At 31.7% G+C, this 118,704-nt stretch overlaps 9 protein-coding genes and 1 pseudogene across 17 annotated transcripts; 4 read left to right on the forward strand and 6 right to left on the reverse strand.

The window, feature by feature from the left end:
* Positions 1-8,833: 8,833 nt before the first annotated feature.
* Positions 8,834-13,407, reverse strand: LOC124821379 (UBP1-associated protein 2B pseudogene; annotated as a pseudogene). Of its 3 annotated transcripts, none has more exons than XR_007027459.2 (3): positions 11,802-13,407; positions 9,777-9,929; positions 8,834-9,179 (listed from the first exon to the last, which is right to left on the reverse strand). The product of XR_007027459.2 is annotated as a UBP1-associated protein 2B pseudogene, transcript variant X3 (transcript). The 3 variants fall into 3 exon arrangements; XR_015780842.1 differs by having other exon boundaries at positions 9,777-10,045; XR_015780840.1 differs by lacking the exons at positions 8,834-9,179; positions 9,777-9,929 and adding an exon at positions 10,674-10,973.
* A 10,975-nt stretch (positions 13,408-24,382) lies between these two features.
* Positions 24,383-29,120, forward strand: AKINBETA1 (5'-AMP-activated protein kinase beta-2 subunit protein). The gene is made up of 4 exons (XM_047293247.2): positions 24,383-24,832; positions 27,736-27,914; positions 28,030-28,192; positions 28,631-29,120. The coding sequence occupies exons 1-4, from the start codon at positions 24,638-24,640 to the stop codon at positions 28,946-28,948; spliced, it is 855 nt and encodes a 284-aa protein (XP_047149203.1). The 5' UTR covers positions 24,383-24,637; the 3' UTR covers positions 28,949-29,120.
* A 4,356-nt stretch (positions 29,121-33,476) lies between these two features.
* Positions 33,477-35,508, reverse strand: CAM6 (calmodulin 6). Its single transcript, XM_047293240.2, has 2 exons — positions 35,350-35,508; positions 33,477-34,220 (listed from the first exon to the last, which is right to left on the reverse strand). The coding sequence occupies exons 1-2, from the start codon at positions 35,423-35,425 to the stop codon at positions 33,847-33,849; spliced, it is 450 nt and encodes a 149-aa protein (XP_047149196.1). The 5' UTR covers positions 35,426-35,508; the 3' UTR covers positions 33,477-33,846.
* A 5,240-nt stretch (positions 35,509-40,748) lies between these two features.
* On the forward strand, positions 40,749-47,545 carry LOC124821376 (Polynucleotidyl transferase, ribonuclease H-like superfamily protein). The gene is made up of 8 exons (XM_047293246.2): positions 40,749-40,939; positions 42,110-42,244; positions 43,116-43,192; positions 43,851-43,932; positions 44,173-44,228; positions 45,560-45,652; positions 46,091-46,181; positions 47,217-47,545. The coding sequence occupies exons 1-8, from the start codon at positions 40,867-40,869 to the stop codon at positions 47,333-47,335; spliced, it is 726 nt and encodes a 241-aa protein (XP_047149202.2). The 5' UTR covers positions 40,749-40,866; the 3' UTR covers positions 47,336-47,545.
* Positions 47,546-47,646: 101 nt separating this feature from the next.
* Positions 47,647-50,673, reverse strand: LOC124821375 (protein TRIGALACTOSYLDIACYLGLYCEROL 2, chloroplastic-like). 3 transcript variants are annotated; one of them, XM_088094632.1, is made up of 7 exons: positions 50,630-50,673; positions 49,464-50,031; positions 49,031-49,360; positions 48,647-48,762; positions 48,369-48,459; positions 48,157-48,285; positions 47,647-48,006 (listed from the first exon to the last, which is right to left on the reverse strand). In XM_088094632.1, the coding sequence occupies exons 2-6, from the start codon at positions 49,965-49,967 to the stop codon at positions 48,193-48,195; spliced, it is 1,134 nt and encodes a 377-aa protein (XP_087950758.1). In that variant the 5' UTR covers positions 49,968-50,031; positions 50,630-50,673; the 3' UTR covers positions 47,647-48,006; positions 48,157-48,192. The 3 variants fall into 3 exon arrangements, with proteins under 3 accessions (XP_087950758.1, XP_047149201.1, XP_087950754.1); XM_047293245.2 differs by having other exon boundaries at positions 50,529-50,663; XM_088094628.1 differs by lacking the exon at positions 50,630-50,673 and adding an exon at positions 50,243-50,504.
* A 1,048-nt stretch (positions 50,674-51,721) lies between these two features.
* LOC124821374 (CBL-interacting serine/threonine-protein kinase 3-like) lies at positions 51,722-58,487 on the reverse strand. 3 transcript variants are annotated; one of them, XM_088094610.1, is made up of 16 exons: positions 58,251-58,487; positions 57,512-57,559; positions 56,812-57,022; positions 56,465-56,527; positions 55,537-55,608; positions 55,141-55,248; positions 54,945-55,025; positions 54,253-54,306; positions 54,029-54,154; positions 53,857-53,946; positions 53,398-53,520; positions 53,200-53,310; positions 52,824-52,937; positions 52,669-52,725; positions 52,513-52,587; positions 51,722-52,071 (listed from the first exon to the last, which is right to left on the reverse strand). In XM_088094610.1, the coding sequence occupies exons 3-16, from the start codon at positions 56,980-56,982 to the stop codon at positions 51,991-51,993; spliced, it is 1,326 nt and encodes a 441-aa protein (XP_087950736.1). In that variant the 5' UTR covers positions 56,983-57,022; positions 57,512-57,559; positions 58,251-58,487; the 3' UTR covers positions 51,722-51,990. The 3 variants fall into 3 exon arrangements, with proteins under 3 accessions (XP_087950736.1, XP_047149199.2, XP_087950741.1); XM_047293243.2 differs by lacking the exon at positions 57,512-57,559 and having other exon boundaries at positions 58,251-58,486; XM_088094615.1 differs by lacking the exons at positions 57,512-57,559; positions 58,251-58,487 and adding an exon at positions 57,599-58,204.
* Positions 58,488-72,997: 14,510 nt separating this feature from the next.
* Positions 72,998-79,523, reverse strand: LOC148204620 (uncharacterized). Its single transcript, XM_088114879.1, has 7 exons — positions 79,122-79,523; positions 78,924-79,019; positions 74,728-77,341; positions 74,120-74,505; positions 73,551-73,945; positions 73,192-73,472; positions 72,998-73,096 (listed from the first exon to the last, which is right to left on the reverse strand). The coding sequence occupies exons 3-7, from the start codon at positions 76,834-76,836 to the stop codon at positions 72,998-73,000; spliced, it is 3,270 nt and encodes a 1,089-aa protein (XP_087971005.1). The 5' UTR covers positions 76,837-77,341; positions 78,924-79,019; positions 79,122-79,523.
* Positions 79,524-88,990: 9,467 nt separating this feature from the next.
* On the forward strand, positions 88,991-92,909 carry LOC148204621 (putative serine/threonine-protein kinase PBL2). Of its 2 annotated transcripts, none has more exons than XM_088094640.1 (6): positions 88,991-89,204; positions 89,909-90,219; positions 90,312-90,447; positions 91,247-91,383; positions 91,488-91,611; positions 92,354-92,909. In XM_088094640.1, the coding sequence occupies exons 1-6, from the start codon at positions 89,150-89,152 to the stop codon at positions 92,758-92,760; spliced, it is 1,170 nt and encodes a 389-aa protein (XP_087950766.1). In that variant the 5' UTR covers positions 88,991-89,149; the 3' UTR covers positions 92,761-92,909. The 2 variants fall into 2 exon arrangements, with proteins under 2 accessions (XP_087950766.1, XP_087950762.1); XM_088094636.1 differs by lacking the exon at positions 88,991-89,204 and adding an exon at positions 89,229-89,412.
* A 1,164-nt stretch (positions 92,910-94,073) lies between these two features.
* On the reverse strand, positions 94,074-99,286 carry LOC148204622 (cyclin-dependent kinase C-2-like). The gene is made up of 12 exons (XM_088094646.1): positions 99,041-99,286; positions 98,212-98,293; positions 97,994-98,084; positions 97,857-97,886; positions 97,594-97,703; positions 97,432-97,504; positions 97,230-97,350; positions 97,001-97,118; positions 95,871-96,010; positions 95,701-95,758; positions 95,179-95,249; positions 94,074-94,988 (listed from the first exon to the last, which is right to left on the reverse strand). Exons 1-12 carry the CDS (start codon positions 99,148-99,150, stop codon positions 94,436-94,438), a joined length of 1,557 nt encoding a protein of 518 aa, XP_087950772.1. The 5' UTR covers positions 99,151-99,286; the 3' UTR covers positions 94,074-94,435.
* A 14,563-nt stretch (positions 99,287-113,849) lies between these two features.
* LOC124847929 (uncharacterized) lies at positions 113,850-114,592 on the forward strand. The gene has a single exon (XM_047325521.2). It carries the CDS (start codon positions 114,108-114,110, stop codon positions 114,414-114,416), a length of 309 nt encoding a protein of 102 aa, XP_047181477.2. The 5' UTR covers positions 113,850-114,107; the 3' UTR covers positions 114,417-114,592.
* The last annotated feature ends 4,112 nt before the right edge of the window (positions 114,593-118,704 follow it).

Consider the following 118,704-nt stretch of genomic DNA (forward strand, 5'->3'; position numbering starts at 1 on the left):
GAATAAAAACCAAAATGATTTAATGTATTTTTTTTGTTTAATTTTCAGGAAACCCAATTATTTTGCATTTTTTTTCTTGTGAGTGTTTTTGTTTGATGATAACAAAGGTGCTTTTAATAAATTGGAAATTTTATTTTAAGCTGTACCAAACTTTTATTTAAAATAAAATATTATCTAATCTTCATTAGAAAATTTCTAAAGCATGGTTGTTTGGAGTGATCTTTTATAATTACTTTCAAAATATTTTAAGAAATAACACTGATTTTATTTTTTAAAAATAACATTTTCTTTATATCTTTAAGTTTTAAGATTAAAAAAAACACTCATTTTGAAAGTTTGTTTTTTTTAATTAATTTAAATTTTTGTGTCAAGTCAAACGAAATTTAATCAAAAGAAAAATGAAAGATAACAAAAACAGAAAAATTCAAAATAATAAATATTTGTTTTAGTTGTCTTTAAGTACAGGTATTAAAAGATATTGAAATCCAAACAAACTTTTTTAAAATTAAATTATTAGTACATAAAATCCAAATAATTGTACAACTAATATATGATTTCGAATGATTTCTCCTTCTCTTCAGTTTATAGTTTTTTTAATGTAAAAAATTAATTTAAGAGAAATCAACTTTAAATAATTAATATACATGGGTGATATTAGAATTAATATAATTAATATACATGAGTAATTAATTCAAATATAATTAAATTACTCAATTATGGATGCCTAATAATAGAATTTGTGTTGCCATATTACATGTATGAAAAATTAAAATGTACTATTATAATTGAGTGTATATTGGGATTTATAATTTCATTTGTCAATTTTTGTGCTATTATGTATACAAATTTGTAAATCCGTATATTTGGATAATGAGATTAAATTTACTTAAGTATATTTTATACTTTTAATTAAGTCGCGATAATTAAATAATTACAATAATTTTTTTTAATTATAGGAAAACTACAAATTTGTCTTTTTTTTTTCAACGCAATATATATCGAATAACATTTTCTCAGTTATGCATGTAACAATTTTTATCTTATGATAAAATTTGAATAACTTTTGTTTTAAGCAGTACGAATAAAAAAAAATGAGATATTATTTATAATATCTATTTAAATAACACAATATTTAAGTAAATACTTAAATATTTACAATACTTACAATATTCTTTATATTTTTTTATAGAATAAATTGAATATTAGATATATAAAAAAACTGTTTGATGAAAAAAAAAAGTTTTTGATAATCGGTTTAGAAAATAATTATCTTTTTTTAAATTGTTAAAAGAATCACAAGGACATAAATTGTTGTGATTTTTTTTATTTTATATCATGTTATTCTATTGCCCTGTTTTTTTAAATATTTTTCAAAATTACTTTAAAAAAATTGTTATCGTTCTTTTGCATAAATGTTTATATTTAATGATGACCAAAAAGTTTGAGACATTGAGACTCATGAAATAAGAACCAAACTTTTAGAAATCAAAGTTTATCTTATCAACAAAGTCATGATAATATTTCCTCTTGATAAAGGCTTTCGTGAGGAACAAAGAAAAGAATCTCATCGTTGTATTTGTTTGGAAGGGTTTAAGAATTGAGACTTCATTCAACCATTTGGAGCGTGTTCATGAATTTTATTATGTATGTATTAGCTCTTGGGTGAACAGTCTCATATCCACTTTGTCGTCAGAAGTTGCTAATTCTTGCTTTGTAAGATCATCATACTCTCATGTTTTTGTTGTTTTTATAATTATTTAAAATGTGAAATCACATAAAGATTTTTAATGTATACATAGAATACATTAAAATAATGAAATTCATTTATAACAAAACTATTTATAATAAAATTGTTTAATATTAAAATAATCGAGCTCACTATTTTTAGACTACCACCACCTCTAAAAATATCATTTTCTAGGATATTACATTTAATATATTTTTATGTTTAAATTTAAAAAATGAATGAATATAATATTTTTAATTTAATATTATTAAATTTTTTTACGTCTTAATTAGCATTTTATATTGACATTTATTTAATTATTTTACTAATTTCTCTATTATATTTATTGATTTTAATATTTTAATTTTTATTGTGTTCAAATTTACAATATAAACTTTATATTTTATTTCTTGTGATAGTGATTTTATTGGCAAGAATGAGATGAGAGACAAAACATTGTATTAATTAAAACATATCATAGTATTATTTAAGACAGTTATATGACTTTGGTCACTTAAACCTAGAACTGTCAAAATGGGTCACAACCCACGGGTGTAACATCCCAAAATATATAGCAATGTATATATCTAGAATGCATCGATTATAATAATAGAAAGCAGTTAAGAGTACACAATAGATAGGATTAAGGAGTACAGTTATCCAAGTCTGGCTGGGAAGTTTTAAAACTTAAGTACAAGTTCATAATTCTCCAAAATACATGATTGAATAAAGATTCAATAGGACCTAAAGAGTGTTTCCAAAATACAGATCATGATAAAATGAAGTCTAGAAGTCTTTCAAAATGAAGAGCTATTTAACATAAGAGCTAGTAGAAATCCTAAGCACTAGGTGCTGGGTCTTCCTCAACTTCCAAAGCTTGCTCCAAAGGTACATCATCACCTACTGCTCACATCCAAAGGATTGGATGATCATCGCAAGGGGGAAAGCAAACACATGCAACACATACAAATGCAAGGGTGAGCTAGGTCTCAAACAATCATACAATTCATTTTCAATCAATCTAGCATTTCCCAGAATATCCATACGCACATAAACACCTTAGTCATCATAAACATAAGCATTTATTTCATAAAACTCATCAAGACAAGCATCCTATCATGTTAAGACTCTAGACACGTCCGGACATAGAATGTATGTAGAGCTGGGGCGGGTTGTGCACTTGTGACGGCCTCTACTGCTTTGCAAAGCCATTGCCGAGGGGTTCCACCCGACCATACACAAGGCTAGTCCGTTACCGCGGAATAGACCTTCAGTGATAGCGCCTACCCTAGGACCTCCCACTACTCCCACCACACGCATCAATCCTCTCTAAGTGAGAATGAAAGACCGTTGGAGTGTTAGGGATAACCCCCCATATGGAAGCCTCTCACATTCATTCAATACACTAACTGATCCCACCGAGAGATCTTAATTTCATATTCAATCCGACCACTTTAAATCACATGATATTCCTCTTGGATCAATAATGTACCTCATAAACCACTTTGATTCAATCAACATAAAATTTCATAGTCATTCAAGTGCATTCTTACTATATTGTCTCATACCAAACTCATACACCCTCATACAACATTAACCATGTCATAAAACAACTCATACATTTCATACTTTCACAAAACCATCACTTATCAACACAAAATTCTTTAGGACTTTTAATTACCAATACTTAAGTAATTCAAACAGCTTGGAGACCCTCACCAATGGCTCCGGAAGGGTCAAAAACCCCCAGAACGAACTAAAGAACGTCCAAAACGGACGTCCGGAACCCCACAAACCATCAAATACAAACACGACAACAGAAAAATTCGCCCAAGCGCCCTTTAGGGGCGCTTAAGCGAGAATTATGCAGATTTTTCTGCATAATTGAGCAATTCTACCCCCTTTTACCAATTCTAATCCTTTTGGTGAACTTCTACAACCCATAAGTCAACTTTCATGCTAAAATAAACTTACCTAAACAATTCTAATCCTTTCTAACATTATTATAAAGTGTTTATGCATTTATTTAGGTTCTACAACTTCAATTTTATCAACCTAGAGGTTTAAATTCAATTCTACAACTTGGAGTTGATTTTTAACCATTTAAACATGCCTACTAAGTCACACATGACCTACCTAAGTTATCTAAACTGACTAGGATCACCAAGAATGCCTAACTCTAAATTTGACCACCACACTTCCTTTCTAACTCTAAAACACCAATTTACCCAACTTAGGGACCCAAAACCCAATCTTACCACTTTGCACCTATCTTGACCAATTTAGTGACTCAAACAAGTCACAATACAGTGGGTGAAACTGTCCCCACAGTCCAAAAACATGACAAACCTCATTTGCTCAAAATCACTATCTCACTTCCTCTAAAATGACCAAAAAGTGACCCTAAGACACTTGATTTTCCTTCCTATCAACACCACAACAAATTTTCCACACCAAAGCAGTTCCAACATACATAATTCATCACTCAAAATCATCCCAAACAGTTCATATCCATCAATCACCAAATTCACATAACACTCACACTTCCATACATGCATTTCAAGTTAGCAAAAATCAAAATTATGCTTCCAACAACATACCAATTTGAAAATCATCATGCATTCACGTCATACAACTAAATCGAAAAAGAAGAACTAGCTCCCCTTACCTGGAAGTTGAGTTGTACAACTTGCTAGAATACTTTAAACAGGACCCCACACAGCGGAGAACCAAACAGGACCTACAGATCACCGCATTGGTGACAGCCAACAACTCTTAGAGCTAGAATAGGGCAAGGAATGAAAAGAAGAATACACAAGGGACATGCAAGAGCAAAATCGCATGCCCTAATTTCAAGGACAGTGGAGGAAAAGGGCAAAACCACTTACCCACTATAGAACGCGAAACCGATCGGTTCAAGTCGAAGCTCTCGACTCCGGGAATGCAGAATCACCACCTAAAAGACAATGCATCCATCAAATTTCAAGATTTGGTAGAGAGAAGGCAGAGAAAGTTAGGGCTTGAATTTTTTAGAGAGAGAAGCTTAGAAAATTAGAATCTGCTGAGTTCTTTCCTAAAGTCAGATTGACTTAGAGAGATGGGCCAGCTGCCCCACATAGGGCCCAATGGCCCTTTTTATAAATTTACAGGCCCTTACAACGGGCCAACCCGGCTCACCATAAGTTTGAGTCAGGTTGGGTTTGAAAAAATTGTATTTTTTTATGTAGGTCAGATTTCAACACGTCTCATTTAAACCCGGCTCATTGAACCCGTGGTGGGCCAGGTTGGTCCACCTACCTAATTTTATTTTATTAAAATTTAATTTCAATTTTATTAAAAAAATTATTATTTTGTTCTTGCTTGAAAAAATTATTTAAGTTTCTCATTTTCAAAATTAATTAAACACCGCGAGTGAAATTTGTTTAAATTTGAATTATAAAAAATTTGTAATTTTTTTTATTTAAAAAAGATTGTAATTAAGTAGTCAACCCGTTTATCCACCAACTTGTAGTGGGTTGGACCGAGTTCAAATTTTTTTGACTCGCTAATTAAATAAACGGGTTGGGTTGACTCACTAAGTGACCAACCCGTGGTGAACCGAGCCGAGTCGAACAGGATGCCCGTTTTGATAGCTCCACTCAAACCAAAGATTGTAACTTAAAAACTAAATGAGTAAAATTTTATATTAGATAATAAAATAAATATTATTAAGGATTATTTACATATATAATATAAAAATCTTATTATAAATTAATACTTTTATTTTAAAATATTACATCATTTTTGTATACAAATATTTTAAAGAAATAAACAAATCAAACATTTTTAATTTATATTTCGTTAACTGAAACAATAAAAATAAAGTTAAAAATCAAAATGAAAAAAATGGATATATTGAAAAAGACTAATAAAATATTTACATTTTAATATATTTTTATAATTAAAGAAATATAAAGCTCAGAGCTTCTTTCTCTTCAGAAACTTTGATTTTATAAATTCTTTCCCGTTATTTTTAATCTTGGACTTTAACTGAGAAAATAAAAGGAATAAATGAAAACTTCAATAAAAAATATTGATTGTTTAATCTTAAAAAATTGAGTGAAAATAAAATCATAATATATTTTATTTAAAAAGTAAATAAATTGTTAATGAAAATGCCATTTTATTCTCACAACTTACTTTTATTCTTTTTTTTACTGAGATTCATACTTCATTTATCGCATGAAAAGAACATAATAAATTAAGAGGTAATAGATAATAGATAATGCACCGTCCTATAATTTTATCGTAATATATGCTAAGATAATCAATATGATCATAATTAAGAAGTAGTGGATAATAGATAATGCATCACACTATAAATATATCATTATATATTATAATATAATATATTGGAAGACAGTTGTTTTTCTTTCAATGTGATATATTTTACTTTAAAACTAAAATAATATCACTGAATTTAAGTCCCACTTTCTTTAATTTTATCACTTATTTTACTATATTTTAGAAAAACATATATTAAAAATAGACATTAAAAGATAAGAAAGAACATTTTCTTATGATATTATATACTTGAAAGAGATATATTTATATTACATAATATCGCCATAAAATATAAAGAGATTAATAAATAGATAAATAATCAAAATAGATAAAGATAAACACATGTATAAAAAGAGGGAGAACTTAATTGAATTTATATTTCAAAAGTGAATGGGTTTCTTAATTAGTATCTTCAGTTATTTTTCTGTTTATTTTCAATATTTGTATTCTCATATCATGATTCTTATTTTGGGGTTGGTGGTGCCTATTTTGTTGGCATCATTTGTGTCTTACTATGTTTTAGTCTCCATGTTGTGTGATGTAAATGCATCTCGAACACAGGTGATGCTGAGTTGCATATTAGGATTTCTTATTTGGTGTTATAAATTATTATCGTTCTTTTGTTGTTGTAGAGAAATGTTTATATTAGATGACGATGATGATGATGAAGTTGGAGACACTGAGACTCATGAAATAAGAATGGAGCTTTCAGAAATCAAAGTCTCTGTTATGAACAAAGCCATGATAATCTTGCCTCCTGGTAAATGTTTTCGTGAGGACCAAAGAAAGGAATCTCAGTCTGATTGTTGTATTTGCTTGGAAGAGTTTAAGAATGGAGACTTCATTCAACCATTTGGAGTATGTGTTCATGAATTTCATTCCGTGTGCGTTAACTCTTGGATAGACAGTGGAAACATTTCATGTCCACTTTGTCGTCAGAAGTTGTCAATTCTTGTTTAGTAAGATCATCATATTCTCATGTTTTGATTGCTTTTTAATTCTTCAAAATGTGAAATCACATAAAAATTTCTAATGTATACCTAGGATATAAGACTTGTTTGTATCAAATTTTTACAATAGAAATCTAATAACATGTTAATTTTTTTTTTCATCATGGCTTTATATAAGAGAATAAATTTTGTGTATTGAATTAGTGCACAAAGATAGAGTTTGACTTTTAAATTTTCATAAATAATTAAAATGACGAAAAATATTGTAAAATTTACAAAATAAAATTTAATTACTTTAAAGTGATGGAAATATACAGTTTTAAAAGTTATTTTGACCAGAAGGTAAGAAATTATTGAAGGAGATGATATTATCAAAGAGGAAAAAAAAGGCAAAATATAGTATAAAAATCAATTTAAGAATTTCATACAACTTATTGAAAATTTAATATTTTTAACTAAACAATATATTTTTTTAAATCATAATATATAAAGTACGTTTTACTTTTTTAAGTTTCTATGTCATATAATATATATATATATATATATATATATATATATATATATATATAATCTAATGTCTTATTTAAAGTCCACATCTTAAATTTATTACGTTAGTATTTTTCAATAAAAAAAATTGTTTAAAATTCAATTTATATGATTTCGATAACTAAGACAAAGTAATGAATCTCTAATATAATTAATATAAATTATTTACCTTACATTCGTTGGTAATTTTTTTTTCATCTCTTAAACTCAAAAAAACATTTTGTGATTTTATGTGATGTATGCTGTGTTACTCAAATCATCACCTTAATTTTATTTGAACTTCATACGAAAACAAATAACAGTCTTCAAGTATTTCTACTCATAACTGATAACAACCATTATCAAAACAACTAAATAAACTGGAAAAAAGAAGATGAAAGTATGTTTTTGGAGTGCACATTACTCCACATTATACAATAACGTAATAAATACATATTTTCAAAAAACTACATGAATTTAAAATTGATATAACATTAAATTAAAATAGCATAAGCAAATGCGAACTCACAAAAGTGCCATTTGGTATTTTTATTAATCTATAATAATTTATAACGCGAAAACACATAATAACTTTTTTCATTTTACCTGAAAACATATTTTATATAATCTTATTTTCGCGAGCAATATTTCAAAAAGAAAAAAGGTCGGATAAATTTCTCCTCCACCTCCATCGGTTACATAGAATGTAGATTTTAACATAATTTTACTTGCATTTTTTTTATATTTAATCTATTTTTAAATTGTTTTTAAATCACTGCTTAAATATATTAATTTAATCATCTACAATTTCTTGTAAATTTTCCTTTAATTTTTGTTACATTTTCCCCTTAATCTAATTTATCTCAGTTTCCATTATCTTTCTCTTCATTTTGTTCTCTTTCCATTCCCTCGTGCCACATAAAGATGCTTGCACAAAGTCAACTTATCTTGATCACAAAACATTAATAATTTGATGTCTATTAAATATGACACAAGATTAAAAAAACATAAAAACAAAGTATAAAATAATTTACTCATGATTTTCAGAAACAATTTGTAACAGTTAGCAGTCATCAGCACAAACATGCTCACCAGATAAAGTACTTCTCAAACCCTACCCAAAATTAGTTTTGTGCTAACGCAGTAATGGATTTTTCAAACTCTCACTCAGTAATATGAACATGTTACAACGATATTAACCCCGTGACCACTTGCAAATTTTAGCATATCGATATCGAAAATTGAATTTGAACTGTTACACTTCAATCTGAGTGACAAATTATACAAGTAAAAGCACACAAACGAAAAGTATTACGTAAATTGTTTAAATATATATACCAAATAGCTACAAAAATGCGTGAAAAAATCTGCATATTTTTGTCGATCATCCAGGAGTTATGTATCTTAATACCTAATTTAGGAGAGTGGTTAGACCAAGTGTTGGAGGAAACCTCAAATTTCCAAACAAAACAAATGTTACACCTCGTCCAAGATCAAGCAAGCACCCCAAATTTATCGGAGCTCTAACAAGATGTAACAAACATTAAGTATTTTGTTTTCCAAGTATTATCACTAATCTTCTTGATTGCCATGTAATATCTCCGGTTGTTTGAGTCAGATGTGCAGTTCTCGCTTGTGCCAATTGCCTTGTCAAGCTGTGTGATCAATATCAGTAATGCTTTCATTATAACATCCAGAAAGTCAAGCATCATCCATAAAATTAGTTCTTTAGGAGAAAATTGTTTTCATTCTCGCGCACATAAAACATAAAGCAAATATTACTCCAATGTAACCTTTGCCCAGTTTTGTTATTGAATTAGCGCTTAAGCTTCGCACAATAAAAAGTACTTACGACAACATTTTCCAAATCTTCGAAAAACAACTCAAATTGGTGTTAAAGTTTATGAAATACTTCTCTTTTGCAACTTCACAAGATATTAACCTTAGCCAAAAACCATAAAAAAAAACACATTTTCAAAATTTATTTTTGCAAAACAATTTAAATTGGTATTAAAATTTTATGAAATGCTTCCCTTTTGCAACTTCACAAGATATTAACCTTCGCCAAAGAAGAAAAATATATGAAAGTGGGTCTTTCACCAAGAAGGCTGTACGTAAAAATAATAATTTGAAAATCCCAGGCGAAATCCAGAAGCCCAACTTGGAAATAAAAGCTTCCGTAAGTGAAAAAGAAGGAAGGTGTCCGAACTTAACTTTCCAAGGCAATCTATAGCAAAAAGAAAATATCATACCCATGGATAACTGCAAAGATGATAACACCATCGCACCCATCTGATCTTCTCTGACATTCACTCCAACCCCCGGTACACTTGAATACAGTGAGAGCCAACCCACCCACCAAGTGTGGCCATTTCTTGCCAAAGAAGTGAATGGAAGGTTCCAAGCTCCATTAGTGGATGCAGATGACACAAGTTAGAAACAGATTCAAGCATTCGTTTGTGGCAAGGACCTATATGTCAGCAAGCCAACCCTCAAGCAAATAGTGTATGGTATGACAAGCCTAGATCAGTTGTCAAACAAAATTAAACAAAAAATCTCCACTAGTAATAATAATAAAGTAGATGTAGAAAACAAACTACTGTACACCCCAAAAGCTGAGGGCTTATTTCCACAAGAAACGGGGTAAAAAGATGACGGAAGGACGAAGGACAACAGTTCACTTAAACTGTTCAATCCTTCATTGAGGAAGGGGGAAAGAACAATGGTTTTCACAATCAAGATCTTTGAATATTGAAAATTGCATGTAGGGGACAAGTCGTGGGGGAAGGATGTTCAAAAGATAATCCATGAAAAAATCAACACCTTGTTTAATGTTATTCTCATCATATTCTGTTCACTTTCAAGCCCTTGAAAATCCAATGAAAAAAATAGTTTGGGGAAAGAATCCAGAAGAAACAAATGATATTCAAAATGATACACAAGAATTAATAAGCAACTCAATCATAACAATATAAACATTAAAAATGACAACGGAAGTAGCATCAAATCCCATGGTATATTTCCCTTTTAAGGATAGGAACTTTATACTTCTTAAAAAGAATGCAGAGGGTCCACAAATGAAGGCTGAATGCCACAAGACAAAATTAAAACAAGTTAGTTGTACTCGTGCCAGTTATGCTTCACAAAGGTGAATAAAAAAGGTCCATAACACACTCGAAAATTATTATAACAGTTTTCTCTGCCCCAAAATTCACCGTTCCTCAATACTCCAATAAAGGAATCTGAGGTATAATAAGATTTGAAAAACATGTCAGGGGGAAACCTACTAAGATAAGAAGTAAAAAAAATACAGGTTTCAGAATCTGATTCTTTAGTAATCAAATAGTAACTAAAATTACAAATTAAAAGATGCATTTGAATAGTGCCTGGTACTTCAGAAGAATCAGCGGAGTCCAAAACTAAATGATTGATGCATCTTATGAGGGTATCTGCACATTGAATACAATGAGTAAAAAAACTAAATCCAAACTCAATATCTCTACAGGAAACTGAACAAAATTGAAATAATAAAAAGCCATACCTCTTGTACTGCAAAATTGGTTTTTCAAGAGTTATATTTTATTAAAATTCAAAATAGTTGCTACCAAAGTCATTATTTTTACAATAAAAAACAAAATGGGCAGAGCAGACAATAGAAGAGTTATATGCAAACCCCGATAAAGTTCACTCAAAGAAGATGAATAGATCAAGAAATTTATATATATATATATATATATATATATATATATATGGAGCTCAGAATAAATAAACAGTTATGAATTAGAATTTTCATGTTCATTTTGCATTACAACATAAAACATAATTATTCAATGGCAATTAATTCAGAATAGTTCAACACGGGCAAGTATGCAGTCCCAATATATAAAACAGCAAAGGATGAGCATTCATCATGTTGAAGCGTTACGATATTTGAAACAATAAAAAACACATGTCAAAAGTAGTTCGTCAACCTAGATATTGACAGGAGCATAACTGCAAAACAAAATATATAGAAAGCATAAATTATTCACGTGCAATGCATCCAAATACAATTGGCATAACACGTGATCTCACTTATGTGAGAAGGAAGCCTGATTGAATCAGGCTAATTTCAAGTCATCCTGAATATGAGTTAACTAATCTCATTACCGCCAAATCTTTCATTTCCTAATTTCTAACAAGGAGCCTTCAAATTTAACAACAGGCATGCTATCCTATAAACCATGTCATCCACTAGGCAGCAAAAGCATTATCAAGAAGCAAAAGGATGCACTCACCTAATGACCCATGTAAGGAGCGCCCGCACCAGGGTGGGGTCTGACAGCACTGCTCTGACCCATTTGAGGATTCTGGTATCCCTGTTGCATTGCTGGCTGGTTCCCATATCCCATAGCAGGCTGATTCCCATACGGGGCAGGTGGCCCCGCCTGGTTAACGGGGGCACCACCAAGTCCTCCAAGCAGATTTCCAAGACCTAATCCAGCTCCCTGGTTAGTGAGCAAAGCCGTTAGCGCCTGTCCAAGAGCAGGATTCAACCCTTGAGCCGGCACGCCCGGGTTGAAACCCCCCACAGCAGACGCCGAGGGGGCCATCAAATGACCACTGCCATGGGACGGACCACCTCCCCCAGAGGAATACTTGTTCTTCTCCTTTCTCTGATAATGAGGCTGATGATGGTGATGGTGATGATGATGGGAATGCTGCTGATGGTGATACTGATGATACCCTTTGTTCCCCTTGGGACCATCGACAGCCTTCTGACAATACAAAGTATGGCCTTCAAAGTTCTTATGAGGTTCTTCCAAAGCCTTTTTAGCACTTTCCACAGACCTATAAACAAACAGAGCGAAACCCTTAGGTTTCCCGGTGTTCTTGTCCAGCCCAAGAGGACCATCCTCAACCTCCCCAAATTGCTTGAAGAAATCAAGCAGTTTTGGGGGATCAATCTCAGCACTCACGTTGCTCACAAATATCTTCCGCTGCGTATACTCAGAAACCGGATTGGCGTTCGGCGGGGGCGCCGGAACAGGGCCAGCAGAGGCCAGCTGACAAGAAGTGGTACGGTTTCCAATTTTCTTCTGGGGATTTTTCAGCGCCTTGCGAGCATCATCCCTGTGCTTGAAAAGGATGAAAGCGTAACCCTTCGATTTGCCAGAGACTTTGTCGGTGACGGCCTTGCAGTCCTCGATCTCGCCGTATTTCCCAAACACGGAAGTTAGGGTTTCGGCAGTGGCGTCCCAGCCGAGGCCGTGGACGAAGATCTTCCGGTGTGCGGGGTCCACATCGGCGAGCTGGCGTACGCTCTCGACAAATTCAGGGAACCTCTCCACGGCCTGCTTCACAAGAGCATGCAGCTGCTCCTTCGTGAATGGTTCGAGAAGTTTCTCCACGGGCTCGTCTTCAAGACTGAGATCCTCATCTTCCTCTTCGTTGTTCTCTTCTTCTCCAGCACCGTTTGCTTCGGCGTGGTTCGCAGCTTCTAGAGCTTCCGGCTCCTGTTGCTCTTCTAGGGTTTCTGGCTCCTGCTCCTGTTGCTCCTCTAATTCCTCTTCCTCTTCTTGACCTTCGGCGATTTGCTGTTCTTGCTGCTGTTCCTCTGTTGGTTCGTCGACGGCCATGGTGTTGGGCTCTTCTAAGGTTGGTTCGGGATTGGGTTGCTCTTGCTGGTCGAGTTGTTCCTCTGGTTCTTGGTCTTGTTGCTGTGGCTCGATGGGTTTGGCGGGTTCAGGGTCTGAGGATCGAAGCTTTCGTTTCTTGGCCATGGCGGTGGAAGAGGTAGGGTTAGGGTTTGGGCAATTGGGATTTGGAGCGTATTTTATTTTTGTTGTTTTGTCTGAAGAAAGAATTCTGAGGAGCGATTGCGCCCTCAGTTGGATGTAGAGTAATCTCTTTCACTCCACAGCCCGAATATATTTAAATATCACTTCATGGGCCGGGCCGGGCCGGATCTATTCTCGTCCCAATTCATGTTCTCGGTATATGCTGCAATAGATATGTCACTGTCAGTTTGTTTATATTATTTATATAAATATAAATATATAAAAACATGTCAATTAAAATTACAATTTAAGGTTTCCTGTTTGTCTTCTCTGCTAATTAGAAAATAAAATTTAAATAATTTGAAAACAGAATACAATTATTCACTTTTTTTATAATTATAATCCAAATATTTCCACTCACTGGATAGTATTATTAAGAATGTAGTAGGGTATTTTTAGATCATATTTAAGGGAAACTAAAAATTGAAACAATTAAATTTTATCAATTTAGATGGATTCAACTTCATCAATTCTCTCCACACAATCTAAGCTAAATCAATTAACTCAAAATTTAATGTTTTGCGAAAATGTACAGTTAAAAAAATGAAAACATGCTTGATCATTTACTACAAAATGAAAACAGTATATTTTTATTGTGACAAAGTTACATTACGTCAACTTAAATATTGGTTAATTTAGTTTGGATCTATTGCAGTAATTAGATTTTAAATTGAATCTAATTGGACTAAAAATTCAAATCAATTTAATTAGTTTGATTGGGTAAATCTAAAGAACGAACACTTTTCTTCAAATAACGAAACATGGTAATATTTTTTATAACATTAAGTTAATTCACTAATTTTATTAATGCGATAAGATGAGTTTTCTATTTATTTGATTTAATTTCTTTCTTTCTTATGTTACACTGCTTATTTAAACTATCATATAATGCTTGTTTTATTAATTCATATTTAGTATTTGTATTTAGATTATTTTGAAGCTTAATTGTTTTTTTTTCCACATTCGAAGGATTTTTTCTCGTTAGTACTCACTTTTAAAAATGCTTTTATTTGGTCTCAAGGTATAAATTGTATCGTTGAAGTCACTTTCGTTAAATTATTGACGTAAATGGAGTTAACTCTGTGGTAACGTGACTATGAAATCTGATTTTTTATCCTCTCTCGTTTGCTCTTCTGCAATGCTCAACTTTTTTTTCTCTCTTTTGATTCTCTTCAATTTTCTCACTCTTTCTTTTTCTTAATCTTCTTTTTCAGTTCAAAACATGGATTTGACGTTTTTCAAAAGAAGGTTTTCAAAAGGTGATTATTTCAAGATTTCAAACTTACTTTGAGACATTCACTCCATCAAGCAAGGAGAAAGAAGTGTAAGTCAATTATTTATCGATTTGAAGATCCTATAAGAAGAATTTGAATCTCTTACACCCATGTCATGTTGTACCTGTGATGTCACTTGCAGTTGTAACTTGTCTAAAATTTCTCACAAATACAGAGAAGTGGAACATGTTATTTGTTTCTTAAAAGGCATAAATGATAATTATAATAATGTTAGACCCCAATTCCTATTAATGGAGCCTCTTCCCAATATCAACCATGTCGTCTCCCTCATCACGCAACAAGTAAGGCAAGAAAAGCAAGATTCTGACTTCACCAAACAGAATATTGAAACTAAAGTTCTGGCCAACACAACTGACAAACAAAATCACTAGAAAACAGAACAAAACTGAAAGCCTCATGGGCGTGGTTCTGGATCTTGCGGTCAAGGAAGAGGGAGAGGAAGAAATCCCAACTATGGGAAACAATGCCCCTACTATCACAAGATGAACCACACCATGGATGAATGTTACTCTAAGCATGGTTACTCACCATGGTATAAGAGGAATGACAACAACAATCAAGAAAGAGGGGGATAAAGTGACTGAAACTTTGTCAATGCTTGCTTTGCCTTTGCAAAGACACATCCCACCTAGCAAGCAAACAAACACTAACACTGCCCTCAATTTTTTCACTCCATGACAAATGCAGAAATTGTTGCGGATAGTAGAAAAAGTTGATAAATTTTCACATAACATCAATCAAATACAACGAGACACAACAAAAGACAAACAATGTATGTTTTCTTATAGACACATGGGTCACTAATCATGTGATCCATGAGAAAGAACACTTTGTCACCTTCGATAAGATCAAACCTATATCTATTAAATTACCAAATAATTCCATTGTCACTGCCCAACATGCAAGAACCGTTCAACTTTCGAAAGATTTCATTATCTTTAATGTTTTCTACATTCTTGATTTTTCTTTCAACTTAATATTTGTCCAAAGTTTAACAAGGGACATATGCACCCTAACTTTTTTTTTCTAAGATGTGCCAAATACAAGACAACTTTATATTGAGGATGATTGAATGTGCTAATTAGGAATGGATAAAAAATCTGTACCCGCAGGTATCTACGGTAAAATCCGCTTCGGATATTTAGTACCTGCGGGTAGCAGGTAGCATTTATTTTAATACCCGCTTGTTAACGGGTCGGGTTCGGGTATCACACTATCCATACCCGCGGGTACCCGTTTTTCTTACTTATTCTCTCTCTGCCGTCAAAGAAAAAACAAACCCTAAATTTCATAATTTTTCTCATTCACTCTCTCTGCTGTCACAAAACTAGGGTTTTCTCATTCACATCTCATACACACACACACACTTACAAATTTAAACTTTGAAAAAAAAGAAGAGAAGATAAAAGAGACATCTGATCTGCACACCCTAACACTTTGACGCAGAGATCCGAAATGAACCGTCAATAGCAAAACGCCTTCTCCAATTCCCAAAAAACCACCCTCGCCATCATCTTCTCGCTCCTTAAAGAAGAAAACTCCCGAGACTCCTCCCAACCTGGTTCTCTCCGATGCCTCTCTCAACATCGAGGACTAGCCGAAGAACTACTTCACTGCCTTGGCAATCTGGAAGAGGTGGTGAATCGGGAGATGCAAGTCGCTCTTGTAAGAATCAAAGTCGAGGTTAGGGTTTTGCCTGTTGAGATAATCAAATGATTTGCAGATGTAGTGGTCCCAAGCGTTGTCGGGGAGGGAGGAGAGGAAGGGGTTTTGGGGGATGGAATTTGGGGGAATGGGTTTCTGTGATGAAAAAAAAAAGTGCAATCAGTAAGCAGCAACCAATCCTCAAACAATTAAATCGTTGTTTTCTTGGAACGAAAGAATGGGGGAGCGGGAAGGGTGTTTGGTGGGAATGAAAAGACTGAGAGATAAAAAACAAAAAGAGGAAAAAGAAAAAGGGAATTTATTATTTTTTCAAAAACCCTAGATATTTTAATTGGTGCTTTTGGGATTTTATCTAGGTTATCTGATTTTTTTTGTGGGGGAAACTGTGGCTGATTGATCTCAAAGAGAAAGAAAGAGAGAGAGAGAAGTTGTAAATCATAAAAAAATTAAATATTTTGGGGTTGAAAACGGGTATCCAACGGGTATCCGCGAGTTGAAAAAAATCCGCGAATTTTGTGTTATGCGGGTATTCATCGGGTAGCGGGGGCGGGTAACATGTACGTTTTTTGCACGCAGGTCGGGTTCGGGTATCATACTATCTGTGCCTAACCCGGCCTGTTGTCATCCCTAGTGCTAATGTTTACAAGGACTTCTATTACTTGCAATCTTTTCGTGTTTTTTAACAATATTTTATACCTAAGTTTGTTTTCTCCTATGAGTGCGTGTAAATGTAAATTTGTGGCATTATATATTAGGTTATATGAACACAAAATTATAGAAAAAACATGCACTTTAAATTTTATTAAGTGACATGGAAAGACTGGTTTTGTTTTAGGAACAAATTCTATAAAGTTTTCTTTAGCTAATTGTTTTATACAACTGGCTTAGAGTAACACTACACGCAAGTCACATGTCTGTAATAGGAATACGATTATATAACATAAAAATATGATCAAATTAAGATCTTAAAAATTAAAAAAGACATTGGATCATAATAATAATAAAATATATTTTTATTAGAAATATATATATATATATATATATATATATATATATATATATATATATTTATTGTCAATCACTAAATAAAATATTGATGAAAGTGTAAAGAAGTGTGCCATTTAACAACCTATTAAAAATTAAATTAAAATATCAAAACGATTTTTGTTTTTCTCTCATATAAAACATTGTGATTCTCACTACAACTATTTTTATCAGAATTATTTTTTTAACTATGCTTTTAAATATTATGTTTAATCTCTAATATAAATTATATATTATTTTGATAATACTTTATGTGTAAGAACAAAGAAAATAAAGTATTAGAGTTTATAGTTATTTTAAAACAATGAGACCAAGTATTTTAAAGTTAAAATAATATTATAAAATAAATAAAATTTCTTAAACTTGTCTCATTACTTAAAACACAAGTCATTTCTCTAAAACTCTTCTTCCTAGTTCTCTCATAGTTTTCTCTAAGATATATGACTCTTCGATAATTTGTTCGACGATCATAAAGTTCTTAGGAGATAACGACTGAGTAATCTTCATTTATACCCTATCAGTTTATGGTATAAAAAAAGTAAGTTTCGACTCCTTTTTTTCTTTCGTTCTTAGTTTGAGATTATGCTTAATGATCTCTTGACACATGTGTGTTTCTTGATCTCCGTTCCTAGTTCTTTGTTGGTCATAGGTTCTAAGGACTCTCTTTGATCACCATTTTTGTGTCCTATAGGTGTTTCTATAGTTCCTTGAAATCTAAACAAGGGTTTCAACATGAATAGAGCTTAGTAGCTTTGATGTAAGGTAAGGGAAGCTAGTGTTATATTTTGATAATTTAGTGTTTGAGTATGAAAGGATGTCTGGTAGTTTATGAAATTGATGCATGTTGTTGAATTTTGTTAAAATGGTTGTTATTAGTTTTGAAGTGTTTTGGAATGATGATTTTTGATTGAATGATGTTGGTATGCATTGCTAGTTTAGTTTGGAACTCATTTTGGTTTTGAATGTTGTTGTTGAGATGTTGAATGATGTCAAATTTTTATAGTATTAAGGAGAAGTGGTTGGGTTAATTTATAAGTCATTTCTAGGCATAAAAGGAAGTGTTGATAGGTGAAAATTTGAAGTACAAGTTGTATGAGTAAAATTGAGTTTCTACTATTGTTCTAAGGTCATTTTAGACTGGTTGATACCTTGAGACTAGATAAATCTAATGTAAAACTAATAGGTAGTTGATAGGATGAGTTTTGTATGGTTTTTGATTCATTTTTTGGGGTTTTGACTAATGAAATTCTAAAGTATAGGGTCTGTGATGAAAATGAGGGTTTGAGGTATGTAATTGGGTTTGTTGTAACTTGTTCAGACCCTTAGTTTACAAAATTATGCATTAGAAGGTGAGGATGTTTAGGCACTTTTGAGTTGTTGAGTTGGTTTGGTGCTTCTAATTTCTAACCAAATGAGCAATGTAGTGCTCTGTTTCCATCTATAAACATGTTTTCGTATCAATCTTAGCGTTACAGATCCTAAATTTATCGTTTGGATATGTCTAAGATGCATCAAAACTAGAAAAATCAGGTTATTGTAAAAAACTAACAAGAACAATAAATTATTTCACTTGATAATCGATCATTCCAACCAGAATGTCATAATTTATTTGAAGTTCTTAAGAATAATCGATTATCACATATGATAATTGATTATTGCAGTCCAAAAATCATTTTTGCATGATTTCTCTCGAGAATAATTGATTATCTCCTTTAAAAAAAACTTAGAAATTTTAATTGATTATCTATTTTTTTTTTTGTTTCTTATGGATGGAAATGTAATGACAATGTAAGGCTTCTTTAGTAATATCAATGAAATTTTATGAGATTTTATGCATAAAGTTTTGTATGTTTCCAAGTATGTGTTAAAAAAGATTATAAGGTGAAATTCTTAATGGTTGCTTCAAGTATTGTATGTATGAACATAGGGAGTTTGATCTTTGAAGTTATCCCGACCTTCAAATGATCATTTATTCTCAAATAAAAAGGAGTAAGACATGTGGTGAAAGTAGCAATAAGTTAAGTTAAATTTGAACCGAGATAATAAAATATTAACAAGTGAAATTAGGTTAAGTTTTTCTCTTTTATTTTGTTAGACTTAATCCATGCTCATAAATTTGAGTTGAATCAAGACACAACTTTTGAATCTCCTTTGTTAAATTTGTATTTGTCAAATGCTTTTTTTTTTTAAATTGAATAGTCTTAAAAAATGATTGTGGGAATGTTAAAAATAAAAAGATCAACAAACATACATGACTACAAATTCAATGTTTAAACTAAATAAAACTACAAATAACATATACAAAATAACATATATAGTTAAATGATCAAACAACCAATCATTTTTTATAATAATTTTGTTCGGTGGAGTGTTTTAAATTCAACATACATAATATTTTGTATCCAATGTGTAACAAATTGTGCTTGTTCGAGTTATGTTACATTTGACTAAATTACAAACAAAATCTAACCCAATTTATTTGAGTTGATTCATTATTATAGACAAGAATATTAATAACAACTCACTTACAAAACTATATATTAAATCTTGAAAGTTTATGTGTATTGTATATAATCTTTTCAAATATTATAAACTGAATTTCTTTAACACTAATAAAATTTTATCCTAATACATTAATATAATATTTAATTATTTTAATTATATTAGTACCTTTGAATTAATGACCTTTTTGTTTGGATAGTTAATCTACTCACTCAACCATACCAACATTTTTAATTTGTAGGCAAATCCATTCCAACATGTTGGACCATTAATAGGATCATATATTATATATAACTAACTAATAAAAAAAATCAAACTTATGTAAATTTAATAAACTAATATATTATACTGAATTAAAAAATATATCATGTATAAGAAATTTAAGTTTTATTTTGAAATATATGGTAAAGTTCAACGGTTCAACAGTAAAATAGTAGTTTATGAGTTCAAAGTGTCTTCTCTTTTAAGTAGACAGTGTTGTATGGTTCGAAAATTATATACATAAATATTAAAGTCAAATAAATATTTCACAGTTAAAATATTAATAATACAGTAAATTGTTTGTTTTCTTAATTTAAATTTATATTTATAAATTTTGAATTGAAATTTTAAGTAACAACAATTTAATTAGAACTTAATTAGTGATAATTATATTTTATCTTTAAATTATTCAACATAAATTTAATCATCTTAATCACTGACTGATAGGTTTATACGTCTCAATAACAACTCCCGATCTGGTCTATATGCTACGAGTTTAAATTTTGAATCATCCATTTTTAATCTTTAACCAGCTTTCTAACTTAGTACCAGAATCGAACTAAAAACAAAAGCATATTTTTTTTTGTTCTAAAGGTGGGGGAGAGCCTATAATAGAATGCAAAATAGCTCTTTTCCAAAGGAAAGATAGCCTGTTTCTCTTTAATAAGATTATCCAAATAGGTTATATTCCAGTGAGTGCAGTTTTGTAATTGGGGAGCATAGCATTGTTTTTCTTTAATTTTTTATTTTTAATTTTTCACAAAAGGAGAGAGAATCTTATCTGAATCCCTTGTACGTCACGTGACAATCATGGCACTTTGGACAAAAACCAAACAAGGGGTGGCCCCTTACACGTGTGTCCTACTTGAGACGCTACCTCACGCGCCCACCTATGCGCGTTTCCTTTTCCTCCAAAGACATCTATTTCACATATTTTTTTCTATTTTTGTCACTGCATAACAAAAATCTCCATAAATAGCTGATAGATTATTTACTGTGGAATCAAATTGTGTTGGTCAATGTAAGAAAATTGAAACAATGGTCCCAAAACTGAAGAAGATATTGGCAATGCTCCAAACGGTGGTCAGAGGCCAACGAAGTGAATTGGTAGTGTTGAGAATGGTGCTTGGTGTCCACCGATTGAAGATGGTTTTGTAGTTACTGCAGATACCTCTGCTGTGATGCATCTTAATGAGAATATGGTACTCAAATCTATGGCTACAGCTTCTTCTCTAGTTAATTTTATGTTATTTTTAAGTTGTGCCTATTTTAATAATCGGATTATGTTTCTTATAATATGACAGTCTTATAATCTCAGTTATTGATTCTATAATGTACGTCATTATTTTTATTTTAAATTCAAGTAAGTTTATTATATCGTATGATCGATCAACATAATCTTTAATTCATTTACAAAACAACAATAAACCACAAATAAGATCAACAATTAAGAATAATTTTGTTAATTTTAAGCAAAAATATTTGATTAATACTAATTAAAAGTTTATTTCTAAAATTTATAAATTATTTTTATTACGCATTTATTAGTAAGGTATTTGGATAAATATTCACAATGTTTAGCAGAGAAAAGAAAATTAAAGATTAAACTCTGACCTAAGTTTAGAGTTCCAAAATTACTTATACAAGAAGACTTGACTTTTATTTCATAAAGCAAAACATCAATCAATCTGGTTTGAGGTATTCTTTGTTTTGAAATTTATAATTTAATATAATTTTATTCTTAACAAATATTTCATATGGTAAAAAGAAAAATAATTATTTAAAGTGTTTTAACCTAATTTTTAAGCAATATTGATAATATTTGAAATTGACTACCTGTTTCACTCCTCCTTTCAATTTGTGTTCAAAAGGCTCCTATGAAATGCAGACAAAATAGGTTTAAACGTCTTGATTCCTCTGAATGTGATACTGGTTGTGATTGAAATTAACATGGATACCTTTTTTAATAGAGTTTATGTACATATTTAATAAAGACAATTTGGTAAGGAGTCAATTTTAGCAAAAGGGTCTCTCTCACTTCCAAACTTAATTGTCCGATTTGTGATGTTGATCCATTTGGAGTCATCTTTGGTTTTTTGTTCTATTATATTGATTTTTCCAAATCATTATATCATCGTATTTTTAAATTAAGATTAATCAATAATTTAATTTTTATATTTAATTTTTTATTGAATTTTGTTTTACTCAATTAGATTTTTATTTTTCTAAATTTAACTGAATTCTTTTGTAAAAAAAGTTCAAAATATAAAACTAGGAAAATGACACTTGAACAACCATTTTTGACAACATTTAGACACGCGCACACGTGTCTAAATTTGAGTGGTCCATTTTCATTTAATTTTTCCAACTGGACCACTCAAATTTAGACACGTGTGCGCGTGTCTAAATGTTGTCAAAAATGGTTGTTCAAGTATCATTTTCCATAAAACTATACGTGTCAAGATTTCAGTTTTTTATTATTATAAATATAAATAATTATTTATAAAACCCTACTATAAAAGTTTTAAGAGACAGAAAAAGAAAAAGTATCCTTTACATGTGTGGGTGAGAGAGTGAAAGTTCATCTTTGTTTGAACAAATCCTGGTTCTGTGATTTGTAAGCTGTTGTGCATGCAAATCTGACATCGTGTCAGCTAGTAACAATTTTAATATTCATAATAAAATACAGCTTCAATAAAATTATTGATAAAAAGAAACCCCACTTGTCGTTCTGGCAAATTGATAATGTTAAAAATTAAGTTAACCATGGCCATTCTTCAAGATCCAACTTATTATAACAAGTTAATCAACAATGGTTGGAATAAACAAAAACAGGTAAAATACTTTTATGTCCTTCGCCTTTTCAGTAATCTGTTTGCTCTTTTGTCTTTTGAAGGTTTTGTTTTGGTATTTTAACTTTATAATATATTTTTTTTTCAAAATTACCATGATTCTTTGTTTGACATTAGCTATTAGTATTTTTTTAATTTCATATATTATTTCATTATAGCTTCAGAATATTTTAAGTAGTTATTTATGACCCTGAGGTAGTATAATAGCTAATTTAAACTTTATACACCACTTACATGAAATATAAAATGAAAAGTATTTGGAGATGGTGACTTTTGTTCTTGGTGGTTTCTGTCCTTCACTAGGAGAAAGGAGACAGGTTATGGTGATTATTAAATTAACAATATCATAGAAATTGTTTATATTTAGTTCCACTCCAACTTAACTTGAATTTCGTTCTTAATGTATTTAGAGTTTTGTCTCGTTTTATTTTTCTTTATCCTCATTAAACATTTTCTCTTTATTTTTAACCTTATACTAACACACTATTACTTTTCGTTTTGATAATAAATAATAAATATGTCATTTAGTATTAATATAAAACGAATATAAAGACAAAGAAGTAAGAAAAAAAAATTAAGAACAAATACTTATATGAAAAATATATAAATTTAAGAACAAATCAAAATATTTAAATGAAAACTTAATTGATGATATATACTTATTAGGAATTTAAAACGCTTAAATTAATTTTTTTAGTAATTTGTTAATAGTGCAATTATTTTAAGATTTTTTTTCGTTTCTTTTCCTTTTTCATTACAAATCAAAACAAATATTTTGATGTTTCTAGCACCCAAAAATAAATAATTGTATATATTTAGAATTTATAATAAATAATTAATTTTCAGTTTACTATAAATAAATAAGTTTAGGCATATAAAGTATATTTTAAATTTACTAGATACCGTTTCAATTATAGTATAGTGCCACTTTTAATTGTTGATAGTTTCTTTTACAAATATTTAAATTAAGTTAAAAATAAAAAGGGCCAAAAGAAAGAGTACAATGATAAAAAATCCTTAAATATTGAAAATCTATTAAAGTAATTAAATATTTCTAAAAAATTATTATAATTTGAAATAATTATTTTAATTTGTACATATGCAAATTAAAAATGTGCAAATTAAAATATTCTAAAAAGAAGTTATTAATAATTAAAAAGAACATTACATAATAATTTATAATTATTAATTTTATTTTAAAAAATAAATACTTTTTATTATATCCAGAATTATAAGTTTGACATTATTTATAATTTATGATGCATACATTCCCATTAAAAAAATGTGACATAAGGTAGGAACATTTTGAGGAAGAGCGTGAAAAGAATCGCGAGGAGGAGAGAGTGAAGATAAAATAAAGAGATATATTTTTTCTCTCATTTTTTTTTTCTCTTTCTTAATCTCTATTTCTCCTTCTGCAAAGTCCAAACAGAACACAGCGTCAGATCAGACTCAGACAAGAGAAGTTGATAAGAACAAACAACAAAACCGTTTCTATTTTCTTCACTCCTTCTTCCTCTCTCCACTCTCACTCGCGCAATCTCAATCCTCGTTCCGTTGTTTACTTCTCGCGCATTGCATTGCATTGCTCTCTTTCACAAAACGACGACGACTCCACGCACCGTTTCGTTTTCCCTTCACTTTCCGTCGTTTGCTTCGGCAAATAGCATATCGCATGGGAAACGCTAACGGCAGAGAAGACGGATCCATTACCGCCACCGCCGATCCCCCTGTCGCCGAAACCGTCGTAGCTGTAGCTCACGCGCCGGATTCCCATCCTCCTGTTCGCGCCTTCTCCTCCGATTCAATGGCCAATAGCCCGCCTCAAAGTCCTCGCCGCTCTAGATCGCCGATCCTCTTCGGTCCTCAGGTTCTACCCGCAACATCCTCTCTCACTTCTGCTTTGATTTGTCTGCATTTGGTTTATGCGTTGATGTTGAATTATTTTGGTGGAATTTCGGTTTTGTTCGGTCAACTAGGTTATTCGTCGATTTTACTTTATGTGTTCGGTTGGTGAGTTTTGGTGCTAACTAATGTCTGGTGCGTGAGAGACAGAGAGCGGGAGATTAGGAGGCAGTGTAGGTAGGGTTACTTTGGTTGAAACCTCGGATTATTTATTGAGTTTATCTTCACACGTTCGAAGTTGAAAAAAGGAAGTGCTGTCGATCGGATCTGGTAATTTTGTTGTTGATGAACTGGTTTTTTTGTGCATGGACATGGTTCGGATTGAACAACAGTGTGTTTTCACATATGGAAACAAATTGAAGCTGCAAGTCACAGCTTCTTGATTGGTAGAGAAATATATGTCTAACTTGCCTGACCAAACAGGCAATGAACATGAAAGTGACCTACCTGAATATTTCTATTTTTGATTGTCTGGCTATGGTTTAAATTGTTTGAATGTTGAGAGGCGGATAGTGTGGATCTTCGATAGTACAACTGTCATCTGATTTTTCTTTTCAGAACTTTTACGTACTCGCATCTGATTTTTCTTTTCAGAACTTTTACGTACTCGCATCTGTTTGTTTAGGAGAGTTAGCTCACTATTTTGTAGATTCTGTCCAATGCTGCAATCTCTTTTCTGTGCAGTGAGAGTTGAAAACTTTGCTGGACTTACGACACAGTTCGCTTATCTGCTACATTATGACTCCATATAAGTTTAACATGTCCCATGGTTGTGACTTGTGACTAGATTATTACACCATTTGGAAATGCGCTTGAATAGTTCTAGTCTACTGGGCTCAACCAGTTAAATTGGTCTGATTCAAAAATTGCACTCAATTGTGTCCTCTGGATTGAGTGTATGTGAAAGCTGTTTGGAACCCGACCAAGTTGAACTTTTTACAGAATCAATTTTATTGTTATTACTTTCTATATCAATTTATATGACGTCTGACCTGGTGTCTTTCCTCGACATTTCTCCATTTGAGAAACAACGCTTGAAATATTGGAATAAAGATAAATGATAATGTTTGCCAATGGTGATTCAATAATTTTGGATATTGTTATGAATGCATCAATATGTAATTTAAGTGTGGTATACAGTATACAATTAATATTTTTCTGTGCATTTATTCCCTTCTATCCAATGTTCTACTGATCCATGGGTTTGGTAAATATTTGCCTAGTGTCTCCTTTATACCTATCTATGTTCTGAGCGTTCATTTTTGTGGTTTCTGATTTGCGGAATAGTGCGTATAACCTGGAGAAGAAAACTTCTATTCCTAAGGCATCTCTATCTAGTGCAGAGTTGATATGTACGTGTCCAGCCAAGCTGAAAAAACAAGACTGGTGGTTTAGTTTAATTTGTATGAATCACTGTCCATTCACTATTTGTGAATTTTGGTTATCATATTTTGCATGCTTATATTGTGTTCAGTATGGGTTCAGACATGTGTGTGAGTTCATGCTTTTGTGTCAATTTAGTAAAAGGGGATGCAGAAGCAGGTTTGTCTTGCTACAAGAGAGCTGGTGTATGTCCGTGGGAAACATGTTTCCAAACACAATTAAGTAATTTTATGTTTTCTTTTCCAATGTTTCGAATTAGTATTAATTTTTACCTGATCTACTGTTTAATAAAATGTTAATCTTTTAGTTACCCTCTAGTTCTTTTAAGGGGAATAAATATCTATAATTTAATTTAACACAGATATATGTCTATCTCTTACCTTTACAATGTGCAGGGTTTCCCAGCTGTGCTCATTTATATATGTTGAATTTTTTTGCGTCTAAAGATTGTCACTCCCAAAGTAGAGTGTAATGTTGTGAAAAATGTTGCACCCTGCAATTTTCAGATTTTCAGCAGTAGATCATTTCGTAGTCGCTGAAAAAAACCTGTCATATGTGGAAAAAAGACCTTGTGACTTTCACGGTGTAAATTTATCTTAAAGGAGTAGTAGCCCCCTCAACATTTTCTTGTTCATGTTGGGTATTTTCTAACAACCCTGGCAATGCTAGATTCTGACATTTAAGTTCTTTTGCTTCTGCATAATTATGTCAATTAATGCAATCCTTATTTATTTTAACTACTACTTGCATGTCTGGAAGCAAGGTGATTATCCTCTCAAACCAGTTTGGTTGTATATAATATCTTGTACTCAAAATGCAGAGTGATTGATGGCACTTTGCACACCATAGCTATTTGCTCTTACTAAGAATGCTAGTGAATCTCTGTGAAACCCCGTTGTGTCTAGAGCAGCTTGAATTGATGCCATTGCAGTCATAACCACTTTTGCATGAGACTAAAATCCCTCTACATTTGTTCCGTGGAGTGGCATAGTTTGGTTGGGGGAATCTTGGGATTTTGCCCCCTTTTTATTTCCTTAGACCCTTTTCCCACTCTCACCTCTTCTGAAGGCTAATTGGTGTAGGTGTCTTCTCTCTTAGACACTGATTGACCAACTGCTCTCAGCTGCATTTCCGGCCAGTCCACACTCCAGAACTCTGGCACACCCTTCTGTGGTCCCTCTGTTGATATCCTTTGGGATCACGTCAGAGAGGGGTCTATGCCTTGTTTTATATATTTTTACTATTGTGTTTAAGATATGTTGCCCCACTTACCATTAAACTTTAAGAAAATGAAAGTGGAGGATGACAAGTAACTCTTTTTAAAGTTGTTCGTGATGTAACTTGCATCATTGCTATATGCCGTACTGAAATTTCAATTTCTCTTAGTTACGAATTTGTTTTTTGGGTTAGGAAATTTGTATGTAAGTTTCACCAGTGGCAAATTAGCATTATTTTAAAATAAATATTGACTTTCTTTGTTTTCAGGTTCCTCTAGCTCCATTACAAAGAGGTAACGGCCCTCCTTTTCTCAATCAAATGTGGCAGAATGAGCCTCATGGTATCGTCAATCAACCTCCTGAGCACGGGATCCCTGTCATGATTACATGGAACTACGGTGGTAATAACGTAGCTGTTGAGGGATCCTGGGATAACTGGACCTCTAGGTGAGATTTAACCACTCTTTTGTCAGTGACAATTGATTGTATCTGACATAAAATAGTTATAGTGTCTGCATAAATTCTACAATGAGATCAGTAACGGTAAGTTTATTATTTGCAGAAAGGCACTGCAGCGAGCTGGCAAGGATCACTCAATCTTATTAGTCCTTCCACCAGGAATATATCATTACAGGTTCATTGTTGATGGTGAAGAGAGATTTATTCCTGACCTTCCTAATGTAACTGACGAGATGGGACATGTCTGCAATCTTCTTGATGTTAATGTATGTATCGTCCTACTTGTTTCTCTCTTGATGAAAATATCATTTTCTGAACGTATTTTCATCTGGAAATTCATTTTCCTGTATAATTTAGTTGTATGTCTGCATTGAGTTTTTATTTTTTCATTCTCTTGATGAAAACACTGGTTTCTGCACTCTGCTATTGGTTCATGGAAACAACTTATAAGTTTTGCAAAGCTAGTTTTCATAGGATTTTGCGCTTTTAGCAAGGTTGGGAGTTACAAGGAGTTTTGGATGAAAATTGAGTAATAAACTCTTGCAAATTTTTTCCTGATTTTACTTGTTACTTTAAATTGACTTGACTATCAATATCAAAAGAAAATTCAACTGATCACAAGAATGGTTAATATTTTCCTATCCCATTTAGGGAAATTAATTTCTCTTCCAGAAACTGATTTGAATGTTATTGTTTTCCTGTAGGATTATGTGCCAGAAAACCCTGATGGCGTGTCTGAGTTTGAAGCACCACCTTCCCCCGAATCCAGTTATGGTCAAGCATTTCCAGCTGACGAGGACTTTGCAAAGGAGCCAATGTCTGTTCCTTCGCAACTGCATCTTACTGTCCTAGGTATGGAGAACTCTGATGTAGGTTCCTCTTCCAAGCCCCAACATGTAGTGCTAAATCACGTCTTCATAGAGAAAAATTTGGCCTCAAAGTCTGTTGTTGCCCTTGGACTGACTCACAGATTCCAGTCCAAATATGTGACAGTTGTCCTTTACAAACCACTCAAGAGGTAAATATGTGACGCTTGTCAATTATATAAAACTTTTTGTTTTTTTGGTAGCCTCAGTCTGTAAAGATAAATTTTTTAAATAATAGTCCTGACAGGCGGTATATGAAAGTCCTGTGTCTATAGATACGCTCGAGACTTCTGTTCGGATTTATAAATTTAACCTTTTGTTTTTTTCAGTCTCTGTTGCTTCTTTTCCTTCTAGAATATTGAAATAACACTAGGGGTTGCCTTAAATATGATGTTTGTAGAGCTGCTGAAGTAGGTAGGTTGCTGGTCATGTTTTCTACATTAGAACATCCGAACTATTGTACACAAGCCAAAGAATAGCTGAAATTTTAGTCTAGTGCACGTGATTTGTTGAAGCTCCGATCCGTAACAGTAAGTCGTAAAACTAGCCCCGTATTAGGGTTTGCTATGTTGCATAAGTAGCTTGTCTGCGTGGTTAGTATTCCTTAGAACGTATTGCTATAAATTTTCGTTTGCATTGTAGGCAACAAAAACAGGAAAAATTCCAAAGTTCTATCATTCATTTTTCTTTCCCTTGTGGTTGGTGTTATCTTAAAATTTAGTCGAAGGTTTTGGTAAGAGGAAAGAAAATATGAAGAGAAAATGAGGATGATTATAATGCATTCTTGCCTATTCTTATTTAGTTAAAGAAAAAAGTTAGAAAGGAGAAAAAGTGACTTCCATAACACAAGTTTTTAATTTATTTATGGACATGGGTTCAATTGATTGTTTTCGTGATGGATTGAATATCGGTCCTGTCTAAATAATTGAACTTTAGGTCGAATGCGTTAAGGAAATGTTTTAATTTTTGAAAAGACAACACAAAATTGCATGATAAGAACTATAACTATTGAAAATATTTCAAAACTAATAATTTTTTTATGTTTATAGAACTATAGAACCATAAATATTTCGAAGTTTTGGTTTTCTATTTCTTATTTTATCTGTACTTTTACGTCTCATTTTCACACTTTTATTTGCCGAAGTTTTAAATATTATGAGGAATAAAATTATCGAGTGCATTTATTTAGAATTTCTAGAGTTCTAGTTTGGAATTCTAGCTTCTTCTTTTTCCATTGCACCCTATAAAACAGGGTAGGAGATCAAAGTACTGACGAGTAAAGTCGGGATGCGTTTTGGGTTTTAATTGGATATTCCTCTCTCGGGTGGAAAGTCACTGGCACAGACAACAATAGGTAGACATAGCTCGGTTAAATGGAGCGTGTTATTTTTCACAGCACCTCCATCCCTTTTTCCTGCACCTCAATAAAATGGAAAAAATCTTAATTAATAAATTATCGGTAGATGGAAAGCATTTCAGATAGCATAATGTGAAATTTATTTCAAATTATACAATTTAGAAATCAGTTTGAATTACTCAATCTGAAATATGTTTTTGCATTACATTTTGTAATTCAAAAATATTTTTTATAATATATTTATAAATTATATAATTTAAAAGTATATTTGAATAAATAGTGATTTATTATAATTGTATGGATAAGTTCTTTAAAGATATTTCAAATCTGCTGAATTAGTATTATTATTATTAGACACGATCTTAAAAATCGATGGATAAATTCTTTAAAGAGTTGTCTGTCTGCTAAGGTTGTGATAGTACCAGTGAAGTTTCTTTTTAAGAAACAAAAGAAAATGCAAATAGGGAAAATAAATCATGATAGGGAAATAAATTATCATGGAAGCAGCTTGGAGATAGACACTCAAAAACCAAATTATAGAAATTTAAACCTTTTAACTATATAAAAAGAGTTAAATATATTTTTTATTTATAAAAACTAGGTTTAAACGTTTCGTATTTGTGCGAGAATTTCAAGTGGATTTTCATATTTTCAATTGTTTCACTTGGATTTATATATTTGTAAAAGAGTTTAAATATTTGTAAAATTGAGTTAATTTCATCTTAACCGTTAAATTGTTACAAATGCGTTAAAATGTGTTGAGGTAGATATGCCGAGGTGAATATTTTATTAAAAAAATATGCTGCTGGATATGGAATTTAATAAATTAAAAAAAATAGAAAAATTATGTAATTTGGAAGCTTTCTGTTTATTTTGTTGTGGGTGGATGAAGGCAAACCTTGATCTCTTTCTCGAGAAAGGTGAGAAAGAATACGATGGCCAATGTCTCCCAAAAAAACACAATGGCCCGGAACTTTTGACTCTTGGATCAAATGGGTTGGTTTCATGAGTTGTTCTCCTGCACCCTTTATGCTCAAGTTTAGAGATTTATGATTCTGCATTGAAGCTGCTTCGTGGGTTCTCTCCTTTTTCTTCCCTTTACTTCTTCAAGATCTACTCTAGTATGCCCCTTTCCCCCTTTTTTATTTATTTTAAAAAAATCTCCTCTTTCTTTGAGTTTCTCCTTGTTTTGGTTTTGAGTTTCTCCTTGTTTTGGTTTTGATATCATAATCATTGTGTACTTTATTATTGTTTTTAATCAAGTTTTGTGCAACACTCGTCCGTGTAATCTTGAGGTGTGTATATTCATTGTTCTTAAGGATTTATCTGCAATATGTTGTTGTGCAGGCTCCCAACATACAACATGAACTTCCCAATATTTTTTGAGGATCTTAAAAATTAGTATATATAAACTCTTAAAAAGAGTAAATTACTAAACCTAGGCTACTATAAGAAAGAAAAGAGAAAATAAGGAGAATGAGAGAATAAAAAACATGTGAGTGTCTTCGAAAGAGTAAAAGAGGATCTATTTATAATTGTAGAAATAGTATAGATGAATGAAAACTATCTCCTGACTTACAGAGGAGAAAAGTCCAACATTCACAGTCACTACTATGACCTGCGAAATAAGATGTGTAACATTAAAAGAAACTGAAAAGTTAGTTATGATATTTCTTGTTGTGTAAAAAGGAGAATGCAGTTGTTTTATATTTTATTGTAACCACATAAGCTATTTTCTTTTGCAATATATTGATTATACAACACATATATGATATGTTCTAAAATGATTTTTTCAAAACAAACTTTCAGAAAGACATAAAATATGTCCTAAAATGAGTTTTCAAATGGATTTCTTATTAGTATAAGAATACATTTAGTAATAACGGGGTGTATGATGAAAAAGAATTTCGATAATTTCCCTTTAGTCTTTGTACTCTCATCTTACACATATTAGCTGTGATAGGTTTGTAATGTTAAAACCCCTTTGAATTATCTTTTTATAGTAAACAATAACAGGGTTCATCATTATAGCACTGTCTTCCGAGAAAACAAAAAAAAAAAAAAGACAATGAAAACCAACATCAATGGCCAATTTATTCCAGTGACAGCAGTTAGTATCAATGTAACTAAAGAAGAGAAATATAAACAAACTAATCTTTAACATGATATTTTTAATATAATCATTATTATTAATTAAAATTTATTAGCACATCTCATTATCATTTAATGAACATAATCGAGATTCTATTTTGGTGATTTATTTCCTTTTAACTTGATTCTTTTATCTTTTCATTTTATAATTTTATAAAATGACGTTTTGTTAGAAAACGATGGCGTCAAAGAACTCAAAAAAACAAAAATAACAGATACACAGTTTAAACTTGAGCAGCAGTCTGAGAGTGAGAATTGAAAGACGAAAGAGGCCACAATATATGGTTTGATGGTACCTTAACGAAATACCAGAATGCTATGTACTAAACATTTTTTTAAGGTTGTCATCATCACTGATAAAAATCTTCCTGAATTAGTACAGATACTAACAAAAAGTGATTTATGGTGAGATAAGTTTTGGCAATCCAATATATGTGTAAATGAGTAATGATTCATTCACCCCATCATATATACACATCTCTTACTTATCTCTCTGTCTTTTCTTTTTTTTACCACATCACATAACCGTTTGATATTCATCTCTCACTTCTCTTGAGTCTCTCTACCCAAGGTGTGAGCAAAACCATTCTTTTTCCAAGTTAAAAAGAGGAAGATGAAGTCTTCGAGCAAGGTGGTTGGTTTGTGTGTAGTCTTCAAAAGCAGCAGTTGTTCCCGCCACAGGAAGTTAACATTTGGCAGAACGATTTTGACTTTGCTTGTGCTTTCACAACCAGTTTGGGTTTGGATTTGGATTTGGATTTGGATTTTCTTCTGCTACAAGTATGCTTCATTCTGAAATAAATTAATAATCTCTTGCCATCAGTAAGGGAAAATCTTTCCTCCTCAGGTTGAACTGCGCGGCATCAATGTCCCACGAACAACCATTTAATCTAACAATAAATAATGTAAAATCTTCCATTTTCTTATCATTATTATTACTGTCATTGTTTAGCTCAAGAACGTGTGTTTGTTTGGGTTCAAAACAACGTGTATTTCTTTGACGTTTGCCTTTTATGTACATTAGTTTTGACGTTTCCATTATCAGAAAGAAGAGGGCGAAACATCATCTGATAAAGATGATATTTTTCACATGAGAAATGAAACAAAATACAGTCTTGGTTCACTAGCTTTGCATTGCATTGCATCATTGTTGGAGTGAGGTCGAGAAATGCAAGATGGTCACAAACAATCATGTATAGCATAAGGATGGTATTAACAGTATAAGTCACTCACTCACATGTAAAAGCACAAATTGCAACCAATTGTTCGAGGTTCATAGTAGTAACCCAAAAAAGATGACAAGTGAAGTACAAATGCATGGTGAAGCTACTAAAACAAAGGGACACAGCACACAAGTAGAAGTAGAAGTAGAAACACTAATGAGCAATACCAATTAAAATAAGAGCAAACAAACCCGACCAACAAAAACTAATGACCCCAAATGAAGTTTGTCCTAATGAAAATAGAATTCTCATCAAAACTTATCTGCCCTGTCCTTTTTCTGTTCATGTGCTTTTCAAATTTTTTTGTTATGGTTGGTTGGTCCTCACTTGGCCATCATGACTTTGACAAACTCCTCATAGTTGATCTGCCCGTCACCGTCAACGTCTGCCTCGCGGATCATCTCGTCCACCTCATCGTCGGTCAGCTTCTCGCCAAGGTTGGTCATCACATGGCGGAGCTCTGCAGCAGAGATGAAACCGTTCTGATCCTTGTCAAACACGCGGAAGGCCTCCTTCAGCTCCTCCTCTGAATCAGTGTCTTTCATCTTCCTCGCCATGAGGTTCAGGAATTCTGGGAAATCAATGGTACCATTCCCATCAGCATCAACCTCATTTATCATGTCCTGCAGCTCAGCCTCAGTTGGGTTTTGCCCAAGTGACCGCATCACGGTCCCAAGTTCCTTGGTGGTAATACAACCTGCATCATTTCAACACCAACAAGAGATTCAGCCTCACAACAAACTGCACGATCCAATCCAATTTAATAAAAAAATTCAGTGCATGTTCATAAGCTCATCTCGTTAATTTGGCCCAAAAACACGTAAACTATGACAATTAGCTTTCTGGTTGAACACGGAAGAACACATCAACAATGTGTAACCTAACATGCTATATTATATGATGAACACTCAGATCTAAAATTTTGCCTTTCTGCTCAATTTACAATCCCCGGTTTTGTTCAAAAGTTTCAAACACACATCGTGGCAAGAATGTGCACTAGGAGGGTGTAGTCAGAATCGCCCTGGTCAATTTTATCATTTGCGTAAAATCTATTGCCATACAAGACTCACAAAACAATAACTGAGGGTAAAATAATTCCTTCCATTCATTATAACCACACACAACTAAACAATGGTAATCAAGAAGAGCATCAAAACTTGATCAATCATAAATCCCAGTTTCCAATCCTTATCAGAGATACGCGCACCATGCAATTGCTATTTGATACTGGGATACATGTTGAAAATCAAATAAAAGGAACCGAAATGAACTCAACAAATAGTAAAGGGGTCCATCTTGTACGAACAATTATAAACATACATTCTCACATATATTTTCTTTTCCTGTTAGATCAGTTATCACATCAAATCACTTTCCGTCTCCGTGTCTTCTAATTTCCTAAATCCACCTAAAATGGGAGCGGATGTTTACTTTTTTCCATCCTATGTTGTGTTACTTACAAATCCAAATGTCACATCCACATAAACAATTCCGAAAGAGAAATCAAACACCCAAAACCAAATCTCAACTCACACAAGGCCGAAAACATCTATGCCAACCAACCCCAAAACCAGTCACATCACATGCAATATTAGCAAAGGAAAAAACGGGAAAAGGGGGGAAATTTTCAACGAAAATGCAAATCCAATTCACTCCCGCACCCACATAAATCAAGACGCGAAAAACGAAAGGAGAAGCACCCAAAGAGGAAAAGACTAGAAATTTATGAAAATAATCAAAAGGGTACGAAAAAAAGAGAGAAATTGAAATGAGATCTAATCTAAGCGAGCGAAAAAAAAATAAAAAAGGGATCTGAGAAAAGAGACCATCGCCGTCCTTGTCGAAGAGGCTGAAGGCTTCCTTGAACTCGGCGATCTGGTCGTCGGTGAGTTGATCGGCCATTGGATTGAAGAGAAGAGAAGATGATATGATGGATCTTGCGCGTTGTGTATATGTGATGTGGAAAAGGAGAAGAGGACTATGCTATTTATATGCTCTCACAAACACCAACGAATAAGGGCTTCTCTTTCTTTTTGTGGTACTTAATTCAAACATAATCAATCATTCTACATTCCTCAATTATACGAAAAAAAAACCAAACCTATCTCTAATTAATGCATTATTCTCTAACAATGCTAACATGTTCTACACAAATTACAACCCCACCAGATAAAACAAATCAAACCATAAAGTTGACGATATATTTCAAAAGATTTCGATGATAAATTGTTAAAAATAAAAGAACAAAAAATATTTTGTATTGACAGTGGTAAATTTATGCATTGATCTAACGTTATCTTATCATTCTTTTTGAAATATTGATATGTGTTTTTCCTCAATTTTCAGACAAACACTCAGTCTGTATAGAAAATATACCACTTAATATACGTTTGAGATTCGAAGGTTCTATTATGATGGATTGAAATTCAGTCTACGTTGATGAAATAAAAATGTTAATTATTACTTTATCAAATATTTTCAAGACATAATATTTTTACATTAAAAAATAAAAATTATCATTTCTTAAGATTTTAATATTTTGTATTAGTCCTGTGTTTTTTTTTACTTAATTTTACTTATTCTTGACCAGATTTTTACTTTTTTTTTGTTTGTTTCTCTAAAAAATCTTTACACATAACATGTTTTCTATTCATTTTTTTTTGTCATTTCTCCACTTAGTAAATGTTTATTCTTAAATAAGCTCACTAAGTACATCCATAAACCTCAAAAAAACCCTAAGCAAATACTAATAACTTCAACCAATACAAAAAACATCAACCACAAACTCATCAAAATCCAAAAACAACACAAAATACTCGAGACTTAGTACAAAACACTATTTTATATTATGATTTTAATATATATATATATATATATATATATATATATATATATATATTTTCTCTAATTTATATGAACATGTGTATTGAAAAATATGATCTGACTCTTCCTAATTAAGTGAGCATAACACTCTACACAAAAAAATAATTAATTAATTAATAGTATTTAACAAATTGTATACGAATTTAATACTAAATAATTAGATTTCTTATATCTCTAAAAATCCCAAATATAACTTTTTAACATAAACAATATTTTAACCCTAAACTCCAACACCATATTTTAAAAAAAATATATATATACAAATGTGGCTTATTTTAATTTTTAGCAAAAACAACGTTGAAAAATCATATGCACTAATTGAAATATCAATTCATTAATATTTCTCACCAATCATATACGACTTCAATTAAGATTGCTTTATTCTCTTACATAAAAGAACATTTATTTTAACCATGAAGCCCTAAACTGTAGTTCCATATCTGAAAAGAATATGCAAATAGGATATTGCTTCAAAGAATGCTTACTTACACATTGTAAAGACAAAAACATAGAAAGAATGTTATGTTGAACAAGTGTTTGTTTATTGAATGTTCACATTTAATCTTTTCTTCTGTTGAGTCGCTTTGCCAATTCCACAATTTCTTCCAAACCCCCAAAGCTACGTGGAGGTTCCTCATACCCTGGAGGAAGAAGAGGAACATCAGGGATCTCCGGTTCTTCGATCCTTGGTTTTCTCAAAAACATCGCATCCTCTAAATATTCATTATGACTTGGTGATGGGTTCAACAGACCATGAAATGGATCAATAATCGGTTGATTTTCCGAGACCCTTCATGGAAAAATAAAAGTGAACAACATTTTCAGGTAGCGTATGATGCACTGATGAAAAGGGTCAAGAGAATGACATGAATGTATAGAGTGAATAACTATTTTCAGAAGAAAAAATATATTTTCACAGATTTTTTAATAACATTTTTATATTTTTTCAATTATTCATCATTTATTTGTTATTATGTTGATGAACTCTAAATACAATGACAAAATAATATCTGAGATATATCAAAATGGTGTAAACTTATCACTGTACTTTTCAGAATCACTTTTCATGAAAAACTGGTTTTGCAGCATTTGTGTATGATTTCAGAATCATCACCTCGATGTTGCGGTGTCCTTTGTATTCTTTTTGCGTTTATTGGGAGACTTGCTGAAACCAAGAAAGAAGAACAATGAAGTTCAAGATTACAATGTATATACGAAGAACATTAATAAACAGCAAAATGAATTCATGCAAGAACTGTATGTGTTTTTCTAAAGTGACGTGAAAAATCAAATCATAATGTCAGTGGTTAAACAGAAAACAAGAACAGTCAAAGAATACTTATGTAAAACATAACCGCTTCAGAAAACTGGTTTTTCAGCATTTGTGTGTGATTTCAGTGTTAATGATTTCAGAATCATAACCTCGATGATTCTGCTGTACTGTCTGCTGGAATCGGTTTTGGTTTTCTGGGAGACCTGCTGGGTTCAGTCTTTTTCTCTGGAGAACTGGTGAAACTGAAAAAGAATGAACAAAGATTACAGTGTATTATGAAGAACATGACAGAGAAAAATCACCTTATATAGTGTCAGTGGTGAAACAGAAAATAAGATAAAAGAAGAATAAAGGATCAAAAGAAGAAAAAACTAAGAGAGTCAAAAGAATGGTTAAGCAGCAAGATTACAGTTCATGCATGAAAATGCTTTTTTTCTTGTTCTAGAGATGAATCTCACCTCTTCCGTGCATCATTTCCTTTGCCTTTGCTTTTGCCTTTGCCTTTTGGAGGCATCTCTTTGGTTGAAGCAGAAAGAGAGAAAAAATGTACAAGGATATTAGAAGAATGAGTGGCAAGATTACGAAGCATGAAAAATTTCAGAAGATGCCATGCAGTAATATAGGAAGGTTCAGCCAAATTTAATTCCTCTGTGCAAAGTTGGTTTAGTCTCTTCTCTATGATATAATTATTTCTTCTTAAATTTCTAATTATTTTAATCTTAATTTACTAAAAAATATAATTATTTTTTCTAAAATTTATAATTTTTTTAATCTTGATTTACTAAAAAATAAATTTCACTTTTTAGTTCTTTTTTTTTAAATGTTTCTGATAAAAAAAGTTCTCCAAATATTAATATGCCCTTAATATTTGGATTGTTTTCATTCTAAATGTTTTTAATCTTAATTTACTAAAAAATAATTTTCATCTTTTAATTCTTTTTCTAAATGTTTTTGGCAAAAATATTCTTCACATATGTCCTTAATTAATATTTAAATGTCACAATCAAAAATTTATTTCGGTCAGAAGTTTGTGTCAGTTGGTATAATTATATTTATTTGCAATATTTATTTGAAAATATGCAATTTTGATTGTATATAATTAAAAACTTTGAAATTGTAACTATTTAATTTATTCTGTTTAGAAATATTATCTGGAGTATTATATATGATAATGTATATGGACATATATAATTAATGCTAATTTTTGGTTAAATAATATCAATTTTTGGTCAAATAATATAATGATGATATTTTTGGTAAATAATATCAACTTAGTTTCTGAAAAAGCTTATATCATGATTGAATTGTAGATAAGATTTTTACGATGATTTATTTTAATTAAATTTATCGCTTATATAAATTTGTTATCACAGGAAAGTGAGAAAAATATTGGCATCATCAATATATATATATATATATATATATATATATATATATATATATATATATATATATATATATATTAAATTAAAAAATTTAGGGTTTATATATATTAACTTATAAGTTAAAAGTTTTCTAAATTAAATTTTCATAATTTTTAAATTATTAAGTAATTATAAATCAAAATAAATTAAAAATCATAGAAAAGTAATAAAACTAAAAAAATGTGTAAAAGTAAAAATGGATAACTTTTAAATATAAGTTACTTTCTCATAATATAGATGCACGAGTTTCACTAATAACACGTGTTTTAAAAAATATAAAATATCAAGATATTTGTCACCGTCACTTTTATCTTATATTCCAATCTCAACCCCATAATTATTATTTTATTGTAAATTGTTTTATAATTATCATTATGGCTTGAATATAATATTTTATTATTAAAATTAGTTGTCTAAGTATAAATAAAAAGTGAGTGTTCCTACTTTTCATGAAAGGCTGTTGTCTCTTTTCGTCAATTTTGTTCTATGGGAAATGTTTTTTAATTTTATAATTTATGTTTGAGTTAACGATAAAATGTTCACAGCATTAATCAGTGAATTATATGATAATTATTAACTAAGGTGACCACTTAAACACATAGTGATGTGGATTTTTATTTTTTGGAATTGATTTTATGATTAGGGTTTTTATTTTTCAAGTGTGAACATATTAGGGTTTTCATTAATCTCGAATTGACGAACATTTTTACTCTTTTGTTCTTCTTGTTGCTTCGTTGTTGAATCATGATCAAAAAATCGATTTCAGTGCTTCCCATTCCACAGGAACCACTATCATCGGCGTTACTTATAAAGACAATGTCGTTTTAGGAGCCGACACTCTCTTCCTCTAGCTCAAATCCAAACCAAATTAATTTAGGAATTTTTGTTTTCAGTGTTTTAAACAACTTCTTCCTATAAGTGATTAATTCCTTGCTTCATTTTCTAGATTCGATATTGAATTATTGTTGTTGATTTGGGGAGTAATATTGGATCCTTTTACCACTTTCAGGAGTGTATGTTGTCAACCGAGCATCAGACAAAATTACACAGCTCACTAATCATGCAATAGACTACAAACCAATCATAGATTAGGAATGCAAACCTGACTTAGGCAAAGATCAACTCTTCCAATTTGTATGACAAAGTCACACGATATTCGATTTCTTTGAGATTTCCTTACCTTCACACCTAAAGAACCTTACTTTATAACTCACTAAACTCCAATTGACAAAAATAACAAGTTCAAACTTGAAAAATAAGAACTCTAATATAAAAAAATAAGTGTTGAAAGTAATTGATGTTTTGTAATTCAAAAAAAATAAGTCTCATCTCAAATAAAATTGACGTAGAGACCAACAAACCTTAAATATTAATAAACGTTGAAAGTAAATTGATGTTTTGTAAGTTCACAATAACCATCATGGTAATAGATATTTTAACACTAAAATCAATACGTTATCTTATTTTCATAAAAATTAATATAATTTCTATGTAAACTATTTTTAGCTATCACTCTTGTTACTAAACAAACTTCAAGTACCTTCATAAAGGTTCGTAGCTTTTGTTATTATTACTGCTAGATTTTTATTTATTCATAAATATATATTAACGTTGTATCTTTTTTTTTCTGTTTAATCGTAAATTTTAACGAAGTTTTTTCAGTTAAATTTGAACCTGAAACTTTTTTCTGTCTTCATTTATTTTTAACAGCGCCAAAGTTGAAGAGTTTGAAGTACAGAAAGAAAGAAGGAAAGAAAAAAAAAATGGAGAAACTCGCAAATTCGTTTTCAGTGTTAGAACTCGACGCCGGCGATAGTCACGTTCCCACCACCGCAGGTATTTCCTTTCTCTTTTCTCTCTTCCATTCAATTTTCACTTTTTAGATTATTATTATTATTATTATTACTTTTTAATTTTGAAGCGTAGTTGATGAATTTTGGGTTAGGGTTTCACATGTTCTTATTGATCTGGGCATCTCGGAGAGTATCAGTGTTCTTTGAAAACTGTTTTTGCTGACGAATTTATGGAAATTATTTTTGTTCAATTTTTGTGATGAAATGTTTTCCTTGCATGTTGGCTGTTTAGTGCACTGTTTCAATGCCGAAGTAAGATTTGTTTCATATGAAGAGAAGTAACGAAGAATCAGTTATGATTTATAGTGTCTTCATTTCTTGACTAGAGAGCTGCTGCAACAACATTAAAACACATTAAATATTTAAAACATCGATTTCATGCATTTGAAGCAATTGAAGATACATGCTTAACTGCAAAAGACCAAAAACAATTGAATCTCACAAATGTTGGAGGATTATGGAAATTATGATTCCCAATTTTCTTTCTTTTCCTGGTAGTAGTTTCATAGTTCTTCCCGTTAGATTTTATATGCATCAATACAAAATGTTTCTGGATCTTCAATCTAAAGAATAGACTCCACACTATTGGATGAGGAAGAGGTTGTGGGTCTGGCTCCATGAAAAAGAGCGTAGTCATGCTTTCTCGGTGCCAACCACAACTTCGAGCACGAGTTTTTTTTTTGAAGTTGAGAAAAAATATGTTTCTGGCCTCTCTAAACTATTTAAACTTTAGTTTCAGTCGTACCATTTTTTGTCCAATTTTTGTGCCTTTAATTTGGAAATGTACCACTTTTGGTCTTCCAAGTGCTTTAGATGACACTTTTTAGGGGAAATAAAGAAAATCGGTTTAGACAATGCTCAAGGACCAAGATTATACATTTTGTCAACCTCTCTTTTATAGTGATGTTATTCATGTAGCTAACCTCTCTTAGTGGGATAAGGTTGTTGTTGTTATTGTTTACTTTGGAGGTCAGATTGGAACTTTTATTAGCTGATATATTACCTAATGCTGATATCTTCGCTAGTCATCTTGCTGCTGTCCATTTTTATTTTAACTTCTTGGTTACATAAATTTCTTGGATGATGCTTTCTTGTGGAAACATTATGTTAATTACTGTGAGTGAACTTACAGCTATGTACTTTCATGGTGCAGATAACAGTGGCAAGGGAGTTAATCCTGACATTGGCGTTATACCAGTAAAGAACAAGAAACAAGATCAAGAAAATGAAGTGTTTCCTTCATGTGAATACAAGTTACCTCTGGTGTGGATTGACTTGGAAATGACTGGTAAGCTTGTAGAAAAACAAGGAGGGTGTTTTACTTGTATGTGATTGCAATTGCAAAACTAATTTAAAAAAGTATTTTTTTATTGTGGTTTTTTTTTATGTTTGATCCGTATTGTTTACAAACCTCCAAATCTTTCAGCCACAAAGCTCTTACATTTTATATATGGTACCCATAATCTTAATAAATACCTGTCATAGATTAGTTAAGATGCCTCCCTTCATGACTGTAAATCTATAGTTGAATTTAAGTAACTCAACTCAAGTGAGCCTTTTTACTAGCAATTTTGGATAAGCTTTGTATTCTGGAAACATGTGCTCAGTGAAGGTGAATTTTTGTTCAGTATTCTATCTTTCCTAGGATTATTTTCTTTAAGAAACTGCTTTCCAGAGAGTAGTCCGTCTCTCTTTTATGCTTCTTAATGAGCCTATGGAGTGTGGACAAACCTTATAATATAGTTCAAGTTTGTCCATGTAACATTTACTTTTGTTGGATTTATTAATTGGACTCCTTTTACCTTCTAGAAACAAATGCTTTCTTGTTTGAACGATTGTCAGCCTAAGATCTGAACGTTATTCGGATTTCATCATTTTCACCCTCTTAATTTGTTTGTTATTATTTTTCACTGCTTGGTACCATTTCTCTGTGTTGTAGATTTTGTCGGGTTGAATGCATTTGTCTCTTACATTTGGTTATATATTATTTTGTGGTATTTAATTCTGCTCACCAAGTAGTCTCTATATTTTTTAGTCACCAACTGTGTAGTCTAATTCTTGGATAACATAAGAATTTTTTAGTGCCAGATGATTTTTTTTACTATTTGTTTTATTTATCAATAATTACAATAACAACAATGTATAAACTGTTTGTGCAGGTTTAAATATTGAAGTGGACAGAATACTGGAGATTGCTTGTATAATTACAGATGGATTTTTAACCAAAACAGTGGAGGTAATTAATTCAATTTGCAATTTCCATGTTCGATTTTGTTTATTTTGTGGTTGTTTCCATGCATCACTGTATTTTGAATGAGTTTCTACATTCTCTACAAAATAACATGTCTTTTTTATTTTTTTTTCCCTCTCTGTTTATCTGTAAGGAAAAACTTGCTTATTCCATAGACTGTCACATGTTTTCTAGGGAAATAATTAATTTTCTCTTGGAATGTTCTCCCAAGGAGTGGGTAATTAAAGGATTTTTCCTTCAAAAGTGTTAATGGAGTTCATGCCATTAAATAATCCTCAGCTTTCCTGTGCTTTCTTTTCATTGTTTTGGATATGCCCTTTGACTCTATCAACTATTTCATTGGGACTTTGGTGGCTTTTCATTTTTTATGTAGATGTGCAATTTTTAATTCAATTTAAGTTTTAACTTATCCTCTTAGCTCCCGCCCTTTTCACTTTCATTCAAAGGAGGAAATGCTATTTGATTTAACAGAGGAATTCCAAATCCACATTATGGAAGCATTTTCTTAAGTATCTCTGCCAAATAAATTATTGGTCTTTCTCCTACTCTTTTTTGGCAAAGGATGAAATGTTATTGCATTTGGTGAAATGTTTTGCATGATCCCTTCAGTTTGTGTATGAAAGAAAGTATCTGCTATTTTTAGGGTCCCGATTTGGTCATTCATCAAACTAAGGAGTGCCTTGACAGGATGGGAGAATGGTGTCAGAATCATCATGCATCTAGTGGTAAGTGGTGAATGCAATATTTTGATACTTTTTATTCGTAGAAAAAAGTTATTGGAAAGATGTCCTTCAAAACAGATGAAATATTTCAGTATGTTATGTAATATGAAGACATTTGAGACTCTAATACTGTATATTCATGAGTTTCTGATTGGTTGCTTTTTCATAACTTTATTTAGTCCTTTCTCTATTTCTGTTAAATTGGATTTTAAATAGCAGACTAACCATTTTCAATGAATTTAGGATTAACAAAAAAGGTACAACAGAGTACCATTAGTGAAGGAGAAGCTGAAAAGCAGGTTTGTAGTAATTATACTATGTGGCAAGCTCTCTTTTTGTCGGAACTTACTTTCTATCAACTATCATATTGAATGGATACTGTATTTTTATACATGTTCAATGAAGTTGAAATAATGTTATCCCTTTCTTATTGACAGATGAAATAGTTAAACTTGTCTATCAGGATTAGAGTGACAGCACATGACAACCCTCTTAAATGAGTATAATATACAGAATAAGAAACATTAAAATGTGTAATAGTTAGGTGGGTCAGCTGTAAGTAATTTGAGCTGAGACTATTAGTAGGGGAAGTTTGTAGTAGTTGGCAGGAAAATTGTATAATTTTGTGTGGGAGGGTTCAGGTTCCTCAAAATACTTTAGGCTAATTCAATCGAGAACTGTTTCTGAGTGAGGAGTTCTTTAAGATCAATAAAGATATTCTTGTTTCTTTAAACATTGTTTCTGGATCCAAATCCAATCCCAGTTCTATCAGTCTTAATGTGCTAAAGGAAATTAAATTTCTTATTATCCTTCCCAAATTTCATTAAAAATATAGGCAGTCCATACGGGGAAATTTTTTGGCAGCTGTAATTTTTTTTTCCCTACCAGGAAACCTATTATCTATTCTCTGATAATTCTTGATATTGGCATGAATAGTTGAATATATGCATTCTAATTTTACTTTAAGCGGTCTATGATCTGGTCGTTGAGTAATTTATGATTTATTCAAGTAGTTCTAAGGCTATACAGTAATCAGCAGAGTGGCGCTGTTGCCATTCTTCTAGGTTGATGATAAATATTGCACAAATGGTTTCTTCTGTTGTGTTATCCATGCAGTGATGTATTTAAATATTATAGGACAAATTTAGGTTAGAGTTATTAAGAGATAATAATTCTTTCCTCTACAGAATGGCCTATCCTGTAGTTACCCTTTTAAGAGCCTTGGGAGAACCACACCACAAAATCTGGCTATAGTAGTTGAAAAACCCAATGCCCTACAAATCCGATAATTACATTGTGGGATTCAAATTCCATACCTTGCGATTGGGTCCTAGCAAACCAAATGCCACTAAGTATACTAGAGACAAAACCAGTTGGTATTTGGCATCCTACTCCTGCATCAGGGCAATGATATCAGTTCCAGTTATATGGGAGTATTCATGGCTCCCCCCATGTGATATTTGCTTGTTGTGTTGGAAGTGTCTGTAAACTCGTATCTTTTTTTGTGTATTGCCACTTTATCTGTCTTTAGTTTTTACTGGAGTGCAATGACTGAATCTCTTTTTCTTTCTTTGTTTTATTCATTTTTTTACGCTATTATGTCAGGTTGTAATATCTTGCAAAACTGCAGGTTATTGAATTTGTAAGGAGATATATTAAAGTTGATTCGTACACACCTCTCTTGGCAGGAAATTCAATATATGTTGATTTTCAATTTCTGAAGGTATTGGTTCTGCCATCATAGAAGCTGAAGTATCATTAATTTCTTAATTCTAATTGTCATGTTTTTGTTTAAAAGATTATGATGCATTCCGTATGCTTTGGATTTTTATTTTTTTTTGTAAATTTCTGGTGTAAATTATTAGTCCTATCACACTGTCAAATTTAATTTTTTTTAAATAACAAAATATTACAATGCCGAGGTATATTGGGTATTGTTTATATATCATGCTTGCCAAGTCATGGTTATTAATTATGTTGATCAAAATCATCAAGCACTTCTGAAGCTTGCACATCTTGTAAAGATCGATTTTAGATGTCACCTGAAATTTGTCATCTGAATATATTATTGAAAGCATATAGTGCTGTTTTTATTTGGTATGTCTATATGTCCTATTTTTCCTCTTTGAAATATTCCGCTAAACTGGATCAACTTTTGCAGAAATACATGCCAAAATTGGCGAGTCTATTCTCTCATGTACTTGTTGATGTTAGTAGTGTTAAAGCTCTCTGCATTCGCTGGTATCCCAAAGGTGAGAAATGATACAATCGGTATATAATGAAATTGTATTTGGTATTAGTGCATTATAAATCATCCTGAAGTTTTTTTTGTATTTGTTTTTTCTTGACCCCCGTCAAAATAAGGCATTGTTGGCCATTTTCAGTGCATATCACTGCATTACTGGATCTGTTCCGCGAACATTATTCTTCTATTTTTTTTTTGGATGCTATACATGTAACGTTTGTTCCGTTTGTTTGAACTGGTAAGTAATATGATAAAACGTCCCATTTCCATAAAAAAGATTATGAATTAAATATTACCCTTTTCAAACTAAAATATGAAGAATTCCTTGTCTCTTGTCCCTTTGTGTCAACATTCCAATTTGACTTCCTGGTATTGTTTTCTCTACATTTTATGCAAGGAATATTTTTATGGGCAATTTTTAATTGCAGATGAATAAGAGATTTTCACATTATTACCATTCTGTGTATCTATTGTGACCTTCCTCTCAACACCCTGCGGGTATAAAAAAGTTCAAAATGTGGAAATCCGGAAAGCCACCAACCGAAGGGATACTTTAAAACCTGCTACTCCTCTCCCCAGAAAAATTCAACTAATGAACAAATATAGATTCCATGCTGAGGGAAAATCCTTGAATTTAGAGATATTATTATGTAATAGCGTAAAGGTGCTTAGAAACTTGGCAAGGTGCTTGTAGATATTTTTTTGTTGCTTTAACTTTGAAGTTTGGAATCTCACCACCCATCCCTTTTGCTTTTGGGTTTGATTTGGTCGTAGCTAGTTACTTTGTTATAGTTATGACTATTCTTTGCCTCCAGTTGTGATCTTAAATGGTTTGCATGTTTCTCGGTTTTACAAATTCGATAGATGGGGAACAATGGAATACCTACCTTCTGGGATTTTTGTTACTATTCGTGATTTTTTATCATACTAATTATGCCATTTCCTGTTTCCTAAGCGGAGTCGTGGAGTAATTATTATTAATCAATGAGAGCTGAGAAAGAATCTTGAACTCAAACTATAAAAAGGTTTGTTATTTGTGCAGATCAGAAGAGAGCACCTTCAAAAGAAAACAGACACAGAGCCATGGATGACATTAGAGAAAGCATTGAGGAACTTAGATACTACAAGGCAAATATTTTTAAGCCTAAGTCCAGAAAGTGATCGAGTTGCAGAGAACCACCGTGTGAATGGTTATGGGCTAGTTTCCAGTTCAAGTGTAAATGGCTCGTGATTTTCGATAGATTGTATTGCAAAATCACATTTAAATCTTCATCGGAAACCCTGATGTTTCAACAACTCTTTCAAAATGGAACTGTGATTGCCTATTACCATGTCCAAAGAAATGTAAAATAAGTTTTACGTTTTTTTTTACACGGATTAAAAGTGCCAATAAATAGATCATATATTAAAATAATTTGATAAAATAACCATATTCTTTTAGTGATATATTATTTTTATCTGTAGTAAAAAAAGTCAATAAAAATTAATATTTTACTGATTGAATAATCATGAACATTGAGTTCAAAGGTAACAAACTGCACGTGTATATGAAGTTCAAGATAACTAGGAAGAGACAAATTATAATATCGAAAATCACAATGGTTTTAGAAACAGAAGGTATTTGGATAATTGCGTCCAAGTCAAATCTTCATCAACTAGAACCACTTTGAATGTGCCATGATGACCCTTTAATTAGTAACTTCATTCTTTCTAAAAGCCTAGAGCTTCAACCATTATTAAAATCCGTCCTTGCATCACAGACGAGTGGATAATTATTGCATAAGAAACAAGACCATTCACGTGGAAATCAGTTCTAAACTGGTCGGTAACACCTGCATTCATTATGACAAGGAAAGACAACTTTTATCGCACCAGAATGCAACAAAAATAAGAACATAAGAAACAGCTAAAATAGATAAAAGTGTATTTTTCTCCTTCAATGCTGCAGTTGATGTAGACCATGTTCACAATACTATTATTACCTATGATTTTGTGCTTCCTATCTTCATTTTTTGACTTCATAATAGCCTGCTGAGGTTGTTGATAAGCAATTTCAAATTCTTTTTAGTAGTCTCGTCCCCAGTAAAATCCACAATATCCTTGCTAATATACTGTAGTGATACGATAAAAAATCAAAAAATTATACAGGCAAGTACTATTCATAATAATTAGATTTTGCACATTAGTGTCTTACCTCAATGTTCTTCAAGGTAAAACTAAGTGTGTTTATGGACTTGTGAACGAGTGTAGTGTTCTCAGGGGTCATAATCGATGAATGTACCCTTCTGCGTACACAAAGCATGATTTCTGTTAGTCATAATAATGATAATGTTTGGAGTGTAAGATTAAGAATACAAAGAATTTTTGAATCAGTCCAATTTTGTCCGGTTATTAATATAATGATGCATACAACCCCATTAATGTATTACAAATTGGTGATCAACTAGAGCCATAGAAGTTTAGGGAATTAACCTCAAATCCTCAGAAGCTTGGGTAAGGTTTTGGGTTAAATTCTCAAGTTCCTTCAACAGGCCACTGTCTCGGACCTCAGCCAACAAAGGATGAACATCTTCAGCCATGGCTTTGATCTGAGGCATTACTACATCGAAGTGAAAATATGTGCATGAGAATGCATGACAGAATAACTGAACAACAAAAAGAAAGAAAGAAACACCTACTGCATCTGATAAATGAATTCATAAAGGTACAACAAATGCTTATTCACCACATTATTCTATGTTTTGGTGATGGAACAAACTGAAATTTCATTTACCATCATCAAACACTAATCAATTTTTCTGTAGGCAAGAAAATTGAAAATTGCTTGATCCAATAGTCCATTCAAGAGCACCACACCTGTCTGAGAAGAGGTTTTGCTTCTTCAATGATGGAAAGTACTCGTTCTGCCAATGAATAGCTATTGCTGATACCGATTTCCTCTAATGCACGCCCAAGGCGGGTGCATATCCGAACCAATGTATCCAAACTTGTTCCTTGCTGGCCATTGATCTTTTCACGATCACACACAATAAGACCCTCCTTAGTACAATCTTCATCAAGAGGACCAACAGAAGGTGTTGGAATTGGATCACGAGGAGTGATGTCAATTTTTGTTTCCATCAAAAGACCTGACTGGTTTACCTCAATCAGTGAATTCCGTGGTATGATGGTTTTGACATCACCAACCTGCAAATCCAAACTCCTGGTTTAATCTAATTCAACAATTAAGCTTCTCTTAATCAAAGATTGTCAAATTTTAATGCAGGGATACTAGAGTATTGAAAGAGACCTCAACAACCGCTTCAATACACTTCAAAGAAGGATTGACACCAATGACATTACCAACAGTGGCTCCTCTGATTCTCACAGGTGTTCCTTTGCTTATGCCACAAGCTTGAGCAAACAGAACCGCAACTGTGTACTTCCTGAATTTGGATCTTATTTGGAAGGCCCTTAACCAGGCCAAACTAAGAACAAATAGGACAGTACCAGACACTAAAAACAGTCCAACCCCACCTTCCCAGATGCTCCTATCGCTGAAACCAAAATCACTTAATGGCTTCAATGTTTTCCTCCAAACAGTGTGTGGAATCTTCAACGAAGCTGCAGCAGGATCTTTTGCTTCCGCAGTACCATGACCTGCATCAGAAGATGTAGCTCTGGTTCTGTTGATTTGTATTTGGTGTCTGATTGGAAGAAGCTTGAGGCTTGGAGAATCTCTTGGCAGGTTAATCAGACATGAAGAAAAAGAAGTTGGCAATGATGAAACAATGATTGCAATGTTTCCAACCATCTTCTTAACAACCTCTTAGCCCTGAAGTTCTATCATTCACACACACTAAGCTACAAGTTTTCACCTACAACAATCTCATTGAACTAGAATCAAAACCTATGAATCTAATCAACAATCAATACAAAAATTAAGTGGCAAAATAACAAGAAAAACAAAAATAGAAACCCATTAGAGTGAGGTACACAGAACAGAATCCAACAGACCAAAGTCTCAAGAAAGAGTTGTATTATTCCAAACGTAGGATAGAAAAGAAACACAAAAACTTTAGACTTTACCATTCCATAATGTGAAATATTATTGCAGAAATGGAAAGTTAGTCATTCGAGGGTAGCATAATATTGGGTTTTTCTCGGTTATACCATAATCCCAAACAAAATGAAATCCCGGGGAACACAGAAAAATGCTTTCAATTATATTCAGCACCAAAAGATACCATTTTGCACCGAACAAGCAAGTTAAATAGGTTAAAGGAAGAAAAATTTTCAGGTGAATTAAATACCCAGTAAAAATCCTCATTGGTGAAAATTGAAAAATGTGAGCAATGTTAGGAATGCAAAATACCAGTTTTAGTTTAGAGAACAGTGACACTGCTGACGTCATCGAAAAACAATTGCAGAGAGAACGACATAAAATCATAGTCTGGGAATGGAAGAGACAAAAACCTATGCAGCATCAAGAATCATGGACATCATCGAAGAGTGAGCCATCTCAATTTTCACTTCAATAAATTTTTATAAATATTGTATTAGTTTATTTTGCCAAATAATTGTTTAATATGTTATATAGTTAATTTTGTATTAATTAATCGTATCAATGATAATTTGTTATTGGTTTGACAATATAGAAATTACACTTATTTTATAAAAAATTAATTGGGTAATTAATTATGATTACTATACTTAATTTGCTTAAAATAATAATAGTTTATAACTACTTTATCAGCAATAATTTATCTAACGTTTTGCCACCATTAATATTCATCACGTTCTTCTTGTTCTTTTCATGACTATGTGAGTGCTTCATGATGATGATGCCCACTGAACCAGACAACTAAAAAATGATTTTGACTTGTTTCTTTTTCATTTGACATTTTATTATATTTCAATTATACTTTTATTCTTGATATAGATGTGTGAGATTTTAATCTTCAAATTTTAATTGCTACATTAAGTTGTTAGATATTATAAACTTTGAGATTTTAATCATTAAGTTTAATTTTAGTTTGGAAGTAATTTGTGCATTATAACTTGCTTGAAATTATTATTACTGAATAAGTACTGGCTAAATAAATAGTGAAATATTACTGAGTTAAAAAGAAAGATCAAACGGTGCATAAAAAATATACATATGTTGTAGTAAAATATATTAGTCATCTCTCTTCTTAAGTTATTTATGTCTTCTGTTTTTAGTGAATTTCATCATCTTTATTTTTCAAATTTTATTTATAGTTTTCTTAACAGAGTGTAATTCTTCAACGAGAATCCTAATGGGTTTTTTCTTTTCTACAATTTCATCTGTTTTGCTCTAAAACAAACATGAATACAACAAATCAACAAAAAAATCACGATTTCAATCCAAACTACTCTATTATATTCCAAACACAGGTTGATTTTTTCCGTCAAAATAATATATATATATTCTTTTACCTTCTTTCTCTCTTAATCTTCTGTTTTGAGTTTCCAGTTGCTGCAATGAGCTTACCATGTTGCTGGACAGACAAAGATGAGAGAAGGAAAGTAACAGCAAACGCAAGATAAAAAGATAAATATATAGCTATATACAATATTCAAATTTTCTTACAATTTTTGTTTCATGAACATAGCTGAAAGTGTTGATGAGTAAAATTCTTACATTGCATGCTTTCAAAAATAATAGCATGGTACAAAATACATTATGAGTACTATGGAATGTCCAAACAAACCTACAGGAAGGAACCTTAGAGGAAATAAGAATGAAGAAATTGGAAAATAGTAGAACTTCAGAAATGAAGAAAATTACACTTGATAATAATAATATCAATATATCAATTTTTTTCTCTCATTTGCATATCATCTTCTGTTTTCCAAACAACATCATCCAGGCTTGTTGAAAGCTTCTTGTAGAACTGCAGAAGATCAACCAAACAATTTCAGTCAGATTCTTTTCAGTAGGGCCTTACCTTGTCATTCAAGAACAAGAGAAGATCTACATCCTTTTCTTAATTCAACAACAACTTCATGATGAGGATATAAGAAACTTGATTTCAAGTTGTTCTTTTCTTTTATAAATATGTAATTATAAGCTAAGCAGAAACATATTCTTATTGGTACAAATATATATGAAAAATAAAGATCTGATATTGACAAATGAATAATTCTGATTCTCCTTTCCCATCTAACTAATGATGTATTCTTCCAGGGAAAATTATTCCTTTGTAGAGAGAACTTTAAAATTATACAGTAATCCTTTTAAATTATCATTAAAATTGATCCAAGAACAGTTATTTATGAAGTGGCAAGCAGAGACTATGTAAAGCAATTAAGCAAAGAAGGGAACAGAAGAACACCTTATGGAACTCCAATGTGTCTCCTTTTGCCTTCCGTACCTCAACCATGTGAAGAGAAGGTGCCACTTGAAATATCTGTTTATGATGAGCACTTTTAAGTTTCTGTACAATAATGTGACAAATAGTGTTCAACAGCACCAAATAACAATCATATACCTCAGTGGCAACATTAAGGTTTCCCTTTCTTCCAGCTTTTACATTTGCAAGCCTCATCTGCAGGTGATGGTTTATTAATTTCAAAAACTACCATTTCATATAAAGCTATCTGAGTAGCAGAGAAGCTCATTATAAGTTGGACAAGAAGGGCTTGCCTTGTAATTTTTCTTCTGCACATCAAAGCCAAGAGGTTTTGCAGCCTCCTCAATCTTGTTGATTATCTCATCTGCAGGTGACTTTGACGTGAATCTTGTTTCCCTTTTGAACCCCTGATGTCAATCACATAAGAATAAAGAAAACATGGTAAATTTAGTAAGGTATCTCATAATATGCCAAATTTGACTTGAAAAAGAAAGCTCTCACCCAAATTAAGTTAAACTTTCAACATAAAAAACTTGGTTGTATAAGATAAATAAATTAGTTTAAGCCAAAATTGTAGTGACTTGCATGTTTTCTCTGTATTTGAATTCTACATGTTCATCACAATAATGAAATGATTTAAAAAGCATCTGATCATGTGAAGATGTGTACCTGCTCTGTATCAAACAAGTTTTCAAGGTTCAGCCCTTTGGACATGGAAATTAACTCAAACGCATTCATGGATGTTGGCTGCTCTTCTTTCTTCTCTGTCACATGGTGCTCCTGAATATGCAGGCAAAATTCTTTGAGGAAAGATTCCAGAACTCAGAAAATGAATACAAAAATGACATCTAGTAATCTTCAACTTACTTCAGAATCTTTAAAGACAGCTTCAACGTCATCAAGGTTGATTTCCCCATTCTCCTCAAAAACAGGAGGCTTATAATCTTTCTTAAACCATTCATCATCCAAAATCTCAGGTATAGTGATACGCTGCCATACAGTCAGGGTAAATCAGAAATCAAGAGCAAAATGTAACTGTTACAGAAAAAATAACCACAATACTGTATATTAAAGACCAGTTATCTTTTGTATATCAATTTTATTGTGGTGCAGGGCACTAGCTAAATGCTATTCTAGAAGAACCATTATCCTCATTTGTTAATTATGAAATCAAACTGATGTAGATGATACCAGGTCATTGGAAGCTACCAAGGATGCGTACAAAGTTACAAGTTGGTTATGTGTAAAACTGTCCTTTTATTTTCAGAACAAACATGCAATTTTACATGGCAATAATTAAGCACATGATCACATGTTTCTCCTTACAGTTGTGGGATCGGGATCCAAGATTCGTGTAATCAATTTCCTGGCACTGAAAGAAAGCCACGGGGGGCAAGTAAATTCAGCAGCTGAGATCTGTGGATCAAGAAATAAAATGTAACAGAGAGTAAACAAAGGGAAGACTAAAATTGTACAGTAAAGTTTGAATGTTGCTCACTTTCTTATACAGGTTCATAAGATTAGGGTCATCAAAAGGTAGGTAACCTGCAACCAATACAAAGAGAATCACCCCACATGACCACAAGTCTGCAGTTGCACCATCATAGCCTCTATCATTAAGGACCTATATACAACAAGGGTATAGAGTTAGAAGAGTGACTAAAAAAATGTATGAATTTTGGTACACAGCTCAGAATTAAGTAGCATGACATTTGTCTGTACCTCTGGAGCAACATAGTTTGGTGTCCCACATGTAGTATGGAGAAGCCCATCATCCTATAAAGAACAAATAAATAAAATCTCTTCAAATGCAAGAAAATTTTGTCAATTTTAGAATAACTTCAAATTTATAACAATTGACAAGCTGGAAAGAGAGAGCAGTGTCTTAGACAGGATCCGACTATAAAATGTATAAAACTGTGTCCTTTTCTGTTATGAATGTGAGTAAAAGGGTTTAAATATTTATGAGTGATTAGTGAATGATTGAATATAATTTTTCGATGCTGTTGACTATTGTTTGTTCCAACTTCAATAATGTCACATTCTTTAATGCTATTATGCTTTCTCTTCCTAGATCATAACTAGTTACTTGCACAATCTCCTGATTCAAGAAAAATCAAATCATGTCTCTGGTCAAAATAAATAACCTATCACTGATAAAAAGGCTAAAAGGTAGTTGGAAGTTGTATCTTTCTATGTTTCATAGATCTCCTTTCAGCAATTGCTGAACATATAGTTCACTATCACCATTTCTCACACACATGTTCATACTTTCTAATTGTTTCATTATATGTTCTTCTATGACATCAATAAATTGGGTCATACTTTTACTTCAAAAAGCAAGATCAATTTACAGAACAAAGATAAACACAAAAAAAGAGTTAAAGGTAAAAGGCAATGAAATTCATGATTACCCTAACTTGCTGGGAGAGGGCACTCAATCCAAAGTCGGAAACTTTAAGGTTCCCATAAGTATCTAAGAGCAAATTTTCTGGCTGCAGAAAGCACGTGGATAGTCATTAATTGTAAGAGGTTATTTCTTATTATATTAATGTCAAAATAATTTTGTGACACTTGCACGTGTGCATGTGTGAGGTGAAGGAGCCTTACCTTCAGGTCTCTGTGGTAGACACCCCTGCTGTGGCAATAATCAACAGCATTTATAAGCTGTTGGAAATATCTACGAGCTTCATTTTCACTCATCCGTCCATGGTTTACCTTCACAACAAAATGTCCATTGGAACATACACAACAACTTTTCCATGTAATGTACTATGATCTAATTCTAAGACAATACAATACACAACAACCAATGAATGATGATAATGTGTTGAATGAATGAACAAGAATCATGTTCTCGTGATCCAACACTAATCTAGTATCATAAGCTAAATAGGATTGGTGGACTGAAAATATATGTTAAAGAGTCACCATTTTGATCCTTTTTTCTCCAAAATTGTAGAATAAAATGAAAATGAAAGGAAACCAACAAGATTATATACTCACAATTTTGTCAAAGAGCTCCCCGCCAGTCACAAACTCCAAAACAATATATATTTTTGTCTTGCTTCCCATCACCTGTCAACAAAAATGTTAAATTAGAAACAGAGTCACGCAACAAATGAGAATTATTTTGATTTCTAATTGCATGTATACTTCCCAAGAAAATCATTTCTGTGTAGGTACGAATGTTTGATGATAAACACCAAAAACAACACCATCGGTAAATTAATTATCACAGACTGAGAATGGTGAGTTAAAGAGATGAAATAACATTGAAAGAGAAATGTATTTTACACGTACTTATTCTAACTCAACTTTTTTCTTTTGCACATGTAAGAAAATTTTTCATATGGGCAATTCATGATAGAAGAATATATCAAACCCAGCGGCAACAGAAGATTGGAAAGTTCTTTTCATAATGAAGATTCAAGCATTCAACATATTTAGAACTTTTCCTACGTTTGGCTGGGTGGGAAGAAAATGAGAGTGAAGATAAAAGTTCAAAATTTGAATTGGAGAAGAGATAAAAGTAAAAGGTTTGAATTTTATTTCTAGAAGTAAACTTTTTCTACTATTACTTTGCACTTTCCCTTCAACTACATAAAAGAATGTTATCTGTATTTTCTTTTCTCTTTATCCAAACATAGCAGAATTAGATGAACAAAGTTTTTTTTTAAAAAAAAAAAACAATCTTTCAAAACATCCAATGACTTTAACTATTCACCGGGATACTTTATAAAGAATTTCTGGAATGGTAGGCAGCAGGCAGAATTCTTAGTGAAACAAACAAGAACGTTCTATACTCAACCACTACCACACGCTGCTTCTAAAAACAGAAACTTCAGGCAAGAATAAAATAAAGAAAAAATTTATTTAAAAAAGAGAATGGCAAATCATAGCATGTGTGGTCCACAGAGAGAGAAAGAGAGACCTCATACAATCGAACAACATTTGGATGCTTGATTAATTTCATTGTAGCCACCTCTCTCCTGATCTGAAAGAATACATCAAAAACATCTAAGAAACTTGATTTAATTTTGTCAGAATCTATAAAGCATCTACCCGATGTAAATAACAGTACTATGATAAGAAACATCTGAATTCTGTAACCTGCCACCTAAAAATAGTTCACAGAAAACTACACTTTCTCAACATTTTGAAAGGTTTTGGAAAATGAGAGGAAGCATTATGTCATTAAACTGTTTGTTTCCTAATTAAATGAAGTAATAAGATTAAGGACAGAGTAAGATCCGAAGTTAAGTTCCTCAGGTATTCAACCTGCTCAGCCATCTTGTGCTTGAGCACCTTCTCCTTGTCAAGAATTTTAAGAGCCACAGGTTCTCCTGTCTCAGAGTTCCTTGCAAATTTCACCTTTGCAAATGTACCTTCACCAATTGTCCTCCCCACCTCGTATTTACCAACTCTGCGCTTGATCTTAGGCTGACTCATTCTTTTCAAATGAACTTGAGAGCACCTACGAGGAATCTACCTGAAATGCATATCAGAATTTAGTTCCTATAACAATATTTTATCCAAAAGAATCTTCATCCAAATCTTATTGTTTATGAAATGCTGCATTTTTTTATGGATTAAATCAACAGTAAATAGTGTGTACATTGTGAAAGACTATTTACATTGGAATCAATCCAATTATAGACTATGATGGGGTTTTGATTGATTAACAGTGTAAAGAGTAAATGTAAAATGACAGCGCATAAAAATCAAATCTTACAGACAAAGCAATAGTTTCAATGTCGAAGATGAAAACTAGGAAATAGTTCTCAATTCATGTTCAACACACACATTAAAGATTAAAGGTCCCTGTTCTAACAGGAAAAATCAATCATACATGAGGTAACCCCAGAGATCCCACTTTTCTCTAGTAATGAAGTAAACTGGAGAGATCTTCGAGAAATTTAAAACCCATTGATGCTGGATTTAAGTTGCAGAGAGAACAATAGTTGGGATGAGAAATAACCTCAAAGTTTGTCTTCCAGTAAAAGATAAACCCACAACCAGAATTGAACTTGAATATGAAACAAACAGGAAAGTTAACACAGCGCACCTCTTTGAAATCACTAACTTCGGAGACTAGATTTGTGAGAAAGCCACCAATGATAAAAAGGGAAAACTGAAGATCCTTAAGTTAAAATAATACACAAAGATCAATTATCTAGCACTACAGACTCAAAAACCTTAGCCAGACAGGGCTAATTTGTTCAGCAACAAAACTTATTGGTCGAAGAAAAGGGGGCATTCATGAATTTGGGATCCACCAACCAAAAAGCTTCAAATCTAAGAGACCCAGCAACACAAAATGGAAATCCCAATCAGTTCTTTAATTTCTGTGTCCCCAATTGAAAACAAAAAAACAAACCCAGAATTTTACTTTGAAGAAAGAATGGAGAGATTTATAAAATGAATGAAAAGACAGAAGTATAAAAAAAAAAGGGAACTTTAAAATAGTTCTTCAAAGATGAGCAAAAAGACAGTTCAGGTAACCAGTATACGACCCAAAGGGGTACTGATAATGAAATAACAAAGCAAAAGCAGATCAAGTTTCCAAAATTCAAGTAACACAAAAGCTGCACGAGGAAGTATGTTATATATAGGACACCTTGAGGCTCGTATGAGAAGAGGATAGACATAAAGATATAAAAAAACAAAAAAACGTGGAAAGTGGAGATATATATGTAGAGAGAGAGGAGAAGAAATACTTCAATCTAATGTATGGAGATAAGAATAACTGAAATTCTGCAGTGGAACCAAGCAAGGTTGGCTTGATGATTAGCTTGATGAACAGTGCCTCGGCTTTTGATTATGGCCAAAGGGCAAGAGATTTTTGTGACAACTACCAACCAATGCTATGCAATCGGACAGAACTCAAGAGAGTGTGTAGTTTTGCATTTTCAGCTATTTATGCTGGGAACAACAACTTCAAACAGTTACTCATCAATGCTTATCTGTTTCCATGGAATGTATGTCTAGTAATAATAATAAAAATGTTTGTGGAAAATAAAAAGAAGAGAGAGAATATTTCTGGGGTTGATTGGTCTGAACCACAAACTCACATCATTTGTTGTGGTCATAAATCACAGAACCACTTGGTTTGCCACATTTCCACTGCCATAAATTTCAAATTTTTAGAAATAACAGTGATGGATTGAATCGAACAGCTTCGTTTGTCCTCTCTAAAATTGATATTTATTTAATGATTTTTTAGAGAAACGATTAGAACACGACAGCATTGGCAGTAATTCTGGTTTCTCGGTTAGTTAGGGAAATAAAATAACAACAATAATTCCACTGTGACAAAGACAGGTTGCTTCTTCTTGGGAGTGTTGCACAACGTTTGGTTATATTATTGCTATTTTAACCATTCTCGTGAAACGCATTTTTGAAAGCATTTTTATCAAAACATGCTATTGGTATAACTGGTGAATTCATGACGTAAGGTATGATCCTGCTGCATAATTGCTTTCAGAAGATGACAAAGGACTCACAGATTATAAAATTTTTAATCTAATTTATTTATTAAAAAACAGTCTAGGTGTTTTCAACATGTTTGATTTTATTTTTACTATGTATAGAGTTATAAATGGTGTTATTTTTTATTTTTAGTATTATATTATTTTCACATGATACAGAGAATTATTTAGTTTGCTGTTGTTTCTACTTTTTACAGATACAAAGTGCTGAGATTTATTTACACATAGAAAGAAAGAAAAAAAAAGCATTAGAGATGAAGGACCTCAACCTCTAGTCACTAACAATAAGAATACAAATATACAACTAACACAACAAAATCATAAAATTTAAAAAGTATGAAATTAATTTTAGTCCATTTTTAATTTATTTTAAAATTTATAGATATTTTCTAACTCATTTAAACTTATATTGCATATACTAAAAAGAAAGAGACGGTGCCTGTTTTTAGAATAATAATAATAAATATAATATTCGATTTAAAAAATTCATTTTATATATTAGTTATTAACTTAGGTTGAAATTTCTTCATTCATTTTTATATATCTTTTTTGTTATTTTTCATGTAATGAAATTTATACGACTGATATAAAATATTCAAGGTAACGGATATAAAATGTCTACAATATTCTAATTTAAAAAAATATAATCCATGCATGATATAAAATTAATATTAGTTTTGTAAACTAAAAATATCTTTACAGTCAAAACAAATATCAGGATAACGATTTATACTATTTTTTGTGAACTTACTTTCACTTAGATCATTTCTTAAACAAAAAATAAATCATGTGAAAAAATTCGTTATGGGCATGTAAACAACTTTTCAATTCACCATGTCATAATTTTTTCATACATGATAATCTAAAACCATACAATGATGTGAAATTATTTTACATAGTGTACCATAGGATACCCGAGTTCACCAGCAGTCGACCTTTAACATCATAAGTGTTTACAGGTTGATGTCGAACACCTGGTAGTCGACAGTCAATGTCGTTCGTATGTTGATGTCGAGCACTTACAGGTTGATGTCGAGCACCTGGTGATCGACAATCAATGACATTGGCATACTGATGTCGGGCACCTGGTAATAGACCATGTCGATCACCTGGTGCTCGACAGCCAGCGATGTCTCGACACACAGCGCTTGAACGACGACAAAGCGGTTTAGCATATGCTAACAGATAATTTTGAATGTTAGTCAGATACCACAAATCACGGGAATAACTAACCCAGTATGAAACACGATCTAACAGTTACAACTCCCAAGCAGTCAACTTCGGTAACGGACCGAACTTTCAGGTAAACGGTTTATTTTACTGTTTTAAATATACAAAGCACAGGAGAAAAAAGGTACGTTTTTCCCCTAAGAGAAATTGATAGATTCTTATTCTGAAGATTAATCAGACATCCCTATCTTGACTTGAGCGTCGGAGTGCCTTTGCAGGTTACCCAGCCCACCTTTTTCCAAAGAACAGAGCGTAAAGAGAGGGAAGAAGCATCGTGACAGACATCATAAGAAGAAGCAGTCCAGTTTTGTTAGGTTTGTATCTCGGTCTCCACATCCCTACTGAAACACATAGTAATGCTTTCTCATAAAATTCTATCACAATGATTTCTTTGTAACACTTTTTTATTGAGAGTTAAACATATAAGTTTCATTAGAATTTATAATTTGGGTTGCAAACATATATTAAGAATGTTTGAGAGACATTTGAAGGAATAAATATTTCATTTCACTAATGTTGTGAGATAAAAATAAAGGGAAAACATCATAAAATGTTGCTCCTCAAATTTCATATTGGATATGTTGACCTAGTCAATGATTTTATTTATTCAGGATTTTACGTAGAAGTTTGTAGTAATATCTTTTCTTTTCAAGAAGTTTCTTTAATTCTTATCCAAAAACTTCCGTATTTTATTCTAAAACAGAGTTTGTGAAATACATTATCATCACTTTGCTTATTCCGAAAATCGTTACGCTCGTGTGAATGAAAAACAACAAGGATATGAGTGTACGGAAAGTCAAGAAATGGACATTAACCTTCCCTTTCTCAAACACACGTCCTAGTTCTGTTTTTTTTTTTTTTAATTTGTCAAGTAATTATATATGTCGAAGACAATAAAACAAAATCTAGTAAGATAAACATGTACATAGAGATATAATCAAATATGGAAAGTCTTTTCTTCCAACTTAGATATCATGCAATATATATATACTTGGCGTCAAAGAATGGAATTAGTATAGTAAAACAGTTTTACCTCTCAATGATAAATCAAAAATCAAATATATGACGTTTAAGATAAATAAAAATATTTATTTTAATCATTTTTTCAGTTTATTATATTTTTTGTAATATATATTAGATATATATTTTTATTTAAGACAACTAGACATTTGGTCGTTCATAGAGTTTGGCATTGTTAGTTATAATCTTGCATTGTATTTTTTATTATTGTAGTTTTGAATTTTGGACTGGATCATTAAATTAAAATTTTACGAAGAAAAGATATTCAATATACATATAAAAGGTAGTTAAATGAGTCATTTGAGTCTCTTTTATCCTAACTTATACTAAAGACAATGAGAAATAAGTTAAATAATTGTAGATAAAAATACTTTAAGTCTGTATTTGTTTAATAAGATGGATTTAAGAAAGTGAGCTTGTGTGAACTTGAAGAGAAAAAGAAGTTGTTCTTACATGTATTTTCAACTTGAATTTTGTGAGTGCTATGAAGTGAATGTGAGTGCTATGAAGTGAATATTCTAGTGAGAATGTTAGTTTTATTTACAAGATCAATATAGACAATGAACCTATATTATTATTATGGTTAAATATGTTTTTCGTCTCTTAAGTATCACACAATTTTGGGTTTAGTCCCTACTCGAAACTTTGATGGTTTTTAGTCCTTATAGTTTGGAAACTCTTACTATTAGTCCTTAAAATTGGACGGCGTTAAATGTAGCAAACGGTGAGGCCATGTCTTATGCCAGCTTGCCTCTTCACTCTCTGCCACGATGCTTTTCTTTTTATCTGGCCAATAAGAATCTAACACGTGTAAGCCCCCTTCCACCCCAAATTAGGGTTTGCCAGATTGGGGAAACTTGCCCCTGCACCTTCGCCATGATTGGGTCGCGCCTCAGAAATTAACACGTTGAATTCTGTTTCATTGAAAGTTAGAAACATGAAAAAAAAATTGGAAAGAGAGGTAAGCTGCAAACAAAAAACATCATCGTATTAATCATTTATTAATTCTCGTTTAACCTCTCTTCTAATAGTTGCTCACCCTCCATGTCTTCAATCTCACTCCGTTCGTACTTCCCAGGAAGGTGCAATTTCGCACGTGTATATTCTCAACTCTGACATCATCTCCATTGCGTCCCAGACTCCCAATACTTTTTTTCATTCACCAAACACACCACAAATAATTCAAAACACTCTTAATATTATAGTGAGAAGAAATTAATTAATTTATTACTTGGAATTGGACTTACCTGATGTCGTGGCCAGGTCCACAGAAAATATCACTTATATTGTAGAAGGAAGTACCCGAGTTTATGGCAATGCAGTCATCACCTGTGATGAATGTGTATTCATTAATAAATGGAAAGTGATGATGAACAATGATATAGGAATGTAGGTTGATTAGTTACCAGTTTGAATGATGGAAGAGTGTATGAAGATGTTGGATGATCCAGAGATATCTATCCCGTCGGTGTTTGGACTTTGCATTGGTGCAGTGATGCGAACATGGGAGATTTCTAACCCATTGCACGGTTGAAATTCCAGTTGCAGTGAGGGTGAGGGAGGAAGAATGAGAATGGCCATTACGTGAGTGTCAGATTCTTATTGGCCAGATAAAAAGAAAAGCAACGTGGAGAGGCAAGCTGGCATAAGACGTGATCTCGCCTTTTGCCACATTTAACGCCGTCCAATTTTAAGGACTAATAGTAAGAGTTTCAAAACTATAAAAACTAAAAACCATCAAAGTTTCGAGTAGGGACTAAACCCAAAATCGTGTGATACTTAAGAGACGAAAAACATATTTAACCCTTATTAATTATCTAAGAAATATAAAAATAATATAAATAATAACCAACTATTAAACTACAAAATTTAATTATAACAAAAGGATTAATAGATATAGATGGAGTTACTGTGTAATTGAATACTTAAAAGATTTAATTACACAATATATGTATTGAGCCGATAAAAATAAAAGTAAAAATGAAATTTTTTTTATTAAAAAAAATATGATAATAAACGAAGAAAAATTATTCTAATATAGAAATCATTATTTTTAAAAATTATCTAATATAATTAATAACTAAAATTTAATTAAATTATTATACTATTACATCGTATCTAGATAATACGACTGAAATGAATTGATAAACTCAAACCATAAGATCCTAAGCCGTCCTGTCGTAGTAATGGCGGACAAGACCGCCGAGGTTACTTTGAAACCTAAAACGGTGGAATAATTCTCTCCGTTACAATCTTTAGTTCTTTTGGCAATAATTCAATTGCTACTTTATTAATTTAAAAAACATATATTTTCTCCTTCTTTGTCTCACTTTTAACCCTACCATTTCATATAAGATAAAATATTAAGCATAATAAAGAACTATCTTTCATCCCGATCCACATTATTTTATTTTAAGCAGATAAATAATTATTATATAATGAAAAAATTTATTTTTATGGTAATTATATGGAATTAAAATAAAATTATCTTGAATGAAAAAACTGTAGAATTCTGATCAGAACTGAACGAAAAATCGTAAAAGTGTAACGTGGGTGTGAGAGAGTTTTGAAGTTGAAGAGGGTGGGGTCATTATTAGATGATAAGTTAAGTCAGCTTTTTGTCTTTTTCTTTTAAGGATTGATAGACACACCAATCAGTAGCAAAAGCCAAATTCGAATCTACCTCCCTAAAGTAAACCTAACCCATGCTTTTACATTTATCATCATTTTCGCTTTTTTTTTTCTTTTTAAAAGTCAAAATACAAACTTCGAAAATTTTTACTCAAATCACAATTACTACTGTGAGTAGAGTACCGAACAAATTATTAAAAAAGTGCGTGAAAACAAAAGGAAATCTCTTTTTCTTTTATTTCCTTTTTCTCCCTCATTTTACAATCAATAATGTTTATCTTTTACATCTTATCATTTTTAGAATATTATTACAGTGGTTAAGAGATAGATAATATTTTGTTTACATCAGGGTAAGTTTTACTTATTAAAAATATATTTTTGTTCTTTGATTTTAGATCAATATTTATAGGTTTGGTCAAGAAAAGTGATATTTTAAATTTAGTTTAGTATATATTACTTTTTTTTTATGTTTAGATATCTTGTTATAAGTCCTTGAATTTAGAGAGTAATTGTATTTTTAATAGAGCAACTGTAATAGATAATTTGTAGGTGTAGGTGAATATGTCATAATATATCGAGTTTTATGTGACTGTCCTTAATTGAAAATTTGATTAAATGCTTGAATTTAAGTATTATTGGAATTGGTTTCATCGTTTGAAGTTACATTTTTAAAATGTTTTTTTATAGTAATTTTGAAAAGCAAATTGTTTTTTAGTGATTAAGGGTCAAATTTCTAAAATTTTAATAAAAATAGAGTTAGAAACAATCTTACTCTCAATAATATTTTGGTTAGCCTAAAATTCAACCTTTGCAACTGGTAAACTTTTTTCAAGTAAACTTGATTTTACTTAAGCTATTTTTTTAATAAATTGTGTTTGAATATTTGTTATAAATGTAAAATGAATCTAAGTCGTTTTATTAAATTGATTTGTGAACTTATTTTAGTAAATTATGTTGTATGGACATGATTAATAATGAGAATGATAAAACTTATATGAATCTATGGTAACGTGTCTTGGATATGGGATAATATATAAATTGTTGTTTGATATATATATTGAATATTGACATTTATATTATTATATATATATATATATATATATATATATATATATATATATATATATATATATATATATATATATATATATATATATATATATATATATATTAGGTGGTGAAAATAAATTTAGGAGTTCTTACTATAATGACATATGTAGATATGCGAGTTGAGATAAATTTATCAAAGTCTCATGATTGGATTCGTTGGTAAATCATAGTATTTGATTTAATAAGATATTAGTATTTTATGAAACATAGTTAGTACAAATATCTCACAAGAGATCAATTAATATTTTACTTCTTAAATATTTTTAATATATAAATTTATTAATTATTTGTGTGAATGTTATATGTTGAATTTTAAATAAAAGAAAATTATTCTGACTTGTTGATTAAAATGTATCCTTTTATTTATATTTTCCTCAAGTTAAAATTTATGTCTAAATAAAATCATGTTACACATAACCAAAGTTTATTTTAATAACTTATTTTTACATGTGTTGGTTATAAATCACATTGTGTATATTATGTGCACAAATAAATATAGGTCCAAGTAGACAGATAATTTGAAATATAATAAAGATATATTTTTTATTTTAACCATCCTTGTATGAATATTTGTATTCATATATATTTTTGTGCATTTTAAATTGCATTAATTTTTATAAACTTTGTAAAAAATCCTTTCATGATTTTATAGGATAATAGATAGTTTAATTTTTAGGGCTTTTATATCAAATAGTGAATTAATGTATATACCTCAAACTAGGAGTTAATAACGTGATCTCAATCAATAATAACATGATTGGTCGGAAAAAAAATACATTAAGTTTTAATCAATAACTTAAACGTGATTCTTAATCAATTTGATCACAAATTAGTTTTAATTTAATTTTATACAAATTAATTTTTGAAATTAATGTGAAATTTAAAACTAAAAAATAACTACTCTATCTTATGATCATATGACTAATGCAAGATTAATTCTGAAAAACTGTAACATCCCAAAATACAGTAATTACCATAAATTAGAATTAATTACGATTAACAGTAAACAGTGCAGTCTTTAAAATTAACAGAATTCAAAAGCCGAAGCCGAACGGCTTAAGTTGCAGCGTTTCAATATACAGCTCAAACAACGAACGCTAAAAACGAACGGTTTTACAAAACATTTAACCGAACGTCCGAAAATAAACTAAACATTTACAACCTAATATAACGAGCACTCTAAGGCTCGGCCTTTACTTCTACTTCCACCAGATTAGCGTCATCCAAATTTTCTTCTTCCAGCATTTCTTCAAGAGACGCTCCACCATCTGCTCACATCCACACGGATGATCATTGCAAGACAGGACGAACGTACATAGACAGTGGACAACACAAGGAAAAACGAAAGGGTAAGCTTATAATATTTAATTCATACATTCAACATACACATTCAACATTTAAATTCACACACCTCATACAATTTAACACACTGTAACATAGAACTATATACATATACATGTATACTAGACGACCGTCCGGACTGTATGAACAATGTAGCTACAGGCGTCCTTGCACCCGAGTGATGTAGTAACTGGGATACCCTCAACAGCTGCCACTCGAGGTTAGCTCTATCCAAAGTACCCCTAAGGAATAGAACCTCCTGCCATTCCCACACATGACTACTCCCTTCTACATGAAGATGAGTATCACGGAATATCAGGATGGACCAAGCCAGCATTAGCTATCCACAGTCATACTTTACCAATTCAATATTCAACATAAATGAGACGTTCCCCCCTGGAACGCTCGTCCAAAATCCAATATCATAGTATCGTTCCATATGGTGTTCACATGTTAATTTATCATATTTCATCATCTTTTTCATCTTTAGATTTAGAAGTCAAAAATGACGAACGCTCAGTCCACTGAAAACTTAGGACGAACGTCCAAATGAAGTTACTGGATACTCAGGAAAATATATATAACGAACGTAATTTCTGTTTGGCCAGTTAAATGAACTGACTCGACTTGAAGGGTACTGGTACTTAGAAAATAATTGTGATAAAAACTTGGACCAGATTAAATGCACAATGGAGGGTCAAGAACACTTAGAATTATCTTTGAAAAGATTTGCATATGAAAACCAATGCCAGGAATTGAACGAACGTAAAGAAAATGAATATTTAATACTTTGAACGAACGTTATTTTATCAGATATTTATCCAATCAGTACGAGCGCTTGGTATGAGACCGAGCACCGTTTATGACGAACGCTTGGTATGAGACCTAGCGCGATTTAGGACGGACGCTCGATATAAGATCGAACGCTATTTAAGACGAACGCTTCGGGAGAAACCCGAGCGCTATTTAAAACGAACGCTTCGGTATGAGACCGAGCGCTATATAGAACGAACGCTTCGGTATGAGACCGAACGTTACGTTTTTTAAAGTTTAAGACATTTATACACAGCTGAGCTGAACCGAACGCTCAGACATTCAATTTGGGGACGCTCGTTCTCGAGCGGAGTTCCTTCCAAATGAAAGAATTCCATTCTAAGTTATTTCCAGGAAAACCGAACGGTATAAGACCGTACAGTGACGAGCGTCATTTATTATAGGGAATAATTTAAGTTTCAGATTTTCTCAACATTAACAGGATTCCAGATTTTTCCAACTATCTTAACTCAATATTTCTCATACACTTCATACTTTATAATTTTCAAATCAACATAAATTTCCAGACTTTATACAATTCACATTAATCATTCATTTTCATACGTATCAAATATACTCATACATCACAGCCAACATATACTCTATTCATCCAGATCAACAACGCTCATTCATGCATACTAATTCAACAGAATTTATCATCCATACAGTTCATATCATGCGTTCATAATTCATACCAGTATAAATTAAATTTATAAGCTTCCCTTACCTGGATAGCAGTGTTCGCCCTAATGCAAGGTTATGGTACTTCCTCTAATAGCTTTCTACTCCAAGTTCACTTACTAACTCCACTTAATCTATACACAAAAATCAAAATAACTCAGATCTTACTCATGCATGAACCCAGAAACTGGTTCGCATGAAACCTAAAGGACGAATGACGGAAGGAGAGGACTTACCAGCTTAGATCCTACTTCTATTCGGTCCAAAATAACGCCCACGTATCTGGAAGCGTTTCTATGGTTCTGAAAATGTGATTGGAGAAGAAACGTGAGATTTACCGTAGAGAGAAGTTGGAAGCTTTAGAGAGAAGATGGAGAAAATGGAGGTTTGGGTTCAGAGGTAGAAGATGAATGGTGCAGGTGAGAGAGAGAGTTTTTCAAAAATTCTGGTTGTGTTAAACTCACGTTCGTTCGAACGAACGTCTCCCAAGCTGACACCTGCACACCAAACTCTGAAATGGGAAGCTTCTCCCGCGACAGGTGGCGTGTGTGCATGCAGTGTTTAGTGCGTTTTTAATGTTTCAGAGAAATGATGGGCGCGACTTTCCGTGTATGTCAGAGAGGGAGGGGATCAGATTAGGGAGTGAGTTTTAATGGCTGAGAAATGATATAGCGTACATAAGTGGTGAGGTGTCAGAATTATTTTTGCTAATTATCCAGGGTCTCACAAAAACGATTTACACCTTTTTTTTGTATTAAACGTATTTTAAATTAATTAAGGATCGTATTTAAATTTCAAATAATATAGGTAAAACATATAGTCTTTATCATTTCTTGTTTGACAGAACCATAATTTATGTGTAATAGCCCCTACACTGTGTGTGAGCTATCATTCATTATAACTGTGGATTATAAATAGATATTATATAAATAGTATTGCTATTCACTTTTAATTTATATTTATATTTTTTAATATTTATACCGTACGAGGTTTATTTATCTTATGTCCATCCCATTCGATACTAGTTAAAAAAAAATGCAATACTCCACCACACGTGAACCACGAATGTCTATTAATGCAAGCAATGTTAAAAAAATACTTCTTATTACAATAAAATATTAGGAGAGACAAAAATTTGTCACAAAATTAAAATTATTATCATTAATTAAATTTTAACAATTACACATTTATCTCAACAAATCTATATTGATGGTGGAAAATATTAAAAGAGTAATTTGTGTCATTTTCACTCAACTTTTAACGTTTTGATAGAAACTTCTATAACAAGTCACATGCAAAACAATTTGTAATATACAAACATCAAGCTATATTTTATGATCAATTAAATCACTATCTCTGACTATTGAATCCATGTAATACTCCATTGCTCTTTGGTTCAATATAAAATTAAAAATAAAAACTTATTATTATTATATTTCCATGTATAAAGGATACGTTAAAAAATATGTTTAAATAATAACTAATTTTAGAAACAGTTACTTAATACAGTGATTAATTTAAAAATAAAAATTTATTAATGTCTAAAATAATTTCTATTATAAATAATAAATTATAATTAATTTTAAATTATATTTTCAATGATATTTAACATTAATTAGAAGGATTTTTGACTGTCAAATAATTTAATATTTAAATTGGTCTTAAAGATAATGAAATTGAATAAGAGATGAAAGTGACAAAATATGTCAATATGTCTTGTTTTGAACTGATTTTTTTTTATTTAAAAAAAACTGATTGAATCTGTCTGAGTTATTATGCAAATTTTGGTTTGTCATGTCGGACAGATCAGTGGATTGGTCACTACTTTTTTTATTTTCTTTATTTTTTAAATTTGTAATGTAACATCCCAGAAATATACAGTCATCAACTATATACTTAGAATAATCACATTAATCAATATGGCAAAACAGTTTAATAATACAGTAAGCAGATTGAATAAATGGCCGAACGGCCTTTCATTTAAAACAACGAGCGTTTACAAAACAAGGAGGACGAACGGTTTACAAGAATTGACCGAACGTTCCAATATATATATACAGCAACAAAAGAGCGCTCGCTCACAGACGCTCGCTACTCTAATCAAACTAACTAAATAACCGAACGCCTCACTGTTCGGCCTTCACCTCAACTTCTACTAAATTTTCTTCAGTAACGAGTTCCTCTTCAAGAGTTTGCTCCAGAGACGCATCTCCCTCTGCTCACATCCACACGGATGATCATTGCATTTGACAAGACGGATATACATAGACAAGACAACACGAAGGAAATGCAAGGGTAAGCTTATTGAATTTAATTCAAGTCAAACATACAATTTATACCTATCAATCATATCAAATACATCACAACACATGCATCCAATACATACATTAACTCAAATCAAACTTCCTGATACTAGACAGACTGTCCGGACTGTATGAAACCTGTGTAGCTAAGGCGTCCATGCACTCAGGTGGGGTAACTGGAATGCTCATCAGTATCCACCTGAGGTTAGTCTTTTTGCCAAGTTACAGTTATGGTCTAGACCTCCTGCCATTCCCACGCATGACCTACTCCTCTCTACTTGAGAACGAGCACTCACGGAATATCAGGATGGATCACCATCTAAGCTTACCACGTTCATACTACAAATATCAATATCCAGTCAAGAGTCGTTCCACCCTGGAACGCTCGTTCAAATTCCAAAATCATAATATCATATCATATATGGTTCGCACAATTTATACTTCCCTCAACATCACATTTTCATTCTTAATTACACTTCCATAAAAAGACGAACGTTATTTCACTGTTTGGACGAACGCTATTTAAGATCAGAACGAACGCTATTTAAAGACCAACGCTCGACAGAAGACGAACGCTATTAAGGATGTACGCTCGACAAGGGTCGAACACTATCAAATACAAACGCTCGACAAAAGAACGAGCGCTATCACGAACGGACGCTCGACATAAGGTCGAACGCTACCACAGGCGAACGCTCGACATAAGAACGAACGCTATCAAGAACGGACGTTCGACATAAGGTCGAACGCCACCAAAGACGAACGCTCGACAAAAGAAAGAGCGCTACTAATCGTTTGCCTTTTTGAACGAACGTTCGGTCTAAGACCGAACGCCACTTAGGACGTACGTTTTTAGATCGAGACTCTTGGCTGAATTCAAAATCATAGAAATTGGGATTTATATAAGATGAGATATTTAAAGTTTATGTTTCAATAATTTGACTAAAAGTTCACGGGGATATTATCAAAATTCTCAATTCTCACACAACACTCGTGATGTTTACGTCTGGCCGAAAGCACAACGTAAAAATATATTAGAGGGCGTTCGTTCTCAAAGGGAGTCCTTTCCAAATGAAAGGGTCCGACTAATACAAGAATTTACTGATAATACCGAACGGTCAATGACCGTATCAATACGAACGTTCAAATTCATGCACTTTTCATATAATTCTTCTTTTACAGTAACTCATTTTCCAGTATAAACTTTCATGCATTAAATCAATCTTAACATAGTATTTTTCCATACTTCTCATGCTTTTAATCAACATCATATACTAACATTCAAATATCAAAATCATCCACGTACAACGTCACAGACCATTCATACACTCAGCATATAATTCCCAGTACATACATGCAACATTTTCATATATCATCTCAGAATCATAATCCTAAACTCCAAAGTCAAATATCATAAATCATACTTTCAAACATTACGTAACGCGCATGCAGTACAGAGATCATGTGAATTAAATTCTAACAAGCTTCCCTTACCTGGATTGGAAACGTGCTTTCGTTCTTTAAAAGAAAACCAGATCCCAGTATCAACTCTTCTACCCTTTTTCGTTCAAAAACCCAAAAACTCTTCAACTAAAAATTCAGAAAACCAATACTGGTTCAGAGAAGGTGCATGCAGATTTAAAACGAGCTTGCATGTGGAAAATGAAGAGTGGTTGAGGACGTGAAACTTACCCGTTTCAGAATCCAAAACCAATCGGTTTGATGGAAAGCTCACGGTGCAGTGCTGATTATCACGGTGCTGAAACGTGAACGGAGAAAAGGAGGGTGAGTTGCAGAAGAGGGAAGACGGAGAGTTCTAGAGAGAAGGAGGAGAAAAATGAGGGTTTGGTTTTCTGAGGAAGATGAAAGAGCACGCAGAGAAGGGAAGAGTGTTTCAGAAAATTAGTTTCTCTTCCCAAGTCAAACGGACATTCTCTCCTGCGCTGCCACTTGGCTTCCACTATCAAACTCAGAACCTTCCAATTTGACACCTGGCGGTGGCATGCAGAGTGAGGGCGTGTGCTTCTTTAATGGCACAGAACACGTGTCACACGTATTAATGGAAGCAGGGAGGTGACTAAGCAGAATAATTAATGGGGCGTGACAATCCCCCTAACTAAAAAAAATTTTCGTCCTCGAAAATGGAAGACTTACCAGGGAAATAGATGAGGGTATAGGTCCTTCATGGCATCCTCAACTTCCCAAGTAGAATCACCAGTTTTGTCGTCCCACAACACTTTCACCAAACGAACATCCTTCCCTTTGTATAGCCTGGTGCGTTCGTCTTCAATGCGAATTGGCTTCATTTCAAACGTTCGATCTTGGCGAAGTTGAATGTTTTCCAGCTCCAATATGTGCGAGGGATCAGCTACGTACTTCCGAAGTTGCGAGACGTGAAACACTGGATGAAGGTTGGACAACTGTGGAGGTAAAGCCATCTCGTATGCAACTGGTCCAATCTTCCTTGTGATCTGGTACGGCCCTACGAACTTGGGAGATAATTTCTTTGATCTCAATGCTCTTCCTACTCCAGTAGTTGGATGCAGCCTCAAGAAAACGTGATCACCAGCTTTGAACTCCAAAGGTCGTCTCCTCTTATCTGCGTATGATTTCTGCCTGCTTCTGGACGTCTTCAATCTGTCTTGAATTAATTTCACCTTCTCAGTTGTTTGTTGAACAAGCTCCGGTCCTGTTAATATGTTCTCTCCTTCTTGGAACCAGCAAAGAGGTGTGCGGCATTTGCGTCCGTAAAGCGCTTCAAAGGGAGCCATTCCAATGCTTGACTGGAAACTGTTGTTGTAGGTGAACTCAACTAAAGGCAAGACTTCATCCCAAACGCCCATGTGATCAAGTACGCATGTCCTCAACAAGTCCTCTAACGTCTGGATCGTTCTCTCGGATTGACCGTCCGTTTGAGGGTGGTATGCTGAACTCATTTGGAGTTTGCTGCCAAGTTCATTTTGCAAAGACTGCCAAAACCGAGAGGTGAACCTTGTGTCTCGGTCAGAGATGATGCTGGATGGCACTCCATGTAGACGAACGATCTCTTTAATGTAGAGCTTTGCCAAGTTAGTCAATGACATCTTCAGGTTAATGGGCAGAAAATGAGCACTCTTCGTTAAACGATCCACTATCACCCAAATGGAATCGTGATTCTTGAATGTGCGAGGCAAGTGTGTCACAAAATCCATTGAGATGCTGTCCCACTTCCATTCTGGAATCTCCAAAGGTTGAAGTAGTCCACCTGGTCTTTGATATTCAGCTTTAGCACGCTGACATGTTAGACATGATGTTACAAAACGTGCAACATCATTCTTCATTCCTGGCCACCAGAACGATTGCTTTAAATCATGATACATCTTAGTCATGCCAGGGTGCATGCTAAGACGGCTGTGATGACCTTCGGCTAAGATGATTCGCTTCAATTCTCCATCATTTGGAACGCACGTCCTACCCATATAGCGTAGTAGACCGTCCGTCCCAACATTAAACTCCTTTGCCTGATCTGTGCCGAGCGCGCCTCTTATCTTCACTAATTCCTCATCATCCAGTTGCTTCATTCTGATCCGCTCAAACACATCACTGGATATCTTAAGGTTGCAGCATTTGATGCTGTTCGGTTCTATATTAAACTGCAACTTTAAGTCCCTAAAGCTTTCCACTAAGCTTATCTCACGCACCATCATGGACGAGACATGCACCACTTTTCTGCTTAGAGCGTCTGCCACTACGTTTGCTTTACCAGGATGATAAAGCAACTCAAAGTCATAATCCTTAAGAAATTCCAGCCACCTCCTTTGCCTCATATTCAACTCTTTTTGATCAAAGAGATACTTAAGACTCTTATGATCACTGAAGACTTGGAAAACGGATCCATACAAGTAATGTCTCCAAATCTTCAAGGCAAAAACGACCGCTGCCAGCTCTAGGTCGTGTGTTGGATAATTCCTCTCATGTATCTTCAATTGCCGAGAGGCGTAAGCCACTGCCTTCTTCTCTTGCATGAGAACGCACCCCAAACCTTGGTGAGATGCATCACAGTATACTTCAAATGGTTTGGCAGTGTCCGGAATCACCAAAACTGGAGCGCTCGTCAGCTTCTGTTTCAACTCTTGGAAGCTGGATTCACACCTATCGGTCCAAGCAAACGGATGATCCTTCCTGGTCAGCTGTGTTAACGGTGCTACTATCTTAGAGAACCCTTCTATGAAACGCCTGTAGTAGCCCGCCAGTCCAACAAAACTCCTCACTTCCGTGACCGAACGTGGGCTTTCCCACTCTAAGACCGCTCGCACTTTAGCAGGATCAACTGAAATTCCACCAGCTGACACAACGTGTCCCAAGAACTGTACTTCCTTCATCCAGAATTCACATTTAGATAGCTTAGCATACAGTTCTTTTTCCCTCAACACTCCAAGTACTAATCTCAAGTGCTCTTCATGTTCTTCACAGCTCTTGGAGTAGATGAGAATATCATCAATAAACACCACTACAAACTTGTCTAAATATGGCCTGAAGATGCGGTTCATGTAGTCCATGAAAACTGCAGGAGCGTTCGTCACACCGAACGGCATGACCACGTACTCATAATGTCCATAACGTGAACGAAAGGCTGTCTTCTGAATGTCTCCCTCCTTAACCCGAATTTGGTGATAGCCTGATCTCAAATCTATCTTTGAGAAGACGTTCGCTCCATACAATTGATCCAACAGGTCGTCAATGCGAGGCAGTGGGTATTTGTTCTTGATGGTCAGCTTATTCAATTGACGATAGTCAATACATAGCCGTGAGCTGCCATCCTTTTTCTTTACTAACAGTACAGGCGCTCCCCAAGGTGACACACTTGGACGGATGAACTTCTTGTCCATCAATTCTTCAATTTGCTTCTTAAGTTCAACCAATTCAGCAGGTGCCATCCTGTATGGTTGAACGGATATGGGAGCTGCGGTTGTTACCAGATCAATTGTAAACTCAACTTCACGAACGGGTGGTAATCCAGGCACCTCATCAGGGAAAACGTCTAGATATTCACCTACTACTGAACTTGCTTCTCTCCAATTAGACTGCGTTCGTTCAGAACCTTCAGATTCATTATCCACGTGAGTCATGATCAAAAAGCAACTGGCTCCTTCCATTATATCTTCTTTCCACTGGCCGAGTGTCACACCCAACTTCTCTTCATATTCTTCAGGAAAAATCAATTCCTTTGCTCCACAATCAATGAGTATGTGATTGGTAGTAAGCCAATCCATCCCCAGAATCACTTCTAAGTCCTTGAGAGGCAAACATATGAGGTTCACCTTATACCTACGCCCTTCAATCTCAAGAGGACATCTAACACATACGGTAGACGTTCTCACCTCACCAGCAGCTGGTGTAGACACCACCAAATCAAACTGCATCTCGCGCTCCACTATCCCCAACTTATCAACGCACGCCTTCGAGATGAAGGAGTGTGTCGCCCCCGAGTCAAACAACACACAACAATTTATTCCATACAGCAAGCATGTGCCAGTGACGAGCGTACCTGAGCTCGCTGCTTCTGCACCAGTGATCGCATAAACACGCCCAACAGCTTGGGCTCGTCCACCACCTCTAGTCTGATTTCTTCCAGTGTTGGGTGGCCTCATCACTGCACGTCCACCCATATTGCATTCACTCTCTAGATGTCCAGTTCTTCTACACCGATTACAATACTTTCCTCCAACCAATTGCGGGCATGATGATCTGAAATGAGGTCCTCCACACTGAAAACATCTAACCGGCCCCTGTTGGTTTGACTGTCCAGCAACTACCATAGCTTGTGAACCACTTGACTGAGCTGGACGAGCGTACGGGGTCCTGTTACGATTCAAATTGGTCCTTGTCAGAACTGGTCCTCTTGATACTTGTTGCTTCTTCTGTTGTTCCGCCTCAGCCATATTTTTCTCTAATACTTTAGCCCTCTCCACCATGGCTGGAAACGTCCGAATGCACAAGCTAGAGATCAACACCTTGAGATCACTTCTCAGCCCGTTTTCAAACTTCCTACACTGCCACTCTTCACTAGTAGCCATTGTATAGAACCTCACTAGATGTTTGAACTTGTTTGTATATTCTGAAACCGACATCCCTCCCTGTACCAGTTGAAGAAATTCCACCTCTTTAGCAAAACGAACGCTATCTGGAAAGTATTCTTCATAGAACTTCCCTCTGAACACTTCCCAGGTAATAGGACGTTGAGCGTCCGTCAGTATAGCCTTAGCGCTCGCCCACCAGTGGCTTGCTTCTCCAGTAAGCAAATACTCCGTGAAAGCCAAGCGATTCTCATCTGGACATCTTTTAGCATTGTAAATTCGTTCCATATCCTGCAGCCACTGGTCTGCCTCATCCGGAAGGCCCTTCCCACTAAACTTGGCCGGATGGTGTTGAAGAAAGCTCTCTAAACTCCATTCAGTATGATGAACAGCATTGGAAGAGGACGCTCCTGGCGTGCCTCTGGTGGCGGCAATTAATTCCATCAATTGTCTTTGAGTGGCTTCAGAGTTGGCGCGTGCGGCCTCCAAACTCTGTAGAGCAGCAGCGTTCTGCTCCATGAGGGTAGTATTTTGCTGTTGCAGCCTCTCAATCACTGTCTCCAACAACCTAGTGTGATTAGGTGCATCAGACTCGTTTGGTTGTGGGGGAGGAGGTAATCTAGGCGCCATCGTTTTCTGGATCAGAGAAAACGAACGTTAGTCATGTCTAAGAGTTAAAACAGTAACTCATTAAACATTAAAAAAGCACACAGCAAAATGCAATGCACTCATAACCTACAGCGTCCTTAAGAGAACAAAACTGCTCTGATACCAATAATGTAACATCCCAGAAATATACAGTCATCAACTATATACTTAGAATAATCACATTAATCAATATGGCAAAACAGTTTAATAATACAGTAAGCAGATTGAATAAATGGCCGAACGGCCTTTCATTTAAAACAACGAGCGTTTACAAAACAAGGAGGACGAACGGTTTACAAGAATTGACCGAACGTTCCAATATATATATACAGCAACAAAAGAGCGCTCGCTCACAGACGCTCGCTACTCTAATCAAACTAACTAAATAACCGAACGCCTCACTGTTCGGCCTTCACCTCAACTTCTACTAAATTTTCTTCAGTAACGAGTTCCTCTTCAAGAGTTTGCTCCAGAGACGCATCTCCCTCTGCTCACATCCACACGGATGATCATTGCATTTGACAAGACGGATATACATAGACAAGACAACACGAAGGAAATGCAAGGGTAAGCTTATTGAATTTAATTCAAGTCAAACATACAATTTATACCTATCAATCATATCAAATACATCACAACACATGCATCCAATACATACATTAACTCAAATCAAACTTCCTGATACTAGACAGACTGTCCGGACTGTATGAAACCTGTGTAGCTAAGGCGTCCATGCACTCAGGTGGGGTAACTGGAATGCTCATCAGTATCCACCTGAGGTTAGTCTTTTTGCCAAGTTACAGTTATGGTCTAGACCTCCTGCCATTCCCACGCATGACCTACTCCTCTCTACTTGAGAACGAGCACTCACGGAATATCAGGATGGATCACCATCTAAGCTTACCACGTTCATACTACAAATATCAATATCCAGTCAAGAGTCGTTCCACCCTGGAACGCTCGTTCAAATTCCAAAATCATAATATCATATCATATATGGTTCGCACAATTTATACTTCCCTCAACATCACATTTTCATTCTTAATTACACTTCCATAAAAAGACGAACGTTATTTCACTGTTTGGACGAACGCTATTTAAGATCAGAACGAACGCTATTTAAAGACCAACGCTCGACAGAAGACGAACGCTATTAAGGATGTACGCTCGACAAGGGTCGAACACTATCAAATACAAACGCTCGACAAAAGAACGAGCGCTATCACGAACGGACGCTCGACATAAGGTCGAACGCTACCACAGGCGAACGCTCGACATAAGAACGAACGCTATCAAGAACGGACGTTCGACATAAGGTCGAACGCCACCAAAGACGAACGCTCGACAAAAGAAAGAGCGCTACTAATCGTTTGCCTTTTTGAACGAACGTTCGGTCTAAGACCGAACGCCACTTAGGACGTACGTTTTTAGATCGAGACTCTTGGCTGAATTCAAAATCATAGAAATTGGGATTTATATAAGATGAGATATTTAAAGTTTATGTTTCAATAATTTGACTAAAAGTTCACGGGGATATTATCAAAATTCTCAATTCTCACACAACACTCGTGATGTTTACGTCTGGCCGAAAGCACAACGTAAAAATATATTAGAGGGCGTTCGTTCTCAAAGGGAGTCCTTTCCAAATGAAAGGGTCCGACTAATACAAGAATTTACTGATAATACCGAACGGTCAATGACCGTATCAATACGAACGTTCAAATTCATGCACTTTTCATATAATTCTTCTTTTACAGTAACTCATTTTCCAGTATAAACTTTCATGCATTAAATCAATCTTAACATAGTATTTTTCCATACTTCTCATGCTTTTAATCAACATCATATACTAACATTCAAATATCAAAATCATCCACGTACAACGTCACAGACCATTCATACACTCAGCATATAATTCCCAGTACATACATGCAACATTTTCATATATCATCTCAGAATCATAATCCTAAACTCCAAAGTCAAATATCATAAATCATACTTTCAAACATTACGTAACGCGCATGCAGTACAGAGATCATGTGAATTAAATTCTAACAAGCTTCCCTTACCTGGATTGGAAACGTGCTTTCGTTCTTTAAAAGAAAACCAGATCCCAGTATCAACTCTTCTACCCTTTTTCGTTCAAAAACCCAAAAACTCTTCAACTAAAAATTCAGAAAACCAATACTGGTTCAGAGAAGGTGCATGCAGATTTAAAACGAGCTTGCATGTGGAAAATGAAGAGTGGTTGAGGACGTGAAACTTACCCGTTTCAGAATCCAAAACCAATCGGTTTGATGGAAAGCTCACGGTGCAGTGCTGATTATCACGGTGCTGAAACGTGAACGGAGAAAAGGAGGGTGAGTTGCAGAAGAGGGAAGACGGAGAGTTCTAGAGAGAAGGAGGAGAAAAATGAGGGTTTGGTTTTCTGAGGAAGATGAAAGAGCACGCAGAGAAGGGAAGAGTGTTTCAGAAAATTAGTTTCTCTTCCCAAGTCAAACGGACATTCTCTCCTGCGCTGCCACTTGGCTTCCACTATCAAACTCAGAACCTTCCAATTTGACACCTGGCGGTGGCATGCAGAGTGAGGGCGTGTGCTTCTTTAATGGCACAGAACACGTGTCACACGTATTAATGGAAGCAGGGAGGTGACTAAGCAGAATAATTAATGGGGCGTGACATGTAATATATATATATATATATATATATATATATATATATATATATATATATATATATATTCTGAAAATATATTTAATTTAATAAATTTATTAATTAGTTTCTATAAAAATTGAAACAATTATTTATTTGTGTATTAAATTATTTTATTATGATTAAAAATTGAAATTTAATTTGTAAGTATCAATTATGTAAATTATAATAGTATTGTATATCTAAAATAATAAAATATTTAATTATTTTAAATTTAAATTTAAAAAATATAACATACTGTAGCTCACTCTATCATCCTTCAATATGGAAGAACATAACTTAAAAAATAAAATTTAAATATGTTAGAACGAAATCGATAAATGTCATAAACTAACTTTAATTAATAAACGGTGTTAGTTGATACATGTAACTATCTCATTAATATCTCGAACAACTTATTCAATAAATATTATTTATGATAAATTTAAGGTTATGTGTTTTTTACCAGAAGCTTCTATGTGACTTCTAGCACGAATTCTTCTTAAGTTGTCAAATCTTTAAATCCAAAAATCAAGCATGCTTAAAGAAGGAAATATAAAAATATCAAAAATACTATTTAAAATACTTAATACCATTAATTTAATTTTGAAGATTAAACTGAAACACGCACGTTGTCACTTCTGATGTTTGATAACAAGTTGTAATTAAACTATATGTTCAATTTAAACTATTTAAAATATTAATTATGAAAGTTCTATTTTCAAATCAACCACATTTTAAAGCAGTCATTTTCTTCTCTCCAAATACTTAGGAATAAGTCCGATTCTATATTGTTTTCATTGGCGTGGCTAATTAGCACTCACGTATTTGAAGGGAATATTCATTGCAAATTTTCTTATTATTTAATGAAAATAATTTTAATATTTAAAAATGTAAAATAGACTTAATATTTATGATAAAAAGAAAGTAATAAAAAAGACGTGGAGGATTGTTTAAAATTATTATATTGAAATTATTGTGGCTTGTTGAAGATTTGTTGACGGAAACCTAACTCTCATTAAATTGACCTCTTCAACGAGTGAGACCTGTATGGACAAATAACAATGCTCTATTTTTCTGCCAACACTAATATATTAAATAAAACTCCCATGCATTATTGATATTAAGAAAATAATAACGTCATTTACAATTGAATAAATTGTATTTTTTTATAACACGATACTTTTTTTATTATTTATTTAAAACAATGGCCATTGAAGATTTAGTTATGTACACGTAATTACTTGTTTGTCTTCGTAAAAATTATTCTATTATTCATTATTTTGGTGATATATATATATATATATCTATATATATCGTGTACTAGAAGATTAGTTTTTTAATTATGATTACCGTTAAGAAGCTTTCAATAATTACTTTCCTATCTTAATTTTTTATTTTCAATAATTGCTTTAGACTATAGTATTAAAATTGAATTTATATAATATCATATTAGTGTCATGAATTTAAGTATACGTTGAAATTTTCATGTTAAATGTAAAGGAAAAAGTTTAGAGACATTGAAAAAGAAACACCCATAAATATTAAAATATTTTTATATTAAAGATGGTGTCATGTCTATAATATCAATAATTCATATTTTATTAATGGTGAATGTTTCCAGTGAAGAAGTGTTTAAGATATGGATAGAGACAACGATGTTATGATCTGGTAAATAGTTTAAGTGGTTGCAATTTTTATATTAGTAAATTCCTTGTTTTTTTAAAAAGAAAAATCATAATATCATTAATTAGAAAAAGATGTGTTTGTTGTAAGAAGGTTTCGTTATCATCAAAACATTAAAAATCGGCTTGGTGATCAAAAGAACACCTCATTAATTAGCCTCTTTCAGAGCTTCAAACGCGAAGAAAATAAATCTTCATCCACAAAATATCTCCAATCATTGTCATTTTTTTATATAACCAGGCATTTTTTATAGAATAAAATCTAATTCGAGTAATTCGTGGTTATTATGATTTACAAAAAGTTAAAAACTTACCTCTCTATATATAATTTGAACACAAAATTAAATTAAACACGCATTTTAAATTATTATTATATATAGAGAAAGGTTGGTGAACTAAGTTCTTTTTTCAGTATATTTTAACAAAGTATACCCAATTTTGGATAAAAAAAATCTTTATTCATAAGAAAAAAGACATAATTTAAACACATGAGTATTTTTATAATTTTTAATTTAAAATAAAAAAAATACTTTCCCAATCTTAATTCATCTTTCTCACTTATTTAATTTATTTTTTTTTTATTTTCATCTGTCTCTCACTCACATACAACAACCCACACTAATTAGATAGAAAGGATAAAATATTCGTTAGATTTTACTATAAAAACCTAATCTTTTTATGTCTCAAATAATAATATCCGGTAGAACATTTGGCCATTTTACCGCTGAATGAATTTTATTGTCATAACCTCCATCAACTTTTCATGATTTTTTACTATATTAATTTTTTGGTAAGCAAAATAGACTAATTTATTGCAATGGTAGAAAAACACTTTTCGTTTATTTTAGCCCATGATTTAATCTTATTTTGATGTAGGAAACTCTCACATTTTAAGGTTAAAATTTTTTTAGTACTTAATGTCACATTTTTTAAGTTAAAACTTCTAAAAAAAATGGGTTTTAATCTAATATCTATATTTGTAATTTTTCTTTTTTGTTCCTATTATTAGTTGTTGTCAAATACTGTGAGATTAACATAAATTTATTATTAAGTGTAAAAATCGTTTTAGAATTTATGGTTAAACATGGTTTTGGCTTGGAAAATTTTGGAGATGATCCGTCACAAAGTAGTGAATACAATTTGTTATCAACATGAAGGTATGTTCAAATTGTTATTCCTTTTTAAGGTTATAGAATTGCAACTGAAGTTTTTTTTTCTTTCAAACTTCTGAAAGACCTAAACTTTGGATGAAGTACCATGTTTAGGAGATTAATTTTAAGGTTTACATGTTTCCATTACAGAGTAATGAGTAATGAGTCTTCACTTTACAAATTAACATGATTTTAATTCAAAGTATATAAATTATTTTGTTATTCAAAGGTTAAGCAATGTAAATAAAGGAGGTCATCAAACAAAAGAGACGACGTATTAATCAAAACATCAAACCTCCATAAAGATAAACTATTACTTTGTTAAAATATATCAACAAAAAATATTAATAAATAATTTAATAAGAGCTCGGATAGAATGATACATCAAACAAACAAACATAAATAAATATATATATATTAAATTAATTTGTGAGTTATAACATTAATTAATAAAAATTGAGAACAAAATAAATTAAATATTTATTATTTTATTTAAAAAATTGTAGTTCACACTATTATGAATTTTAAAAGTTAAATTAATATGATTGTCCAGTTTTGGATTTTTTAAAAATTTAAATATGGATTTATTTCCTTTCAAATATATTTTAAGGTTTTTGGCAATGGAAGAACAGTAGACACCTAGTAGCAGCGATGTGAATTTATATGCTTAAAAAAACGCCACGTTGGCATATCAGAAAGAAAACGCAAATTCCTGCTCTCTATTTGGTCGTGTTTTTGTGGTCCACATTATAATTGTTCCCCTAAATGCATGGACCCCACACACGTGAACGCAACATCCATGTTCTACCAAAATTCAAGAAACAACTTCACCAAATAATTCCTTTGCTTGCATATGTAGGAGAAAAAATAAACATCACTGTCTTACACAACATATGGAAAGCTCTTAAATTAGGGTTTCTTTTTTAAATTACATTTTTCATTCACAAAATAGCATTAGAAACATGTGAAGACAATGTAAGAAAAAATTATGCATAAACGTTTCTGTTTCAGAGATTGTAAATGATGTCCCCATTTTTTTTTTAATTTTTATAATTGTAAATCATTTCATTTTGCCAACTTATAAAAATCTGTAATTTTAATTTATTCTTACACATAAATTTGATATTTTGTGGTGATTTTTACACTTATAAAGGTGATAGACGAATTAAAATCATAATATATAATATGCAATATTGGTTTTTCTATTAAAAAATAACTAAATATAATTTTATTATATAAAAGTAATTTATAAATAAGATTTTACATCTAATAACATATTTCTCGTAGAAATATATATCCAGTGTAAAAGTCATTAAAAATGGACTATAAATTTATAGATTTAATAAAAAAAACAAATGTCACTACAATTTAATAAATAAATTTTAATTTTAATTCAATCAAACTATATATATATATATATATATATATATATATATATATATATATATATATATATATATTAAATTCACTTTATTTTTATCAACTCGTGAGATATGTAATATTTTTTATTCAAATTTAATATTTAGTGACAATTTTTTTACTTTCAGACAAATTTAATCAAAGGACTATAATTTATATACTTTTTTAAGTTTGAAAACTAATTAATAAATTTATAAAATACAGGAAGTAAAACCAGACAAATTAACATTAACTTAAAAAACATCTTTAATAACTTGATACTTGGTATGATATGGGTGAATTGGTCCTTTAGATTACTTATGCATCAAGTTTAGGAAAATAATTATCCTACAAAATTATTATGCATGTGAAACACGTCGAACAGTTTATAGAGACAGATAAAAAAAAATTATTTAACTTGATCATCATTCTTATTCCTAACTGTAGTTAACACGTATCGAATTGCGTGTACGTTAATTAATTAAAGATTAGGGTTATATTATTTATATATTTTCACATCGAAAACATAAAGCAAAACAAACTATAGGAGATTTAACAACAACAAGGTGTTAATGTAAACAATACCTATATCAATCGGATTGCTAATAAAAATAATATTTTAAGCAATTTAGTCCATTTTGTTAGTCAAACTAATACGAGATTTATTCGGAATGATTTTGTATAAAGAAAAGAATTATTTGATTGGACCACTTTAGAATTGGTTGAGTAGGACCATTGCAGATTAAAAAGATGTGCATGCATAACTACAAAATAAACAATTTAAATAATATATGTTCGTACAACTTTCTTTCAACCATTATCTCTTTCACCTTAAAAGGGAATTTCATTTTGAATTCTGTCTCACTTTTATATTATTATTATTTAAACTAGTTTTATGTATTTTTAGAATATACTTTTTCTCGAGAATATTCCCTATTTCCCTTTCTGCAACAGAAAACAAAAACAATTCAGTTTTCAAATATTTGTAGCTTTCTTTTTTATTGCAAAAAATCAATAAACTAGATAATTAACACGTCTATTTTATAGTAAGTAAATGATTTTTTTATTTTTTAATGAAATATATTGTTTCTCTAGTTCTTGATTTACGAGTTTAATCTCCGTACTTGTTTCGTCCTGACTCTATTTTCCATATTTAACAAAAAAATTAACTTGGTCTAACATTTAATTTTGCTGCATTTTATTTTGTGAACTATATATTTTAATTAATTAAATTATTTTTTATGGCATTAAAAAACGTGTTATTTTGGAAAGAACAAATAAGTCCGTACTTATGACTGTTTTCGTCTTTTAATTTTCTTTTATTTTAAGATGTATATAATTATAATTTTTTATAATTATTTTATACTAAAGAAAAACTTTGTATACTCTTTTAATATTAAACATTAATTGTATCATACTTTTTAAAAAGTATTTAATAAATATGTGGACTCGTAACAAGTACCCATCAACAGAAGAGAACGAGAATGACAATCAAATATGAAAAACATGATAAATATACTTTTTTTTTTTACTTCAGAACAATGAAAAATATATTCAAATTAAGGTATCTGGGTTGATTTTCGTCTTCAATTAATAAAGAAGAAAAAACAGATTTTCAAATAAAATTCTTGTGTGTTACTTATTTTTATCAGTTCAAACTACGCAACTTGATAATCATATATGCACTGAAATTATCCATTCAAATTCGCAAAAGATTAGTACTGTGGTTAATTTTTTTATTTAAAACTAATCCTAGAAATGGAAAACTAATATTTTTATTAATTTAATGTTGGAGAAAATTATGAAAAGAATATACAATGAAATCTCTAGTACATTATAGTAATTTTATTAGTTTGTTTATAAAAGAAAAATAATTAAATAGTATTGGGCCATAGTTTAGATTAATTTCCACATGGCATGTAAATAAATATATGATGCAGAAATTGATTGAGACATACATAGATTGTAGTTCTAAATTTTCTAATTTTTTTTTATATAAAAAAAAAGTTGAAATGTTGTATTCGTTCACTTTCAATTTTCTGTATTGAGGGGTGGAAATTAATTTGATCATGGCTTGAAAAATTTACTATTCAAGTTTGTGTATTGGTTTGTCAACAGAGATACAATAGAGATGACGCAAGGAAGAAGATGATGGTAGTGGCAGCGCTTGCATGATGTACTAAAAGAGGGTATTTTAGTATTTTTCAATTAGTAATAGGGGCTTCAGTTAGTAATATAGGATTTGCAGGAGAAAAACCCATAACACTTCTTTTAAGGCCCAGAACACAATACTTCACTGGCAATTTTATCCTGCACCCCCATATTTTCTTTCTACACCCCATAGTCTTTAAAATACCCCTTATACCCAGTGAGTAAATTATTTTTTGTTGTATAATTTATATTCTAGATAATAAAATCATAAATATTTTGAACTACACCATTCCAAACAAAACAAAAAATTTATTATTTTTTATATTCCATATTCTACTACGTAAAATGTACGGAATATAGGAACGAAACATGGGGTGCAATAAGAATTTGTCTAAAATGTTAAACCTAAATAGAAAGTGAAAATAATATATATAATAAAGAATAAAAATGAGATAACTTAAAAAGAAAGCATAGTTTTTGCAATTTTAAATTATGTTATTTCTTTGGCTTTTGTTAAAAAAACCTATTTTTTGTCATTTTCATTATGGAAAAAGGTTTTATTGTCTCTTGTTATTGACGTATTTGAAGGAGTTGATGCTATTTTTTCTAAGAAGTTGGTGAAGAACAGATAAACTTTTGATTAAGTAAAACAAATATAGCCGGCAATATATTATGATTTTCCTTTTTAAACCCTTTTCTACGTACCACAACTACAACTATTTTTTTTATCTTATTATATTGTCACTCACAGAAACTTCAACCATGGAATAATGATTTCTGTTTTTTTACATATTTTCCTAAGATTAATGATATATAATGCGGGAGTCGAAAAAAAAAATTAAGTTTAATATGTTATAATGCTATCATGATATTATGATTGTTATACTTAATTCGAGAAAATTAATGAAAATAAAAAAAAATTAATAAAAACCAAAAGCAAGACATTTTTAGGTTTCTTTTTTAATTTTTTTCTGTTGGAAGTAATTAATGAAGTTTGTCAACATAATTTAAAAATTATTGTCAATTTCAAGACTACTTCAAACAAGAAAAATACTTAATTTTTCAATTCTTAAATGGGAAACCTAAAAGGTTTGGTTTGGCGCATTTGTCTTCTTTTGAGTTCCATTCAGATAGACTTGAAAGTCAAAGTATGACATAGTCTTCTCCATAGCTACCCTTTATACCACTTTAGGCATAACATACACTGTTCATGCATTTTTTTTTCTTTTTCTTGTTGATAATTAAGAATTATTTTTTTCAAAAATTAAAATATATTGCTTCTTCTTCGTAAATATTATTTTGTTTGTTTTTTAAATTGTTTCTGTTGGTAAGATCGAGGTTAAGTCTTATACAATTTCTTCTTACTCTAAACTTAAGTCACAGTTTGTTTATTAATTTTTCTTACCTCCAATCGAGTGTCACTTACAGAAAACACTTTCACACTCAAGTCAGTATTTGTCTAGTCAATTTGACAATAAATGTATAGTAAAACAAGTAACCAAATACCTGAATATTAAATATGTATTTAAAAAATTCTGTGATGAGTTTTTATTAGGGCTAATCCAATTACAGTCCACACACCAATAAGCTGAATTAAGGTCAACTTAATTATTCTTGATAGTTAATTTTATCTGTGATTGGATTGATATCTTCACCGGTCGTTTTGTTACTAGATAGTCGATCTCTCGATCATGACCGCCAGCGGTTATACATTATATAAACAATTTTTTCAATAAATAAGATTATGTGTAAAATGTATTATTGGTTCTTTTCATGACTTAGAATGTTCTTGAGACTCATTCCCACTATCAAGATCCATGGTTCACGAGGAAAAACTTGCATTCTCGTGGGAACAACACAAAAGAAGTACTAAGCAATTGTTGGAAAAATTATTTCTTTTCCCATTATTATGTATTTATTTTGAATATATAAGTTATGAAAGTTCTAAGGATTCTTTCTTGTACAGAAACTAAAAATTATTACTTTGAAAATGCATGCAATCTTGAAATTCACCAACTTGCATGTTCGTGCTTTTTGTTAGAACAACGTGCTTCGAATATGCAATTAATTCATATGGCTTTATGACAGTTTGAAATCTGATACAGTTGAAGGAAACATCGCACATGATCATCACATGTTGTTACCAAAAGACACAACACAATAACGAATTGGGACATATTTGACTGACAAAGAAAACCACGAGAAAACACACATATTATTATATATGCACATGTCTGTGTGTGAAGAAACAGAGAACTAGATGGATGAAACACTACATGGATAACTTATAATGGTTATCAAACAACATATCAAGATTTACAAATGAAAGTCACATAATATTAAAAATAAGGCAAAAATTTAGCCAATTTTTTGCTGTTGTTAAGAAGTGGATAAGTTTGTACTTATTTCTAAATTACTCATGTTTCTGATCTGCATTGTACTTCCAACATGTTTTAACAAAATACAATATCCTGTTACCAAATATGCCTTCGGCAAAGAAAATAGACCAGAAGAAAAGCATTTGAAGTTTTCAGCTATAAAAACAACAGTGCTTTGCCCGGTCAGATGGTTGGGAATATGGTAATCAAAGAGACCCGACAATAAATCTTATCATGTTCTTTTCAGTAGTTTCTTTTTTTATTTAGAAACTACAAATTAAACTAGAGATTTATTAAACTATTAACTAATTATTTACTTAGACTAGTTCATGCTTATAAATAAACTTTAATTGATAATAACATGTGCAGAAGACGCTTAAGTTCTGTAGAGATTAAGATTATACGAGTATTGCTCTAAAACGTAACATGGTTGACATTCTTTTTGCAACTCCGATGTCAGCTTGGCAACTTAAGGAAGCTGTCGTGTTGATATCACGAACATAAGAGTCAAAACGTTACCTATAATTATTAAAAAAGAAAAACAGGTGTGATGTAGAGCCTGTTGTGGGGTGCATGGCCCTTACCACACTTCAATCTTTGAAGAGTCAAAGCGAGCAAACGAGTTATGTTTGTACAGCGATTAGCAAAATTTTCCTCCCATTGACTGGGCTGTTTCCTCTGTCAGCCTTTGCTTCCACTTCTTTATCTAAGCCCATACAGTGCACATCTTCTTTTTACTTCTTCTTTCCCCCCACACAGCTTGGAGATCTTTTCATTCGCACCCTGTTCGCCATTGGTGTTGTTGTTCTCTCCTCTGATACAAAAGATTAAAACTTTGATCATGGGAAACAGCTGCAGAAAACCAGTGGCTCATGTGTCTTCCACAAGTTTCTTTGGTCAGTTTTAATTTGGTTGTTTTAATCGTGTGTGTGTGTGTTTGCCCTCATTTTTCTTTAGTGCAAAATATAAATAAGCCTTGAGTTGTTTTTCTTCTGCTTTGATGCTTTGAATTTTGATATTTGTTTGTCATGGTGGATGGTTCCATTTTTGTGTCTTTGGTTTACACGGAGAGAAGAAGAAGAAGAAGGCGATGGTTTCCAAAGGGTAAGAGTTAAAACAATAGTTCACAGGCTGTAACCTGGAAGATTACTGGACTAGCTATTTTTCTATGAACCTTCTTGTTCTGTTTTCTTGTTTTTTAGTGTTCTCAAGGCCTTGGTTTCGTAGAACTGGATGGATTTTTTTGTATTTTTGTTAACTTAAATGTAAGCCTCCAGATTGTGTGGGTATTGGTATGAAAATGATGGAAATTGTGAGGTTTCTTCGCTTTGATTCAGGTTCTAAATAATGTTGGATGATTTTCGCCTTTTATTTCTTCTTAGAAGCAGTGACTGGTATGAATTAACATTCTTAGTTGCCTTTCAACTCTTTGATTTCATCTCTCTCAAAGAAGTGACAATATTTGTGTATATACATGTGTGCCAAATTAATTTATAGACAGTGTTTCAGATTAATTTACGCATAATAGTACAATCTTCTGTACAAAAATAGAGAAGTTACTGTAGTGGCTGATTGTAACTTGCATTTCATTTACTCTCAGGAGGCTCAAAGTCTCGAAGTAAGACAAAAGAGAACTCAAAATCTACTGAAGGAAAAGCTCCTTTAAAAACTTTAGGATCAAATGTTGACAAACGTATCTCCAGTAACCTAAAGTCCTTCACCTTCAATGAACTAAAAGAGGCCACTAAGAACTTCAGGCAAGAAAACTTGATTGGAGAAGGAGGGTTTGGGTTTGTATACAAGGGATGGATAGATGAGAACACTTATGCTCCCACAAGACCAGGGACTGGAATTGTTGTGGCCATCAAAAACCTTAAACCAGAAAGTTTTCAAGGCCACAGAGAATGGCTGGTATGTCCAAGTCCTACACAAACTCTTAAACTGTTGTATAACTTCTTGGTGTTGGTAAGCCTTGACTCATTTTCTGCCCATTATGTTTGCAGGCAGAAGTCAATTATCTAAGCCAGCTTCACCATGAAAATCTGGTGAAACTTATTGGTTACTGCTCAGATGGAAAAAACAGGCTTCTAGTTTATGAGTTTATGCATAAAGGAAGTTTGGAAAATCATTTATTTAGAAGTAAGTAGTGCATTTACTCTTCAAGATATTTAGTCTGAAATGATGCATTGGGTACCATTGTACAAAGGGGTTGAAATAGGCAAGACTAAGCTTTGGATGTAGACCTAAACCTAATCTGTTCTAGTTTGAGTTTAGGCCTACCACCAAAGCTTAGTCTTGCTTATTGTATAAAGGAAGTTTGGAAAATCATTCATGCAGAGGTTGTGCATTCACTCAACATATTTAGTCTCCATTAATCCATTTGAATACTAATGTACAAAGGGGTTAGAATGAGATTAAGCCAAACTTTGGTAAACTTAAACCTGGTCTAATTCATAATTGCAAAATCTGAGTCTGATCTGATTGTCTATTATATGTCAATGTTAAAGTCATAACTTTGCTTGTTTGAACGCTCGGCTTAACCTCAAAACCTGTTTTATATAAGATCTATAAGCCTATAAGTCTAGATTGGCCTTCAAAAAATCATTATTGGTAATTATGTTTTTATATTAGTATATTGTGGCATATATTTTTATATATTATTTGTATAATGTAATGTTATATATATAACCAGACCAACCTATCAAGTCTAATAGACATTTTGCAGAGTCTCAAGAAACTTAGCCTTTATACATAAACAAGCTTTTTAAAAAGTCTAAACCTTGATTTTTAATAAGCAGTTGAGGTCTAATTCAGACCCTAACAGAACTTCTGACTTGTTTAGTATTTACACCCTTATGTTCAACATAGTTGTTTTTGAACTGAACCATAGTTTCCTCCTGATTCATAATACCTTAATTTTGGTTTTATATTTCTGCAGAAGGTGTTCAACCTATTCCCTGGACTATCCGGATCAACATTGCAGTTGCTGTTGCAAGAGGATTAACATTTTTACATACCCTGGATAGAAATGTTATATATCGTGATTTAAAGGCAGCCAACATCCTACTTGATTCGGTATTTAACACTGAAAGTTTGGCTTGTGAATTTGTGAAGAAAACAACACCTGTTGTTTGCATGTATGTCTTCATTCTGAAAGAGTAGAACTATGATATATGCAGGATTTCAACCCAAAGCTTTCGGATTTTGGCTTGGCAAGAGATGGTCCTACAGGAGACAACACTCATGTTTCAACCAGAGTTATTGGTACTCATGGTTATGCTGCACCGGAGTATGTAGCTACAGGTAAAGTAACCTTTCCATTTTTCTATACCCTTTTATGAAAAGTGTTAGGTTCTTAGCTTTTGGATGTTCGGATTGACAGTACCAAAAAAAAAAGCAAGGAACAATTGAGACACAAAAAAGATGCAATAGTACACTGTTATTACTGTTAATGAACACTTGAGACTTACTTTTATCATAAAAATTATTCCAATCTGAATGCATACTATACCAGTTTACTACACTACCGTGTGTTAGTACTTGGTAAAAGAGACCTAGCACCTAGCGTAGGCAATTTGTCAGTCACTTCTTCATGCAGGATCACAGCTTAAAATGAAGAAGCAAAATTGGCTAAATTATATGCCATTACACATAATATAAAACTAAAGGGCAAAACAGTTCATAATATTTCTTCAAAACTCTAGAGAGCCTTCTGACAAATACTAATTAGTGCTCCATGTGTTGGGTGTAGAATAAACTTAAATGTATTATCCGTTGGAGTCTTATGAATAGTTAATGTATTAACCGTTATAGTTAATGTATTAGTCATTTTTGTTTGTTTTGAGTACAACAGTAAGAAATATGTGACTCTATAAATTGCATTGTTGATTGCATGAATAGCACAATAACAACATAGGTGAATCAGTTTATTTACAAGAGAGATTTGTCTACACCATGTACTGTGATGTTATGTCCATGATTTATGAAGTTGATGAACCTATCTTTTGCTAAATATAATAACTTTGCCATTTGAATAAACAAACAGGTCATTTGACCCCAAGGAGTGATGTATACAGCTTTGGAGTTGTGTTGTTAGAGTTACTAACAGGAAGGAGTGTAGTTGAAGATGAGAAACCTGGATTTTCGGAAGAAACACTGGTGGATTGGGCAAGGCCATTCCTGAGTGATAGCAGAAGAATTTGGAGAATCATGGACACAAGGTTAGGTGGTCAATACTCCAAGAGAGGAGCACAGGCAGCAGCAATACTTGCACTACGGTGTCTAAATACAGATCCAAAAAACAGACCAACTATGGTGAATGTGCTAGCAGAATTGGAAGCACTAAATTCCTCAAATTCATTCCCAAGAACCCCAAAATCTGGAACTGAGAATCATACAACAAAGCATTCTAGTCATTCCCAAAAATCAGCTACAAATAATAACAGACTATGAGCTGTTTTTCTCTCTCTGCTAATAATGCTTCTGCATCCCAACCAGTGTTTTGTTCTTTCAATTTTTGGTGCAAATAGTAGTAAGTTTGAATAAAATTTGTTAGAAACACTTTTAGGAGAGAAAAAGTATAAAGGAAGAATAGAATTTTATTTTTTTTTGTAAATATTAAGATTAGGTAAAATCTATTTTTTAAATAAATTAATATAAAACAAATTTTACTATAACAATGATTTCTTAATTCACGTGTTCTTTTAGGTTTATTAGTCTTCTAATTTTTGTAAAAATTGAATTAACCAGACAAACTCTATATTCACACAATTTACATGCAATATAAATTTGGTAGCATCTACGCTGACTCTTCGTAATTAATGTCCTTAGAGTAGTGGTTAAGGAGTAATAAAAAACTTCAAAAAGAGGGTATTAATTAAATAATATATTAGAGAGGTATTGCAAATCATATTACACTGTAATATATAGCGCTGTTGATGTAATCAATTATATATAATGAGTTTTTGCACTTATATATGTTATATAAAAAAATTATTTTAAGATAATCAATTTTTTTGGATTGTTTAGAAAAATACTTTTCATAGCAACGAAAAGAAGTCTAAATTTATTTGCATTTGTTTTAATTATTTCGGCATTCAAAATAACCAACTAATGTAAGGTTAATATGAAAAAGAAAATTTAGTATATGGATGCTTTGTAAGTATCAACAATAACTTTAGGTTGGAACGATTGTAGAAAGTATAACATGTGACACTACGAATTCCAATTATCCACGATTAAAAATAAGAACATTTGAACCTAGTGCATTCTTCAGTGGGTGGGTGCCTGGGTGCAGTTTAAAAATTAATAAAAAAGAATCAATTTTATTTTTTTATAAGTGGGTTGTTAATTTTTCTAATGTTTTAAATGTGCTTCGACATTATAATAGGAAATAAGATATAAAGCAGAATGTACTAAGTAATTTTGATACTGTATTAGAATTATATCAGTGGAGTAAACCTCTGTTACAAAGCTGTCATTCAAGAAAATAAAATCAAATAATGGCACTAATTAGAAAGTAGAAAGTAGCTCCTTGCATGATGGAACAATAGAAAAACAAATGACAGAATTCCACAGGCTCCATTCTTCCCCACTTCTGCCTCCTTTGAAATTTGTTTACTTCTTCCACAATCTATCGTAATTCATTAATTTCAGTTCCCTACCCCACCATAACCATCCATATTGAGCCTATTTATTTATTTATTACTACATATCGTGCCTGTCATACTAAAGTATAAAACTAACAAAAAGTTGTACAAGTATCCTGAAAAGAATCAGTAAGCAGCTGCTTATAACACATTTTGAAGTATGCTGCTATCATCCATACATAATGCACAGGATTCAATGAGTATAGAGAAAAAAAAAACTAAAAAATCGGAGGTTCACTCTTCTTTTGTGGAGCCCTTATGATTAGGAGCACCAAACATTACTGAAGGTGCATGCACACATCACAAAGGTTTCCAGGTACTTAATGAGAATAGTATATCTCAATAATATACAAAACATAGACGTCAGATCTCATATCTTCTTCTAAATAGCTTGATCCATTAATAGTCAGATCTGTCTCAAATTTATCAGGGTATTGCCAAATCATAGTGCTAATATTGATCATCGTAAGAAAGTATATTTACTGCTGCCAACCATACTGTTGTTGATTGCGGTTTCCACCCATCATGTTCGAGCCACGACCAGCTGCTGAACCCCCATATGGACCACCTTGTTGGGGATAATTTGGAGCTCCAACTCCATACCCACTGCCACCACCACCGCCACCGCGAGGACCGCCACCAGGCATGTTATTGGACCCATAAGGTGCCCCCCGCCCTTGAGGAGGATAAGGTCCAGTGCCATAACCACCACCTTGACCTCCTCGATTTGGGTGATTGTATCCTCCGCCTTGGTTCCCATTGGGAGGATATCTTCCTGGTCCACCAGATGGACCTCTAGGTTTCCCATAATGATGAGTGGGTCCTGCAGCAACTGGGGGTTGAGAGCCATGAATCTGTTGGTTTGGTCCTGACCGCATTTGACCATGTTGTCCGGGCTGCTGAATGGGGGGAAGACGACTGTGCTGCTGTGGGTGCTGCATTTTCTGACGCTTAGCCATTTCTTCATTTTGCCGTTGCTGTTGGCGCTTTTTCTTTGTCTGAAACTCATGCGATGACTCGTACTTGGGCAAACTAAGCCGTACATAAGAGTAGGAAGTTGAAAAGTATCGACCAGAAAACGATTAGTCGAGTAGAAACAATAAAGTAAAAAGGAAAGGAAAAGGAGTGAATGAGAAGATATTTATTCCTATTAAGAAGACATATTTTCACGCAAAAAGTGGCATTCTGAAAATAAGTAACTAAAATACATGGAAGTTCTTACCTCTTGGGGTCACATGGTAATGGATCTGTCCAGAAATACTCAGCATCAAGTGCATCTTTCGCAGTAATTCTCTGAAGAAATCAAATCGACAAACACAAAATAATTAATCGTCATAAAATCACGTAAACAAGTGGAAAATAATTACTTCGCTTAGATTTTTTGGTTACAAAAAATTTTCAGGTTACGCCAACACAACTTCATATTTATCAATTACAGCACATATATAATTACTTTACAGAATTCGTCTGAACCAGCAAGCACTGCCATTGATGTTTTTCCGTTTTTCACAAAGGAAAAACCAGACGCATAGCACTTTTCTCTTAAGTTTACTGAGATTTTTGTCAACATCCATGATATAATAAAACAAGCCAGCTATTGTAGATACAGTTAACCATGTCATAATAAAATAGATGGAGCGATAAAAAATAAAACTACGAAAAACAGGCATTTGAACCCTGTAAAATAAAAATTCAAGATTATTTAACAATTAATAAATCAGACTTATAAGTGAAGAAATGATACCTGTGCTGGATCAAGTGTCAACATCTTCTCCAACAACTCCAGAGCATGATGATCAAAACTGTAAGTCATAGGGAAACAAGCTATTTAAATATATAAAAAAAAATCCCAGGAAATGAAATACAGGTTAGCTTTTCTGGTGGATAGAAAAGCATGTATATTTTGATACTTACTGCCGGAAAACTTCCCTCAAACGTCTTTTCATTGGCCTTGTTGGCATAAATTTATTATAATAAGGTATCTTAGAAACCCCAGGCCAGTTGATTTCAGTTGGTGCTCCACACAGCTCATATATTTTATTTAATTGTTCTGGCTACAATGGTTACAAACAAAGCCGGCATTACATTTAAGCTGGAAAAAATTTATCACGAGGATATACAGTAATGTCATGTATTTAAAAAAAAAAGATCAGGAGTGTAATGCAACGTAATGACTAAATTTCCAAAGTATTGGGCAGGTTAGAGATCCAGCAATGTACACAAACATCATCATTAGCATTTCATCTTTTCTTGATGATAAAAATATAAATCACCTTTAAAATAAAAATTTAGACTCAAGTCCTAACACTTGTCCATTTCAGTTTCTGCAGGGAAACACTCTACATTTGAGTCCCTACATGAAAAATATTTACAAATGAAACCCTGATATTTAATTGGTAGTAAATTTGTAATCTATATTAGATACTTTATTTAGTTTTAATTCTTATACAAAAAATACACTTTGTTTTCATCCCTACATGAGAAAAAAAATTCTAAATATTGATATCTACACCTGACACACGAAATTTTTCTGTTGTTGTCCCTCAATAAAAAAAAAATATATCTAACACTTGTACTAACTTTAGCAAACTGCAGAGACCAATTACTGTATGGAATGTAGAACAATATGTCGAGTTTTTACATGCAGGGACTACAACGAAAACTGGTGTCACAAGTGAAGACTAACTTTTTAATTACGGGACTACAAAAAAAACTGGAGTCACAGGTGAGGACTAAATTTTTTATTTTTAATTTAACCTAAAATTAACTTTCAGAGAAATGCTTATATTTAAAATCAAACAAAATAAATAAAAATTTATTTTAATGAAACAGAAAGGTAGTTTATGCTTGTGGCAAGTATCAAGACACTGAATATGATGAGCTACAATGTAAAGAATCTCTTCTTGATACCATTTATGCATAAGCTCGCTGATAATAATACAAGACAAAACCATAACTAGTCCGTTGCACTCAATATCACATCAATCAGTCATCAATTTAGCTTCTAATTTCTCTCAACTTATCATATATAGAATATTACTAACCTCATCTTTTCCAGGAAAGATAGGCTTCCCTTGAAGAAGCTCAGCAAAAATGCACCCAACTGACCACATATCTACAGCAGGCCCATACTTTGTTGTCCCAAGCAGCAACTCAGGAGGTCTACATATATAAAAAAACACTCAAAATATCCCTCGTCCAATCATAACTCATGACAAAAGATGACATTAATTACCTATACCATAACGTTTTTATCAGCATTTTGGTAATTACCTGTACCATAATGTAATGACACGATTTGTAAGATTAGCATTTTGGTCATTAGAAAACGATCGTGCTAGTCCAAAATCTGCAAGCTTAAGGTTTCCCTCGTTGTCTATAAGAAGATTTGAGCCTGCAACAGAAAAAAAATACATAAAATAAGAATAATAAAATTTTACATCCTAAACTAAAACAATCTTTTCAATATACAGACCTTTGATATCACGATGGAGTACTTGATTTACATGACAATAGTGAAGCCCCGTCAACAGTTGTCTCATGTAACACTTACGAAAGGAAGTGAAACACCATTCAGATAACAATAAAACAAGCAACTATTAATATATGAAATAAAACTTGGTATTAACAGTAATACCTTAATTTGGGGAACTGTAAATCTCATCCCAGGTCGGTCAGCAAGGCCTGTTAAATCATGGTCCATGTATTCAAAGACCATATAGATGCCACCTCTATATTTGTTACCATCTGCAATCCCAAAAACAAGAATAAAAAGCGGACAAACTAGGGTTAGTATGCTAACCCCAAAGCAAATTGATGGAAATATTCACACACTAGAACTACAAAGCATAGTAATGATACTGCCCAGCAGTCGGGCTCATACAAGAATGAATGACTTGCCTGGCCTCCCCTGTTCATCTTTCTCAGGACCTGAAAGAAAAAAAATAACATTCTAGATGTATAAATAAAACAAACTTTTAAATCCTAAGTCGTCTAAATTTGATAGTGAAGCTAATTTAGATCTTGAAAAAGGGTACCTGGAGAAGTCACAATTTCTTTCAGCTTGATCACATTTTCATGATGTAGTTTCTTAAGAATTTTGATTTCTCGTATAGCAGTTATAGGAAACTGCAATGGCAAAATTAACAACACAGTTCAGAGGAAAATTTGTACCAACAGAACGTGCTGTAACTTCTGATTTAGGTCCACTGAATGGAATGTGATAAATTATGAATTTTTTTAATCAAAGATATACCCCCTCTCTCTCATTGTCCATACGTATTTTCTTCAGAGCAACAATTTCACCAGTTTTGATCTCTTTAGCCATGTAAACCTGACTGCAAGCATAAATGTATGAAGGTATATCAATTCACTTCAGAATGCATCAGAAAGGAAGCGGATGACATTGATGTGAACAATGCTACAACTAGATGACATTTTATGCGTGATGAAGTTGGAAGCTATCTCCATAGAAGAAATTAATGCGGCGAAAAAATCTACTGCACAGAGAAAGAGAGCAAGGGAACATAAGAAAACAAATTGCACAAGAGTAATAGCCAACTAAACCATAGAAAATAGATCGAGGTTTTAACAAAAGCTTCTGTAACCGTGATCGTAGCCACAAACATCACGGTTATAGGGTCCTTGCAACCACATTGCAACTGAAATGCGGTCCCATCAGCCACATTTTTTCACAATTTCACACAACATCAAGGATTGCCAACAAAACTGAAACGGTGATCACAATTTTAAAACATGGAACCAATAAATAAATTTAAAAAAAAAGGATATATAACAATTAAACCCCAAAGCACCCACCAATAAATAACTATAACGATTTCTTCACTCTAAAATGCTCTGATTGATAAGAGATAGGTGCTCAAGATCAAGACCCCTAAATGTTCAGGTTTAAGTTGCTTTGAATTTCAGCCTAGCTTAACAAAATATATGGGATTGTTCCAATAGAGTGTTGCATAGTAAACACGCTTTGTTATAATTGAGAACATACATTTTCAACTTCCATATTAAAAAAGACAACCCAAAAATAATGTAAAGCTTAAGCAGTACAGAAATTGAAAACTAACCCATATGTGCCTTCGCCAATTTGCTCCAGTTTCTCGAAGCAATCGACACTTCTGGATCCACAAGTGGGCGATTCATTAACGTTCAATTGCCCTGGAGCTGCAATAGCCATTGCTCCCTAATCTTCCAAGTTCCAAATTCGGATTCAACAGCGAATCGAATGAATCAGGGTTCCGCTTAGGGTTTCTCGCGCGCGAAATTTCCCGAAAATTACCCACAAATCAAATAATAAAGCCTGTAAAGATAAAATTCTGATATAGGAGTTGTAAAGATATAAGTAATTTTCAGAAGAATATATCTTTAATTTTGATTTTATTGTTCAAGTCTATTTTCCATTTAATAAAAGAATCAAATAATATATATTAGTATGACTTAACTGTAAGTATTATTAGTTTGATTATAATATATATAAGTTTTTAGACTAGAAAAATTACAATTGTAATATTTGATACATATCTTTTTATGTATTTTACTCTATTTATATCAATATCAATCTCACGTTATGTGAGATTTGATTTAAAAAAAATCAATACTGTTTAGTGATCTATTATACATATTTATCAAAGTAGTATAACATTTTATTATAAAAATATTTTGTATTTGTAAATTAATCTTTGTTCTTTTAATTATAAAATAATAATAAGAAGAAGAAGAAGGTATTACCACATCACCGAGTTAACTCGATTGGTGCAAATTATAATGAGACCACTACATTTTTTAAAATAGGTACTAAAGAAAAAAAAACTAATTGTGGAAAAAAAACAATTAAATGATAATATAAAAATCTTTTTATTTCTAAAAATAATTTATAAACTCTTTAATGTGATAATTTAAAAGTCATTTAAGAAAACCTACTATTTTCAATTTTCCAAAATAAGAGGTTATTTTTCAGTCCTAAAATTGTTTTTTTTATATAAAAAAAATATTTCACTGAATTATTTACAATTATTTTATTAAAGCAAGGAAAATATTTTGAAAAGATAGAATAACAAACAACGTATATTATCATGTTTAGAAGATAGTGTGATTATATTTTAGAAGTGTAGTGTTGTCTTTTTATGCTTTATATCTTTTATTTTATTTTATTTTTAATAAATTTTTAAATAATGGCAATTAATTGATGACCTTTAGAAGATTAAAAGTCTTGATAGTAAAACTGAACTTCAAAATATTATACCTTCTTATTTCATGTTTTAAAAAGAGGACAATATATCATTATTTTACTACTGTATTTTTACCATTTATTTAAATAAGAGTTTAATTCACTCTTACGATTGGTCATAGACACTAAAAATGATCAAATATTAAAATCAAGTGCTTATGCTTTTATTGATAGTTTATTAATAAAGAATACGAAAATACAAATACTGTACAGACCATTGTTATATTTCATATATAAAATTAATATTGAACTCTCGAGATCCTCTAGGTGCTACATTTTAAATTTCATATCTAATTTGATCCACCAAATAAAAATTTGGATCTTTTTTTAGTTTGGAGCTATTTGTATTGATGTTAAATTATACTTTATCTTTAATTTCAGTTATTATATTAACTAAATTCATCAATATAAAGTTAACATGAAGACTGAATATATATTTTAGTATTTAAAAGGTTAATTTCATGTTGTATGGTAAAAACGTGAAATATTTGAGATTAGATTCATGAATAAATTTTCCAAGAACAACTAATGTAAGACCCTGGAAAATAACGTACGCTGGAGTACGCGTGGTAGCTGGAGAACGAGACACCTCAACAACGTACGTGGCGACCGCAGAGCGAGACACTTCACCAACGGACGCCAGGTGTCACGCTGCATGGAGTCTGGAGTGAGGAGCGCAGTGCAGTTTGCGTGTCACTCTGAGAGCGCGACACTTCAACAACGGACGCCAGGTGTCATGATGAGGGGAGTCGGAAACCAGTTAGTAGAAAACAGGTGTCGGCTGAAGAGGGGACGTTTGTTCTCGAATGTGGAGCAAAACTTGAATTTTCAGAAAAATCTACTCCACTCTCTGCATGCACCCTCTTTCCAGAATTCTGAAGAATCCCCTTTTTCTCCTCCTTTTCTCTACCTCCTCTACATCTTCTCTCAGAAAACACTCACTACTCTCTTCTCCGATCGACTTTCAGAAACCGTAGAATTGATCCAGGCGTCCTAAGCTTTCCATTAAACCGAACAAGTTCAAGTTTGAAGCGGGTAAGTTTTTCCTTTAGTTGTTCGTTCATGGGTTTCATGCAAAACCAAACCTGGTTGCATGCATTCACTTTGTCTGAATCAAATCTTGATTATGTAACTTGTTTTTAGTTTGCAAGAGTTGAGTGACCTTGAGGATAGAAGTGGTAGTGGACGAACCAAGAACATACGTTAGTACGTTTCAGTCACGAATCCGGGTAAGGGAAGCTTATTTGATTTAATTCGTTTGATTGTGTTTTGTATGAACATTCGTTATTTGACTGCATGAGTATAATGCATGATGTTGATGTTAGTAAATGGTATGAACGTTTGTTGATTGGTTGAAATGAAATACATGAATTTACATGATATGGATTGTATGAAATGTGGAAGTTGATGTTGATATGAACGCATGAAACTATGAGATTGTATGATGAGAAATGAACTGGAATGTAAATGGATTGAAAAAGAGTTTCCCGTGATAATGTACGTTCGTGTTGAACGGTCTTTGACCGTTCGGTTTTCCCGTGTAACCTAGTTAAAATGAAAGTCTTCCTTTGGACCGAACCCTAGATGAGGACGAGCGTCCTCGTGTTAAAATACCATGTTTGAGCGTTCGGCCAAGCAACGGTCGTATCTGGGTATTCTTTGATAAACTCCATTCTTTTATATATGTATGTAATAGTATATTTCACCGTTCGTAAACGTTACTTCAACAGTTATTATTTAAGATTATTGGTGCTCGGTCTTATACCAAGCGCTCGTATTGAGTAGTGCTCGGTCTTATACCAAGCGCTCGTATGGATAAGTGCTCGGTCTTACACCTAGCGCTCGCTCTAAGTGGTGCTCGGTCTTATACTGAGCGCTCGTACTTACTCTAATGAAATAGCGTACGTCCACTTCAGAAGAAACTTTCCTTTACCACGTTCGGTCATCGACTGGCAGTTGATTTCATTATGACAACTATTCTAAATATGGTCCGTTAAGACCTTGAGATGTCTACATTCGATGTATTCGGCCTAGAGCCTTCACACTTAATTTATTCTTGGAATATTGGTTTGAATTCACGAGGGTCAGTTCATTCAACTGATTCCCATGGTACATAACGTTCGTCCAAGGAAACAGGACATTACTCGGTTATTCCCAAAATTAAACGTAACTCTGTCGTTCGTATTCTGATATAGGATGAGCGTCTTTTGATCCCGTCCTCAGTGTTCGTCCTCGTTCTTGGTGGGGACAGAACGTTCGTTATTTGTTGGTCTTCAAATTGATGATAAAAAATGAATGTACAATGATGAATGATAAATGATGAAAAGTACATGAGATGGAAAGAACGTTGTGACTTTTGAACGAGCGTTCCGGGGAGGAATGACTCATGTATTGAATGTTGGAATTGGTAAAGTATGACTGGGGTTATGCTACTGATGGCAGTTCATCCTGATGTTCCGTGAGTACTCATCCTCACGTAGAGGAGGGTAGGTCATGTGTGGGAACGACAGGAGGTCCTAGTCCTTACGGGTACTTTGGACTGATAGGGCTAACCTCGGGTGGCAGCTGATGAGAATTACAGTTACTACATCACCCGGGTGCACGAACGCCTGTAGTTACACAGATTCATACAGTCCGGACGGTCAGTCTAGTCATAGTTTTCGTATGGTTATAAATGTTGAATTAATCTTGTGTGTGTGGAAATGTTTACCTTATATGTCGATATATGAATTAAATTACATAAGCTTACCCTGTGTTTTTTTCTTGTGTTGTCTCGTCCTTGTACGTCCGTCTTGTCATTGCGAAGATCATCCGTGTGGATGTGAGCAGAAGGAGACGAACGACTGGAAGATGCGCTGGAAAGAGAAGAATCTGGTAGAAGTTGAGGTGAAGACCGAACAGTGAGACGTTCGGCTAGTAGTGTAGGTGTTCGTTGGAGTGGTCGTTCGACCACCTTATCTTTCCTTTTGGTTATGTTCGATCGTTCGGTATTTTTTTTGTGTAAACCGTTCGGTCAGGTTTTATTTAAGTTCGACCTAAAATTTTGTAACTCTATTACAAGGACGTTCGTCCTTGCGCGTTCGTTATTTTAGTTGAAAAACTGTACTGTATTATTATTAATGAGATTATTCTAATATATAGTTTATGGCTGTATTTTTGGGATGTCACAACTTGTATTATTAATCTTAAGATCAAATGAAGAATTAAAATATGGGTAATCCTGTTAAGAATTATAGAATAATTTCCAAGGATTAGTCAATGATCGATAGTTAGTTGTCATTTAGTAAATCATATGATACAAGTTGGCATTGATAGTAAGAATGTGAAAAATTATATTTTAAAAATAACCGTGCATTTTAAATTAGTGAGATTTTATAATTTTAATATTAAAAATTTAAATTGTAAATAGAGTCTTTATAAATGAGTTTTATTATTTAAAAACAATATTTTTTCTAAAAATCTTTCTTTTAGATCTTCTTAGTTTTCTATAGATTTTTTCACCTTATGTTCATTTATTTAAATATTGGAGACGCTCAAGTGACCATTACGGCAAATTTTTCAATTTTGTTCGATCAGTTTTCTAATAAAGGAAGTTGGTTTTTTGCCTCTTTTCTTGGTCTATATGTTCTTATTGTGCATGCAATTATCTTGATTTGCATGTGGTGTTTGAGTCTTTTATACGAGTTTTTGTTGACCAATGGTTCTAATGATATGTCATGATTGTTTTTATGTTGTTCCAAGTACAAATAGAACATCATGTGAGCTTGAAGGGATTTAGGATTCTTTTGTTAATTGTATGTTTGTACGTTGATTGAGTCGTGTGATTGAGGATAAGGTGTTGAATTGTATGATGAAATTATGAATGTTGCTTGATTCATATTACAAATGATGTTGTTTGAATTAGTGAAGGTAGTATAATTTGAAATTTACTATGTTTTTGACATATGTAATAGTTGTTGAACTGTTTGACAAGACTCGGATGGCATAAATCTACAAAATTATGTTTTACAAAATTATGTAGACTTGTTGGGTAAGAATATACTCGCTAGGTAAAGTCAAATAGTTGTTAAACGAAAATATACTCATTGGGCAAAGCCAAAGTCAGTGAGCTACTAACTTAATGGTCACTAAGCAAGAATATACCCGCTAGGTGAAGTCAAAGTCAGAGAGCTACTGACTTAATTGTCACTAAGCGAGAATATACTCGCTAGGTGAAGTCAAAGTCAGAGAGCTACTGACTTGGTGGTCGTTGAGCAAGAATATATTCCTTAGGTCAAGACAAAGTCAGAAAGCTCACTTACTTGGTAGTGACTGGGCGAGACAAGACTCGTTGGTGACTTTTGAGAGAATTTAAATCTGTGTTACAATAACGAATTCATTGGGCGAGTTATATGGTCGCTGAGCGAGTGGGCTTTTAGGTTCTACTCGTTCAACGACTATATATTCTCACTGAGCAAAATTAAAGAGCCTAACTTATTTTCTTATATGTTCTATTATGGTACTTTTAATGTGTGATATTGTGAATGTTAAAAATGGTAGTATGTTTATAAGGTTTATCTGAAAATGGTTGATAAATTTATGAATAAATATGTATGGGAGTAATGATGTATGAATGATGATGATGAATTGGTTAATGGATATGAGCATTGTACATGTTTGGCGTAATTCTAGGATTTCATGGGGAGATTCTATGGTGACATGTCTTTAGTGTATGTATTGATATATGGATTCAATATTGAGAGTTATCATACGTTCTAATAATCATCCAATCTCAAGTAGAGAAGGGTGGGATATGCGATGAGAGGAGTAAGAGGTCATAATCTAGGGACTTTACCTTGGACAAAGATGTTAACGGATTAACCTTGTGTGTTAGAGTGAAACTCATTGACAATGGCTCTAAAGAGCAGTAGACCACAACTGCATAACTCACTAGAGTCTGATGTCAATATATCCAAATCATATCATTGAGTCTAGCATCAGGCTTTATATGAGATATAATTGTTGTTACGAATGAGTTATGTGTAATAACATCTCTATGTCTATTTTATGAATACTCCTTTTGCATATTAGCTTACCCTTCTTTTAGGTTGTTTTGTATTTGTTTCTTTCCTTTGCAATGATCACTATAAATAATGTAGCATTTTAGTTCCAAGTGATCTAGTTGTATTTAGTCTTTTTGAAGAACTTGATTGTTCTTTGTTTTTTTTAGTATCTCTTGGTTGTATAGAAGTTGTGTATACATTTTTAACATTATAGTGATACTTTAAATAATTATAATAACATCAAATATTTTTAATAGTTTATTTTTAAATATTAAATATGCATTAAAGAAATATTAATAACATGATTTGTATGAAGATATCTATACCCTATTCTCAATTTCCTAAATTATTTTCTTTCCATTTTTTAATATGTAATGGCAATAGATAGATCGCAATTACATTTTTATTTTATAATCTTATCCAATTTGCTACCAAAGTTACTGTACTAAATTATTCTCATGTTTTCTAGATATAAATTTTGAATATTAAATCATCGTTAAGATATCATCATATTTGTGACGTGTAAGTTTTGTCTTTTTTTAACATCTAAACAAGTGAAACTTCTTATTTTATTTTACTTATTTTATAAGTAATATCTTGTTTTTTTTTAATACATTAGTTATTAAATTAAATGATACATTATACATGTATATAATTATTATAGTCTTCTCATTAGTTGCCTTGTTATCTCATAATGTTAACAAGTCCTTAAAGTCCTTAAATTATTATGTTAGTAATGAGCAGACTTTACAACCAACCACTTAGATAAATCACATTACATTTCTTTCTATAAACTTGATATTTGTCCTAAAAGTGAATCTTATTATGTAAAACTAATCCATAATATTATTTCTTCATTTTACTTATCATTAAATTTAAATAATTTTTTTTATATAAATATGTATTGTTTTTTTTTTTATTGTAGAATTTGTAAGAGTGCATCAAGAGTACAAAATAATCTATCAATCCTTACATATACCCACATCACTCAATAAAGTAATGGATGTTTAAGTTTATTAAAGATGAATGTGATAAAATTATTAAGAGTTTGATTGTCTCATCCACATTTTACTTTAGTAAAAATTCATCCTCATATTCAACGGATACAAATTTTTATCTCATATTCGTCTTATTAGAAAAATAAGTATATTAATATCTTTTTACATTTTATTTGCCCTTTTACTATTCCAAACATTAATTCAATATTTTTGTATAAATAGAATAAAAGTTACAATAAAAAAGTATGACATTATCAAGTAACAATTAAATAAATGTGAAATAATTGTAAAATAGATTAAATATGTTTATTATAAATAAGTTACAAAACTAAAAGATTAATATATCTATTGTAAAATTACTTAATAAATTTAAAATATTTTATTATTTAAAAAAATATAAAAATGAAGACAAAACAAATATATACATATTCATCATGTTTCAATATCTAATTTAAAAAATATATATATATTATTTATATTCACATCCTTATTTAACTAATATAAAAAATTCTCATTAGAACAATTCGAATACTCAATGACATATTCATTTAGCAAGTAGATTACTATTTGTAAAAATTTAATTGTTAATCAATAATTGGTAAAAAAAATGACTTGGTCGGATTCTAATGGTGATAGTAGTTATGTAAGAGAATATTTTGTCCACATTTAAACAAATTACAAAAGAGAAAAACTTCATTTGTCCAACATCAATCATATTAAGAATTTTTAGAATATAAGATACACACTATTGTCATTTATAATCTATATTAAAGTTTTGGTTACTTATTGTTCATCTTTTCCTCCATTGATTTGACCACCTTCTCCATCATCACCACAAATTTCATTATCACCCACCAACCCACTACAAACATTTCTTTTATCAATTATTAGATCATATATATGATACACAAAACAATGTCACATATTTGTAAATAACATACAACCATACTAAATAACATAAAAAAAAACGTTAATTTTTTGGTATTATAAAAAGAATTAAAACAAATTACAATTGCACATAAAAATTTTCAAAGTACAAACCTAACAAAATAAATAAAGAAAAAACATAGAAGGAAGTAAGAAAAAAAAGAGGAACTTAATAATAATAAATAATGACAAAAAATGGATACGAAAGAATAAACTTATATTGATTTTGATATTTTAAAATACATTATTTTTTATAAATTATGAAAATCAATGTGTTTTAGATGTATATTAAAAGAATACTACAAAATAATTAGTAATGAATTTAGACTTTACTACATGCCACCTATATAAATGTTGATTAAACTATCAATATTTTTTTCTTCATATTTATATTTATATTGTGAAAGTTTACTAATTTGATTTTTCTGAAAATTTGTTAATTATATGTATATATAGTAGTTTTATAAATTAATTTCAATAAATCAATTCTGAGAGTTAATCTACAACAAGAATACCAATCATATTTACCTTAATTAATATATTATACATTTTTATTCAATAATGATGACAAATTAATATAATAATGGATTATAAATTTTATAAAGTTGCTTCAAGTAGTATACTCATTATTTTTTAAATTAAAAAAAAAAAAACAGTGAGATCCCAAGGTAAAAGAATAAACGTGATGATCATAATGTTTGGTTCAACTATGCAAAAGTTATGTAATATACCTACCTATAACCTATACAGAAAAAAAAACAATATATATAATAATATAATTAGATTTAATTTTTCGATAGTTGAAAAACTTAACAGAATAACTACATTAACATATATAACGTTACTTATACATTTTTGTGAGATTGAATTAGGCTTAAACTTCACTTCTAACATGTTATCATGGCATAAAGCCTATCCTAGCGAGTTTTAAGTGAGCATTCTATTCTTCTATTCCACCTGCTATCAGACCATTATCGGATCACTCAATTTCTACTATCACGAACGAGATGTCTATACCTCGGCATGAAGGGGTATGTTGGAAGTCCCACGTCGACTAAAAATAAAGCCAAATTATAATATATAAGTGAGGTGCAAACTTCACCTTACAATGTGGGGTTGAGTTAGGCTTAAAGTTAACTTCTAACAATACATATAATCAAAATAACTTTTAATTATAGATTTCACGTATTAGTAAAAAAAACTTATCATATTACTAAAAATTTAAAGATATATTTAAGTTTTAGGGTGGTTAAAACAATGTGAATATTTTTTTAAGGACATATTTTAGCATATTTGAAATTTTGCAGGCAAAACACATTTTATCCTATTGTTTATAGCAACATTATAACGAATAAATAAAATTATGTATGATAATCAATCTTTGAATATAATAAATTATTATGTATAAATAAAAAATAAAATAAAAACTCTGATAATGTTTAAATTGTAAAATGCTTAATTAAAAACGTTTTTCTCTTATATGAAAATAATCCAACATTTTAATTTTCCAATATAAAACTCAAATATGACCAAGTAGTACTTTTAAACCACCTTTTAGACAAACACTTCAAGATTTCCCATTTTTAAAAAATAATATTTTTATTATTGTTTTACTTCCCATTTCTGTAAGATGGTTTGTTTTAAAGTCTAAACCACCAATACAATTCATGATATGAATATTCCAACTATTGTGTTTAGGGAAGATAGTTGACTTTGACTGAAATTGAATTCCCATTTGTTTTTAAGGTGATTATATATATATATATATATATGTGTGTGTATGTCACACTAATTTAATTTGCAAAAAAGATAATGGAAGAAAAACAATGATTGTTGTCTGTATTCATGAGTTTAAAGTAAAACATAATTGAAAAAGTTGAAAGACTAAAATAATGCACTATGAATTGAGTGCAATCCTATAAAGTCACATGGGCAGTGGAAGAAAGAAGATAACGTAGATAAATCTTTAATATTTTATTTCATAAAGTTATTTCACTTTCTTGCCTACAAAAACTATGCTATTTCCCCAGCTGTGGTGATAATGTTGCCACAAAATATATTTTAATTTAATCATTAATATTGTATAATCTATCATTTTCCGGGTCAACCACACTTTTCTCTACTCGATTCCTCTAGAATAATATGGCTTAATGTTAAACCATATCAATACATAAAGTTATGTTAAAATATGTTGAAACTAGTGGAGGAGAGAAGTAACGTGCATAAACTCATACATTTTACACAAATTTAAATATATAAACTTAGTGGTCTCAAGACAATGATCGAATGGAGCACATCAACTTCTTATTACAAATTTGAATAATTTTATAATAAATATTAATGTTTGTATTTTTATATTATACATATTTCGGATAAAAGGTTGATATCAACTCTCATGTCTAGGTAACCGTTCTAAAGATTCAAATATTATTTTTTATTCTAAGTTTTTTTGGTAGTCTTTTGTCCATTTTTGTTCTGAGAGTATTTGTAAAAGATGTCATGAAAGTTAGTTTATTGTTTCATAATTTAGATATTAATGGTAAAGTAAATGTAATCATTTATTTTCTTACTTCAAACTTATATTTATAGATTTGAGAATGTATCTTTAATTAGTAATGACCTAATTACAACTTAATCCAAACTCAATTTGTGGTAGTCATTTGTTACTTTAAGTTGTTCACTATTAAAGTTAATATCATTGTTAGTTGACCGTTCAATCTGTCTCCATAATTGTTCGATCATGATGATAGTTTATGAAAGTGTTCGACGATTGATCATCTGATCTGTAGTTGACCGGACGATCATTAAATATAATATGTTTATTGAAAATCAAAACTAAGTTATATTAAAAAGAAATAAGATTAAACACCTTATAAAATTAAAGACTTATAAATTAATTAATTTAAAATTTTGGACGAAAAATAGTATTAGTTCTTTATACTATATTTAGGTCTAAAAGTGATTAAAACTCAATTAAAATAGTCTTTGAATATTTTAGTAAATAAATGTATGTTTAATTTAATTTATAAATCAATTATTGTAAGGTCTAATTTTAATATCATAAACTTATCTTATATATAATTAAAAGTAATTTTATAAATGTATTTTAACTTGAAAACTTTTATTTCATCATTTACTCGGTTGATAATTTTCTAATAACGAACTATGTTATGAAAATAAAAAACAATTCAAAGTGGACTGATGAGAAGATATCAACGAAGGTTCATCATACTGTTGGTAATTTCTGTTGTCACTAATTGTCGAATACTCTTTTAGAGAAGTCACAGGAAAAATAACTCAAGTTATGAGACCAATACTTTTTTCATTTAAGAATACCTTTCATAATTATTTTGTGGGTTCAAACTTAAATAGTTTCCATTGATGTGGATAAAATACGAGACGTGAATTGTTTATGGCATTATTCTTGAATTGTCATTTTTCTTTGTTGTGACGGCTTGTTTTATTAGCACCTTAAAAACTTTTGAATTCTTAGTGTTTAACTTTTGTGAAAAACATTTTAGTGCAATCACTTCTTTCTCTCGTAAATGATTATAATGTTCATCATAGTTGTTTTGATTCTTATCCAAAAACAGTTAGCTTTTGTCTCAACCCCTTATAATTGAGTCATTCAAAACATTCAATCATGGTTGTCAAAGAACATATCTTCTTCTTCCCTTGTAAATTTTGTTTAAGAATTTATATGATCACCCTTTTTCTTAAAAATAGTATATATTTTTTTTTAAGTTAATAGTAATATGGGATTGTATCGAATCAATTACATCCACTAAAATTTCATGGCTAGTTGTTATGATTAAAAAATCAACCTATGTATTGGTTTGACATAGCAAATGGAACTCCTACTTGACAAATATCTGGTTGAAAGGAATTGTGGAATGCAAAATAGGAAAATCCCTATGTTTGAGTCAAAAGATTGTAAGAAATTGAAAGACTTTTAAGAATTTTGATTATTTTAAGGATCGCATTCTATTTCATGTCATTTATTTCTTACCATACAATATGGTATTAAAATTTCAGTATAATTTATGATTTATTTTTATTTTTGTTTATGTATGGTATTGTGAAGCGAGTCACCAATTTATTAGACACATGTGGACTTAATTAAGAAAAAGAAAAAAAAATTGTTTTTCTTTATACACTAATAGTTCATTATTTAACTTGAAAGAACATTAATCTGAATTTTAGGAGGGAGACAAAAAGAAATAAATTCTTAGTGTCTTCTATGAGAAAAAAAAAGTCACAAAAAATGTGCGAAAGAATGAAGGATATTATTATATTATTTGAAGAATATTTTTATTATATTTGAAAATAACTTAGTATATCCAATAATTATTTAATTGATTTGGGTTTTGTTTCTGTTTCTTATTTTTATTATTTTTCAATAGATAACTTCAAAAAAAATGACGCATTAATAATCCACGTTACTTATTTTAAAACTCCAATTTTAATAAAAAGTAGCAATAAAATAGGAAAGGTGTTATCTCGGTTTTATCCAAGAAAGAGACCCACAAATTTAAATATCGAATTTTACAATAATAATAATAATAATAATAAATAAATAAATAAAAAAAACTGGTGCTTATCCAAGGAACCAGTGCTATGACATGGCAATATCCTTGGTTGCTCCCTAATGTGATCAACTTGCCGCTAAAAGCACTTCATGTTGAGTTGTTCTTCCGTGAGCAACTTGTAAATTTTTAACTTGTTCTTAAAGGAAAAAAAAAATCACTAACCATTATAACCAACAATGAAAAATTGCATAAAATTAATAAAATGATTTTCTTTTATCAACACATTGGATTTGTTCGATGCAGTTTCCTAAAAAGAAAAGATATATGCATGACATATGACATCCATTCATCTAAATACCTATCTTTTATGTGACTTATGAATATTAAAAAATATTTTTTTACATATCTAAACTTTTTACATTTATTTCATATTATTTTTATTTATTTTTTACTTTTTTCATTAAAAAAAATATAAAAATTTATACTTTTATAACTATTTTATTCTTATATTCAATATTATTTATAAATATTACCACTTCCTACTACGTTAATGATATTATATAGTTTAAGAATATGAGACAGTTAAAATAATTTTTTATTCTTCGAAATATTTAAAAAAAATAAATGGTGATAGAGTTTTAGTCTTTCAAAGTAGATAATACTTAAGATAATAAATGATTAAATAAGGGAAGTACTCAACAAATTTGCGATTGAAACATTAATGTTTACCGTAGAATCTACAACAGGGCGAATCATTAATCCTTTAATTCCTCGTTGAAAATTATCAATCCTTTTTCTTATATATTTCGACCGAGAGTTTATGTTCTTAGACTTTGATTAATATTAATCATAAGACCGATAACCAGACGAATTAATCATTTCTCGTAGACTTTGATTGAGAGTTTATGTTTTCATTATGTCAAATAGTTTGAAATACACTAATGGAAGAAGGTTTAGGTGAATGTAGTGTGGTACTGTTAGGCAACGAGGGTTGGTGAATGATGAAGGGGTTGAAGGCAACTAAGTCAATGGAATAAGCTAAGAGGAATGAAATAAATGGAAGGTTGGTGGTGGTGTCAACTTTAGCAGGAGAGCTTTTTAGTATATTATGGTTGTGATGAGTTGACTTGTTGCATACGATCGTGGATCATGCAAGTCCACATTTTTTACAAATCCAACTATTGAGTAAACTATGAGAGAATAAACAAGAACGAATGGCTTGATTAGATGTTGTGTGTGCGAGTAATCATGATTTAGTTTTAGCACAGTACTTATCATAGCTCTCGTTTGTAGCAGTCAAAGTCTCATGACTCACACAGCATTAGTGGAAAAAACGAGTCCAGTTTCAAACATTAGATAACTAAGAAGGCACAATACACTGCATATTTTGCTTAATGATAATCCAATTGCTGGGTTTGCTTTCTGATCAAGGTTAATCATGTGTGCATTTTTATCTCGATAAGGCTTCTCTAGTGGAGGAATAGTACTCATTGACATACCCTCCACATGGGTCTGCATCACATTTTGGCACCGGTATATTGACTCTTGATTTGTGGGGAACCCAAAAACTTTGCATTATTCTCATTAATTGCTCTTCTAACAAACAAGCCATGTCAATCTATGTACAAAGATCAGCCATCCATGGTTAAGATTCTCTGTTGAGGTTTCTAACCCAATGATTGATATCTCCTACCCCATTATCAGATCTGTCCAAATATATACCTATACACTTAAAATTCCTTCTTCTATATAGTAAAGGAAAAAGCTATACCATGAAAATTCCTTCTTGTATATTGGTAAAATCTGAAGTGTGTTATAACTGGTGCACCACGACAACTCAGCAAAAGTAAACCCAAAGTTTGATGGCAAAAAGACTCTTCAAGAGACTTTTTGTAAATTAGGCAGCTTTGTCGGCAAGTTGGCCATACCAGACCCCACCTTTGATTAATGGGAGAGAAATGGTACTTAAATGTAGTATTTTTTGGACAGAACTTTTCTAGATAAACATTTTTGATGAATAGGGTGTTTTATGCACAGTTAAAGACTGAATTTTTGAGAACCCAAATGCATAAAAAGATTATTTTGACAGACATTTTTTTTTCAATGCATAGAAAAGAGAGAAAGAGCAGAGAATTTGAAGTTCTCACTGCAGGTTTAAGAGATAAAATCATCTACCAATCATTTCACAGCAATGACACTTTTGTGATAAACACAAGCACTAGGTAACACCACCACCTAAATACCATTATTAAAAGGCCCTGTACAAGAGTTGGCCCTTCCAACTACTCTTTGTTTTTCTCTGCAGGGTTCATAGTCCCCAATATTCTGTCTTACTCTGACTAGCTCAGAACTATATATACATACATAATACTAAGTTATAGGTAGGTGAAGTAAACAAGAGGGAATAGAAGATGTGGCGTGTTCTGGCAGCAGTGAGAAGAAACTTTCAGAACACAAGAAAGAGTTCAAAAGTGGCAGATGAGAGCATGTTTGAAGCAGGAAACGGTGTTGAGCTATTTGGAGATGACAGGGGCAGAAGACAACATGGTTGGGGGCTTGTGTGCAGCATTCTTCAAGCTCCAATATCAATACTCTCATGTGTTTCTCACCCTCAGGTTAATGGTTCTGATGGGGTTTGGGTAACTGGGGAATTCTCACAGGTTTCTGAAATGAACCATCTCATGGTAAGTGACAGCATGAGATATGCAATTTTGATGTAGTAAATATTGTGAATACCAATTGCTGCTGCTCCTGCTTTCCAAGGACAACATCATCACATACCTCTCTCTCTCTCTTTCTTGCCATCATTCTTCTTTTCTCTTTTCTTCTGTTCACAGTTTGGATCATATATGTAATACACTAGATGATTTAATGCATCAGCCAGAGTTATGACCTACTTTTTCGTGTTAATCAATGTTTCATTTGCTTTTCACCGTTTTCCCATTGCTAATGGTACATATGGCTGTAAAAAGTTGACACCTTTTCTCCATTTTTTGTTTCTCTGTCTCTCTTAACTATGCTTAAAAAAAGAACAAAGAAAAGTGATTTGTTTTGTTTTGTCAGCATAGAACATATGACTAGGTTCATGTCCTGCAAAAGAAAGAGAAAATATCGAAAGAGTTTAGCTTTAAACAGTAGATGGCTTTTCCTTTTCGGTCATGACCAAATGTTGATGTAAAAAGCACACAACACACTTTGTATCGAGGTAGCTAATTTCTGTTTTACTGATATAGTTAATTTGGTCACTGTTGTTTGTAATGGAAGCAAAACTTGTGAGATCTAAGGAGCAGTTTTCATGGTGGTATTATAAATTTAGGATTTGATGAAGATAATTATGAAAAGGTGAATTGTCAGTGTTCTGTCTGGTTTAATGATGTCAGATTGAGGAGAAGTCTCATGGGATGCCTTAAAGGAAGAGAATATAAAAAGCAATTACTCTCAGTTTTCAAGGAGAAGTGAAAGATCCTCCTGATCTAGATTTTAGCTTTAAGAAGTTCCAAATTTTTCTTAAAAATATATATATATATATATATATATATATATATATATATATATATATATATATATATATCCAAAATTTACTTTATAAATTTTGTGAAATCTAATTAAATTTATAATTTATCTTTTAATATGACTTTCTTAATATGAGTTTAAGTTAATGAATCAATCTGAGTTTATAAACTAGTACGAATAAAGTTTAAAGTCCAATATTTGATTTTTTAATTATTTATTTTTCCGCATAAAATGTGCTGTACTTTAAGCAAACAACACTTTCCAAAAATTATGCATAGTTTTCAGAACAATGTTAAGAATACTTTCTAGTATATTCTTTTTAATAAGTTAAAATTTATTAGTTGAAAAACATGAATGAGATTTATTTATACGAATTTCAAATAATAATAAAAATTATAACATTTTACTTTCTTTAATTTACACAATAACATCTCTTAAAAAACAATTAAAGAAAAATGGTGGATCACATTTTTTTAACATATTCATATGATTATATTTTTCATTATTTGATATTTAATAAAATTTATTTATTATTAAAACAAACCTAACCTCATCCAATTAAAAATGTTATATCTAAGATAAAATTAATTTATAAGGTATAATCTAATACAAGCGTCATCTCGATTTTATAAAATTAAAGTTAACTTCCCAATATTTATAATACTTTTATATTCAACCAATTTAAACTTTATAAAATTAAAGTTAACTTCCCGATATTTATAATACTTTTATATTCAACCAATTTAAACTTATAAAATTAAAGTTAATTTCCCAATATTTATAATACTTTTATATTCAACTAATTTAAACTTACCCAAAAAGATTTATGAATGAGTAAATGCATATATGGGTTTAATGAAGATATATAAAATGGGAAGAGTGATGATTGATTTAGGGTTGAAAATATAATTGCAATAATATATTACACAAAAATTATCAATTTCGTTTAAGGTGGTGCTGATAGTGAGTCGGCGCAAGAGACACCAACTTTAATAGAATAATAATTCATAGAAAGCCACATTCACAGTATTCAGATTATTAATGCCAATGTGTTGTGAATTTTAAAATTTTATTTTCTCACGAATAAATAAAGGATTCAAAACACTTGAAAAATTGTAAACTTTAATATTCTAACTTTAATTTTCACCATTTAGGCTTCTTCAAAATCATCCGATTAAAGGAACTTTAATATTATAAGACTTCACAAGTAAAATAAATTAATCTTAATTAGCATACACTAAATTTGAATACCAAATTTTTTGAATGTAATTTTTACCGTCTATTTTTATTATATGATAAATACTTTTTTTTTTCTTGTGATGTTATATGTGTATGTGACATTTTGGAGTGTGAGAGCCATTTTCATTACAAAAACGCGTGACCTACTCATTTCTCCACTATTGAAACTACCTAAGTTATAACTAGGTGTAGCTTTATTTCCAATAGTGCTATAAGATTGCACTTTTTACTCAATTTTCAATAAACAAAAATTCGTTCTGTTCAATGTATTTTTCTTTCTAATTGTCCACATGCAACTCACTAATGCAAGTTATTAAAAAGTGAATTTAAACCTAACTCAACCCTACAAAATAGATTTGTAAAATGAGATTTATATCCCACATATATATTATAATTTATTCTAACACATCCCCTTCACGTTGAGGTATAGGCATTTCGTGTGTGATAATAAAAATTGGATGGTCCAATAACGGTCCGATAGCGAGTAAAAATAGAAATGTCCAAGAAACAAGAAATATCATTAAAATAGGTTCTAACAAGTCAATGAAAATCTACGTGAATTGAATTTACTCCCTAATATCGAGTTTAAAATTTTAAATATGTTAATTATGATACTAAAAAAGAAAAATTCATCATTTGTGTTGATCACACTTAACCATTAATTTGCATCATAGAAATGGTTGATAGCATTCAATATTCTTAATAATGTAATATTAAATTTTTTATTACAAAACTATTTTTTATCTTCTAAAATTATACATTTTTTTTATACAATATTGAGAAAATTTATGTAATACTTTTCGAGTTGAATTTTGTTTTTCTTAAATTATATGATTTGTTTAAACATTTCAAACTTTATATGTATTATGTGTCAATCTAAAATCAAGAGTGTAAGTGTCTGACATTTCATTCTAAAATACTCTAATGGTAGTATATAAATAAAGTAATAAATATGTATTTGATGAATAATACATGTATTGAAATTATCTTATATTTATATTAATTTTGCCGAATTCTCATCGGTGTAGAATTTTAACCTAACTAATTTACTTAACAACATATTATGAATTAAATTATCAATTTGTCTTGTTGTTGGTATGTCTCCTAATGTAAAATTTTATCATCAACATTCTAAGAAATTATTTTCATATAATTAAATTTTGTTAACAAAAACTTAAAATATATATAAAAGACAATGGATAAAAGAAAGTCTTGCGTTAATTGAAGATTGATAGATTATGTATATAATGGTAGCTTAGACACATTTGCAAAGGTCTCCCACGTTGAATAGTTATGAAAAGCACTATGATTTGTTGAGACAGATATCTACATAGTCACATTCATGATCTCCACTTTGTTGGTAATGAGTGGTAATGGCTACTATGAAGTATATGAAGTGATGAAAGACAGTTTGATTTTACACATTCACCATCAATAGTAGAAGCTTTGCTGGACATGCTTTTGTGGTCTTTACCCTTTCCTCTCTCAACTTTTTCAAATTGAATTTTGTTTGTGGTATGTGTTCATCATACCAAAACAAGAAGATTTATTACCCACAACAATTTTCTCCACTTACATTTCACATCAATACTTGCTAATTTTTTTGTCAACATAAAGTGGAAAACAATAAAAAAATAGTCAATCATTATGCTTTTTTTTTTCTTTCTCATCTTTTCTCTTAATTTTAATTTATATTATTAACCAATTAACATCATATTATATATTTTAAACTATCATTCGTAGTTATTTTAATATAATTAAATATATGAACATTTGTAAATTACATTAAAATATGATACTATGACACAATTTTACATTTATTTAACACAGAATATAAAAGTAAAATGGTCATAAAAATTAAATTTTTATATTTAAAAAGAAATAAAGTACAAAAAATAAAAAATGATAATATCAAATGAGTAGAAAAGATTTAGGTGTGTCAAAAGAATATTTATAGATTTTTTAGAAAAAAAAAACTAAAAGACTATAATATAGGATAAGAAAAAATATTAAATGAGAAATGGAGCTATAAATTAGGTATTGATGTGCTTAGTTGGTAATTACTATTACTCGTACAAATACTGTTATATGTAATGATTGAGTTATTGACCTTTTAGTTGGTTTAATTTTGCAAATTTTAAAATAATTTAAATTCTTATAAAGTCCATTGGCTAGAACATAATCCTATTTTGTTATTTCTGTTCGATGTTGTCATACATGTAATGACAAGTTTGATTTTTGAATGAAGGAAAAAAA

This window comes from Vigna umbellata, chromosome 1 (genome assembly GCF_029865625.1).
Source record: "Vigna umbellata cultivar VRB3 chromosome 1, Vumbellata_1.0, whole genome shotgun sequence".
Lineage (NCBI taxonomy): Eukaryota > Viridiplantae > Streptophyta > Magnoliopsida > Fabales > Fabaceae > Vigna > Vigna umbellata.

Excerpts from the sequence above, each read along its gene's own strand:
- LOC124821376 (XM_047293246.2), top strand. The coding sequence starts at position 40,867 with ATGGAGAAACTCGCAAATTCGTTTTCAGTGTTAGAACTCGACGCCGGC. Across the intron at positions 40,940-42,109 it reads TCACGTTCCCACCACCGCAG|ATAACAGTGGCAAGGGAGTT; the intron begins GTATTTCCTTTC and ends TTCATGGTGCAG. Across the intron at positions 42,245-43,115 it reads GATTGACTTGGAAATGACTG|GTTTAAATATTGAAGTGGAC; the intron begins GTAAGCTTGTAG and ends CTGTTTGTGCAG.
- LOC148204621 (XM_088094636.1), top strand. The coding sequence starts at position 89,337 with ATGGTGGATGGTTCCATTTTTGTGTCTTTGGTTTACACGGAGAGAAGA. Across the intron at positions 91,384-91,487 it reads CCAACATCCTACTTGATTCG|GATTTCAACCCAAAGCTTTC; the intron begins GTATTTAACACT and ends TGATATATGCAG. Across the intron at positions 91,612-92,353 it reads ACCGGAGTATGTAGCTACAG|GTCATTTGACCCCAAGGAGT; the intron begins GTAAAGTAACCT and ends ATAAACAAACAG.
- CAM6 (XM_047293240.2), bottom strand. The coding sequence starts at position 35,425 with ATGGCCGATCAACTCACCGACGACCAGATCGCCGAGTTCAAGGAAGCC. Across the intron at positions 34,221-35,349 it reads CTTCGACAAGGACGGCGATG|GTTGTATTACCACCAAGGAA; the intron begins GTCTCTTTTCTC and ends GAAATGATGCAG.
- AKINBETA1 (XM_047293247.2), top strand. The coding sequence starts at position 24,638 with ATGGGAAACGCTAACGGCAGAGAAGACGGATCCATTACCGCCACCGCC. Across the intron at positions 24,833-27,735 it reads CGATCCTCTTCGGTCCTCAG|GTTCCTCTAGCTCCATTACA; the intron begins GTTCTACCCGCA and ends CTTTGTTTTCAG. Across the intron at positions 27,915-28,029 it reads TGGGATAACTGGACCTCTAG|AAAGGCACTGCAGCGAGCTG; the intron begins GTGAGATTTAAC and ends TATTATTTGCAG.
- LOC124847929 (XM_047325521.2), top strand. The coding sequence starts at position 114,108 with ATGTGGCGTGTTCTGGCAGCAGTGAGAAGAAACTTTCAGAACACAAGA.
- LOC148204622 (XM_088094646.1), bottom strand. The coding sequence starts at position 99,150 with ATGGCTATTGCAGCTCCAGGGCAATTGAACGTTAATGAATCGCCCACT. Across the intron at positions 97,351-97,431 it reads ACTCCATCGTGATATCAAAG|GCTCAAATCTTCTTATAGAC; the intron begins GTCTGTATATTG and ends TTTCTGTTGCAG. Across the intron at positions 97,119-97,229 it reads GTCATTACATTATGGTACAG|ACCTCCTGAGTTGCTGCTTG; the intron begins GTAATTACCAAA and ends TTATATATGTAG.
- LOC124821374 (XM_088094610.1), bottom strand. The coding sequence starts at position 56,982 with ATGAGTCAGCCTAAGATCAAGCGCAGAGTTGGTAAATACGAGGTGGGG. Across the intron at positions 53,521-53,856 it reads TGGATCCCGATCCCACAACT|CGTATCACTATACCTGAGAT; the intron begins GTAAGGAGAAAC and ends ACTGTATGGCAG. Across the intron at positions 52,072-52,512 it reads ACACATTGGAGTTCCATAAG|TTCTACAAGAAGCTTTCAAC; the intron begins GTGTTCTTCTGT and ends GATCTTCTGCAG.
- LOC148204620 (XM_088114879.1), bottom strand. The coding sequence starts at position 76,836 with ATGGCGCCTAGATTACCTCCTCCCCCACAACCAAACGAGTCTGATGCA. Across the intron at positions 73,473-73,550 it reads GCGAATCATCTTAGCCGAAG|GAATGAAGAATGATGTTGCA; the intron begins GTCATCACAGCC and ends TCTGGTGGCCAG. Across the intron at positions 73,097-73,191 it reads AGCTCTACATTAAAGAGATC|CAAACTCCAAATGAGTTCAG; the intron begins GTTCGTCTACAT and ends TGAACTTGGCAG.
- LOC124821375 (XM_088094632.1), bottom strand. The coding sequence starts at position 49,967 with ATGGTTGGAAACATTGCAATCATTGTTTCATCATTGCCAACTTCTTTT. Across the intron at positions 49,361-49,463 it reads GTATTGAAGCGGTTGTTGAG|GTTGGTGATGTCAAAACCAT; the intron begins GTCTCTTTCAAT and ends TTGGATTTGCAG. Across the intron at positions 48,763-49,030 it reads CAAAACCTCTTCTCAGACAG|ATCAAAGCCATGGCTGAAGA; the intron begins GTGTGGTGCTCT and ends GTAATGCCTCAG.